We start from the raw sequence: 134,408 nt of genomic DNA on the forward strand, positions 1-134,408 counted from the left end.
TCGGATTCCTTGATCCAAAATACTATAAAAAAGAATACCACATATTTTTTAATGTAAATTTTACTTGTGCCTAAGGCTCGTACTACACACGCGTATACGTGTTAGAGTCTTTTACCCGCACAAAGACTGACTCAATAAATTAGAATCTTCAAACCAAAACATTCACAAATTAAAAAAAAAAATTGGATTCAAAAAATATTTGAATATTAAAATATATTAAATACAAAATAAATATTTATCTAATTTTTCTTTCAAGAAAGCAAAAAAAGAAAATCTAATGTTAATAAAAAAGCTTTATTTCATTATTACAGCATTAACAAAGATAAAACTTCAGGGGTAAGTGTTTTTCCATTTTCAAACTTGTATTTTTTGAAACAAATGTTTGATATTACAGGATCTTTTCTAATCAACAGATATTGTTACTGGTTTTTCATTACATTATAGATCTTGGCTGTATGGTTTAATCTAGCTTTGCGAATTTCCTTACTTAGAGTTTCTTGTTACTTTTCAGAGAAGTAACTAGTTGGCAGTTCTAATGTCTCAGATATCTGCACACCATGTTTCAAGAGTTTATGAACAGTTGGGGAAATCACGTACTAGAAATAGTTTTTGAGTATAAGAGCTGTAGTTTCATGGCAATACTGGCCAAAACTTTCAAGGCTCAACTCATAACAGGAGCATACTGATATTAGGATTGTCCTCAATCTAATAATTACATCCACTCCCATTCCCGTTATATCAGTGAAAGTTTCTGCATTTTCAAATGCCCTTCTGGCAGTGTTTCCATCGTTAGTGTTGCCAAAACCCTGTTTGGGCATATTAACAATAAGACTTAGCTCCTCTCTAAACCTCAGTTGAATGCTCTTTTTCTACTTTTTACTGGTGCTTTTTCAGCAGGAGATTTGGCAAAGTTTTTTTTAATATCTAGCTTATATTGTAATTGTAAAACATATTCAAAAGATCTGAGCCAGCAATGCAGAGTAGAAAGGCCCAAAGATTAAACTTTTTTATTGATTGGTTTAGATCTGATCAATGCTGGATTATTAAGTTCAATGGGCTTAGCTCCGCAAACATTACATGATTGGGAGAACATAGTGCTAGTGAGGACATTAACCACTTTACCATCAAACATGGTTAAATCTAGTTAGACCATAAATGTGATAGTCGTATCCGGTTTGCCTTCCTCTACTTCTAACTTTACTTCAAACTTGACTAGTCTATTCATTTCTGCTTTTAAAAGTACATATTCATTTCTTATCAATTCTTCCGTTTTTTTTTGATATTGGAGATGTAGGGGTCTACAGTAATGTGTACTAGAGGGGTTCTTATTTAACCATTCATTTTTATTCATGATGGTTAATTTAAATGGAACAATAGCTGTCTGGAAAAGACTTTGCTCGTTAACTTAGGCCACGCCAATATTTGTATCAGTATATTTTTATTTACAGACACTTTGACTGGAGGCACCATCAAAACCACCTTTAAAGTAGACCTTTAAATCTACCCCCAATTTAAGCAAACATGGAGTGACCTTCAAACCTACCCCCAATTTTAGCAAACATTCTCATAGAGTCTTCACATTCCGTAAAAGTTAACATCCTTGTCAGAGTATTTTTAAACATACCCTGTAGAGGAGTTTAGATGTTTCTGTCACAAATAAACCCTCAGGATAACATTTGTGTCTTTCATTCTTAATTTCATGAAGTAAATGATAAATACCTACATTATGCACTATCGATTAATTTCTAATAATTTGATACTGTTCATCAGAAAGGTCACACTGAATTTTTAAGCTCAAGGCATCTTCGGTTTTCATTTTTATTGGAAAATTTATCTCCATGATTTTAACTGTTTTTAGAGTTTGTAGCACTTTTCATGAGAACAACGAAGTCTTTTTCGTTAAGATCTCTAGTGGCTTTTTTTATTGAAGCTAATGCTAATGCTTCAGCAGGATGTTCAGTCAATTTGAAAACCTTAAACAAGATAATATTTAATATTTAAGCTTGTAAACTATTTTTTGAATTAGGTTGAATTTAATTGATTTATTATTTCCTTAGATCTCCTGCTTTTATCACCTAAATCTTCCCAGTTCTTGCGCCTTCTACATGGACCTGCTGCACAGTATTATTTGTCAATAGTTGCATCTTTGTCCATTTTTATTTTTTCTGTTTTCATATATACCTATTAATGGGAAAATATTAAAACTACCATGGAATCTAGTGGAATCTTTTAGTTTTTGAACTAAATTCATAATTAAACTAATTTAAAAAAAATCAGTTTATGACACATTTTTGAAAACTAAAATTTATTGTCAAAAATGTTGTTAATAGTTACCAAACATCTTAAACATATGACTTCAAACTAAATTTTGAACTGTTTTTACCCATATAAATCTTTAAAAAAATGACACTAAGGCAAGACTTTTTTGAACGAGTTTTCCGATAAATAAAATAAGCCTCGGAGAAAGGCGTATAAATTGGTGAAATCTTAAAAATTATTCCCAAAAAAATAAATTATTGTCTTTTAGTGGTATTTAGTTACACTATAGGTTAATTAATTATTTTTTTGCAATAGTTATTTATGAGGGTTTTTTTGCCGTTTTTTATGGATATTTACTCACTGAAAGCCGTTTGTTTTAATGTTTCCTGGATTGGGTTGATAGAAGGGGAGGCAAGTTTGCCTGTCCCAACAGATAATAGAATTGATAAAAAAAAAGTATTCTATGGTTGATTACCACTTTTTTTAATTTTTTGTAGCAACCTCAGAAAGAAAAAAGTATGTCAAAAAATATTGCTAAATAAATTCTGCTTGATAAATGTAAACATGGCAACCGGGTGAAGTATACATAAATTTATTCTGTTAAAAACTTCAAATATATGGTTTCAAAAACAAAAAAACTACTAAAAAGCTCATTTTCATTTGAGATTCAAAAATAATTCCTTTTGTCGATTTTAATGATGACATATTTAGGTACTTTTATTCGTCAAATCCATAAAAAAAGTTGTAAAATTTTTCGATTCTGTATGTATACGTACAAAATCGGAAGTTTTCACTTGACAGGACTTTTTTTTTGTTTGCCGTATAATGAAATTTGCTACAAGAAAGATTGCACATGGCTGGAGCAAGACGAAGACATATACTGTAACATCATCGAGTCACTTTCACATCGTTACCTTCAGTTTATGTAATAAGTTAAAATTAAAAAACACATATTTTTAGTTTACCTTGTCAAGAAAAAAAACGCCATACGTCATGTCGTAAGTGACGTAACTACATTTACTGTGCAAATAAAAAGGTTCGGGGGAGGAAGGTGATGGCACGGTTGGAAAAACCCGGGATTTTTTAAAAATACCCAACCCAAATGAGTTTTTTGGTTTCATTAATTTTTATAGATTTTTTTAATTTTCTTAAAAACTGATCAAAATTCAAAATTTTTATTAATGTATGTGTACTGTAATTTTTTTTTAATTTCAAAAATTCACCTCCCCATTGCTCCAATGTCTACTACAGTCAAGGGAGCTCATTTTTTTAAATATTCCCAATTCTTAACTCAGAAACACAAACGTTTTTAAACAAGAGTGCTTAAACAGGGAAACAGATTGAGCCAAAAATTGATTGTGAGCCAAATGTTTAACCAATTGTCTACAACCACATACTTTTTAATGCACAAGGGGACTCCTTCAACTATAAATGATGTTAATTAATTGAACATTAAATGTATTAAATTAAAAACATGCTCAGAGTATTTTTGACTAAGAAAAATCACAATAAAGTTGGTTAGACATCATAAATGTTGCAAACTTTTTTTATACTAACGTCTTCAACATATTACCTTAAAAACTAGTTAGCACAAGTTTACAATATGTAATCTACATGTTTGCAAGATGATATCGCAACTTTGTAAATAGTCAATCGGGATGACTATGAACACTTTTTAAACATTTTTGCATCTTAGAAGAAAACTGTTACTAACAGTTGACTTTTTTTAAACATAAAATTATACTATCCAGCTTGCTGGAAAAGTTTTAGGTCTGATCAATTTGCAGTAAATATCCTAATTTTCTTATTTTATATGATCACAATCGCATTTTTTAAATGAGGTGAGATGATTATTCGATTTGATGAGATATAGAACCCAACATAATCTTTTTATTTTTTAAATTATAGATAGATTTGTTATGGAAGTGGATTTGTGCCTAAGCCTAGATTTCTCTTAAGAATATTTAAAACGGATTCGTCAAAAACTATGACGGTGTTTTTACCGCCAGGTTTTTTATTTTTTCCTAGAAGATATTTTATCGCCTCTGTTTTGTTTCTCCAGTCGGTCATATAAGTAATTGTTTGAACAAATAAACTTTCTGTTGAACTATAAAGACTGGTTTGTCCACCATGCTTTTTTTGAACTTGACTCATAATTTTTACTTTTTTATGTGGTGTTACTTATAGAATGTTATAAGTTTTAACAGTCTTCCTTATTGTAAACCCATTGTTTTTTGCTTTATTTATAGTTGTTTCTGGGTCTGCTCGAGTGTAACTTGTTTTATAACATCGGCTATTTTTCTTTTTTTTTGTAATTTCGAGGCAAATTTCCTAAAATAGAAAAAAAAAACTTTAACTCTTGTTTAAAGAAATGTTTAAATAAGCAAGTATTAAGATACAGACAAGCTACACATTAAACTTTGATTTTATTAGAACAATATGTATCTGAACTGTAGTGTAGCAACTTTTATGGTGTTTTGTTGTGGTTTTTAAAATAGCTTAATAAGTCACTTGATTGCCTGAACTTGCTGCTTATATGCGATAGTGAAAAGTTGAGAAAGGCATATTGTTTGCGCAGCCGAAAATTAGCTTGTATATATTATATTTAAAGCAAATGAATCAAACTAACACAATATAGTTCTATTGTGTGTGTTTTTTCACCTTTTAGTAAACTTGATTTTGACGTTCATTTTCACCCCACTGTTCATAGTCACCCCCGTTGACAGCACATGTTATATACCTGTTTATATGTTTAATTACTCATACTTTTATAAGTTGAATTATTCATTTTTTTATAAGTTAGATTGTTTATTTTAAAAGCTATTATTGCAACGCTTTTTACAAAAGGTGATTTTAAATTTCCGAAATAACAAATAAATAAAAACTAATTTAGCAAATGATACAAATAAAAAATATACTTATAAAACTTTTCAATAAAAAAATTATTATCATATTACAAATATATAAAATATATAAAAACTCTTTTATAATAAAACTTCTTATAATTGTACGTAAAAGTAAACCAAGATAAAGACCGATCTAACATACAATAGTATTTAACATTAGAATTTCAGCGTTTCTTAAGCAGAGCAACTCTTCTCGCATTCCTAAAAATAACAAAATATTTTATAACAATTTTATTAATTTTTTTAACTTAAGTTAAGAATTATCCTGTAAACAAAAAGAAAAAAAAAAAGAAAGTAAAATAAGTTAAATAGAACCTACAATAAATAATACAACTATAAAAAAAAAAAATATAAATATATGGATGATAAATAGTTATAAAAATAAATAAATCAACTATAAATAAACAAAAAACATATAAACTTGCAAATGATCAATGTTGAAATTTAAAACGTTAATCCCTGCTATAAATGCATTATGAAAAACAAGCAGGAAACATGTGCTAACTGGTGAAAAACATGAAGGAAACATGTTAAACAGGAAACTGATGTTTGGACTCAAACTTTTTATTTTTACTGACATCATTAAGTCCTAATATACAAACATAATACACACATTAAAATCATTCATACCAGGGGCGACTGTGCATTTAGGGGTCAATTTGCAAATTTAAGGGCTCTTTCTAAAACTTAATGAGTTTTTTTAAAAATAAATTGGGACTTAATTAAAGGTGTTTTTTTTGGAGAAAGCGGGGGGAGGAGATTTCAACTAACTAGCCATGGAATTGAAAGCTTTATTTCTTAGTAAAATATTTCAGCGTTCAAAAATTATGACCATATAAAGTTTAAACCCCCCTCAATTTGAGGGAGTTGCAAAATTTATATTGTCATAATTTTTGAACTCTGTGAGATAATACTATGAAACTTAAAATTTAACGATGAATATAAGCCTAGTTGAAAATAATACAAAAATATTTCATCGACTTGTTGCCAAGCTCCAATCAATTTTTTGCAAAGCATCCTTATTTGACATAAGTATAAACATATAAATGATTGGAGTTTGCTCCATGTTTGGAAGTTAGCTATCTCAAAAAATGCTTTGGGTGCCCCTGTATATGTATATATATATATATATATATATATGTATATATATATATATATATATATATATATATATATTATATATATATATATATATATATATATATATACATATATATAATATATACACACACACATGTATATTTATATATATATATATACATATATATACATATATATAATATACACACACACACACACACACACGCACACACACACACACACACACAAATATATATATATATATATATATATATATATATATATATATATATATATATATATATATATATATATATATATATATATATATATATATATATATATATATATATATATATACATACACAGTATTGGACAAAACATTTGCAACCAACATCGAACAATGCTTAAAAGTGTTCCTAATTTTACATGTCTTAAAAACGAAACCAACTATACTACCACAGCAAACAGTTCAGGAGTCTGGAGTCATAGCATGCCATGACATGAGCAATCAGCTGACAGCACACAGGCAGAATTTCGTTGACAAGTGCCATTTTGCAGCGGACAAAATAAGTGCAACTTTTTTGGTTTGTTTCATTTTCTTAAGTCTGGTCCGCATCAACGTCACGGAAGTTTTTCAATAGTTTAAGGAAGTATCCAGAAGTTTCCAGACGCATGCAGAAGCTTCCAGAAGTTTCCAAAAGAAGCATCTGGAAGCATCCAGTAGCATCCAGAAATATCCAGAAACATTCAGAAGCATCCAGAAGCTTCCAGAAGCATCGAAAAGAAGCATCTAGAATCTTCCAGAACAGGTTAACACAGGTTCATTTTACTATATAAGAGACCTGTAAATCGACATGTAATTCAGTCAGTTTATGGAAGTCAATCAGTCAGTATTATCAAGACAGTTTATCGAAGTGAGTTTTATCAAAGTGATTTATCGAAGAACATCAATACAAGAAGTGAAATACAACAAGTGTTTCATTACATCAATACAGTCCAAATCCAACCAAGACGTTGTGTTCCACAGAGCATTATTGTATCATCACAAGGTAAATGTAACACGGTAAGCCTAGAGAAGCGTGATTATTTATTTTTATTATTTTTATGACTTCAAGTGCAAAAATGGCTCCCGACAGTCTTGGATGGGAACTAAGTAAGAAAATTATTGGCGATTACGTAAGTGGAATGTCACAAAAAAGTATTTGTGATAAATATCGTGTGAAAAAATGGACCATATCAAGACTATGTTCCAAATATCGTTCTACGGGGAAGTTAGCAGCAGATAACAAAGGTGGAAGACCGCGTTCCACCACTTCTAGAGAGGATTCTATGATCGTTAGATCCGTCAAGAAGGATCCCTGGATATCATCAGTTGAGATACAAAAGCAATTAGAGCTGCCTGTATCGGACCGAACAATCAGACAACGTGCTGTTGAAGTCGGATTGTTTTCTTGACGCCCTGCAAAGAAACCGCTGATTTCACTAAAAAACCAGAAGAAAAGACTCCTTTTTGCTACATCTCATATTGACTGGACTGTGCAGAAATCGCGTACTGTCCTGTTCAGTAATGAATCGAATTTCAACGTCATTGGGAGCGATGGCATTTGCCATGTACGTCGACCGGCCGGAAAACGCCTCGATTTACGTTACTGCCATAAGACCATGAAGCATGGTGGAGGCAATGTAATGGTCTGGGGGTGTTTTTCTGCTAACGGTCTAGGTCCAATACATCGAAATGATGGAATAATGGACCATTTCATGTATAAAATTATTCTGAAAGATGTTATGTTACCTCATGCTGAATGGAATATGCCAATAAAATGGGTTTTTCAGCAAGACAACGATCCGAAACACACTGCAAAAGTAGTCAAGCACTAGTAAAAGTAAGTCACACTGCAAAAGTAGCACTGCAAAAGTAGTCACTGCAAAAGTTTCAAGACAACCACCTATCGGTAATGGATTGGCCGCCTCAATCTCCAGATCTCAACCCTATCAAGAACCTGTGGGAGATCGTCAACCGCAGAATTAATCGTAAAGGTGTTCGTAATAAGGATTAACTGTTTGAACAAATCCAAAAGGCCTGGGCAGCGATTCCACAAAGTTTTATTGATCACCTGATCGAATCTGCTTCGAAGATGCAAGGCTGTGATCGACAACAAAGGATTCGCCACGAAATATTGATAGCGAAATACAACTTGGTCAACATTTTGTCGAGTTGTACTTGTTTTGTCCAGAAGGAAATCAACTTTTTTTAATACTTTTGATTAATTTATTAATTTTCGTGTACAAATAATGAACTTTGTGATGAATAAAACTTGAAGAACTTTGTCTCTAAAGAGTTACATAGTTATTTCTCTAAATTGAAAAAATGCAGCACTTTTATATAAAGAAACTAAATTAGCATTATTTGGTTGCACTCGTTTTGTCCGATACTGTATATAATATATACACACACATATATATATATACATATATATGTATATATATAATATATACACATACATATAATATATATGATATATATAATATACATATATTTAAATATATATATATATATATATATATATATATATATATATATATATATATATATATATATATATTTATTTATATATACAATGTTTATCAAAATTGAGCCTTTATATAGAAATTTGAAAAGGTTATAGACAGGGCTCTTCCGAAGAGATTTTAATGAGGGGGAAAGGTATCAGCTTTATGCCGACTAAAGCCAAAAAATGTTTACTGACATTTGCTGACAGCCAACTATAGTTTCCAATTTGCCAACTCCAGTGTCTGATAATAAAATTTGTAGAGGGGCTAAAAACCCCATACGCCCCTCCCCCTCAAGACGGCCCTGGTTATAGAGCCCAAATGGTCAATAAAGAGATTGGATGGATATGTAGACAATATTTTATGAGGACAGTCGATTGAAAATCAGTTTGCCAATATACAAAAAAGGTAAAAACACTTTAGACCTTATTTTTTTTACATAATAATAATTATAAAAATCTAAAAGGGTTAAACAACACCAGAAATGTTTAAATGAAGGCAAGTTAAACCAGTCTGCATTAGATTTGTATTTAGTAAATTGCAATGAGGACATTGAATGAGAAAAAGCAAAAACACAGGTAGTGGAGGCCTAAAAATTTGATAGAAAATTCTGTTAAGCTTTCAAGATACAAAAAACATCAATGTTCTCCAATGTACGGTGGTATTAATTTAGACAACGAACAATACGTTAAAACGAGTTTTTGGACTTTTTTTTTCATATTAACATAAAAGAAACCATTATAAAGTTAAAATTTTACGCCAGCTTTATAATGGTTTCTTTTATGTAAATGATAATTATTTTGATAGTTGAAGTGAAGCCGGTTAAGGCAATAAATCTTATTTATATTATGCATACTTAATTAGTGTTTATAAGAGATAAAAAATTAAAGCTAAAAATTTAAATGGGTTAAAACAAATGTTAAAAATAAAAATAAAAAATCAGAGAAAATCGGCCTTAAAAATTAGAAAATAATTCACCATTCAATAAATTAAATCCTATTAAAATTATGCAAAAACAGCTGTTTAAAAATGTGCATTTGACGCTAGAATTAAATAGTTTTTAGCATATTATGTGAAAAATATTAGTTCCGATTTATAAACTAAACTTTTTTATAAAAAATACTTATATTGTATCTAAAAAATATTCCACTCCCTTTTAAAACCCCCCTCTCCCCCCGATTATTAGATCTAAATTAAAATTCCCATCCCCTCTCCTTTTATTTCCCTCCCCCTCTTACCCTTGTATTTTCGAGAGTAAGAGCATTAAAGATAACAATTTTCTTAAAAGCAAGACATATTACGCGCATTTATATTATTCATTAACTGAATTACATAACTATTTATTAACCGCCGTGTCTATTATTATATTAATATTTACTATTATTAATATATTAGCATCAATAAGTTAGTTAATAAAAAAATATTCTTAAAAAAAACGAAAATAGACTCCAACAGGAATTGAACCCGGAGCGCAGGAACCACAACCAAATATATTACCACTATAACACACAATATCGAGATTAAAAGTTAATAAACTTTTTTTTTTTTTTGATGCATGATATTTTTTAAGTAATTAACGCACTTTAAAATAAAATAACTTCCACATGATTAATACGTAAGCGTTGATGCCAGTGCTTATAATCCGGCAAAAGTTTCAAATAAACTATTTAGTATTGAAAGAATTCGTATTATCTGATGTTTTAAAGTAGTTTTTATATATATATATATATATATATATACTTTCGCACAAGATGTCAACATTTAAATCATATATACATATAATATTTAAAACAAAATTTTTACTTAGATGTTATAGTTTATAGTATATAATACATATATTACATAATACATTACAAAATATAAATACATGTTCAAGTTAATATTTAAAACATGTTTATGTTTATAGTTTTAAGATCATTTCAGAATCAGAAGATTTTGCAGATTAATTATACAATATAAAGACAAAAGATAACGAGAATTTAGTTTAACATAACATATGCCTAATCTATATATATATATATATATATATATATATGTATATGTATATGTATATATATATATATATATATATATATATATTATATATATATATATATATATATATATATATATATATATATATATATATATATATATATATATATATATATACATACATGTATATATACATGTATATATAAATATAAATATATATATATAATTTTATAAACATCAATAAACACGAGTTTCTCTCGATACTAAATTTATTTTTTAAAAGAAATTTTCGCTAGATTATTGTGACCAGCGTCTTCAGCTTAAAAGTTCTTTTTGTTTTGTTTATATCTTATTTTTAAAACAGCAGTTTTAAAAATAAGATATAAACAGTAATCAACACAAAATAAATAATAAATCAAAAAACTCGAATCATTTTTTTAAAAATGAATCTCGAACCGAAGCAACACTTGATTCACGAATGGAATCGATTTGCAGGGCCCTAATATATATATATATATATATATATATATATATATATATATATATATATATATAAACATAATGTAATTATGTGGTGTTACATTTTGCCATTGTAACACATAGTATTAGTAATATTGAATAATATATATATATATATTAGGGTGGTTCTAAAAACAACTTTTTTGAAAAAAATCTGCTCCCACCCTTTAAATGTGTTCTATATAATACAAAAACACTAGGTTTAAAATTTTGTTGAATAAAAAATACTTTTAGAGGTCCCCCAAAACCCTTTAATATTTAACGGGTCCCTAATATTTAAAAAAAAAAAGTTTCTCGAAAATAGGTCAACCTGGTACTCAAATGAAGCGAAATTATATAAAAATTTCAAAAATAACATTCATTTTAAAATAATATAGTTATTTTAGATTTTACTACGTAAAAATCTTGTTTTTTAGCAAAAAATGAAATAAGTGAATTTTTCATGATAGTTGTGATAAATAAGTTCAAACTTCAAATTTATTTTTCAAAATGAATATTATTTTTGAAATTTTTATATAATTGCGCTTCATTTGAGTACCAGGTTGACCTATTTTTGAGAAACTTTTTTTTTTGAAAATATTAGGGACCCGTTTAATATTAAAGGGTCTTGGGGGACCTCTATAAATATGTTTTTTTCAAAAAAAATTTAAACCTAGTGTTTTCGTCTTATATAGAACACATTTAAGGGGTGGGAGCAGATTTTTTTCAAAAAAGTTGTTTTTAGGGCCATCCTAATATATATATATATATATATATATATATATATATATATATATATATATATATATATATATATATATATATATATATATATATATATATATATTTTAACATCATGTTTTGTTGTTGAATAAGTATTAAGAGATTTATTCATCATTTTGAAGGATTTGTTGATTAGATTGAAAAAAACTTAAAGCAGTTAATAATATTTACTTACAGCATCATCATTTGATGCCCCATTGTGTACTTCATTTGCAATGAGACCTTTCTTATCATTTGATAAGTATGCTTTTTTTTTTTTCTTGCGTTTCGATGTCTTATTTAAAACACCATTCTAAATAATAAGCTATATACAAATATTTAATATACAATAAAAAGTTATTGTTTTATATTTAAAATTAATAACATGAAAATGTAGACAGTTATACTATATATTATTTAAATTATTATATTCAAAAAACTAAACATACCCGTCTGAAATCAATAATGTTTAGAATAACAGACAACAAGACACATGCTAAAGCATTTGCAAACAGAAATAACATAACAAATTTCCACTTGTGGGGATTTTTTCTTGAAAGTAAAAATATTTAACAATTAATATGATAGTTATTAACAACAATTATAACACTTTATAATTATAATTAACAATTTGCACCCGTTATAGAAAAGGTACCTTTGTCCATTTTTACCAAAACTGAGAAATTTGGACTGTAAAAACTATGGAATATTGTCCATATTATCTTAAAGTATTATGCTTCGATTATTTATAATTAATGAGTTATTAGTAATTTAAATAAAGGTATATGTGCCATTGTGTTGAAAACAATTATAGAAAAGAGACATATCGGACAATACCAACTTTATTTTTGCATTTTGGAGATACAACTCTTTTCTAAAATGGGTGCAAATTATATCATGATAATTAGAAAAATTAATATAATAAAAAGTAACATAACAACAAAAATAAAAAAAGTAATTAAAGTTAAGCAGTAATTTTTAAAATTTTATTTAAAAACAACAACTTATTTTTATATTAAATAAAACATGCTAGGCATGTTTTATCTATCTTAAGATAGACAAAACATGCCTAGCAAAAATATAATAAAATTTACTTATAGCTATCAAGAATGCTTCCAACCACTAAATTACAAGAACCATTTCCAATCATTTGCATTGAAGTCATCAGACCCATTGCTGTACCAAGAAAAATAGGGTTAACAACTAATGGAACTGAGGGACACAAGCTAGTCTAAAAAAGGTTACACTTAATACAAGAATAAGAAAAAAATTATTCATTTTTTGAAACATAGTTTAACCTTACCGCAGCAGCTGAGTATGTTGCACCAAGCAATAGAGTTCCAATCAATGGATTCCATTGAGTAAATGCAAGTATAGAAAAAACAGGAATAGTCAACACTGCACATGCAGATGCCATTATGCCACGATAACCAATGTAATCCTGGAAACAAGTAGTCATAAAAAATAATATTTTTACTAAAACAATAAATTTAGTAGATGGTAAACTCTAAACTTTACCACTGTTAATCCTAGCAATGGCGTAAGGATTAATGAGATGTCATAAACTGAACCAGTTATAATTGCAGAGTTCTGATCTTTGTAACCATATTTCTCATGAACAAACTTACTACAAGTAAAATGATAAATAAAAAAAACTTTATTTATAAGTTAGAAAAAGTAAATATTTAAAAACTAATAGCATTGTTTAAAAGTGAAAACCAAGATAAAATCTTATAAGAAGTCTGGATTTGTTTTTATATTTGTGCATGTCTTGTGTGTGTTCACTTGGATGGTTTTTGAAACAACATTTTCGAGAAATATCTGTTCTCCATCCTTATTATGCACTATATAATAAATCAACACCAAATTTTAAAATTTATCCTTATTAACAATTATTACAACTACAAATAGTTTATAGATGTAACAAAAAAATTTCGAACAACAGACAAATCTTTAATATTATCACAAAAAAAAAAACACATTAGTTTGTAAGTATGTCTTGGGTCTCAAAAGAAGCAAAATATAAAAAAATTAAAACAAATAATTGTTTTATATAAAGATTATTATTTTAAATGGTCTTTTAACATAATAACACATAATAAAGAAGTAAACTTTTTTGCACTTTATTGCCGACTTCAAAATTGTTTTAAATTGACATCAGGTTGGCACAAAATTTTTAAACATTCGATTAACGTGCAAGCATTTTACATAAAATTATCAGAAAAAAAATATGCATAGTTTGCTTACTTTTTTTTAAATGTTGACGTTTGCTTAAAAATTTAAAAAAAAAAATGTTTTGCTGATTTTATTTTAATTATTTTATTAAGAATCAATAAAATATTTTTTATTGATTTTACGTACATTTTTAATTCAATTGACTTATATGAAAAGATTTGTATATGGAATTTAAATACAACATTTGTTTTGTCATTTTAGTACTTTTAATTATTTTATATTTTGTCGTTTAATTTTTTAATTTTTTAACTTTTTGTATTACTTAATATATAATTTAATTAAAATTTGTTTTTTCATTTCTATTTAAATTATTTTATTCAGAATTTAAATGAAATGTCATTTTGCTGTTGTGTTTCTAAACTAATTGTTCAAAATTAAAATAAAACGTCCTTTAGTTTATTTTTATTTTAATTGTTGTGATTAAAATTTAAATAAGAATTCTCGATCTAGCATATAATTAAAATGTTTGTTATGCTGTTTTTATTTTAATCATTTTATTAACAAATTGTTGGTTTTTCCAGGGTTTTTTGCATTATTTTTTTTTTTGATTAAAACGTTTTAATTAATTTTTGTTATGTTTTATTAAATAGAAAATAAATCAATCAGTGTTTTATTTATTTTAATTTTAAATATTTTATTTAGAATTTAAATAAAATGTTCGCTATGCCGTTATGGTTATACAGGGAAAGATATAAAGGAGGAGCAGGGGAGGGTGGAGATAAAGGGGTAACTACCCCTTTCACTAAAAATTGTTAAATGTAATAAAGTTCTTAAAAATTTTTTTTTAAAGAAATGATAAAATATAAAAAATGATTCTACAGTAGTCCAGTCGAACAAGATTATTTTTAGGAAAAAAATTATATGAAGCTGAAGTTTAGCCTAGTGATTCCTAAGGTATATAGATCATGTAAAAAAAATGCCCTATGATTCACACCAGGAGAACCCCCTTTTTTGGGCTTTGTTTTAAAATAAAGCATGTGTGAATAGTTTAAAATTTTTATCTTTAAACATAGACTTATATACCATTTTAAAGCATTTTATACGCTGAACAACTCTATAAAGTCTTAAAATAAGAGTGACGAGTTATTTAACAAGTAAATGCTACAAATAATATACTAAATAACTTTTTTTAAATAAAAGTTTCAATCAAAACTTTTATTAAAAAGGTCATTGGTCACATTTCATAATCAAAACAAAATTAAATTATTTTTTTAAAAATATATTTCTGGATTTAAAAACCAGGGAAACATACAAATATGTTTCTGTCTTCGTCGTCATAATTTTCCGTTTCTTTTTCCTCGTTGATGTCTTTGATGCCCTAAATAAAAAAGAATAGCAAATATGCAACTGATACTTTGTGGAAATAATAATATTTGATAATAAAGATAAATGATGTGAGAACACCTCTTTCTTGTAAAAGATTCATTGTTATAATTTACCTTACTATTCATACATTTTGTTCCATGACATTCCCCATAAAATTGAAAACACTGTATTCCTTATTTCCTACATGCACATGATTTGCCACCACAAAGTTTTTGTTGTTGTTGTCTTCAAGATAAAAAATAGTGTTGTTATCAACTGTTGTTATACGTTTAACTATGAAAAGTTAATTACAATGCTGCATTCTTCAGAAAAGATATGCAATTAACAATAAATTAGTGTTGTTATCGACTTCGACTAAATCGACTAAAAGTTGACTAGTCGAAATTAGTAGAATTTGAAAAATTGAATAGTTGGTTTAATCGAATATGGACTTCCTACTAATCGACTAAAAGTCAATTTAGTTGAGTTAAAATCTAAAAATCTTTATATCTTTTCATTTAATTTAACTTTTAAATTTTTGTTCATTTAACAACAATAGTATGTACTATTATAACCATTACCTAGTTTTTGTTTACTCTCCAGGGCTGCTCCAAGCTGGCTCAGGGACCTTAGGCAAATCTAAATTGTGAAGCTCCAAAATCTAAATGCCATCTATATAATCACATTTATGTAAATGTGATTGTATTAATTGTTAAATTAACTGATTGTAATGACTTTTTAATATATAGCCACTTTGTCACAAAATGATTTTTAATTTAAACCTCTTTTCCCAAGAAAAGCCTTTGGGAGTATAATAGTACAAGTATGTACAAGTACTTTAGAGTTGATTTTAGAATCTTTCATCATCATCGGTGAAAGAAAAACTTATTTGAATTTTCAATTGTATTGCTCTGAACAAACGAGTTACATTTTCTATTAAAAACATTTGAAACCTGTTCTAACATATTTATTCTTTAAATAAGCAGTGTACTTACAACTTAGAGACAACAATAAACAAAAAAGCATTCAACTTCTTCAAAAAATTAAAAAAATCAGATTCTAGCTTAGCAGATCAAGCAACTCAAAAAAAGGATTACTCTTATTAAATATAGTTCTTAAAAATTGATCTTGAAAGGTAATTTCTTACAAGAAATTACCTTTCAAGAAAGGTAAGAAAAAGAAAGGCTCACTGTTTTTATCAATCAAATAGTTTAAAATATTCTTAGGGTAGCCCAGATGATAACTGGGCCTTTAAACTATTGCCAGTGATGGCTGAAGTCATGATGGAGTGATTCTGTTGCTTTTAATAGATGCCCAGTAAGTGGTTGTGGTGATCAATAAACTGTGTTACATGAAAAAAGACAGCATGCACTTTGGGAGTGACACTCGTGTTTGGAAGGTTGAGGTAAAAATCCTTGAATTCTTCAATGAAAATACAATAGTTGTCTTGAGGAACATTTCCAATGGAGGCATGAACAACTGCATCAAATTTTCTGAATATGTCAATATATGAATAGAAATGCTAAAAAACAAGCATGCACACAATGCCATGGGGGGAAGGAACCTTGATATCTATAACAGAAGCAGCTACTACAGATATCTATACAGAAGCAGCTAAACAGCTGCTTTTATGTTTTTTGCTGCAACTTTAGGCAAGTTCTGTCAAAGCATTCCTTTTGTATAATTATGTGGAATCCCTTTTCCAATCAGTGAAAAGCATGCTGAATAATGGTTTTCAACAACTGGCTGTTCTTTCAGCTGACTGGTTGTGTTTGTTGTTCCAATAATTTCAGGGCTTCCAAACTTGGCTTTTCCAACATAAAAAATCATGCAACCACATGATGATTCTCTTGTTGAAGGACGAATCTTTATGTTTTGGTAGTTAGGCAGTGAGGGAAGTTGAACATCTTCACCATTATCTCTTTTTCTAAGGCCTACTTGACAGTTTTTGCAGATACTAATTGGGACTCTTTGATTTTCAAAGTTGATAACTTGACCAAAAACTTTTTGACAGCGTTTAATCATAGTCAGTTGCCTGTTAGCATTTTTCAAGCACGGAAAACAGACAGCTTTTTTGTTGTCACCATGAGTTTTTGCTTAATTCGGCATTTTAAATAGTTTTGTACTTGTATTTTGCTCAAAAGGTACCATTAAACTGTTCACAGGCCTTTCCCAGATTTTTAAAATCAATAAATGGCCTAGGAACTTATATTCAAACAAGTTGTTTATCTTTGTTAGTAACTTATGTGACAAAAATATACAACCTTCATGTAAAAAATGTTTCATTTTATTTGATTAATAATCTTGTCAATAGGCCAAAAAATCAAAATTTTCTAATCGATTTTTTTTTAAATCAACTCTAACGTACTCCTACATACTTACTACAATCATACCTATAGGTATCTAACTATATATATATATATATATATATATAATATATATATATATATATATATATATATATATATATATATATGTATATATATCATACATATGTATATATATCATACATATATATATATATATCATACATATAGGTTTTTCTCGGCAAAAGAGGTTCGTATTAAAATACATTTTGTGACACATTGATAGCAAGTATTTAAGACAGTCTCTAAATCATTGGGGTTTGGATATAGATTGTCTTGTTGTCGAGGCACCCCTTCTCTTATATATAAGATTAAAAAATAAAAAAAATAATTTACTTTATTATTTTTATTACTTTTTATTTCAAAAAAATTAATTATTCCCATACTTTGACTAAAACAACTTTTAGTCGACTAACATTAAAAAATGTATTAGTCGATTTAGTTGACAGTCGAATCATTTAATAGTCGTAACAACACTAATAATAAAAAAAAATTACTATTGTTAGAAATAAAAAAATATTTAAGTTTAAATTATATAGATAAAGTTTTTTAAGATCTTTTCCAGCAGTTCTAAACAATACATTCATTTCAAAAACGTATCTTCCAATTACCTCTAATGACCTTTGCTAGTGCTTCTGGTGCAATATCTTTATCTATCATTACAGGTGTGATTATTCCACCATGTAGCTTCCAGCTCCATCTAGTTCAAAGTCATTAGTAACCATAACATTATTTGACAATGCACTCGCAGGCCATGGTAAGCGAGTAAGCAGCTTTATCAGAAGTTTTTATGACAATATTATAGCCTTGCATGCTAAATTTATGTATTTATTGTACCTAGAAAATTATGTACTTAAAATTATTAATAAAATTAAGTAAAATAATTAGTTTTATACAATAAGGATTCCTATAATTAAAGGAAAAAAATTACCTCAATTTTACAAGTGTGCTTCTCTTTGCTACTCTTTATAACAAAATAAAACCTTTAATTGAGGCAACTTTAATTTGAAATGTATCTTTCCCTGTTGATGTTGCAATTTTTTGGTCGATATTTTCAGCTGCCTATTGCCTAAATCCATAACTTATTTCTTTGCGGTTATTGATTTCATTCCTGGTCATCTTTTCAACTGCTGATGGTTGAAACCGGTACAAGTCAAGTGAAGTGATTGGAAACCCAAGTCGTCAGAAATGTTGAATAAGCTGTTTAAATCCATTACATTTATCAAAATTAACAGCCATTCTGAATGGTATTAGTGCAAAGTTACTTTTTGGTCGTGAAGCCTGTATGATACATTGTTTCAGACTCAGCTTTCAGACTCATTGTTTCAAACTTCGCTTCTTACTGGAAAGAATAAGTAACATAAAAGTTTCTTTTTAAAAAAAATGTTTTTTAGGGAGTTTTTTATTTAATTTATAATTTAATTGAAATGTTTGTTTTACTTTTATTTTTTAATTTATTACCTTCTTTAAATGTCCTTAGTATATAGTCTCTTATATTTTAAAACAAAACCAGTTCACTCCTACAGCTAGCACTTTGGACAAAATTGACATGGTCTTTATACCTTACTTTAAGTTTTGATCAAAACAATATCCAACACCATGATTGTCTTTAATCATTTTGTCATATAACTCTCTATAGAATATATTTTACTTCTTGTAGCATCTTCAAGCCAACCATAAATGTTTTCGAATGCATCAATCATAATAAGATTTTCTGATCTTCCAAAGGACCACTTTCCTCCACCTGAAGACAGGCATGCATGAACTATGATACACTGCTTTTTCTCTAACTAGCTCATTTAAAGTTTAATACATCATTCTTTGCTTTCCCACACTCGATAATAGTGTTGTGTAATGGTAGTGTTTTCACTTGGTGGAATCTCTCTTTATGTCGCGTAGTAGACTAGAAGCAAATAGAATAACAAACTTTCCAAAACTTTTCCAAAACAAACTTTTCAGCAGAATCAATCGAAACTGCTGAAACCTCTTAGGTTCTAGTACAGCAGGCTATATCAGAAAATCTGTGTGCTCCTCCGGCATTTATAATGAACATTCACTGACTTTTATCTATCTTGGGTGGTCTTTTAGCATTTGAGTTAGATTGGTTTCCTTATTTGAAAAAGATGCTCTCAATAGGGTTTTCAAGTCTTTTTCACCAACCATATTCATTTGCACTTTATCACTTTCGCAAAAAGTACATTGCATGGATGCCATTTCTAAATTAAATCATAATGGAAAAAAACCAGAATCAAATAACATCTTGATCCAAATGCCTTTCATTTAAATTACAGTAGATGATGATCTAATAAAGTTTATACAAATTGAAAATAGATTTAACATCCTTAGAATTATGTTTAAAAAAAAAAAGAATTACTATTTTCAGAAGATAAACATCACAAAACAAATAAACATCACAAAACAAATAAACATCACAAAACAAATAAACATCACAAAACAAATAAACATCACAAAACAAATAAAAACTGAGAGTGAAAAACTAGTAAGTAAAACAGTATTACTTAAAATTAAAGAAGTAACTTTTTTGTAGCATTCTTAGGATAGGATATTAGGCTTATGAGCAATAATGGTATATAATATAATGGTATATAACTTGATTCTTACTTTCTTAATATATTGTGAATACCGTAATTAGATCAAAACAAATTGCACATTTTTTTACACAATTATTTATAGCACATTAGAAGTACACTCAAGAATTTAGTTTCTGAAGATTTAATTAAAAGTTTAAGATTGAAAGGTTTTGTAAGATCAACTAAAATGCAATGTCTTCTTAAAATCAACTTTTAATGTTTTCAAACATGTCGTTATTTTTATAAGCCAGATTTTCATACCACTTTTAATGACTAATTAATTAATTATTTGAATATATAGAATTTATTTGTTAAATAACTAGTCACCCTTTCATTTTAAACCTTAGTGTTATTCTTAGTGTTATATCCTTAAGAGTTGTTCAGCATAAAAAATGGTATATAATAAGTCTAAGTTTGAAGATTTTAAAACTATTTGTGAATGCATCATTTGGTAACAGGGCCCAAAAAAGGGGTTTCCTGGTGCAAATCATGGGGCATTTTTTTTACATAATCTATATACCTTAGGGAATCACTAGGCAAAGTTTCAACTTTATAAAATTTTTTTCCAACAAACAGTAGTTTTTTGAGTTTAAAAAAAAAAGTTGTTTATATACATATAAAGCATTAGCAAACTATTTATATTAGCAAACTATATTAGCAAATTATAGCAATCAAAAATGTTACGAATGGGACAATCGCTTTTTTAAAGTTTTTGTTAACATTTTATTGTTATCGAAAAAAATCAAAGAAAGTTTCTAAACATTTTAATGTCGTCAAAGTTAATGCATTCTAATATATAACTAAATAACTTAAAAGAACAATAAAATTTTTATTTTGTTCTGATTTTAAAAACTTTGAGATTTTGCTTTAATAATAATGTTAATTTTAATTTGCAGCATGATTTTTTTTATGCGTTGTTGTTTTTGGTGGTTAAAATGTTAATGAAAAAATTATTTACTTTATAACAATTGAAGTTGCCACACTTTTTTTATATATAAGATATATAAAAAAAATTTTTTTTAAAGAAAAGTAACAGAATTAGTTTCTTATTTAGAAAAAAAAAATGTGTTTATTTTTATTTTAAATGACATATGTTTATTACTATTTTAAATGATATTTTATTCTATTAGCTGCAATGACCACCAGGGTAGCACTTGAGGTGACTATTTTGTCAAAAGAAATAAAATTCTACCAATATAGGATCATGCTGGTCCTATTGCTTTGCCTTTATCTTCACTGTCCTCATCCAAACAATGTAATTGTTCATTTATTGGTTAGGTTGAAAATAATCAAATCACAATGAAAATTAGTCTTTTTTCTCCTGATCCTGAACATGGTATGGAACCTGTGACTTCTACAAGTATAAATAACACTGTCTGTAAAATTAATAAAGAAGATTATATTTCAAAATAAATACAGAATATTGAAATGCAGTTATTTTCATTTAATTTTTTTTTAGTTACATTTAATTTAGTGATTGCCATTCGTATCAAAAAAAGTTACTATGTTGGCAGCATTGGATTTCATTAGAACATATGAATGTCTGTCTACAGATGTACGTAATTTTGTTAATAAAGGAAGGCTTAAACAGGCTAATTATATATATGAACCAGTTGCAAACACATTAACAAATAAACTTAAATTTAAAGGATCGTGTAGGTATAGAAATTAATGGTTGCAGCGTTACATTAGGTAAAAACAATAGAGCAGTCACAAAATTACAGAAGATCCTAACAAACATAATAAAAAGTCAATGTTATAATCATGGTTTAAACTTATTAATTTCAAAATGTTGGTCTGTTCAAGCTGTAAGAAATACAATTGGCACAATGAATTAAGTAATATCATTTTTTAAAGCTTCACCGAAGCAAAGTAAATATATGTGCTTAAATATATATATAAGGCAATACTTACAAGCTTATGTGAAACAAGATAGATTGAACGATGTGTTCTGTATTAAATTATAGATCTTGTTTAATAATAATAGTAGAAACTCTTAATTTGATACCTCAATGGAAAGAATGGGATTCTTCAACAAAGGCTGCATTACTGAATAATGCAATATCTGAGCCCTTTTTTGTAATAATGCTTTAAATAGCACAGTCTCTTTAAGTAAGGCTCTTCAAAAAAAACATTATTTAAGAATCATGCAAAAACTATTCAGAAACATACCATAAGATATTAAATAAAAGACAACAAAATGAAGAAACTTTCAATGTCATATTTAAAAGTGCATTAAAGTTACTAGACTTAGGATCAGAAATCAGGATTCCACAAATTACAGGAAAACAAACTAATCACCCAAACCTTAAATACCAATGATCCTCAAATTTACTATTAGGTAAATGTTTATTTACCGTTACTTGATAGTATAGTTCTAGATTTACAGTTCATATTTTCTAATGAAACCTTAAACTCTTTTGATCAAAATGTACCCAGTAATTTATCAAGTATAATTAATACATAATTAATAGGATTGATAACTAATATACTGAGTTTTATGAAAGAGCTGCCAAACATAAACACTATTGATGAGAATGTTCAAATAATGAAATTTTTTTTAGAATTTGAATTTTGGGAGCTGAAATGGAAAGATGCAATCAAAAAGCAACAAGACCTATTTGACTGTGCGTTTGAAGCATACAACCAATGTGATGGTAATGTCTTCCCTTTAATTAAATGTATTTTAGAATTGCTTTGCACCCTTAAAGTTAACCTTGCTTCAGGAGTTTCTTGGTTTTAAAAAGACTTAAAACTTAGTTAAGATCGACAAACAAGAACAATTAAATGGCTTGGCTATGATGAATATTCATGGAGATTACATCATTGAATGAGTCAAAAAGATTAATTCAATATTGATAGATTTGCACCTCTGAAGACTATAAAAAAAAACAACTAGAAAGCTCAATTTTATATTGTAGTTTTTAAAATTTTTGTTAAGATTTGAATAAAGAAAAAAAATAAACTCAAGATTTTGTCTTTTGTTGCACATAACAGACAAACTATTTATTAATATATAGTTTAATTACGCTTTGTTATTTAACAGTACATTATTGTTACTATAAATAAAAATATTGTTTTCTTAATCTTTTAATTGTATTGTGGACCTTTTTTAGTCGGATCTGGTGCTGTTTTTTGACTATCCCCAAAGGACAAAGTCCTGAATCCATCACTGCATTCGTAATGCTGGCTAAATAGAATTAAAATAAAACGTTTTTTTTTTTGTTATGTAAATCTTATACTATACTTGAGATCTAATACTAACCACCAACTATAAAATGGGGTTTAGTTCACAATGACCTGTGACCACTGTATGAATAAATACAGCTTTGTTAAAATTAAATACCAAATATAATTTTCACAAAGCTGATTACAACGCAATACATGTTTCCTTACTTAATGTAAATTAAGTAAGGATGTATGTATTAAACGCTATGCTCAAAACCAAATCAAGATATTAAATCATTCTAGCAAATTATTTGCAATTATTTGAACTTATCTATTTCATTACATATTCCAGTAATTTGCAATAGAAAACCGCCAAAATATAATAATAATAATAATAATAATAATAATAACAATAATAATAGTAATATAAACAATACTAAAACTATACAATAGGAACAACCTCTAGCCAATTGGAAGCCTACAAACACGTATTCTCTATAAAGATTACAAAAGAACTGGTAATGCATCTATCTATGTCAAACAAAAGATTCACTCTTGTTTATTTGATGCAGAAATAAATATTGTATTCTCAGAGAGAAAGATTTAACTGATAAAGCTAATATTGCCCAGTTTTATTCTTTTGTAAAGGCAAAATTTAAATGCTGTAGCTCTGTTTCACTGCAACTCTGACCAGATGGTTCTTCTGATTAGTGCTGATAGATGTGAAAAGTCACATCTGAATAATTTTTTCAGTTCTGTTTTTGTTACAGAAAATGGTAATTCACTAGCTTTAGATTTGCAGACACACCCAAATTCCTTAAACAATGTAATGTTTTCCTACAATCCTGTTGTGCTAACTCTCCAAAAGCTTCCATCAAAGTCTTCCTTATCACCTAATGGATACCCAGCAGTATTTTTCTATAACCAGTTATTGGTCAATCATTGCGGAAAAGTTAGACATTAATCATGAGGTCAAAACAGACATAAATCATGAGGTCAAGTGGAGAATTATCTAATGAGATTTATTATTGTTGAGCCAAAACAAATAATAAGGAAGACAAGCTAAATTACATTTTGTTCAAAGAAATCTCCTTAATTCTAGTGTTCTTGATTTTTCATGCAGGCATTTTTTGCTTGCGTGTGACCATTCAACAAACTTATGTCAAAGAATAAAAATAACAAATAAAAAATAAGTATCAGCAATAAAATGTACCTTGCATTAGCAATAAAAGGAAATAAAGTGTTGTAAAAGAACATAGTTGTAACAGCAAGAAGCCAAAACTGAATGTTTAAGTTCCGGATGTCACCAAGTTGCTTTAAAAATGCAATATGAAAATAATAAAAAATATCTTGTTATTTAGATAACTAACTTCAAAGTAAAAACAAAAATTAATAATCACCATTTTTCTGGTTGCAACCTTCATAGTTTGTTCCTAAATAAAAAATAGACAAAATAAATCATTATTTTTTTTAAACTTGCAAAATTTTCTAAAAACATATAACTTTAAGAGAGCTACTTTGTGAAAACTTTAAACATAAAAATTTATGATACATTTTACTATAGTTTCATGTTTTATTTAGAAACTATTTAATTTGATAAACATAAAATTAAAAAAAAGCTAAATAATTTGATAAACCTTGATGTAAAAATCAATCAATTAGTACACTCTGTATGTAAACTAAAACAAAAATAAATTTAAAAAAAATAACTAGTGCAAAAGGTTGTAAAACTATATGACTTTAGAGAAATAAAAACATTTTTTTTATTTATCAATTTTACTTTAAACTTTCAAGTACAAACTTGATGTGTGGCAGTTTTTTTAAGGCCAGTAAATATTTTAGTAAACAGTATATATCCTTATTCCTCAAATGAACAAATAAAACTAAAACAATAAATTAAAAGTTTTTAAGTACTGTTGTTACAACTATTAAATAATTCGACTGTCGACTAAATCGACTAAGATATTTTTTAAAGTCGGCTAAAATCGACTAATACATTTTTAAAATCAACTAAAAGTTGATTTAGTTGAAATATGGTAATAATTTATTTTTTTGAAATAAAAATTTCAAAAAAATAAATTATAAAATGATAAAGTAATTTATTTTCGCTTTCTATTTTTTAACATCATAACATTTAAATGTTAATGAAGCAAAACAAAATGAGACAACAACTGCTCCGACTCTCTCTCTCTCTCTCTCTATATATATATATATATATATATATATATATATATATATATATATATATATATATATATATATATATATATTTTGAATATCGCATTAACAACAAATTTGTAAAAATTTTAATAAAAATCTCAATATTTTTTATTCTTGACATGTTTTGTAGTCTTACTACATTTTCAAAAGATTTAATTTACTATTAAAACTCTGGTAAATAAATTTAAAAACTGAAGACAATACAGAAAAAAATTAACGGACAAATTAACTTGTTACAAACCAATTAAAAATTATATTACAAATTATGACAAAATAAACTTCCTAATATTAAAATATTAATAATAATAATAATATAGTAAGTTAGATAGATAAATTTATAATATAGTGAGATGTTTGTTTATTTAAAGAAGGATTTTCCCATTTAATATGAAGTGGTTCTTTTTTTTTTTTAAATTGTTAATGGTAGAGGCAGTATCTAAAATCTGAAAGCAATCATAATTAGTTAGTGTTTTACAATTAATGGATGAATTTAAATGTTTAAAAATATGCGATTGCTTGTCACTCGTAAGGTGCTCATTTATCCGTGTTGTCAAATGTCTGGAGGTTTCTCCAATATAACTAGCGTTACAGCCAGCATAAGAAAATTTGTAGACATTGTTAGATTTAAGCATCTTAGGAAACGGATCTTTTATGCAAAAATTGTTTTTTAATTTATCGGTTGTAAATATAAATTTGATTATTACATTTTTACAATACTTTTTAATAATTTTATCAATTTTAGTTTTATTGAAACTTGAGTAAAATCCAATAAATGGAAGCTTAAAATATCTTATATTAGTATTATCAACAGTATTTATAACAGGTGAATTAATTTTCTTTTCAACATATAATTTAATTTCAGTGTCGATAACTTTTTGCGGAAATTGATTATTTTTTAAAACTAAAGAAAGATATTTTAAATCCTTATCAAATCCAAACCACGTGTTGTTAATTTTATATGTTCAATCAATCAAGCAACGTATAAGGCCAGTTTGGTAACATGAAGGGACAAAACTAAAGAAATTTTGTAAAAGACCCGTGTATGTTTTTTTGTGATAAACTGATGTAGAGAGTGAATTAGACTTATTAATAAGAACATCCAAAAATGGAATTTGGTTGGCTTTTTCCATAGTAAGTTTTTGTGCTGTCTATTGAGATAATTAAAGAATTCTTGCGCTTCAAACTCTGAATTAAAAATTGCTATTATGTCATCCACATAACGTTTATAAAAAATCAGTATGGAGGATGAGCAATTATTAACCCACGTTTGTTCATAAAAACCGATAAACATATTAGCTCAAATTGGTGCTAAAGGATTATATTATATTATATTATATATATATATATATATATATATATATAAAATATATATAAAATATAAAAAGTATGTCATCGTAAATGATGTATTTTCAATTTTATATATAAATTTCATCATACTATTAAGATGTCATTAAAATATTATATATACAGGGTGGATGCTCGAAATCTGGACAATTTTAAATTTGCTGGCATTTTTTTGTTTTTAAATTCTGTTGCGAAATTCAAACATTAATCAAAACAAACATTGTACTCTCAGGAAAAAAAATAAAAATTGCAATTTTAGCACATCATGTCAAAGGAATATGACTGTAGAGTTGCAGTGGTTGAGTCCCTCCACGCCGGGCACTCTGTCCCAGAGATTATAAAATGGTTTGGCTTCCCAAAAAGCACAGTTTATTATATTGCAAAGAGGTTTAATGATGGTGCAGAGTCTGTAGAACGAAAAGAAAAGACTGCTCACAAACCAATCAGTAATAAGGCCTTCATCAGCAGAGTACAGAAGTCGATCAACAAAAACCCCAGCACCTCCATCAGGAAACTGAGCAAAGATATGAATGTGTCTCATTACACCATGAGAAGAGTGATCTGTGATGATCTTAGGTACAAGTCCTATGTCCTGAAAGTCAGGCAGATGTTGTCTGCTTCAATGAAGGAGAAGAGAATGGCTAAGTGTTCCATTCTTTTAGCATCAATAAAACATGAAGCTGCCGGGAAACTTTGTTTTTTCAGCGATGAGAAAATTTTTGTATATGTGTATGTATATATATTTATAATATATATATATATATATATATATATATATATATATATATATATATATATATATATATATATAAAAAAGTAAAACTGATAAATAAAAAAATTCTTTTTATTGATCCAAAAGCCATATAGTTTGACAACATTTTGCATAAATACTTTTTTTTTAATTTCTTTTTGTTTTACTAAAAATAAGGATTTTAAGGAGATTTAAGGTGATATTTACCTAATATTTAAGGAGATTTGGTGGCAAACAACAACTTTTTAAAAGAAAAAGTAAGGAGAATTAACGAGAAAATGATTACATTAAAAGCAGAATCTTATTTTTTTTTCAATAAATTTTAAATATAAACAGAAAAAATATTATAAATTAATATATTACTTGATGTATATATAAATATAAATAAATATATATATAATAGAAGTATAGGTTTGCAAACTACTAGGAGAACAGTCAGATTTTAACTTTTTTTAATGTTATTTAAGGACTTTTAAGATTTTTATTTTTAAGGATTTTTAAGGTTTTTTAGGAGGAGTGGGAACCCTGCTAACGCTTCACTATATTTCAAAGAAATGGAGCCCGGAGAAGCTGCTGGTGTATTATGGAAGTGCAGTGGGTAGACAAACACAAACAAAAATTATTTTTTGTTGCACTAGTTATATTGAAGTTATGAACATTTTTTTAAGTTACATTAATTTATGATATTTATACTAAGTAGGGTGGATGACTAAGTACTTTATAGTGTATAACATGACATCTTAATATACATGGCAGCAATTTTTAGAAAAGTTCTTTATAAATGAAATAAAAAGAGAAAAAACATGTAACCTGAGATGAGATAAAAAAATATTCCTACAAATGCTTATAGCAAAAAATGAATGGAATAATACACTTATATTTTAACATAATTATACCATAATAACACCTGTCTCTTGCCTGCTAAAATAAAGTAAACCTTAAATGTGAAACTCTATAATAAATAAAAAATTTGCTAATAAGAGAATATTTGAAGAATATTAAATATTTTAATAAAAAATAAAACCCACCCGATTTAGCTGTCTTTGTCCACTTCTGTCAAGTATAAATATTATTATGGCACTGAACCACCCAATTACACACAAAAAAGAACCTTAAGTAAACATATATATAAGTATATATACATATATGAGGAACGGACTTGCAAAACCTGATAATTCACTTTTTAAAAAAATCTGACTTGCGCACACCACTGGATAGCTCTTGTAATTTTGCATCAAGAAAATAATTCAGGACATGCAGAATCCAACATTTCTATCACAAATTCAGTGGTTAAAATTAAGTAAAATAAAGTAAAAATCTTTAAAATATTAGAAAAAAAATTTATATTTGTTTTAAAACTGATTCTGCAGATTAGGATTTACCAATATCTGTTTAAAACATTGTTTTATTAATATGCATACAACAGTGTTTCAATTACAACTGCATAACAAACAGATTTTCTGAAAACAGTTTTTGCCAATTATCTTGAAATGACAAAAAAAGTGAATTATCAGGTTTTGCAAGTCCACTCCTCGTATGTGTGTATATATATATGCACACACACATATATGCATACATATATATGTATGTATATATACATACACATATATGTGTGTATGAATACACTCTGAGTAAAATTTTAGTCAAGTTTCATTGTTTAACCATCATCAGGAGGCAAAGAAAATTAGTAACATCAAGCATACATCAAAATATATCAATTGAGATTATGGTGAGTTGATAAGCAACAATTATTAAAAATTGTTATTTACAACCTCTAAATGTATTCTATGTAATAAAATAACACTGGAAATAAATTTTTTTGAATAAAAAAACACTTTTAGAGTTTTTCCTAAGACCCTGTAAAACATTTATGGGGTCCACAATATTTTGAAAAAAAAAGCTTCAAAAATAGGAAAATTAGCAAAATTTTCCTATTTTTTACATTTCATAAGGTTTTCATTGTTAATGAAATATCTAATTGTACACATTTTTTTGACTGTATGCACCATTTATGAAACCTTCAAAAATTATGATTTTTGCTTTTATTGCTTAAAAAATATGTTTTTTTATTGAAAGTTTATAAGTAGGTGCATTTTTAAATGTTTTTTAAATAAGTTTTTCATAAAAGGAATATTATTTTTAAGATTTTTATATATCATTTTGCTTTTTTTGAATACCAGGTTGACTTACTTTTGAAAATTTTTTTTTCCAAAATACTGGGGATCCTTCAAATGTTTAATAGTCTTGAGAGCAACTCAAAAATATTATTTCTAGTATTATTTTATTATAAAGAATACATTTGGAGGTAATGAAAGACAGTTTTTGAGAATTGTTGTTTTTCGACCCACCCTAATGAGCAACATCCAATTTTATTACACAAGGCAGTGTGTCATTTAAAAAACTTACATGTTAAACCATAAACACAGATCAAAAAAGGTTTCAAATAAGAAAAATAAAATTCAGATTTCCTGTCTTGCAAACACCCTGCCCAATTTATATTTACTTTAACATTTCCTAAACTTAAAATTTATTATTACATAATTTGGTAGTTCAAAATGTCACAGTTCAGAAGTTCACCAAATTTACAAGCACTTCAAACAAATTGCAAATCGAAGTTAGTTCAATGGAGAAAAATGTTGAAGAAAAATGTTAATTACTTTGAAGTTAGGCAATCATATATTATTGATGTAAAAAATGTTAAAGGCTTAGACATTTTTGTTTCAATTTGGAATCCTAAGACTTTTTTTACTTTGACTTATTATAATTTAATATTGCTTTGAAGTAGAAATGGTTATTGATTTTAAATTGTGATTTTTTTTCTGTGATTTTTTTACTTCTTAAGATTATTATATTGTGTATTTTGTTATCAAATAATTGCTAATAAATAAAACATAAGTTTTTTTTTATATTAAATCCAATTAATAATGAACTTACAGTTTTTTTTTTATAGAAGGAGCTTTTAAAAGCATTAAAAAAAAAAGTATAAGTATACTTTTCATGTACATATCAGATCTCTGTTAACTAGAAACTGTCTGTACAGTTTTATCTCTTTAGTCATTACTGGGAATAATTCTATAGTAAATGATTTGAGATTAGCGACATCAGTCAAACCATCGTTTAATACAGACTTTTATTCCAACCACTTAACTTTTAAGTCTTTCTTTTGTTGTAATAAAAGTGCTTTGCTTTGTTTTAAAAACATTTTGCTATTGTTGGTTTTACAAAACTCAGTAGATACAAGAAAGGAAAGCAAAAAGTTGATACAAGAAACTTATCATAATTGCAAAATAAAAACTGGTCTTTTATCCTTTGTGTTCTTGGTTCTTGGGTTCAAGCATTTGCTGCAAAAAAATAATTAAAAAAAAATATTTTTATATTCAGATTTTGGCCTTATTAAGTATAAATTATTATTTAACTAAACTTTTTATCCCTGTTTAATAGGGTAGGTCGATTTCATAACTGATATTGCATAATGCTGCAGTAGTTAGTGGCAGTTAAAATAAGTTTACTTTGAAAATTTGTTAATTATGTTTTAAATTATGATTTAAAACATAAACTTCAGGGTATACATTTAAACTTGAAATTAAAAAGAAATTTGGTAATGAAATTTGGAATAAGGCAGGGAGTCATGATAATTTTTATTCAAGTTAAATAAGTTAATAGACATTTTAAAATGGACCACTCACCTTGTATGGTTGAGCATTCCATATTTATAAGCAGCCCATTTTTCAGAAACTTTACCAAAGCCAATTCTTTTACAATATTAAAATAATAGTCTTTGATCTCAACTAAGATCTATCTTTTGGAATAAAAACATGTACTAATAAATTTTTAATACAATCAAGCAAAACTTGATTTGTATACTGAATATTTTCAAAACATTTAGCACACGCTAAAGCTTCTTAGCGCAGTTGTGTCACCATCAAATTTTTTAAAAAAAAGCTCTAAATGGAAGTTCATTTTGATGTAGTGTGCACCAAATAAGCTGTAGTTTTTTTATTTTTAAAAAAATTCTTCTTTTTACCACTAAGCCACTTATTTATCCAATATTGGTAACAGTATTATCAAGAAGAAAAGCCTGTAGACTTTGAACACTGTTATTTCCTTGTAAAACACTGAATGTTTCAGTAGCAAGAACTAAGTCTGTAGCAGCAATAGGAAATATCCTATATGCCAAATAATTTGCACTAGAATTTCCAACTTCTTAAGTAAATGTTAGGTGATGTTCAGGTTCAATCCTTTTTTTGAGCATTTCTCTTTGAAGTATGTTAATTATTATATTTGTTTTAGTTAACTGATCAATTCTAGTTATCTCATCAACTCTAAGACAAATTTACTGATTTTTTTGATTTCACATCTATTAATAGACTTTTTAGTTATAAAAGGTAAATTTGTGTTTACTGTAGCCCAAATAAATTTAAACTGCTGCTGATTTGCTGAGTTCAGGGTAGCTAGCCAATTCATGGTAGGCCAATTCAGGGTAGCCAACTCAGCTAGCCAATTCAGGGTAGCTAGCTAATTCATAATTCCAAGATATTTTCAGGACTTTTTAAGAAAATTTTTTTGTTTTTTCATGGATATATCGATTTTTTCTCAACCAGAAAAAAAACTAAATATGTTTATTTATGAAAAAAAATGAAAATCAAATATAACTAAATAATTAGTAGACACTAAAGGGTTATCTTGTAATTTAAATTTGAATGATAAAGCTATATTTATTTGTTGTTATTGCCAATAACTTAACTTAGCTATTTGTGCTTTATGCAATGTGCAATCAGTCAGGAACCCTCCATCCTTCATGTAAAAGAGGTAGCTTTTTAAATCTTTCACTAAATAAAAAAAACTCTGTAAAAGATAAATACATCATAACAAAATATTGAACTATTTTAGAAGAAAGTTCCAGGATTTTCAGGGATTATTGCTAAAAGAAGTGTTTTTCCAGGACTTTTCCAGGACCTATATACTTCCAGAAATTACTGACAATATAATAAAAGATATTAAAATTAAATTCAAAATACTTTTTTATTAATGTTGATAAAACCTCAGGCAGTTCAAGTTTCTTGGGTTATTATACTTGTTAATACCAATTTAGACGTAAATACATTTTCAAATAGTGTTACTGGTGAGTGTTTATTTAGTGTTTTACTAAAATTTCTGATTTATTATTGCATATTATTAGTTAAAGAGGACAATGTTATGATGGTTCATAAGCATTGGCGGGACACACTAAAGGGTTATCTTGTAATTTAAATTTGAATGATAAAGCTATATTTATTTGTTGTTATTGCCAATAACTTAACTTAGCTATTTGTGCTTTATGCAATGTGCAATCAGTCAGGAACCCTCCATCCTTCATGTAAAAGAGGTAGCTTTTTAAATCTTTCACTAAATAAAAAAAACTCTGTAAAAGATAAATACATCATAACAAAATATTGAACTATTTTAGAAGAAAGTTCCAGGATTTTCAGGGATTATTGCTAAAAGAAGTGTTTTTCCAGGACTTTTCCAGGACCTATATACTTCCAGGACTTTTTGAGGATTTTAAGGACCGGTGGCCACCCTAGAGTTACTGATATGTCTGCATTTGGATTCACATGAATAAGATAGTAGTAGTACTGAATAGCCTGTCTGAAAGTGCTTTGATCCGTTAATAATAACTCATAAGGGCACCACAATACTTTTTTTCACTTTTCATTTGTGTAATAGTAGTAGCCTTCACTCTCAGCATTTTTGCAAACCAGTAATATATACACAATGTAATAGAGTATAACATTTATTGAAATGGATAACTTCTTTTAAAAAATTTGTAATTTAATAAAATTTATTCATTGATTTAATAATAACTCATTCAAAGATAACTAGAAAAAAATACTACTCATTAATGCATTGATAAAAAAACTTTTCTTACAATTTCTTAAAATTGAAAGAACATTTAACAAATATAAACTTTTCGCCTTAAAACATTTAACTTTAAAACGAACTTGATTTTAAATATTAAAAATTTAAATTTTAAATGGGTGTAATTGATTTAACAAAAATGTATTGGCTTTTTAGAAGAATTGTGATAAACTTGATTTACTGTTGTTTTTCAACAAAAAATTTATTGGTTACTGTATAAATTTAGAACTAGGTATTTTTAAACAAGGTTATCTGACTAAAAAAGAATTATTTTCAAGATTGAAATTAAAAACCTTGCTGAACTGAAACTTTGCAAAATTAGTTCTAAAATGAGAAATGTAAATTTGCAAGCTACTTTTAACACAGAATACTTAAGATTTGGAGAAATTTCTGCATTACACAAATTGAAATTCAAAAATCGACTTTCCTTACTGTATAACCCTCTTTGAGAACTATGAGTCTTTTTATCTTGTAAACAGTTTTAAAACAATTTTTCTTCTTGGTTTCAACACAATCACAATACTTTTGTACTTCAAAAAACAAACAGACAAAGCTTTGAACATACATGGATTAATAATTTCCCACTTACTTTCAGCTTACTTTTTCAAAAATGGTGCATTTAGTGTAAAAAATTGTTTATATATCAAATACATCACAAAATGAGCTGATACAGTGTTGCAGGGAAGAAATTACTGACAATATAATAAAAGATATTAAAATTAAATTCAAAATACTTTTTTATTAATGTTGATAAAACCTCAGGCAGTTCAAGTTTCTTGGGTTATTATACTTGTTAATACCAATTTAGACGTAAATACATTTTCAAATAGTGTTACTGGTGAGTGTTTATTTAGTGTTTTACTAAAATTTCTGATTTATTATTGCATATTATTAGTTAAAGAGGACAATGTTATGATGGTTCATAAGCATTGGCGGGACACACTAAAGGGTTATCTTGTAATTTAAATTTGAATGATAAAGCTATATTTATTTGTTGTTATTGCCAATAACTTAACTTAGCTATTTGTGCTTTATGCAATGTGCAATCAGTCAGGAACCCTCCATCCTTCATGTAAAAGAGGTAGCTTTTTAAATCTTTCACTAAATAGGGAGTTAAATTTAGTGGAGCATATTGATAAGATTGTTCCATTATCTTAAGGAGAAAAGTTAAAAGATGTTTAAAGAACACAATAGATTGATAAAATGTATAACATGATACTTTTCAAAAGGTCTTTATTTCTGCAGTCTTTATTTCTGCAGTTTTTTAAAGAAATCTCTTCAAATATTATTAGAATATTTAATCAGACTTATTGAACTTACTTATATTTTTTTGATGGAAGAAAAAATATCAAAAAACATTTTTAAACAGTAAAATTTCATTAATAATGCAGGCAAATTGAAAACAAATCATTTAAAGTAATTTTAAAACATAAGATATTTTCTTTCTTTTTATTTAACTATATGTTTAATTGGAAAAAAAAATTAAAAACATTCTTTGAACTAATAAAATTTACTTGAACAGATATATTTTTTTCACATGATGCCAAATACATAACACAACGCTCTTTAAGTTTTAACTTTAGTTTTAGCAATTTGAGATTATGACACAGTTTAAAAGCAAAATACTTATACTTATAATATAACAATTTGAATTTGATTAGCTTTATTAAAAAATGAATTGTGAGTTAATATCGATTAGATCTAAAGGAGAATACACAACTAATACGATATGAATAATACAACCAATATGATATGAATATCAAGTATTAAATATATCGGGTAATATAATTACTATCAGAAACTTTACTAACTATAATTCTTCAATATCATTAAAATAATATTATAAAAGTTTTACCTCCCCACAATGTCCAATTCAAACCCCATTTCATTGCAAAAGATTCTGTGAACAGAAAATTAAAAACACTACCCTAAGCAAATAAAAAGTATATTACAAATATAAAACAAATATTAAAAATAAACAAACATTGTTTTAGTGAAATCATAAAATAATTACCAGTCTTGAAACTGACAATGTGCAACCAAACGCAAAAGCTAATTCTTTACCTTCAAACCAAAATGCTGATATTTTGCTCTGAGCAACTAGAGAAAATTTTACAATCAGCATTATTAACAACTCTGGTGTTTTACTAATCTCATTTTGTCATTGACATTTGATCAAAACAAAAATTTCAACTTGTCAAAATTTTGTTGCCAGAAACAATTAGAACTAAAATGTTCAAACTATCCCATAATAAACTGATAAAGATCCAGAATTCCGAAACACTTATTCTTTTATTTCAATTTTTTTTCTCCTAATTTTCCTTGCTAAAGTTAACACTTTTTTTCTAGCACCAAAAGTATCATGTTCACATATTAAAGTTTATTACAAAATTTATTTTTATTTAAAATGTATTACTTTTTTAAATTTTCTTACAAAACATTCATCAAGTCAAAACTAAAGTTAAAATGTCAACTTCTAAACATTAATGCTAAAACCAATAAATATTTCTAAAGTTAATCTGAGAAAATAAGGCCATGCAAATCACTCTGCTGAAAATCAACTCCTATTTTTATTTATCTTGATGAAAGCATCATTTGAATTTAGACTTATATTTAACTTTGCTAAATTATTTTTTTTTTTTTAATTTTTATAATAATAGAATTTATTTTAGGGAAGGGAAGTTAATGAAGACATAACCATAAAAAAGTTTTTATGGTAATGTCTTCATTAACTTCCTTTGTTGCTTTTCAATGATCAGAAAATAGAAATCTTTTGAATTTGACTATCAACTTAATGGAAAACAATGAATTAATGGAAATCAATTTAAATTAAACATTCATGAAGTATTAAAAATGGCCTCTTCGAATGTAGTGGCCTTTATGGCTATAGGAAGGTGAATTAACGTAAAAAATATATATATATATATATGTAAAATAGAATAAAAACAATCATTCAAGATGTATGTCAGACATTTAAATTTAAAAAGTACTTTAGCTAAAATTAAAAACTTTATAATAGTAAATTATTATTAATAATTAAATAAGTAAATAGTAAGTAACATAGTAAATAACATAATATTATAAAATCTTAAATATTTTCTCAATTTGCTAAAAAACGTTTTAGCAGACCGAAAAAACAAATAAAATAAAAACTAACTTGTTAAGGATCCATTTCCAGCACTAAAAAATAAAATAAAATTAAAAAGCATAAAGATGATTTAAAAAAAAGATGATTTTCTAGTAATAATATTCAAGACATTTATATATATATATATATATATATATATATATATATATATATATATATATATATATATATATACATATATATATATACATATATATATATATATACATATATATATATATATACATACTATATATATATATATATATATATATATATATATATATATATATATATATATATATATATATATATGTATATATGTATATATATATAGACACACACACACACTAAGGTTATTTAAAAAATCAAAGTAAAAATTATTAATAAAAAGTTTAAAAAAAATCTAAAAAAAAATCAGCAGATTAAAAAATTAAATTATATCAGAATGACTATCAAATATGAATTCTTCAACACACATTTTCGCAAAAAAATTGGTAATGAATTAAAGTGTGATCAAGTTGAGGGGTCAACCTGGACAAAATTTGTAAAAAACAGTGTTAGGTATTGTTTGTACTATAATTTTATTTAGAAGAAAAAAATCCAAAAAAATCCTACTCGGGCAAATTTTTTACAATATTTTTTGTCACAATAACTTTCTGTTATTATTTAACATTTAATAAAAAAAAACACACTTAAAATGCTTTTTAATTTGTTAATATTTCCTCAAAAATGATAAATAGTATTATACAAACAATTATAAAATACCAAAATATTTAGATAAAATTAAAAAACACAAAATGATTTGAATTTAAATAAACTAAATTGATTAAACGAATTGATTATTTTTTCATATATCTTTATGGCAGCTTCTCCCATCATAAATGTCTAATAATGATAATTATTAGACATTTATGATAACAATTAAAATAATGTTTAGATTAATGTGCTCAGACGCTGTAGCCTAAAATGAAATAAGTTTATTTTTTTAATTAACTTATTTTATGAACAAACAAGTTGTTAAAAATTCTTTTTTCCCCTCATTGCCTTATCTATCATTATTGGGATATTGCTTTAATTGCTCCATTTCCACTGACTAAGTATAAGCTTAACATCTCAACTTTGCAAAATCTACCAGTGCATTCATATAGAATGATATCTTATAGCATTTTAGCATGTTGACATGTTTAATATAAATGCATGTTGTAACGTTTTTCATTGGTGTTTAAGATAACTTGCAGCTTTTAGACTATCAGCAAACTTCAAGCATTTATGTTTATGTTTATTTCACATGAGAATGAAAACATCTATGCTTATGTTTATGTCACATGAGGATGCTGAAAAATTTTAACTATCAAAACCTACGGAGTTGTAAATTTTACATGACCATAATTTTCGAACGCTAAAAGATTAATGAATGAAACTTGTAATCTGTCCATTTAAAGATATTCTGGTGAGACATATCTCTAAGGGATAATGTGGCCATTTGCATATGTTTACACATATGTATCAATGTAAAATTATTTTCTTGTTGTTACCATGGTAAAGGATTTCAAAAAAAAACTTAAAAAAATTGTTTGTTTTTTAACTAAAGTAAAGCATTTTATATAAAAACTTTGTTAATATGGTTTATATTACCATAGGCTCTTATAGCCAATTGTACTCAAGCAGCTGAAGCCATTTTTTCATGTCCAGAATATGTGAATGTTACATCCATCGCAAGCATGAATAAGTTACAGACAAGATTCGATGGTATACTAATTAACTCTTTTTTTGTTGTTATTGTTTTTTGCACACTGATCAAGTTTTTTTTATGCCTTTACACGCTTCATAAGATATAAATATATCACTCATTTATGGCTGTATCATCAGCAACAATATTAGTAGATTTGGCTAGCCTTTTCAAAATTTAACTAAAGGTTTATCAGAATTATCTTATGCACCATTTAGTTTCAAAAAACTTGATAAGAATTTGTGCGGTTTGACAAGGGATTATGAAACTAGCTTAATGTCTCAGCGTTTCGTTTAGCATGCGTGCGAAGATCACTGTTATTGCACATCATTTTCATTATAAATCATTTGATTTAAGCATAAACAACACTATTTTTAATTTAACTGATAATGTTGATTTTCGTTCCTGATAAAGTGTTTTTGCGGGGGATTCTTCTTCATTACTTTAACATGAAGAAAAGTGCTACTGAAAGTCATCATATTTTGGTTGAAGTTTATGGTGACCATACTCTAGCTGAGCGAACGTGTCAGAAGTGGTTTGCACGGTTTAAAAGTGGTGATTTTTGTTTGGAAGACCAAGAGCGACCAGGACAGCCGAAAAAATTTGAAGATGCAGAATTGGCAGCATTGCTCGATCAGGATTCTTGTCAAACGCAAGAGGACCTTACAAAATCGTTAGAAGTAGAACAATCAACATTTTCCAGACGCCTCAAAGCCATGGGTATGATTCAAAAAATGTCTCATTGGGTTCCACATGAATTGAAAGACAGAGACGTGGAAAGAAGAAAGACCATTTGTGAATTGCTGCTTGAAAGACAGAAAAGAAAGGGATTTTTGCATCGAATCGTTACTGGTGATGAGAAATGGATTTATTACAAGAATCCTAAACGAAAAAAGGCCTGGGTAAAGCCAGGTGAACCAGGTCCATCACAACCCAAACGGAATATTCACTGTGCAAAGGTTATGCTGTGTATATGGTGGGATATGAAAGGTGTGGTGTACCATGAGCTTCTGACACCTGGTGAAACTATTAATGGAGAACGTTATCGACAACAATTAAAGCATTTGAAGCAAGCTCTGGTCATAAAACAACCAGATTGGTGTAACAGACATGATAAACTCATTTTTCAGCATGATAAGGCTCGACCACATGTCGCAAAATCTGTCAAAAACTATTTGGAAAATGTTGGATGGGAAGTGTTACCCCACCTGTCGTATTCTCTGGACATTGCTCCTTCTAACTACTACTTGTTCGATTGCATGAATAACGATTTGATTGGACAGCGCTTCACTTCTTCAGAAAATGTCGAAAAATGGGTATCTGATTGGATCACTTCTAAAGATGAAGCATTTTTTCGACACGGAATTCGTAAATTGCCGGAAAGATGGGCAAAAGTAGTGACTAGCGATGGACACTATTTTCATTAATGTATTCATCCATTTAGTTTTTGAAATAAACCTTCAATTTTCAATTAAAAAGCACATGAATTAATTCCTAGACCTAATACTTAAATTAGTTAAGTTGTTTTTGTTCGATAAAAAATTTTCTTGCTTGGAATTAATTTCTGTTGTGCTTGTAGATCTGAAAATTTATACTTTTCTTGTCAACGATAGCTGGATTAATTTAATAATGAAGAATTTTTTTATCTACTTTATTATCTGGATTATTTCAATAATGAAGAACTTTTTTTCTTCTGAAAAATGTGGTTTTTTTTGGCATTTTTTGGCTCTTTTGTTTGTTTGATTAAAGAATTATTTAAAACTATTTTACAAAATAATACTATTTTTTATATTTCCTTTATAATCCTGCTTTATAACCTTAAAAAAGAGATCTGGAGATTTTTTTATTTATTAAGTTATTTAGGTGCTCCAAGAAGTTCTAACAGTTTTATCTCAGAGTAATACGGAATAGGCTGCTAAACAGCTTGTTCAAGTGTTTGTTTATAAAAGACGCCTAGTACTTTGATGGATTAGCTCTGTGTTAGACCTCCTTTTTATCATATCATATAAATAATTCTGGCCATAAACTTGCCCAACAACAATTAATTCTTCCGATACAATGATATTCAGTCTTGCAATAGAAAACTCATTAAAGTATGAAACCTAAACAAACGCATCAAGATCCTAGGAACTAATTTCAAATGTCTTTATAAGATTTGGTGAAATGTTATTCTTGCCAAAACTTTAAAGACCTTGGTTAATTACAATTATCAAAGTAGAATAAATCCTTCTATCTGACGGAATAATATTGATTATAGAGAACAAAAATGCTGCCTGCAGGTTGATAACTTTTATCTTTTTGATACACTTCTGTAAAATCATCCCACTACAGTCTATTGTTAATTGAACAAACTAAATTTAATAAACAACGCAAAAAATTAATTCCAACAGATAAAAGTATGTTTGAAGGTAACTGAAGTTAAGAAATGGGTTTAAAAATAATACATGAGAACATTAGTAAAGTGGATGAATTTAACCTTTTTGATACTCTTGCATAAAACCATTCAACTGTAGTCTGTTGTTAATTGAATTAAATATATTTATTAAATGCTGCAAAAGATAAATTCCGACAAAAATAGGTATGCCTAAAGGTAACAGAAATTGAGAAATGGGCTTGAAAATGAGACAATAGGTCATTAGAAAATTAAACAAAAAAAAAACAATTCAGGAACATCATACAAAATAAAAGGAATTATTCTGTAAATAGAGTGAACTTTTATGATGGTTTTCCATTAAAAATTTAATTTATTTTGAATTAATTCAAAGCTTTGAAAACTCAAAAATACTTTTCATTCCTTTTTCTCTAACAGTAACAAGTGTAGGGTTGGTGGTTTCTTTACACATAAAACAAACTTTGTAATCCATATTTTCATAAATTTAAACCATTTAATTTTAGTATATTTAGTACACTTTTTAGTATATAAATTAGTCAAAAAATATCTTTTAAATGGTAAAATAAAAGAAGTAATTAACGTTGTAAAAACTTAAACTTAACTTATGGTTTTAACTAATAATTTGTTAAACTTTAAAATTATTAATTAGTAAAAAGTAAATAAATTCATATTTTTTATTAATTTAAAATTAAAATTTTTTTTTAAGCCAGCTTATAACTTTGGCATAATTCACAATATTTCATAATCATAACATAAAACATAAAACATAATTCACTTAAAAGTTTGAATGACGATTATGTAAAAACGTTTGTTAAAATAAAATCATAGTTGTAAGAAACAGTCTGGTCACTAAGGTCATATTCTTCTTATTTTTCTAATAATCATGAAAAACACTTGAAGCCAGTCGAGTTTGCACTTATGAGCAAGTGCAAACTATCACATAGCTCATAAGTGATACAGCATCGGTAAAAAATTTGCGTTTAAAGCACTCCAAAGAGTTTTGTAGGTAAACTTGTAGGGAAAAAAAAAGTTTAATCATTTCCGTCTATTTCTGAAACCTCAGTTGCTTCTACCACCAATACAGTACAAAGTAACATTATTCAGACTTTAAACAAAAAAAAACTATGGAATATTGATGACCACAGATCTATTCGAATCCATAAAATAATAGGAAAACTTATCACATTGGATATTCAGCCATTTTCTATTGCTGAAGATACAGGATTTAATGAACTGATTAAAGATGCTTACCCCAATTACAAATTACCATGTAGAACATATTTCAGCCAAAACGTAATCCCTAGCATGTAAGATGAACTGTTTGAAGATATAAAAATAAAAATCTCCGCGGCAAACTAATTGTCTCTGACGACAGATATTTGGACAGCGGATACTGCGAAAATCGCATTCTTAAGCATTATTGAACATTGGATAGAAAACAACTAAACTAAATTTTCCCAAGAAACTGCTGTTCTTCGAGTAATTCATTTTCCGGAAAATCACACAGGTGTTCATATAAAAGAGTATTTACAGAAAGGTTTAGATTCTTTTGAAATCCCGTTAAGCAAAATTCAACTTATTGTTACCGATAATGCAAGCAATATGAAGGCTGCAGTAAAAAACAGTGGGATGACATCAATTCCATGCTTTATCCATACTTTGCAGCTATGTATTCATGACTCTATATTTAGCCAAAAAACCATCAAGGAAATTTTAACTTTATGCAGAGGAATAACGACCTATTTTAATCATTCATCAATAGCATGTGCAAAATTAAAATCAATTCAGCAGCAATTAAATACTGAACCTCACAAAATGAAGCAAGATGTTCCAACTCGCTGAAACAGTTCATTTGAAATGCTACAAAGAACGTTTGAACAAAAAGTTCCTTTGGCCACTTATGCAGCAGAGTTTGATGAAATTAAACTTCCTACTAATTATCAATAGGGAATAGTCTAAAAACTTGTTTACATTCTTGCTCCATTTGAAAACTTAACACAAAAATGTGGTAAGAGGGACGAAACTTGCGCAAAAATTACACCATTTGTTCTTGCATTATAAGTTTTATTACAAAAAGCTTCATCAAGTGATAAATACGCTGGGATTATGACAATAATTGATGAACTAATAAAATCTGTTACTAAAAGACTTGATAAATTTTTGCTTAATAAAATGTTATGTGTATCAAAATTTTTGGATCCACGATATAAATTACTTTATCAACATGCAGATGAAAATGTTATTATAAAGTGGGTTGAAGAAGCACGGAAAGAAATGCAAGGAGCGCAAGATGTTGTTGACTCTGACGATGTTCCAATAGTAAAATTGGATTCCAGCCTCTACTGGATTCATTAGCATTGATGATTGTTTTAAAGATGTAGCTTTTATAAGAACTGGAAGAAAGCAGAGTGAAAAACGTTCCGAGGCAGAAAGAGAACTAATAGATATTGAAGTTGTTGACATAATTAAGAAGCAAACAATAGGTCTGCAATTACTCAAGAAATAGACAAATATTTATCTCTGCCTCTTTTAGAAAATACAGGTTGTCTGTTTTTGTGGTGGAGTAAATGTGGAATGCAATTTGAAAAACTTAAAAAAATGGCATTAAAATATCTTACAGCACCTCCGTCATCAATAAAAAGTGAAAGGTTATTTAGTGCTGATGGGGACATATACTAAGCAACAAGGAGCAGACTAAAAGCAGATAACGGAGAATACCTAATGTTTGTTCATTACAATCTAAAGTTAATAAAACAATTAAAATAAGATACAGCAAATAAGTGTTGTTTAAGTTCTTTTTGTTTAAATTTGTTTTATTTTAATCACACTACAGTCGAGAAAGTCTACCTTTTTTTGCAATTCTTTGTCACTCTTAATCTTTTACTTTCCCTAATAAAACTTTCAGTGGCGGAACTTCAAATTTTGCCCCTTTCCACACAAAATATTATTTAGGCCCGAACCACCATGAGAGAAAAATAATTTTAAACTAAGTATAGTTATTAAAAAACTGTTGCACAACTTTTGAAAAAATTGAGGCCCCTACAACTCAGGCCCCTTACCCTGCGTTGCGGGGTTTTGCTAAATGGTAGTTCCGCCACTACTTTGTGTGAATAGTTCATTGCTAGAGATTTCACAAGTTTATATTCCAACTTTTAAAAAAATGGACTTGGTGCTGGGTACCCGGGATCGGACCCGGGTATTCAGCTGGGTACCCGGAATCAGAGACTGGGCATAAACTGGTAAATGTTATTTGAGCTCACTTATTTTTTATAGCTTTTTAGGAGCGCACTTATTTTTATAGTTTTTTAGGATATGTATATATAGGATATTATATGTATGTATGTATGTATGTATGTATGTATGTATGTATGTATGTATGTATGTATATATATGTATATATATATATATATATATATATATATATATATTTATATATATATATACATATATATATATATACACACACACATATATATATATTAGTGACAGATCCTTTGTTTCGTCTTAATGAAAAACATTAAGACAAGACAAAAAACATGAGTTGGTATAAGCTTTTAACAATACAGTTGCGTATCATGATTGATGATAAAGAAATCTTGATAGGCATAGGAAAGGAATCGTACAATCCAACAATACAGCGGAGAAAATAGAATTAGCTTCACCTTTATTTTTTGTTAAATAAAAATGGCAGTGAAACAATTATTAAGTCTACTTTATTTCTCATTATCTTCTACTACAACTAAAAAGTTTATAAATTGGTATGTTTAATTAATTACAAATGGAAACAAAATTAAAAGTATTCAATTTGTGGAGAAAATAGAATTAGCCTCATTTACGTTATATACAAGAAATACAGAAAATATTTTGTTTTTACACTCATTTAATATTTAGCATTGCTTCCTGAAATTTTAATGTCTTTAAATATGCGACTTGACATACTAGTCACAAGAATTTAGATAGTTTCTTTAGACATTTCATTCCAAGCCTCTCTGATACGAGTTTTCAGCTCCAAAGTGGATTCAAATTGCTTACCATTTTCATAAACCTTTCTATAAAGTATTCCCCATAGATTTTCAATTGGTTTAAGATCTCGACTAGATGCGGGCCATTCCATTACATGAATATTTTTTTCTTTAAATCAAGCTTTTGCAAGCTTTGAGTTATGGATAGCATCATTATCTTGTTGAAAAGTGAAATTTTCACCCATCAATTCCTCACCATGTTCAAGCAAACTTATTATTTCTATTAAGTCAATGTAGTCCTGTCAATTTATTTTTATTGAAATCCATGCCAGTGGAAGTTTTCCAGCAAAGGAAAAAGCCCCCAAAACCATAACAGTTCCACCACCAATGTTACAACTCATTCAAGTTTCTTTCTCTTTTCGAAGATCGTAGCAGTAGTATTAATAGCCATCAGGACCATCTAGATTGAACTTTTTTTCATCACTAAAGAGAACTTGATGCCACTCTTCCTGCCAAGACATGTGTTCTCTCGCAAATTGTAATCAAACTTCTTTATAACGAGCAGTATATTTTGGTTTTGGTTTACACTTTTTCCAAACTGTGTTTGGATCTTCATGTAAGATTTGTCTCACACGTTGAACAGATACAAGTAATTGTAAATCAGCACAAATTTGAGATGCAGTCATGTGCTGAGCAGCAGCACGACGTACTATAACTCGTTTAGTACGATTATCAATTTTACATTTGCCACAACTTCCCTTATAAGCTCCATAATTAACCCCAATCTTGAAGTAATTATTACCTATTTTGGAGATCTTTTAATTTTTTTTGCAATTTCCCGATTAGATAAGCCTGTATCTTTGTATGCTATGATTACCGCTAATTCTTCATTTGTTAAACGCTTACCACACCCCATTTTAAATTAAGGTATTAAAAACCAAATGTTAAAAACTTTATGAGCACTGATTTCACAGTCTTTATTTAACTTACAAATAATAATAAAAAACTAAGTCACAAATGCGTATAACCAGATCAAACCATACAAGTAAACTGAAAATAATTAATGATGAGGCTAATTCTAATTGTTACCGCAAATATCAAGTATTATAAATTTTATGGTTTTATCAAAAGTATCGCAATTTAATTGTGCCATATTGCAATCTAAAAAGTTATTGTTTATAACAATAATTATATGTGTGTGGATACAAAAGATGCACTGCACAAACTTACTTACGGGTCATTCTATGCCAAATGGACCAAAATTTTAGGATTTCAACATAGACCCTCTCAGATTTTGATGAAACTTAGTAGGTTTGTTAATATCAATGAGAAAAGCAATTCCTGAAAATTTCAGCATAAAATCTTTCGTGGTTCATAAGGTACAGTCGTTTGAAATTTCTGATTTTTCCAAAAATAAAAACTTCAGTAGCAAAAACTTGTCTTGTTCAACAAAATTTCAGAAAACCTTCTAGTTTTTTTTATTGTATACAACTCTTGACTTACTTTAATAAAACTTTGACATTGAATTCTCAAATGTCACATTTTTTCCATAATGGCTAAATAGTTTCCTAAAAAAGCTAAATAGTTGTTTGCAAATATAAAAAGTTGATTTTTGATGAGTCAATATACAAAATCTGCAATTTAAGAAGTGAAAAATATACTTTTTTAGTTTCTATATATGATAGGCTTCCAAATTTTTTAAAATTTACTAATAAGATACAAATCAGTAAAAAATTATAGACTTCTAAAAATGGCTGCAGCTAAATCTTAGGAAAATGTGCCTCCACTTCAAACCACCAGTAACCAAGGCCAACACTGGTTTTAATAATTTTTTTTTTCCTTTTATTTTAATAGACTTTATTTCAGTGATTTCAGAAAAAAAAAATAGTGGGTACTCATGGGGAAGTTACAAAATTAGAACAATAAAAATTGCCCAAAATGCATTAAAAACAAAAAAAACAAAGTTATTGTTGTACTTTAGTTTGCGTTATATATTCTAATACAAAGTATGTATGAATTTAAAAGTATTTCACAATAAGTACTAGAAATAAGTTTTTAATTAAGCTTGAATTAAACTCAGTTTTTATATAGCCCTAGCTCCTACCTGCCTCCTCCCCCCCTATCCCAAGCATTTACTTTTTAATGTGCACATTTTTGCCTAGAACTTAGAAAGAAATATGTCTGATGTATGAAGTGTCTATATACACAAACAAAGAATTCAACATACACATTTAAAAGCTGTGACATAAAAAACAAGCAAATTATTGAGTTTTCTTTTTATATCTTTATATCTCTTTATATCTTTTTATATCTTTTTTATTTATTTATAAATGTTATCAATTTGTATCTTACTGCTTTATTTGATAAGCACAGCTTGGAAGGAATCACCTTTAATCAGTGGCAAAAAAGCTAACAAAAAATATGATATAGTTACACTAACTCTTCCAGTGGATGACGTTATCGAAAAAGCTTGTCAAGAAATAGACCAGTTAAGAGATCATCATTATATAGCCAAAAATCAAGCAGCATATTTGCAGCTTCTTAAAATATCATTACCAAGTAATCATATTTTAGTATTGCTAGACTTTGCTGAAAATTACAGTTTTTTAATTCAAGATGCAGTACAAGGTTTCCATTGGAACAATAGTCAAGCAACATTGCATCCTTTTGTTATATACTATATGGAAGAAAATATGATAAAATGTAAAAGTGTTTGTATTATTTCAGATCATTTGCAACACAATAAAAACTCAGTTCATTGTTTCATTTATGAAGTAATAAAACATTTAAAAGAGTTGATGCCTTACTTTAACCACTGCATTTATTTTAATGATGGTGCAGGTTCACATTATAAAAATTACAAAAACATATCTAATTTATGTCACCATAAACTAGATCATAAAGTATCTGCAGAATGGCATTTTTTTGCCACATCACATGGAAAGAGTGCTTATGATGGCGTTGGGGGCTCTGTCAAAAGACTTGTAGCTAGGGCCAGTTTACAATCACTAACAGATCCTATCAATTCACCTGAAAAAATGTATGATTGGTGTAAACAAAATATTAAAGGATTGTATTTTCAATACATTTCAAATGATGCAAATGTACTACATTGCATAAAGTTTAAATTAGAAAAATGTTATGCTACTTGTTCAACAATTCCAGGAACAAGAAACCACCATTGTTTTATACCACAATCATTAACTACTTTACAGATGAGACGGGTGTCATTTGATAATATGTATACTAATGTAAATGTTTCTAAAATGCATCATATGGTTCCACTTTCTTCTCTTTCACCAGGAATTAATATAGCATGTGTTTATGATGCAAAATGGTTTTTAGACAATATTGTGGAAATATCTGAAGAAAATCAAGATGTTCTTATCAAGTTCATGAAGCAGTCTATTTTGTTAAACACTTTTACTTGGCTACATAAAGAAGATATTTTCTGGGTTCCAATAATGCACATTTTATGCAAAATTTCATCTTTAAAAGTTCAATCAACAACTGGTAGATGCTATGAACTATCAGCTCAAGAAAAAACTGAAATATTACATTTGTACAATAGCATAAGTAACATAATTAAATAACAATTTAGCAAAATTATTATAAATTAGATTTATTTGTTTTAAACATAGTTTTTTAGCAAAAATTTATTTGAAAGATGCAATGTTTAAAACATAGTTTTTTAGCAAAAATTTATTTGAAAGATGCAATGTTTATTGATTGTTTATTAGATAATATTTTTTATTACACAATCAACATGTGAATTGTGTTGACAAATCAAATAACTTATATAAGTTATTATATTAACTTGGTATAAGTTGTAATCTAAATTTGAACATGATAATGAAACAAGTCAAATTAATGTGGAGGGGTGGAATAGTGAGTGTATTGGAAAAATATTACAAAATTTATGGCCATGGTATTAAATATTGGGTAAATTAGACTAGAAAGTCTTTTTTTCGTTTTAACCTAATAGGCTACTTATAAGTTTTATATGTAGTCTTTTTACTGTCTGACATTTAAAACTAGTTTTTATATGTGTATGTTTGGTGGTGTGTTTGGGTATTAAGGCACTTCATACATCAGAGATAAAACCAGACAAACCGTGTAATAAAAAGTGTCCAATTACAAATTTTTTCTAAGTTCTGGACAAAAATGTGCATGTTAAAAAGTAAATAATTGGGATAGGGGGGGAGGGGGCAGGTAGGAGCTAGGGCTATTTAAAAACTGAGTTTAATTCAAGCTTAATTAAAAACTTATTTCTAGTACTTATTGTGAAATACTTTTAATTTCATACATACTTTGTATTAGAATATATAACACAAACTAAAGTACAACAATAACTTTGTTTTTATTGTTTTTAATGCATTTGGGGCAATTTTCATTGTTCTGATTTTGTAGTATATCTTTTCACTTCTTAAATTGCAGATTTTGTATATTGACTCATCAAAAATCAACTTTTTATATTTGCAAACAATTATTTAGTATTTTTAGGTAGCCATTATGGAAAAAATGTGACATTTGAGAATTCAATATCAAAGTTTTATTAAAGTAAGTCAAGAGTTGTATACAATAAAAAAAACTAGAAGGTTTTCTGAAATTTTGTTTTAAAAATATACAACATGAAGTATGAACAAGAAATGTTTTTGCTACTGAAGTTTTTATTTTTGGAAAAATCAGAAATTTCAAACGACTGTACCTTATGAACCACAAAAGATTTTATGCTGAAATTTTCAGGAATTGCAGGAATTTTCTCATTGATATTAACAAACCTACTAAGTTTCATCAAAATCTGAGGGGGTCCATGTTGGACCTTGGTCCAGTTAGCATGGAATGACTCTTACAGATTTACAAAATATTGGATCAGTACATGGTGAGGCTAATTCTATTTTCTCCACTGTATAAACAAACCAATGCTAAGCTTGATACCAGATCTCGTGTATATATATATATAAAAAGTTTTATGTGTTATTAATAGATTCAAAAGATTTTATGCAAGCTAACAAAAATCTATTTCAGGATAATTACTAACTCCATAAAATTAAGATAATGTCTTAAGCGAGTTGATAGAAGTCAATAGTGACTCTAAGTAAAAACTAGTATATCTAACTTTTCTCAGTATTTTGTTGGATTTTTTTACTTCTTAAAGTAAATAAAATTACACTTCTAACAATACCACTGCATTTTACAAATTATGTCCATGTTGATTCTTTTTCAATCTATTTTGACTACACTATTAAGCAAGAATTATTAAGCAAGAATTAATTATTAATTAAAATGCTATGTCAAAAAAAACTGAATAGAACTTTAATAATAGACCCAAAAAATGAAAGAACAAATCTTCTAAATAAAAAATAATAAAGTTCTCAAACATCTTATCAAACTTTCGAACATCAATTATAATTTTTTTTTATTATATATTAAATATGTTTCTTAAACTTAACACTTAACATAGAAATAAAATAAAATACTAATTTGTAATTTTTTATTTATTTCCAGAACAATTTCTTAGCTAAGTGTGTACATAAGAAAAGGTTGAAAACACATGCTCAACTAAAGTTAAAGGTGGGCTTCAATTGAATTGTTAAAGTTAAAAATATGATGAAATTTGAGCCGATACCATTCGACTAAATCATTGAACTTGAGCTGAACCTGCTTCGGAAAAAATATTTTAGAAAAACTTGCTATCATTTGAATTTGAAATGTTTTAGCTTTAGGAGGAGTTTTAAAAGTTATTTAGAGCAACAGAACTATGCATATTTATAGCTTTTCAAAACAAATTGTTGCTTAGGAACAATCAAGTTGCAAAATAAGTGCCAAAAGATGCCAAAGATAAATCTTAATTTTTGTATTCTGAATGATAACATGCTTTGAAGTTAAACTTAAGAAAAAATTAATGCACCTAAGTATAAAACTTTGAGAATATGAGAGATTTAAAATTATCTAAATACTTTCTGAAGAAAAATCTTTAAAATTTTTGATAAGAATACTCTAAGCCTAATGGATGATAAAACTTCAAAAGAAAATTTTCAAGTTATAATTGAAACAAAAATAATAACTATTGTTTGATAATTCAACTTCAAAAAAACTTTGACTGGAAATTCTCTTATGAGTTTATTTAAATTCCAATAAAATAATTATATTTTAAAATAGTTTAATCAGTTTTAGATAAAATCACATGACAGTAGCAATAACAGCAGACAGTAAAATGTTTTTAAAAGAATGCATTTTTTAAATTTAAGCTCAAAAACATTTTTTTTGAAGAAAATTAAGATTACTGCAAAAGAGTGTTTTAGAGTAAAGAGTTACACATGTAAATAAAATTTGGTGTTTTTTATTTAAGCAAAACACAAAATTTAAAAAATGTTGTGAAAAAACACCCTGCAGTTATATTAAAAAAAAACCTGCAGTGCTAATTTTAAAAACACATTGCAGTGCTACTTTTAAAAACTTAAGTTTTTGATATTTAAATTATTTTATATTTATTCTATTATTTAATTAATTTGTAGATTTTCTTAAACACATGTGACAGATAGCCAAAAAAAGTGCATTATATATTTATGGATTAGTAATAGATATAAAATCTATTCAACAGATCTCATTAAAATGTCTTACCCAAAAATGAGTCTACCAAGAAGAAATAACGCAAACATAGCATCTTTTCCTTTAAAAAAATATCCAGCTGCAAAAGTCATTGAACCAATTACACAAAGTGTTGAAAAAAGCAATGCACCTACTAAAATTGTAAAGACATAAAATATTTACTGCCAATGAATTATACATGTATATATGACAATTTTTATTTAAAATAAAATAAGTCAAATGCTTATTTATAACTCTCTTATTTCCCAACTCATGAGTCAAAAACAATTCCCATGCTTGAATAAGACCGCATGGGCGCAACATCTATGTTGGATTTGCTACTGATGAAATTTTGAAGTGTTTTTGGACATAAAGATGACATTAATGCAATAATCAGCAAACTTAATTTTGATGTATTTTTGATAAGTTCATATTTTAAAAAACTTAGAAAAAAGTTTAATTTTTGATACTTTTTGTTTGTTTACTTTTCTACTTTTTCTATATATATTCTATAACATAAATATATATATATATATATATATATATATATATATATATATATATATATATATATATATATATATATATATATATATATAATGCTCAAAGTGGAGAAAAAAAAAGTAAGGGGATGGTATTCGGTAAATTAAAAAATACCATAAAATATGTAGAGATTTATAAAATGAAGGGAGGATGGTCTATACTTTATAAAAAGGTGATAAGATGGCATCCATTTGAGCACTTAATATATATATATATATATACATATATATATATATATATACATATATATATATATATATATACGCGCTCAACTTGTTTCTCAGCGCAGTAGCCTTGTTCGTCAAGGTTCGTGTTTCAGAGTTAGAGAGCTGAGAGAGGGTTGTAACCACAAGTAGCCTCCTCATCTGTAGTGGCCTTCTCGGCCTTGGGGAGGTAAATTATAAAATTAAAAAAAAAATGTTTTTGCTAAATTTTATTTTTGACTTTTTAGTCTTTACAATGAGTTATGCTATGATTTTCAGTCGCTCTTTTTTTTAAGCTTCACAACCTCTACTTAATTTTTCTTTTGTGAAGCTGCCTGTAAAAATTTTCGTTGCTTGTTATATATTTGCTTACCATTGCTTATTAATATACTAATTTATATTAGTATTAATAAATAAATAAAAAATTATTTCGTATTTTTATTATGTTTGTTTATAGTTTTATTAATTTATTTTTTTATTAATAGCAGAGGTTGGAAAAGCTACTGGAGCACTGCAGGTATATTTTATGTCATATATTTCTCCCGACTGGTCTGATTGCATGTGAGATGTGTCTGTATGTATATGTAAACATGAGTATAAAAACATTTTTTGTGTGTAGAATGGAAAGTAAATCATTTGAATGAAATAGGTTTGATTATTTTGCAGGTATCTGACTGAATTTTTGGGTGGAGAAAAATATGTTTCATGTTCTTTGGTTCTGCTGTTTTTTGCCATCTCTCTCGGATGATGGAGAGAACAGATGAGAGATGATGACCCTACCTATGTGGTCAAATTTAAGTCTACATTCCTGAATAGAACACAACTGGAGACACACAAGAAAAATGCTAACATTGCATATCTAAAAATTGCAACCATATTGGAACTGAGATTTAAAGACTTCAAGTGTATACCTAGAGTTAAAAGAGGTAAGGTGTGGGCCTCAGTCACTAACTTACTCAAGGAATGGAGAGTTATTGCATATGAACCTGTGGAAGCAACAATATCAAAGCCATCAAAGAGAAACTTTGCTATATTGGTTGCTTCATCAGAGTCTGATTCTGAACACAAGGAAGACTCAATCAAGAATGGTGTGTGCCAATACAGAGCAGACCTTACCATTAGTACTGAGGGCTCACACAGCAGGCTGGCCTTATTTGCAAAGAAGTACTTGGCAACACCTGCAGCATCCATACCTAGAAAAAGGTTGTTTTCACTTACTGGGTCATATTGTACAAAATTGTGAGTTTCTTTAACATCTTAAACGTACCAGGTAAAAAAAACTTAACTACTCTATGATATCTACCAAAACAAATTTAAGTACAGATTATGTCAAAATGCATTAATTTAATTTAGGAAACTAATTACTTTTTAAGCAATGCTTTGGGCTTCTAAATTAATTGCATTTTCCAAATTTTTAGGGGCTTTCTCACAAGAACTAGTAATATTGTCACCTAAAATTTTTTCATTGTTTTCTGTTGTGAGTTGGTAAAAAATTTTATACGACAACATTACTAGTTTTTTTGAGAAAGTCCCTAAAAACTTGGAAAATAAAATTAATTTTGAAGCTCAAAGCATTGCTAAAAAAATAAACCCTTATAACAGAATGAAATCAACTACCCCTGCCCATGCTTTTGTAACACTTAAAGACCATATGCCAAAATTTCAAAACAAACTTCCTTGTAGGTTATTGGTTCCCTAAAAAAGTGAAATTGGACATGTAAGCAAAATTAAATTGGACAAAACTAATAATATTCTTAGAAAAAAATTAAAATTACAACAGTGTAAAAATACCACTGATATTATAAATTGGTTCTCCATAATCAAAAATAAAAATGACTGTACATTTATTCAATTTGAAATTAATGATTTTTACCCCTCAATAACTGCAGATATTTTATATAGCACAATTAAATTTCCAAAAAGCCACACAGTTATTCCAGAAGAGACAATTTGTATAAAACATTGCAAGAAAAACTTTATTTTAATAAGGAAAAAACATTACTGCTTTGATGTAACAATAGGCAGTTATGATGTAGTAGAAATTTGTGAACTTGTTAGACTATATTATTTTAGATTTATTAAGTAAAATAATCAATATTAATGATTTATTTTAATAATTTATCCTGACCATGTTTTAATAGTAATGCATAAAATCTGGTCCACAGCTCTATAAAATTAGAAAAGACATAAAAATTTTTTAAAAATATTGGTTTTCAAATCAAAATAAGCATAATTTTAAAAATTGTGAATTTTGTCACATTTAATCTGAAAATTTATATAAGCCTTTCAAAAAACCAAATGATGAATTATTGTATATTAATCCCAAATCCCAACCTCAATTAATAAAAGGCTGAACCAAAACTCCTCTAATGAAAATGTATTCAATTCCTCTAAACAAATTTTCAAAGATGACCTTAAAAAAAGTGGTCTTCAAAATTTTGAACTAAAATTTGACCCTAAAAAAAAATATAAAAAAGCAAAACAGAACTGGAAATGTAATTTGGTTCAACCCCTCCCCCTCCCCTGTCATACAGCAAAAGTTTCCACTAGCATAGGCTTTTCTAAAATTGGTCAATAAACACTTCCCTCTCTCTAATAAAGTAGATATATTTTTAATTGAAATACAGTTAAAATTAGCTACAATTGCACAAAAAATAAGGAAAGAATTATAAAAGGTTACAATAATGCTTTGTTAAGCAAAAAAAGAAATCCTAAATAAAAAAAAAAACAGAAAATTATAATTGTAAACAAAAAAACCATTGTCCAATGAGTGGAAAATGTTTATCAAAAAATATGGTATAAAAATGTGTTGTTTCCTCTAAGAATGTACCTGATAAACGATATATTGGCTTAACAGTAAATTGAAAAAACATTTTGCCAATCATAAAAGATCCTTTAAAAGCAAAAAGTATTAAAGGACATCATGCTATCAAAATACATGGAATATAATGCATGGAAATTAAAAGATAAAAATACTGATGACTTTATACTGAATCGGTCCATCCTTAAAACAACACCTGCATATAACAATATTTCCAAAAAATGCATATTATGCCTAGATAAAAATTTAAATATTTAAATAATTACACATAAGCTAACCAATAATGCTTATTAAACAAAAATCAGAATTGATTTCTGCATGCAGGCATGAAAATAAGTTTCTCCTTAAAAAAAAATAAAAAAATAAGCGAGCTCAAAAAATAATCATATTAAATCCCCCTTTAAAAATACTTTTTTAAAAATAATCAGAAGTAAACAGTTCTAAAGAATTCTTTTTATAAGTGTCAGCATATTCCACAAAATGTGTAAACATTTACAGTAGCTAAGACATTTATAATTTCCTGTAATTTAATTTTTGGTATAAATTGATGTTTTATTAATTTGATCATTTATTTCTGATGAGTCTTTATTAATGAAACACGGCTGTTTCACTCAATATAAAAGCAAGCTTGATGTCACAAGTTTATCAAAAAAAAAAAGAAAGTATTTTCACATAAAAAGTATAAAAATTCACTAACTTTAAACTAGTAAAAATCATTTATCAAAATTTTTAATCATTTAACACAAATAATAGTAATTTTTTTCTATAAACATTTTTTCATCTCCAAATAAAAAAAATATAAAAGGATCTATCTTTCCTTTTTAAATAAATATTTACATTAAAGGAATTAAATTAAATATTGTTAAAATATTACTAATGATTTGGGATTACTTTTCTGTTTCTTGCGATATTTACGAAAAACTGATTTTTAGTGCCATTTGCTTATTTTTATAAGAATAATTTGTTTCTAATGCATTTCTATTTTTAATTTTACTACTTTAAAATGTAAATCATTATTTTTTGTAAAAGGCACCAAATTATTGAAATTTCAATCTTTTATACATATAAAAATCAAAAAATTATTTTTTGTATCTTTAGTTATGTTATGAAATATGTCTTCAAACTTGGCTGGTTAACAACAATTTTTCTAGTTTTAAGCGTAAATTTTTGTTTACACTTTAAAACAATCATGTGACCTTTAATACTTTACGAGTAAAAAAATAGTGATTTGCTTTACTTAAAAAATGCCTGTTTCAGTTAACAAATAGGTTTAAATAAATTTCTTTATGAGTTAAAGTGGTTTTACAATGTGTATATTTAATAATAAATATCTAAAATATACTTTTTATACCAATTTATTTTTGATAAAAAGATATATATATATATATATATATATATATATATATATATATATATATATATATATATATAAATTAGTAAATAAACACTTATCTAACTTGAGCTTCTACTGTCACCTTCTCCTTCAGCAGGATCATCAGGTAACCTGAAACTGACAGTAGAAGCTTAAATGAGATAAAGTAGAAGCGTAAGTTAGGTAAGTGTTTTTTTACTAACTTAAAACTGCTTTTAAGATTGAGCATTCTTTTTGTAGAATAAACTAACATAGTTGAAAAAATGTAACAACAAAAACTATATAAATAAATGTTATGAAGTATTTGCTTTGATGATATTAGAATTTTTAATTAGAAATTTATTTTCATAGTGGAACTTTGGTGCAAGCTTATTTTGTAGTAAAATTAATGGTGATGTAATAATTTGGTGTTTGTTCACAATCTAACAGTATGGTTTTTTTTGTTGATTTTTCAATCTGACAAAGCCTTGTGATGTACATTTTTGCTTTGTCTTTAAAGATAAATTGTTTCTTTTAAGCTAGACCTTTTAAAATAGACTATTAGCCCTCCTTTTTTACTCCCCCTTGATGCTGCAGACACAATATAATACAATAAAGCATGGCAAAGAATGAAAATGTTAATAATAAATATTTCTTAAAATATAATGGTAAATAGTATAATATTAGTAGATAAGAAATCAGTTTTTACAATTCTTAAAAAAAATTAGCATAAAAATCTGACATAATAGTGTATCATTGAAAGTCTAAATTTAAATTTTCTGTTTAAATGTATGCTATCATAGAAAGCCTAAGTTAAATTTTCTCTTTAAATGTATGCTATCATTGAAAGCCTATGTTTAAATTTTCTGTTTTAACGTATGTTATCATTGAAAGTCTAAGTTTAAATTTTCTGTTAAATGTATGCTATTATTGAAAGCCTAAGTTTAAATTTTCTGTTTAAATGTATGCCATCATTGAAAGCCCATGTTTAAACTTACTGTTTAAAACACAACAGTAAAAAATAATATAAAAAAAAGTAACAATTAAATTAGTTATATGAAATAAAAAATACCTCTTTGACCAAATTTATCAATTAAAACACCAGCACCAATCACAACAAAAACATTCCTTTAATTATAAAACAAATAAAAAATTGACAGAAAGTAGATAAAATAAATAAAAAAAAAACAAGAAGTAAGAAATTATGTTCTATTAAATTATAAAAAATTTATAATTTAATACAAATAAAATATTTCTTAATAATGTAAATAAAGTAATTTTGTTACAAAAACAATAAATTTTTATTAAAAATTTATTGTTATTGTAACAAAATTACTAAAACATTTTTTTGATTAAAATTTACTAATTTTTTGTTTTCCCTCATTTTTCTTTTAATATTGCTTTAAGCTGAGTTTAAAAAACAAATATATTACAAAAATACATACCTAAACTTGTATGAATGGAAAATATTTTGAATATCCAGAAAAACTTAAAAATAAAAAAAATATCTGGAATTCTGGAGATATCCAGAAAAAGATAATCCCTGATACTACTAAAAATAAACTTTAATTAAAGCTTGCCTTCTCCATTTTACTTTGTATCTTAGAGCCTATATAATATACACCACTATCTACAAATACAGTAGGAGTTTCAGTATATGACATAATGTAGACTTTACCCAGGAAATTCTTTGTTTTTTTAATAATTTTTTATTCCATTTTCAAGTTAAATTAATTTCTAATCTTTACATTTACTAATTTCAAAATTTTAAAATTTGAAATTTTACATTTACTAATTTCAAAATTTTAAAACTGTTGCAAGGGTTACTTGACTTGCTTATTGCAGTGATCACTGGTACTTAATGTTATTTGGGCCTCATTTTAAAGTGTTATGTGTAGATTGATTTACGCACGCCTTAAGCAGTAATTTAGGATTTTACGTAAGCAGTAAGCAATTTCGGTTAAGTGACTTTTTATTATTTTTTAATTTTAAATTATTCTATAGGCGGTAAGATAATAGAAGTAATTAATTTAAAAAAAAGTCACATTAACTTTTGAATGACGTTTATGTAAAAATATTCATTACAAAAGTTTGAATGACAATTAGGTTTGATATAAGCTCTATTTACTAATGAAAAAAACTCATATAAAATTAAAAGTTTATTTTTATTTTGTTTTTATTTTATTGAAATGATTGATTTTTTAAGCTTGAAGCAAAGATAGAGATGTGACGCGTTTTTTTGGTTCTTGTTTTTTTCAAAGGTTGAATTTGACTAAAATTCTTTTTCTTTTGTTATGTTTAAAGGTTTTATTGTTAATGTTTAGGTTAACAGGGTTATAGCAGTCCTGTATAAAAAATTATAAGTTAACTTTATCTTCCTCTATTTAATTTTTATTGACTTTATTGTTATATATTGACACAAGAAACACTTTTTATCTAAATTTATTATTTTTAAATACATTTACTTAATTTTATTTAATATTTGATATATATATATATATATATATATATATATATATATATATATATAAATATATATATATATATTATTATTATTATTATTATTATTATTATTATTATTATTATTAATTTACTGTACTTATAAGGTTTTGAGTTGCAAATAAAAAGTTATAAGCAGTTTTAAAAGCTCTTTTTAATAATCAATTATGTTCTCTATTTAATTATATTTAAATTTTAGATATTTTGCATAACATAGTAAATTTTAGTTTTAAAAATGAGTAAAGCAGGCCATACAAGAGGGAGAAATAAAACCATAGTTGCCAATTTATTTATATCCATGAAACAAATTAGCAAAATGGAAAGAGTTAAATGTTCCTTTTGCTTTGATATTATGTCTAAAAACGGAACTCAAATGACTAAGCATTTTGAAAAATGTTGAAAATGTTCTAAAGAAATAAAAAGTCTATATGCAAATAAATTAGTTCATAGTCAAAAACAGCAAGACTCTTCTGGAGATGCTGAACCAAAAGCAAAAAATCCACGATCTGATTCTTTTGGAACATCCTCTTCTGAATCAATTTGTAGAAGTAAAACACCAAGTTCCGTGTTTGACAGCATGACAAAAACTGAAAAGGTGTGTTTTATATTTTTAAATTTTAAGATTTAATTGAAGAATTAACTGATAGGCAACTAGCTTATTAAAAGTTCATGAGGCATAGATTTAAGATTTGTTTCATGATTGGCTGATGTACCAATATGACATTATCTTTTGCAGGAACTGATTGATACACACCTAGCCCGAGCAATATATGCTAGTGGATCGTCACTCCACATAAAATAGAAAATGATTTACTTAACAGACTGGTAGACTTTTAAAATATGCATATTATTTTATAAATAATTTTGATATTAAATTTATAACAAACAACACTGAAAACCATTTCAGTAAGCAGAAATAATATATCAGTAAATAGGTTTATAATACTTATATAGTACAGTATAAAATATATCCTAAACTGTATTGTTGGAAAATTAAGCCATTCTGGTGAATATATGGCAAACAAAATAAAGAAAGTTTTAGAAGAAATTAATCCTAATAAAGTTTTGGGCATTGTGACTGACAATGCTGCAAATATGAAAAATGCATGGACTCGTCTAAAAGATTGTTATCCCCATCTTCATTGCTATGGATGCATTTCACATGGTTTAAATTTACTGTTCACAGATTTTTTTAAATTGACAACTTTAAGTGTTTTGATGTCACAAGTAACTGATATTGTTAAAGAGATAAAAAATTCTCATTTATCTGTTGCAGCATTTAGAGATATACAAAAAAAATCAGCTGGTGTAGTAACATGCATTTCCTTGAAACTACCTGTGCAAACTAGGTAATACAACTAAAAGTATAAATATAATGTATATTACAAAAAAAATTGAACTATGTAACTAATTTTATTATACAATCATAAAAAAAGATTTCATAAATTACTTTACTCTAAAAACTTAACAGTTGGCCCATTCTCAAAAAAGGAAGAAGAAGAAGCCAAAAAAATCTTCAAGAAAAGAAAAGATGTTTGTGTACCAGAAATTCACTTGGCTGCCAATATACTAGATCCCAAATTTCAAGGCAGAGTCTTGACTGGAGAACAAAAGGTATTTACATAATTCATATATGATTCTTAAAACCAAGTTTTACTTTTAATGCCCAAGGCTAAAATGGCTTGGGGATTAAAAGTAAAATTTTGGAAAAATTTTGAATAATATTAAATACTATTTTCAAATTTGAAAATACTATTTAAATTAATAAAGTAATTGTAAAATTATTGAAAGAAAAATCTTTTTATAGATTGATGCATGTGAGGCAATACACAACATTGCTGCAAGTATGCCTGAAGTAAACAAAGAAATTATGATGTTTGACTTGGCTAATTACCAATCAAATAGTGGTATTTTTTCAAAACCTTATATTTGGACTGCAGGTAGAATAACTCAACCCATAAATTGGTGGAAAGAGTTGTGTTCCTTTACTGAACTATTAAAAGTTTGTCTAGAATTCTTCAGCTACCAGCTTCAAGTGCAGTATGTGAGAGAAGTTTTAGCACTTATTCTGACATTCATAGTGCAAAAAGAAATCACTTAACGACTGAAAGGGCTGGGAAACTAGTTTTCATTTCTCAAAATTTAAAACTTGAAAATGTTGAAAACACCAGTTATGAAAATGGTACAAGCATAACTACTCCTCAAATTAATAATGCAAGTGTGAATAAAGCTCCTAGCACTTCAATGCCTTGGTCAGAGTCTGAAGCAGTTAATATAGAAAGTGACAGTGACTTTGTTTATGAATCATTAGATGAAGGTAGTCTAGGGCAGGAAGACTCGAACTCAGAAAGCACACCTAATTAGAATATCTTATAGTTTAAATACATGTTAAAATTACTAAATTATTGAATTTTTTTGCTTAAATATTTATCCTTTTTTTTAATTGAGTATATACTACACTACACAGTGCTACACTACTTAGCACTAAATTAATAACGAATTAAAACTAATAAAACATTATTATTCAAAAATATTAGAATATGTAAATTAAATAAAGTTTTTTTTATAAGGGGTTACTCGCAATATAATTCAAAATATGTAACAAACAATGTAAAACTAAATTATTACATAATAAATATTAGGGTTGTCTATTTCTTTAAAGATTTGAAGTCTGAAATAAAATAAGCATCATATTGTATATTAGTATATTTAAATTATGAAAAATGGTTATTTTGTCATGGACAAGTATAGTTTCTATATATAATGAGTGTAATATTTAGGATGTACAGCAATATTTAAGAAGTAAAACATGACAAATAAACATTCTCATACAATATATCTAGATTTATAACTAACTTAATACTAAACCGCCTAATAAATACACTTAATAAATAGCTCTTTAAATTTTTTATTAAAACATTAACTTTAAATTGGTGTTAATACATTATATTTGTGATTATAATGATCATATACTATAAATAGATAGAATAAAACAAAAACTCTTCCAAATTATTTACCAAGAAAAATAAAAAACTTGTTTAAAAAGTCAAAAAAACCAAAAAAACCAAAAAAACATAAAAAAAAAACAACAAAAAAAACAAAAAAACACGTTTTTTTGACCCAAAAAAATGCAAGAGGAAAAAAACGCGTTTTTTTGCAACTCTAAGCAAAGATCATAAAAAAAAACTTAAATTAAGATAAAAAAATATATGATTTAATTTAAAACTAATTTCATAAAAGTATATAATTTTATTCAGATAAAAAAAATATAAATTTTAATTTAGATTTTAAAAATATATAATTTAATTTTGATTTAAAAAATATATTTAAGTTTATCAAATTAAAGTTAATGCTTGGGTTTAACTTAATTGTCAAATTTATTTAACAATATTACTAAATATTATTTATTGCAATTGTTTTTTCGGCTTTCCTTCCTAAACATTTTTTTTTAAACTCAAAATTAAATTTTAAATAAACGACTGCATCAAAAATTTGCACAAAACGTAACCTTTTTTTTTTTATAACACAAGTTAAATCGCAGCGATTATTTTTAATAAACGATATATACAGCAATATAATTTTAATAACAAACTAAAAAACTTTTAATAAATAAAACAAATAAATTAACATAACTTTTTTATTTGTTACTCTCTAATTTTTTTTAAATAAAAAATCATTTGTAGTTGCAAAGCCACAATTAGAAATTTAAAAAATAATAATTTAAAAATTCAAAAATTTAACACATTTTAATTCATTTATGCAAATGTCTTGAAAAGAAAGAAATTTGTTAATATCAAACATTTTTAAAAATGTAATTAAATTTAATTATTTAATATTAAAAAAAAAAAAATAAACATTCCTTTATAGTAATAATAACTCGTTTTGCAGTAATTAATATTATTGCAGTAATTTAAAAAAGTTAATGTCTTTAAAAAATAAAAAAATAAAGAGAATTTTATGACATCAAATATCACGTTAAGCTAATGCATTAAGCATTTTTTATTTAAAACAAGATTTGTTATTATTGTAATGAAGTATAAATACTTATATGATAAATTTAATTGGTTTGTATTATTTAACTATATAAAAGTATATTTATTTTGTAAACTTCCTAATTACATATTCTCACAAATAATTGAAATTTATATTGTTTGTCATGTAAGAATATATTTATATCAAATTGTTTTTTTTTAATCATTATTGCATATTTTATCTATTTGAAGATTTAAGTGACAAAATTGACAAATAAAATTTTTTTTAAAATCTAATTTACTCCCAACAAGCAACTTTTACTAAATCAGTTATTAAAGACTGCAAGCAACCACTATTAAGTTGAAAGTTACTAGAAAACAAGGAAAAGAGTTAAAGAGCAAGGAAACAGTTGACAGTAGACTTAAAAAGTTGTAGGTTGTATGAGTCAGGAAAACATGAAGATGGGAGAATGTTCCAAAGCATTAAAGTGCCGGTAATAAATCTAGATTACAGCAAAAAGCTTTGCTTTATGTCAAGTCAAGAAAGAATGAGTTTTGGTTGATGGAATTACAGATGAGAGCTCCTTTGAGCAGTGTCCATGATAATATTTTTTGAAAAGAGGAAGAGATGCAACTTTACAATGATGGCAGAATTTTACAATGATGGGATGAAAGTTCAAGAAGCAAACCAGCCCAAACATGACAACAGTATTCCATGCAGGAAGGAATAAGAGATCTGATAATTAAATCAATTATTTTTAACCACTTTATTAAAGTCATCCTTAAAGGCAGACACTCTTCTTAATTTCTAGTAATTTTTGGGATACCTCAAGATTTTATCCTTTTTTCTGTATCTTTCTGTATTTTCCTTATCTTTATTTTTCTGACCATCTTACATCTAAAGTGGCTCTATTTGCTGACGACTCAACTTTATACTCCTGTCTTGACAAAAAGTCTTCCTGATCGTTTACACCAGGCAGTCAATCTTGAGCCTGATCTCACTTCTAAAAAAGCTTGGGGTTTACAGTGGCTTGTGAATTTTAACTCCAACAAAACTAGGAGTTTTAATGTTGATTGTATCACAATACGATCGAGATATCTTAATCCTATATTAATGAATGGCAACCCTCTTACTGAGTTCTCTTCTATACATTTTGTCTTCTTTTTAATAATAATTAATTTTATTTAGCTCTTTGACAAATCAGGAAGACATTAGTCACCTCAAAACTAACATAATATAAAAAGTATAATAATTGTATAAAAATCAATAAGTAACGCTTTTTTTATAAATTTTAAAAACAAAATATATTAAAAATATATTAATTTAAAAATAATTCGGACAACTGGTTGCGTTAATAAAATAATAACTAAATTACTTTAAACAATAAAATCTAAAAATCAAATATACTAATTCATTTTTAATTTGTTATGAATATTTTTTGAGAATTAATACAAAGTTACATAACAAATATGATTTGCTGAATTTGGGGTGAAAAAAATACTTAGATATATTATAAAACTAAAAAAAATAAAAGCACTTAAACTAAATAATCATGCCTGTCGATTATGAAGTATATTATAAAGACTACAAGATACAGTGTAAAATGGAAAAGGCGAGCTTCAACTCAAACAACAAATTTAGTTTATTTATATTAAGGCTGTTCCGGATTAAATTTTTTCAAATCCAGCCGGAGCCAGATTTCTACTGATAAAGCCGGCCGGAGTCAGAGCCAGAATTTAAAATAAAATTACAGGAGCCAAAATCCTGTACGTCCCTATTTGATATTGAGAATGGCCAACAATGTTGACCATTCTCAATACTAAGTGACAACTGTTTTCTGTTAAACTTCATTGTTGTTATTAAAATAGAAGGACACAATTTCACATAACATATCATAACATAACAAAACAATTGATAAAGGATTTTATCAATTGTTTTGTTATGTTCCTGCCACATAATGCTGCTCGCTTAATGAAACATTAAGCGAGCAGCATTATGTGGCAGGAACGAACTACAATAATTATTGAGACCATCCCAGCTACACTGAACAAACGTCCTGATGGTACACTTGTCGGTGGGATACCAAAATAAATGTGAGCTACTATAGCCAGAGTTGGCAATCGTTGCATGTTGTCACTCCACCACTGTTGCGTATCAGCATGTCTATTCATTTCTGCTTCTGCCAGATGCTGGCTTAACTGAGTGTCAATTCATGTAGGTAATTGTTGCTCATGTGCTGTGCCACCAGCGGACATAGACTGAACAATTTCATTAATACATTGTCAGAGTAATGATGGTGATGTAGAAGAATTACCCAGCCGGACTTGTTTTGCTGGAATTTCTTCAATTTTGTCAATCTGCTGCTCAGTATGCTCAAATTGACTTCCATCTTGCATCGATACCCGCTGCACTGTAACTTTATTGAATGTATATTTAACCACATATATGTTTTCACTTCAGACTCGTGTGTCTTCACTTCAGAATATCGTGAATATCCCTTCAGAATTTTTCGTTGAGTTGTTATTGGAAATTAGGCTTAGCTAATTGAATTGTAAAGAAATATAAATACAGATACCATTACAAACATGGAGTTCACAGAATATAGAAAGAACATTGATTTGTATAAATAAAATGTAATAAATGTAATAAATATCTGACCAAAATTCAGAAATCCGGCTAAAACTATATCCGGCCCTAATCGATATACATTTATTTAGTTTTAATTTAAAAAAATTAGCTCAAACAATTTATTTTTTAATGTTTTCTTTAATAAGAACAATAACATCTGTTGGGAGTTGGTAGTCTCTTTAAAGCTCTTCATTATAACAGCCTATGATAAGTGATTATAAAAGTTAATAAAAGGACTTTAAGATTACAAAAAAATAAGTTTATGACCAAAATAAACTTTATTGTTGTTTGTTTTTAAAATATTAGACACAGAAAATCACTAAAAGTAATAATAATCCATATAAAAACGATAACTATTAAATTCTTTAATACATGTTAGCAAAAATTTTGTAACAAATCGTTGACAATAAGAAATTATTTAAAAAATTTTCTTTAAATTAGTTAAAGGTTGTTCCAGATCAATTGTTTATAGATTTCAGATTATTAAAATCAGGAAAATGAGATAAAAAAGAGAGATAAAAAGAAGTGATTAAATACCACAATATCTAACCAGTCACAGATTGGTTAAAATATGCCACTGGTACCAAAAGAGATGATTACAGCAAACATGACAGAAGTTAATCTTATTGATTATATTGCAAAAGTTAAACTATTAATAAAAAGATGTGCAAGTTTCACTGGATGTAGTCAGCTTGTACTTTTCAACCCCAATTAAAATTTTTTTTACTTTTCAACCCAAATTAAAAAAAGCTTTAAACACAATGCTGGAAATAATACCAAATTATAACAAATATTTATATCATTTAAAATTTAAATGAAATAAAGATTTTAAATGAATTTAGTCTCAAAAACTGTTATTTTTTATAGAATAATGAAATCAGAACTCTAGAGAAGTCCATTAAATTATGAAATTGCATAATTAGATTATCTTTGATCGTTGTCATATTAGAAGCATATTTGTAACATAAAATAACTTTTTCAGATAAATTTTTATTTTATAGTACATACGTCCAAGCGTAAACTGTGTAAAGTAGATTATACTCTGTGTCCGACAAACCAAGATGTTCTTTGCATACAGTTACGTTATTTGTTTTTATTGTACAATTTTTGCCATACTTCTATAAAAAAAATTCAAAATTATAAAAAATTTCAATACAAAATTCAAGTAAAAATATTATCAAATTTGATTCCAAAGATTTACAAACTAAACTTTCTTTGATACATTTTGATATCAGCACACAAATACATGCTTTCACATGATGGCCGGATCTTTAAGGCCATAACTGTATACAGATTAATTAAATGATCACAATAGATATACTCAGATATAGAGTCAGTGTTTGGCAATACTGATACTACTACTGACCTACAAGTACTTGAGGTTTGCAATTTACTGCCAACCTTAAACTTTTTGTATGTTCGATATATGTACATTTTACTGCGCCCATCCCTAAATGGTTAGTTGATATATATACACTCTAATGAAAATAAATTGACTATCTATTCTTAGATAGTCAATTTATTTTCATTCTGATGCACTTATTTCTAAATAAATAAACCAATAGAATGAAAATAAAAAACAATAAAACAAAACAAATTAAATCTAATAATAAAAACAGTATAAAACAATAAAAAATTTAATTATATGAAAAAATACAACCTTTAAAGAAAACTAAAATTTTATGCCTATTGGTAATAGTAGATATAAAATTGCAGTTTGCGATCACTTATTTTTCATATAGTTTCAATTTCAAAATTGTTTCTTGTAATAATCTAATAAATTTGAGATTAACTATAGGCACAGAAAATGTTTTGACTAGTATTGTTTAACAACACGAGGGGTTGACTGGTATTGATAGGCACGCTGCAGCTGCTATCAAGTCTAGTCACAAAAGATTTAATGAAACTTATAAAGTACTACCTAGACAAACTCTATTATAAAAAACTACAGCACCTGTGACTAAGAATATGAACATCAACAGAACCAGTACCAGTTGTTCAGAATAATGAGATTTGTATTCCAATTTGTATTTCAAAGAGAAAACTTAAAAGCGGTGTTTATATATTAAATACAACAAAAACTGGTGGGTGATACTTCAAGCTTATAAGCTACAAGAAATCGGGAAGATTGGCAGATTTAATCATTTCAAACTTAAACTCAGATATTTTCTTAAAAATCATGATATGTGCTATTAATAATTTGTAAAGCCTGATTGTATCTTTTAACAGAGTAATACTTAAGCAACAGCTGACAAATGTCTATGCAGATTACATTGAGTCTATTGCTAAACAGATATATAAAAAAGCTATAATTAAGGAAACTGTGGAAAGACTCGATACTAATATTACAACTATTGTAGAAAAAACAACACACACAAAAAAACACTCTTAGGTCAATATTTATAAAGACAAGAACAAAAAGTATTTTAAGAAAGCCGTAAAAGGTGCTAGGCCTACAAGACATACTTGAGCATGCCTGTCAGGCACGGATGCCGAGTCCCAAAAAGGACTCCGGATTTAAAAGTCACAAAAAGATAACTTTATCTAAGTTTTTGGTATCCAGAAACTCTAAAAATATAAATAAGTTTATAGACTACTAATAGGAAAAAAATTTAAGACTTTTAGGTTAGAGGAACAATCATTTTTTGAACCCGGAGTCCTTAGGTATAATGGCGGCAAGGAGTCCAGGACTCCAGGACTTTGGGCTTAAAAACAATAAGTTTCAAGTCATTAAATCTCATAACCTTCTTTTTTTATAGCAGATCATAAGTCAGCAATCATGTTTAGAGCTTCTGGACACTACAGACTTGGAAAAAGTAGAGATATAAAGCCGTAGTCCTTTTGGGACTCTGCATCCCTGCTGTCAGGGATCAACCCCTGACACTGCATATGCAAACCCTGAAAGAGAACTCTTAAAGGTAAGTTGAATATTTGTATAAATACTCAAAGAGGCAAAGGAAACAAAGAAATTTTATGAAACCGTCTTGAAAACCCATGAGAAATGACATCATATTAAATTCTTTTATGATGTCCTCTACATAGTTGTCATACTTCAACATCTTGACACTGCTGTAGTCCTCTTTGAGTTGGACAGAGTGAGCTATCAGAATAGACTTTTATTTGTTTTTGTTATGAAGCCTAATTTCTATACTGAGTACACTCAGCATAAATATTAGTGGTTTCTTCAGCTGGCATCTTGTTGTGTTTATAAGGGTTAATTTCCTGCCATGAAGCATTAGGTTGTTTCCTCTTAAAATGGCTACAGTGAGCCAACTTTTGTCTAATTGCACTTCCTCATTATAAGTAACTCTTTAAATTGTTCAGCTACTACATATTTTTTGATATCTAACTAGATCTATTTCCTTCAAACTACTGGGGCAAGGAGGCTTACCATAAAAATCACAAACAAGCTAAATAGGAGCAAAAAAAAATTCAAAATTTGTTTTTATAGCAAATCGATGTCTTCAACTTTAGAGAGAGATATTATGGCAGCAGGATATTTTTTAGATTTATAATACAATTAGAATTCTAAACAACCACAGCACTGTTTGCTTCTATTAAATCCTTTACAGAGAATGGTAATTGCATAAAATTGGTAGTGCTGTTTTATACCATGGCCCAGCAGTATACAACAGAAATAAATAGTTTAATAATATTAAATACTTCAAGCTGATCTTTGCAATTTCATTCAGGCTAAACAAAAACAGCCTAAACCTTATGTTTCCACAGAATTGTTTAAAGTATTAAAAGCACTTGTCATCAGCTATGGTTTTGAAAAGATTAAGGTAGTAGAAAAGATCAAACTGCAATTTAACATGAGAGAGTCTGAAAAACTCACCACATTGATGGCAGATAGTTATCTGACAGTATTTAAATAACTTAAAACGAATACTCACCTCTCTCATACCAAACTCAAAGTAAGTTGACAATTGAATGGATGCATCATCAAACATATCTAAAATGCCTGTTACTATTGCAACAATAAGGGGAGTCATTGCAAATGCATTGAAATTAACTGACTTTCAGTTTGCTGCCTAGATCATGACAGGAAATCTAGGCCTTAATGAGATGATAAAACAACAAATCTATAGAAAAACACCAGAAAGAGAAACAAAAATAAAACAAGAAGCAAACACGTGCGATTGATAAAATTAATGATGTAATCAATGTAGACAAAGATGCAACCTAAACACGCCTTATCCAAAATAACTACCATCAAAAAAAAAAAAAGATTTTTCAAATTTGTCAAAGAAATGAAAAAATAATGACTATAAGCATGCATAAAAAATGCTTAGCTATAAAATGCTTGGTGAATATCATTATATTTATCTCAAAAATGATGTGACACTAATGACAAATGTCTTCAAAAAATATAAAAAATACTTTAATACATGGTCTTGGCCCAGCTAATTAATCTGCTCTGCTAGAATGTTGTGTCAAGTACCATGAAAAAAAGATTGCCTAACTAGATCTAATTTTAGGCATTGACAAGTATCTACTCTTTAAGATAAGACTAAGCATCGGAATATCAATAGTTTCATAAATGCTTGTCAAACCTAATAACCTAGAGTGCCTAGATTAAGAACACAAACAATAAAATAACTGATACTTTGCTTGATTGGTGACTTTCAAAGTAATTGAAAGCAGAGAGTTGTTCTTGGCAAGAACGAGCATAACTGGGCAGACGTAACTAGTGGTGTGCCACTAGTTACGTCTGCCCACGTAAGACATAACTAGTGGTGTGCCATAGGGTTTTGGTTCCACTTTTGGTCATTATTAATACAAATGATTTGCCAACAGTTATCATTTACTTCTTTTGTAAACTGTATGCTGATGGTTGCAATACTATAGCTCATATTAAAGATGCTCCAGATTCAGACAAGCTACAGATTTAAATGATATTACAGAATGGTCTGATAAATGGCACATGAAACTTAAATACAAAAAATGCAAAGTGATGCATATGAGTAAAAACAACCCTAAAAAAATTACTTTATGTTTGATGTTGCACCACCATTATGTTTAATGGTAATTGGGATATACATGTTTCGGAAACTGCATCGAAGCTTATATAGGATGGATAAAATATTTATTCATCAGGAGAAACATTTAACTATGGACAAAAATTGTACACAGTGTATATCAGATCGCATTTGCAACTCCAGTTTATAATATTTATATAAAATCAGCAACAAAATGCCTCGAATGTATTGAGCAACAAGCTGCCTCACAGCAATAAGTACCTCAATTTTTAAAATAACCCTCAACCTTTATACACACATTAGAACAAAATACAACAACATTAATAATAAAACATTGATAGCTAATAAACATAATTGTTATGCAGATATTCAGTAATACTTTGTAAAATTTTGAAATTTTTTATTTATAAAAACATTTAAAATTCAACACTTTTAATTTCAAAAATCAAATTAAATATTTTTTTACTTTTAATTTTTACTTATAATTTAATTTTTTAGTTTTTTTTTTTTTTTTTTTTTTGTAGTACTAAAACAAAAATAACTCAAGTATCAGAAAGAAAACTTTTTTGGTTTAAATGCAGCAAGAGTGTTGCATAATCAATAATTATGTGCAAACATGCTTAAGCAATATAAATTTTAGAATTAGAATAAATTGAAATTAAAATAAATTAAAATTTTTTAAAAACAATATTATGAAATTTTACAAACATTAATAAAAATATTAATAAAAACATACTCCTGTAAAGCTTTCTTGTAACACACTAAAATGAAAAACATAAAATTTATTGTTTTTTAATTTTTGACTTAGATTTAAAAATCTTTAATTTCCAACAAAACTCAGAAAAAAAGTAGAAGTAAACTAACCTTGGCATATCAAAGCAGAAATAGGACCCAAATGTGAGCAAACAATTAAAAAACAGCACAAGAAATCTATAGTAGCCTGAAGAAAAAAAATTAATTATTTTTATTGCCAAATTAAATTTAATCTGTGTTAATAAGAAATGAAACCCTATTGTTAGAGGTAAAAAATAATTTTACTTTTGAATAATTAAAATTTAAAACACAATGTTATCTAGTTTATTTTGGCTTTTCTGGTTTCAAATTGCACTACATCTTACCTAACAATTCTATGATGATTCAACTCATATTTATAGAGTTAACAGAATCATTAATTTTCTTTCAATTAATACTTTAACACCATTTATTTTTTAGCCTATTTTTATTTATTTTTACATCAATTATTTTTATTTATTTTTACTTTTTTTTTTTTTTTTAATAATTTTTACAATTAATATTTTTAAAAATATAATAATAATGGCAATAAAAATAATGATAGTAATAATAAATTTGGGCTGAACACATGACAAAAGTAATGTGCTGAGCCTTACAACAGTAGATGTTAAACTTTGACAGCTTTTCCAAAAAAAACTTTGTTTAATAATTAAATTTTTATTTATATTTTTTGTTTTCAAAACAATCAAACTTGGTCTTGAAGACGTTTACATTATCTGAATTTATTATTTCTTCTGTTAAACTATTCCATTTGTAAACTATTTGTGAAGAAAGTAAATCTTATGGTAAAGCATATAAGTTATTTTTGTATTTTATTGTGTATGACTTCTTGTTATTGTGCGCTAAAGTTATTCTAAGAAGATGATTCCATTTAACTTTAGTCATAATTTTGCTTATTTTATAATATTGAATCATACTACCTCTTGGTTTTCCTGTTTTTAAACTAGTCAAATTAAATACCTTTAGTCTAGTTCATAAGAAACACTATTTAAACTAGTACACAAATAACTAAATATACATTGTATGTTTTCAAGTTTATCAATGTCCTTTTGGTAATAAGGATTCCATATAGGTGCAGCAATTTCCAACTGTGGACAAACAAATAAAATAATAATTTCATTGAACTTTCATCTATTTGACAAAAAAAGTTCAAAAATTTTTATCCATCAAAAAGCCATTTTTTATTATGTAATCTCATTTTTTGGTTATTACTTGTTTTGTAACCATACTTTGTTTTTAAATAATTTCAAACAGCAATGAATTAAAAATTTATTAAAAATAAAAAATATTGAAAAACATATTAAATAAACAAAATTGATATTTTAACTTTATACAACATTTTTTCCATTTCTAATAAAATTGGATAGAATTATTTTCTCTATTAAAGTATTAAACACAATGTAAACAATTGTGTAATCAATCTAACTCTACAATAAACTTAGCAAAAAAAATCATACAATTTAACAAAATAACAAATCTATAATATATTAAACACTATATAACTTTTAACATAATATAGTAGTCATTTAAATTTATTTTTTATCATTATCAATTTTTGAACAGTAAAACTTTTAAAATGTTTTGTAACTATTTTTTTTATATATTTGATATACTGACATTTTACATTTTTCTATATATTTGATATACTGACAGATATACTGGCTTTTGCTGGAATTTGTCTGTAACTATGAATATACTGATTTTGGCTGTAAAGGAAATCACAGCCATAAAAAAGTTTTTTTGAACATATATATATCTTCAAAATTAAGTCAATAATTATTTAAGTAGTTTATTTATTTTTTACTTTTATAAAAAATTATTATTAAGGTTTAAATTGATTTTTAATTGTTAATCTTGATTAAAACATCCAATAAGTAAAAAAAAAAACTTTTGTTTGTTGTTTTTTAAAGTTAATTTTTTTTTTTTTTTTTTTTTAGATTATTCACCTCCCCAAGGCCCGAGGCGGGCCACTACAGTCGAGGAGGATACTCATTTTTTTAATATTTTTTTTTTAATATTTTTTTTTTTTTTTTTTTAGTCATTATTCGTGGTGCAACCCTCTCTCAACTCTTTAACTCCGAAACACGAACCTTGCCGAGCAAGGCCGCTGCGCGGAGAAACTAAGTTGAGCGCGGTACTTCCAGGGACATGGTGGGAGTCGAACTCCGAACCTCTCGCATACAAAGCGAGCGCTCTTACCACTACACCACTACCGCATTTTCCCATGACTCCACACTTGAGGAGTGGTTGGGACAGCCACTCAAGTGTGGTTTCATAACATCGGTTATGGAAAAGTTGAAATTTTTTTTTACAACTGGATGTCACTTCTAGTGTTAAACTGTTTTGCAAATCAAGACTGAGTATTTTTATTATAATAATACCACAGGAAGATTACCATTCAATTTTTATGAGCTCCTGTTAACCTTACCCACAATTAGGTTGTAGGTTTTATATCAAAGTTTTCCTTCTTCTAGGTAAGTCACTACCACCACAGCTCATGATCCTGAACCTGCAAAAGTGCTACCAAATTATTATTAATTATTACAAAAAACATCACTGTGATATGAAGTCATTAATGAAAACATGATGTAAACATCGCTGTGATATGAAAAAAGATGAAGTCAGCAAAACTGTTCCATAATAGACAAAATTAAAGAACATAAGATTAAAAATCTTTCTATTCTACACAAAACATTTTTATTTAAATAAAGCCTGGTATTAATAGTTTAGAAAAAGTTTTTTTACATCTATAGCATTTGTGTGTATATATATATATATATATATATATATATATATATATATATATATATATATATATATATATATATATATATATATATATATATATATTCTTTAATTAAGAAAAAAACAAGTAAACTTTCAAAATCAATTTCGAAGTTGCAATTGTGTTTTCATTCAAATGAAACCTAAAATCACAGTTTTAATGAAAAAATGAATTTTCGTTGATCTTCATTGTGTAATGTATCAATAAATTCTTGAATAAAACCAATGTTTCTCACTGTGCAATCATTAATGACACTTAACACACATACAAAGCTACAAAAATCTTTATAAGATGCAAGCTCCTGCAAGTCTTCCTCAGTCTGATACCACTCCCTGACAGCACTAGTGGTATAGGTAAGAATAGAGAGAAGCCAGCTCTCCTCTGTGATTAAGTTTTCAAGTTTAGAAGTCTTTGAGATAGATATCCTTCCAGAAGCCTCTAAGCTTAAATCTTTCTTTTTTGGCAGGGAATGTAAGTAGCTTTCTGATGACATCACTTTAGATCTGTCAAGATTAGGATGAGCCAGCGCCATAGTAATACACTTTGGGGAAAAATAACAAGTATAGTTGTTAAGACTTTAATAAAGCAACATAAAAATCCTAATCTTTTAGGATGATTTTAAAAGATTTTTTAAATTTGTATGCCTCAAGGTCATTTCTGGATTTAAAAAATTAAGGAGAAAAGAATAGGGCATCAATAAAATGAGCCTTGGAAGCTAGTGTCTAATTAATGCTCTATTTTATATGGATCTCAACTATATGGTGCTGACACAAGCATAAGAACTGGTTGTCCCAAAACTTTTAATAAGGTCACAAATGTATATGATTTCTTCCCTGTGTTTGCAACTGTTGTATAAGTACACACATTAAAGATATTCTCTAATATTTTATAGTAATCTACCAGATTCTGGAGTACAATAGTCATATCATTAGCTTTTCTAATATCCACAGGGACAACAGAAGTAAACCACTGTTAACTTAAAACTTAGGACTTATAACTGAGACTGCCAGCCTATCAACAAGAACTCTCTTCCTTTATTCTTTTTCTATGAGCTTTAAATTCAAAGCGAAGCATATATTTATCATCAAAGTGAAGCGTATATTTATTGCGGGTTACAAAACCTTGACAGATTGAAAATTTCATCAACTAGCAATCTAAAATAAATTATTATATTATTACAGCCTCAAGACTAAATTATTAAAAAATTATTAATTTAGGTTTATTAAGGAGGTTGGTTTATTGCAAAAGTGCTTCTTTCGAGATATATTTTGTTTTATTTGAAGTGTCTTTTAATTACAAAACTTTTAATTACAATAACAGCTTAATATTGTTTGTATATTCCCAGGAACTTCTTTTATATGTTTACTTCAGAAACAACATAGTTCTGAAAACTACAGAAGGCTTAAATATTTACAACATTCCAGAGCAAACAATATTCTCCTGACACACTATTGCAAGGTTTATTATTCCATTTGCACTTCATATCTCCACAAGATGTCTTTTGTGTGCAAGAGAGATTATTCCTGATTGACATAAATTATTTAACCTTGGGGAAAATAAGATACAGAAAGTATCTCCTAATTATTCATATTGACCATTCTCACCATTAGTGAGGATGGTCAATATGATTAGGAATAAAATAATATAAATTAAAGGTTTTTTTTTTTTGGTTTTTTTTAAACATCTTCGCTTCTAACAAGGTTGTAAGCAGCCACTAATTAAAGTTACTGAAAGAGAAAAGATAAAGATTGTAGAGCAAGATAACGATTGACAGACGAATAAAAAGATTGCAAATTATATGAATCAGGAAAGCAAGATGAAGGAAGCGAATTCCAAAGAACTGATGTTCGAGGAAAAAAACTAGACGAATAAGCGTTTTTGGAGCACTTAGGAACAGTCACAGAAAAAGGATGACACTTAATTGAATGATGAGTAACACGAGAATGAATTTTAGTAGATGGCACAAGAGACGCTAGCTCTTTAGAGCAGTGCCCATTATAGTATTTGTAGAAAAGAGAAAGAGAAGCAACATTACGACGATGTGATAATGGTTTGAGGTTGGCTGCAAGAGCAGGTCCAACTATGTTTACAATGCATTTTTGCACCTTGTCAAAGGGAAAGGGCATCATTAGAAGATCCGCCCCAGATATGGCAACAGTATTCCATACAAGGCCGGATTTGAGATTTATAGAGATAGAGAATAGAATCCAGAGTAAGAAAGTGACGAGCTCGATAAAGAGATGCAACCTTAGCAGATGCCTGATTAGCAGGAACCCCTGAAGTTACAGAATAAGAATAAGAGTGCTGTCCATCGAGGACAACTTTTATGCTACGATTGGAAAGGAAGGATTCAATGATCTTAAAGATATTGCCGGATACACCATAAGAAGAAAGCTTATGGAGAAGACTAGCATGCCAAACTTTATCAAAAGCTTTTGAAATGTCAAGAGCGATGGCCTTAACCTCTCCACCTTCATATAATGCACAATAAAACCTGTCAGTTATTACTGTTAGCAAATCAGCTGTAGAATGAGAAGATCGAAATCCATATTGATGGTCAGAAAGTAAGTTATTAGATTCAAGATGAGAAATCAAGTGTTTGTTAATTAAAGATTCAAAAACCTTACTTAAGATAGGAAGAAGACTTCTGGGACGGTAGTTAGACGAATCAATAATACATAATGAAACAATAATACATGTTTATAAAATAAAACCTCTTAAAAATGGATTACTTGTAGCTGTTAGAAGCATCTACAATACTTGAAATTTTGAATGGGAACTCATATTAGTTAGTGAAATCCATAGGACATCTAAGCATTAAAATTTATTTTTTACTTTTGTGTCACCCTAATTTACCATTCAACTCAAATGTTAGGGTTTTATTTTTTAACTCCTCAATAAAACATTTTCAGGACTTGCTATCATCAAGAGGCTTTTGAGTCTCAGATTTTTCTGATTTTTAAACGGCCATCTTTAAAAATGGTTTTGGTGCTAGTTTCTGTTATATGTGTGTTGGAAAGTTGAAAATGTGTACCTTAACATATTTTGGGCAAACGAATCCAATGAAACAACTTAAAATATTTAAAAACGAATATAACACCTAAAATTTAAATGTTTACCACAATTTCAACTTTAATTAGTGGTTGCTTGCAGCCTTGTTGGAAGCGAAGATTTAGAAAATTTTTTTTTACTGGGGCGAGTCCAATCACAAAAATGCAGATGTAGCTTGAATTTTTTTAAGAATTTGTCCTGAATAGTTAAGTTATAGTTATTACAAAGAATTGGAGAGTGGTCTTTTTTAAAACAGAAATAAAAGCATAGTCAAATCTACTTTTAGTGCTTAAAAACAGGTATTTTGATAAACTAAACGAGAAAAAAAAGGTGTAATTTGACAGTTTTGTAACTGAAGCAGTTTTGGCTATATCAAAATGTTCTTTTAGATGTTGCTGATTTGCTGTTTCTGTTTTTTTAAATAGTTTTATTATTTAGAAATGCTTATAATATTGTAAAGTTAGAATGCTCATTAATAATGTAAAATTTTTTTAATCCTGAACAACTTTGACCTCATGAACACATTGAATGAACTATACATTTTTCATGCATCTTATTTAGGGATAATAAATAGTAGTATATTGATAAAATGGAATCTTGTGGCTTTGGAAACGTTTTAAATGATGGATGTCACAAAACATGTTTCGTTCAAAAACAAGGATTAAAAATTTTTTGTAATCTAGAAAAGCATTTTCAAGATACTTATATTTGGAGGCCTGGCTTGCTTGAGACTACATCATACGAAGAGATAAAGACTATTTGTTATCATCATGAGCAGGTTTAAGGACCAATATTTCCACTCAAGAATAATAAGTGTTGTGAGGTTTTATAAAGACACGAAAAGAAGGTTAAAGGCAATATATACATATATATATATATATATATATATATATATATATATATATATATATATATATATATATATATAACATATATATATAACATATATTAACTTATATATATATATATATACATATATATATTATATATATACATATATATATTATATATATATACATATATGTATACATATATATATACATATACATATATATACATATATATATTATATATATATATATATATATATATATATATATATATATATATATATATATATATATATATATATATATATATATAATATAAATGTATATAATATATATATATATAAATTTAGAAGCAGAGCATAATGTTTATTAAAAATTAATGATTTTATTTTAGGTCAAACAACCATATCTCTTAATATGGTTGTTTGACCTCCAAAAATTTAGACTGTAAACAAGGATGGAAATTTTCTTGATCATGTTTTTGTCGAATTGTGATGAAGTTTCTGATAATGAAATGGAGTGTGAAATTGATGATGTACCATTTGTTAAAGGTAAATCTTGAAATAAACAACAGTTAGACAACTCTTTAATATCAATTGGATTCTCACCGATTAAAGTTCATGGAGTTGCAAAGCATCAACGAGCTGTAACAGCAAAAAGAAAATTAGTTAAAGCCTACTCAAAAATGGAAGGAGTAGCAAGTGCTTATGGAGTAAATATGGATAAAAAAAAGCAAATGATCTCGATTATTTTAATGTAAGAAAAACTCAAAGTTGAACCATTTAAAAAAAAAAATTCTAATATTAATACTTACACCTGAATCTTGGTCTAGAAAATACGCTTCAGAATATTTTGAAGTTTCTGAAAATCTTATACAACGTGCTAGGAAACTTAAAAGTGAAAATGGAATTCTTGCTATACCTGATAAGAAAAAAGGCAGAAAAATACCTGACTTTCTAACAGCTTTGGTTCAAGATTTTTTTCAACAAAATGAACATTCTAGAATTATGCTTAATAAAAAAGATTGTGTTAAGGTTAAAAGTGGTCCTCCTTAACAAAAAAGATTATTGTTGAGCAACCTTCATGAGCATTATATTGATTTTAAAAGTAAATACCCTAATATTAAAATAGGATTTTCAAAGTTTTGTAGTTTGCGTCCAAAATGGTGTATTAGTGTGGGACCAAACGGTACACACTGTGTATGTGTTTGTATTTACCATCAAAACTCAATACTGCTTGTAAATGCTGTCCAATGGAATGTTAAATACAAAGATTTAATAACAAAATTAGTTTGTGATACAGCAATAATGAACGCATGGTTCATAGATATAACTTAAAGGCATTTTTAGATAAAGAGTTAATTGAGATTGACGAAGAAGAAATCCAATTTAATCAATGGCAAAGTACTGATAGATCACAATAAATTACTCAGACAGTTAACTTATTTGAATATAAAGAACTAGTTGTTTCTCACATTAATCAACTAACTTTACATTCATATATTGGTAAATGTCAAACTCGCTATTTGAAAGAGCTAAAAATTATTTTAGGTTACAATGAATGTATTATACAGGCAGATTTTGCAGAGAACTATCAATTTGTTATACAGGATGAAATACAAAGTTATCATTGGAATAAACAACAATATAGACTACATACTGTTGTTATATATTTTAAGGAAATTTCTAAAACAAATATTCAGCATAAGACATTCTGTTTTTTTAAGTGATGATCATGATCATGATACATGCTTTGTGTATGAATTTCAAAAGAAAATTGTAGAGCACATTAAAGAATATTTAGTTAGTATCAATAAAATTTATTATTTTTCTGATGGATGTTCTGTTCATTATTAAAACTATAAAAACTTTATAAATCTATGCCACCATAAGGAAGATTTTGAGATTACAGCTGAATGGGTATTTTTTGCAACTATCCATGGAAAATCCACTTGTGATGGCATAGGTGGTACCATTAAAAGAATAACAGCAAGAGCAAGTTTGCAAAGATCATTAGAAAACCAAATATTAACGGTTGATGATATGCTTGAATTTTGCATCACCAATAAACACGATCATATTTTATAAAATTACCAAAGAAACAGTTAATTCAAGGCGACAGCAACTAAAGGAGCAATTTGAAACAGGAAAAACTGTTCCAGGTACCAGAAGTTATCATAATTACATACCCATTTCAAAATTTGAAATTAGTTTTAAAAGAACAAGCAAACATCAATGTGTTGACAGATTTATACTGTCAAAAGAAGTATGTCTGATGTTGTAACTGTACCAAATCTAAATGATTTTGCTGCATACAAGTACGATTCCTTTTGGTGGATAGGTATAGTTACAGAGATAGATATTACAACAAATAATATTCAAATTAAGTTTATACACCCTCACGGTCCTTCTCAAAACTTCATTTGGCCACAGAGAGATAATAGCTGTTGGGTATCATTGTCGAGTTTAATTGCAGTAATCAAAGTCCCAACAACAAAATCAGGGCAAACATATAACATTGATGTAAATGATTATAAAACTATAACTAATTTTAATTTTTTTGAGTTTTTAATTTGTAAATTTTGTATATTACTTTTATTTCTTGAACTTCTTTCCAAGTGCTATATTTGTTTTGGAGTCTTTTTTTTTTAAGTTTATTTGTCTTAGTTTAATAAATATGAAACTAATGTTTTATAAGTAATAAATTTGAGTATATTTGAAGATGTTTTTATTTCTGTTTTAAGGCTGCAATCTGACTCTTTGTAATAACTCCAACTAAACTATTTAATACAACCTCTGAAAAAAACAATTAAATTTGTGATATACATCTGCATTTATATAATTCTTCCCCTTTGAAACTATAATTTTTTAGGATCAGATTCTATAACATTACAAAGAAAACAAAAACAGGCTAGTCAACAACAACTAAAAGAACAGTTTGATGTTGCCAAAACAGTTGCAGTTACAAAACTGTCAAATTATACCCTTTTTTTCTCGTTTAATTTATCAAAATACCTGTTTTTAAGCACTAAATTCAAGTAGATTTGACCATGTTTTTATTTCTGTTTTAAAAAAGACCACTCAACAATTCTTTAACTTAACTATTCAGGACAAATTCTAAAGAAAAAACAACCAAGCTACATCGGCATTTTTGTGATTGGACTCACCCCAGTAAAATTGTGATAAACATTTAAATTTTAGGTATTTAAATTTTAAATATTTCAAGTTGTTTCATTGGATTCGTTGGCCCAAAATATGTCAAGGTACAAATTTTCAGCTTTCACATATAACAGAAATTAGGACCAAAACCATTTTTAAAAATGGCGGATTTTTGTTGGTTGGAGGCAAACTTAAGATAGCTATATCTTAAGAACCGATTGAAATTAGACAATAAAATTTTCAGGATGTTTGTAATTTACTAAAATCTTTAAGTGGTTTAAAAATCTGCAAAATCTGAGACTTAGGGTTGCATGCCGTGGATGTTTTCACACGAAATCGCCCAATTGCAAATTTAGGTTTAGTGAGCTATTTGCGAGCTGCGGTATTCAGGCATACAAACACATACAAAAAAGTCCCAAGATTTATGGTGGTAAATATCACCATAAATCTTGGAACTTGCATGGGTAATGAGTGTTGTGCAATGGAACATCTATTGATTTGAAAAAAATTTCAATAACTATGAATAAGTTTTTGGCAGAAAATTTAGTCCCTGCAAGTTTAATTAATGAAAGCAATCCAATAAAATGTTCTTTAAACAAACTGTTACTTTCAAAAAATAAGAATAGCATATTGTTAGACACATAACAGAAGTAAAATAATTTTTTGTAAATTTTTTTCCCCTTTAAAATGTTGTAAATAACAGTAAGTAAATTATGTGACTTAACATTGTACATAATTTTAACGTATTTAGATTTATACTCAAGCAGCATATAGTTAGCAACTCTTGATGCAGCGATTACAAATTAATAAAAAAAGTCAACAAATTGAATACAAAGACTTAATGGGTTAAATAAATTTCTGATCAAAACAGGCAACTTGCTGACATTTTTGGTTTAACACCAAACTTTAAAATGTTCTTGAAAAACATTATCTTGAAAATTTTCAAAACAAACATCATACTTTAAAACTTCATCACTTAACATTTTAAATTACTTCATACTTTAAAAAATTATCTACAAATAGTAAGGAAACAAATTTGTAAACTGCTCACTCTTTCTTTTAACTAATAAAAAAAAGTTTAGTTGTTTTTTTGCGAAGAAAATCATTGGGTTGATTTATCAATTAATCTATTATTCATACTAATTAAAAGAAAGTTTTCTTCAAATTAGACTGTTAATAAATAATAATACAAACATCAATGCTCATAAAAAAAGTGATTGTTATTTTAATGAATGTTGATACTTGTATCAATATTTATTGACAAACGAATGGCACATATATATTAATGAATTGATTTTATATATCTATTGTGATTTAGATGGATTTCCATAACACCATTTTGTTACTTAAAAATTAGGTTGAAGCAATTTTTGATTATTGAATGCTCTTACTGGTGTTAACCTGTTTTGCAGACTAGAACTGAGTATTTTTATTTTAAAACTACCACTATGAAGATTACTATCCAAGGTTTATAAATTCTTCTTACCCATATCCACAATCAGATTATAAGTGGAACCAGTTGTTGTTGTTTTTTGAGCTATAGAAGTTTTCCCGCTCTCTCTTAAATTGTCGTCACCATGGCTAAGAGAGCTCGACACTTTAATAAATCCTTTTTATAAAATTAATTTAAATTTTGATACTGAGTGGGAGAGTGCAACTAACATCACCTAAAGTCATAGTATCGCCCAGTTATCCAATGCATGGTTACTATTCATTTTAAAGGTAAATTAGTAAAACATACTAAAAATTTGCATATAAGCATATTTTATTAATGTATAACAATCAAACATTCGATTTAAACAATCAAACATTTAATTTAAAACAATTAAACATTCGATTTAAACAATCAAACGTTCGATTTAAACAATCAAACATTCGATTTAAAACAATCAAACATTCGATTTAAAACAATCAAACATTCGATTTAAACAATCAAACATTCAATTTAAAACAATCAAACTAATTAATTAAAAAATCATGTTACATATGATTAGAATGAGCACTTGTATATCTAATTGTAATCTAATTAAATGTCAAATATTTTGACATTTATTTAGATTTGATATACAGCAAAGACTCTTTGCTGTATATAATGGGTTACTTTTTGCCAAAGAGTAACCCGTTAGTAATCACACGGAACCCAGATTAAATTCAGCCTTATTATTAAAACTGTTATTGGTTTTGATTTCTTAATTAAATAGCCAAATTGGAAGAACTTACTAGTCTGGAAAATGCTAGTAACTCCTTCCAATTTCCTTTTTACACCCTCCTTAATAATTCCAAAAGTTTCATCACATTAAATTGCCTCTAAAAAATTAGGCAGGAAAGTGGCATTTTTAGCAACAGTTGGTGAGGGGGAAATTTCATAACAAATTGGTATTAACCATTTTAATTGTTATTTTCTTGAATTATATATAGTTTTTTTGCCAATCAAGTCATTTTTTGCATCAAAAACTAAAATATGGAAGGAAATACTGAGAGGAGGGGGAGGAAGAAACGTTATTAGGGAGTTAAAAAGAAGTTCGGCAAATGTTGGAAAAAGAGGGATTTAGGAATTGCCAAAAACCTGCGTAATGAGCGTTAGAAAGCGTCTCCTAAGCATCAGATAAAACTTTTATTTTAGTCTTGTTTTTACTTAGAAAAGCAGTGCAAAACCTAATTAAAAGATTTTTACTGCGTACTTCCACGTAAATTTACGTAGGAAGGCACAGTAAAAAATCTTTCTATAAAAAAAAAGACGTTCATCACATTACTTTTGAAAATACTGAACAAAATTTTGAAATAAAATAATAGACTTTAACAAAAAATTATGGAAAAAAAAATACCTCTAAAAGCATAAAAACGAGGTTTTTCGGAATCCATTTATCCCAAAACTGTTAAAAAAGTATTTTAAAGTGAGTCTAAGTGAAACTACACTTATTAAGGAATTCAATCAAACTCATGACAATTAATTTTGTCCAGCGCCGTTGTCACGTTAAATAAGTAGACAAACCGAATAGTCAAGGCATTTTTTGTTAATCCAGACAAACAAATTTAAAAAAACACACGTTAACCGAACTAAAACCATTTACTTAGTTAAGCGAATTATTATTTTACGGTATTTTCATAGTGATAATTTACTACTTTTAATAATATTTTAAAAAATATTTAACTCACGATATATATTCTAGTCGAAGTTTATACCTTTATCACAACTTTATGACAAGAAACATGTTTTTAAGAAAAAGCTTTTTTTCCTTTAGTCGCCAACTGGATGAGTCTATTATAAAAGTTAAATTAATTAAGTTAAATTTTTTACCATGAACTCTTAAACTTAGTAATTGTAAATGTTTGTAATCTGTAAATACGCAAGAATATTTAATTAAAGAAGATTTAATTAAAGAAAAGTTCTCACTAACAATTAGGCTTTTAGATTAAAAGTAGTTGCTACTTGATTATACGCAGATAAATAGTAAGGATAATATCCTGATGTTTTTGCTGCAAAAAGAAAAGAGAATTTATTAATTTGTATCAAGTCTTTTGTGTGTGTGTGCTAATTTGCCTCCCTAAAGCCGAGAAAGCCCATACAGTCGAGGAAGCTACTAGTTATGATTACAGCCCTCTCTCAACTCAACAACTCCGAAACGCAAACCATGACGAACATGGCCGCTGCGCGGGGAAACAAGTTGAAGACAATACTACCCGGAACTTCTCCATTTAGGCAAGCTCTCTTCTGCACTACTGTTGAAGAACAACCTGAAGGGTGTTATTTGACGATTTTAGCAGTGCTATGTACATAGCACAATAATAATAAAATGTGACCTAAACTAAGTTTGCTATTTCTTATTATGTGAATGTTTTAAATAAAATCGACATTAAAGAAACGACACAATTTATGCAAAAACTTTTTTTTGAAAATAAGATCAAAATATCCTTACACAATAAAATTAACAAAATAAAATAACATGGTTTCTAAGTTCTTTTGAAAAAATTTAACTTGGTTGAAACTTGGATATTTTCGGAAGAAATACTTTTTTCACACGGCATTACAAGCCTATATAGTATAGAAATATAGTACATAATATTATCATAACATAAGTATTATCATAAAATCACAATAAAAAAAGAAAATAAAAAAACCTGCTTTTGTGCCAGAAAAGTACTTAATAAATGCATTGATCATTATGTGTTATTATTTACAAAATAAACTCCTCTAAATACCAGAAGGGTATTTCCTCTAAAATACCAGAAGGATTTGAATTTTTGAATCATACGAATGTTAAAAGTGTTAAGACAGCCATGCCAGAATAATCTATACTTTAAAAATATACTATAAAAAAATGATAAAATATCTCATTAAAATTAAAAATAACACAATCATCTTTTTAAATACTTTTGTCGTAGTTATAGTAGTTATAGTTAACTGCAACAAATCTAAATAAAGAACTGACTTTAATAACTGTACCTATTAACTATATCTTATATCGATAAACCTAGTTGATAAATTGAATAAATGATGAAAATAAGAAATAAACAACTACAGCAAGTGAGCAAAACAAGTCATCATGCCAATAACGAAATAAAGAACAAGCAACAGTGCATAGAGTTGTTCATTTCCATAAACAACTCTATGCACTAACAATAGTGCATCATCTTTACCTAAACTATTAAAGAGTGAATCATAAAACTGAACACACTTTGAATGTGAAACAAAATCAGGACACATTACTTAGAAGCACTCAATATGATTTTCTAATATTGATCATTTGCATAAAACTGTAACTTTCTGAAAAACCACCTGAATTAAAACAACTAAATATGCACAAAACACAGACATTTTAAACTTTGAAACCAAGATATTGTAGAAAACTGATTTAAAAGCAAACTTTGTGCTAGATCAATCAAACTGTCATTAAGCCAGCCAGATGGGTTTCTTAAAATATCTAAGGCCTTGCCTTCTGACTGTATTGACAAACTGTAAAGAGAACTTTAGAAAACTTTCATTTTTGACAGCCCCTTGTTACAATGATACTATCATTAACAAACAGCTTTCTTCAAAACTTTACCATTACCAGTTTAAACTCTGAAATTTTTACCTGTGATTGGTTTGAGGAAAATAAGCAGACTTTATCAAAATAGTTATAAATTTTAGAGTTTTTTGAAGAGTACCAAATCTATAAAATAAAGTAGTATCATAAATTGTTAACTTTTCAATATATTTACTTCAATGATCAGTAACTGTAATAATATTTTTTTTCCAAGTTTTGTTAGAAGAAAGCTGTTTGTTAATGGTAGTATCAATGTAAAAAAAGACTGTCGAAAATGAAAGTTTTCTAAAATTCTCTATAAAATTTGTCAAAAAGGTTTCACCATTTTTAGACTTGTCTAAAATTGGTGAAACTGATATTATCACATCTCTACACTTATTACTTTGTATTAGTATAAGTATAAAACTTAAACTATAAAATTACTTGATGGAATTTTATAGAAAGGGTTTAAAAATTAGTGGCCCTAGGTACAATAAGCTTTTTTTGAATTATGCCTAGGGTCATTTTCTGAAAATTAGGTTTAAATCCATAATAAATTTACAACAAAGATAGACACATAAACTTGATTAAAAGTTAATTTAAAATTGACAAATAAGTCTACGTATAAAATGGTGGTCCTAAAACAACTGTGGGTTTTGAAATGCTGAGTTATAGTACAAATTTAACGTCAGAAACATAAAATAATATAAAATACACAATAGTAGGTACGTGTAAATCGCGATTTACGGAACCGATTTTTATGCTAAAATTTTGGTTCTCGTTTTTTTAACTCTTTTTTAGGCAGCGTGAGGCAGACGTAGTTTTGTGGAGTTTTTTTCTAGAAACATATATACACATAGATACTTTTTGGAAAGAAGAAAAGCTAATCTTGATTTTTTAAAGACTTTTATTACGGTTACTAAAGTTTTTTATGTGATATTTTGCTCTTGAATATTAGGTTGATGTTCTCTTATGAATTTGTGGTCGAAGAAATGTAGAGTCCGCTTTTTTTATTATTAAAATAGTTTATTTCATGCATTTTCTATGCACATGCCAAATTTCAGCGAAAAATAATTATAAGCAATTAGTTTAATTAGTGTTATACCAAGAGTACCACTTTTTTCAGGTAGCCTTAGGCAAACGGTTTTTTGAGGTGGTTTTCTTTAGAAACATACATAAACCTTGACAACTTTTGAAAAGAAGAAAGATTTGGCTTAATTTTTATATAACTATTATGTATCGCTACCATACTTTTATATGGAGTATTTTGCTGAGAATTTTGCATGAAAATTTGGTTAATGTTGTCAAGTGGATTTGTAGTCGAAGAATTATAGAGTCCGCTTTTTTTATTGTTAAAATAGTTTGCTTCATGCATTTTCTATGAACATGCCAAATTTCAACGAAAAATAATTATAAGCAATTAGTCTAACTAGTGTTGGACTTTAGGTACCTTATTTCGGTTTTTCTGTTGTTGTTGTTTTTTTGGTAAGCGAAATCCGGGTGGGGCCGAAATCCAGATAAGGGGGCGATTCAAATAAAAATCTTATTTTGAATTATTTTGATTTATATTATTAGATTTAATTTAATATGGACAATATTAACAAAAATGTTCTTGCTGCACTAACAGATAGTAAGTTTAATTTTTTTTTATTCATAATAATAGTATTAATGACTATTTTCAAATCCATAAATAATGATTAATGTAAAACCTTAATTAATTTTTATTTAACATATATTATATGTTAAATAAAAATTAATTAAGGTTTGATATAAAATATCAATTATCAAATATCAAATAAAATATCAATTATCAAATATAAAATATCAAATATCAAATATCATTATATGATATAAAAAAAGATTAATGTTTCAGTAGCAAAAGTTTTAATATTTTAAAAACACTAACATTTAATATTTTAAAAACACTAAGAAGTTTTTTGTTAAGATTAAACTAATGAAGTATGTAATATACTTATTTATTTGCGTTTTATTATAAAACATATCATTGTTATTGTCTTTTATAATGTATGGACTATATACTTCTTTATGATAAAATTTATCTGTGATAAAGTTTATCTGTGATGAGGTTTATCTGTGACTTCTTTATGATAAAGTTTATCAGATAAAGTTTATCTGTGTATTAGTGTTTAAATCATTATACAAGCATGTCTAATATTTATTTTTTGTTTAGATCCTACCCATCTTTTTGCAGATTTTTTAAGATTTCGTAAGTATAAGTCACATAAATTTTGGATTTAATCATTACAAAAATATTTACATAATCACAAAGAGAAAATAGTAAACAATGAGTAAATGTTAATAAACATTTATAATATCTTCCTATATATAGAAACACTTAAAAAACATAAGGTAATGTTTTTTACTTATTGTATACTATCTTTATCTGTGTTTGTTGTTTGTTAATAAGTTTGTTGTTTGTTAATAAGTTTATAACCATGTTGCTTATAAATATATTATCTTTATATTTTTTATAGTTATATTTTCATTGTTTATTTTCATTTTGTTAGTATAGTTGTTGCACCTTAATTTTAATTAATTTCAAATGATATTGTGTACAATTTTTAATTTAATTTTAGTCGAATCTACACAGCCTACCACTGGTAAGATTGTATAATTTTGTATATGTTAATGACCAATTTCAAAGTCATTATTTGCAATATCTATTTTTTATTACAAATTTTGAATTTTAGTTACATCTTCGTCTTCACCAAATGGTAAGTTTAACCGATTATTACATTTTAATATGTGTGTACATATTTTCGAGGACTACAATATAAATTTTTTATTAAATTATTTTCAACCTTTACATTCTTTACAAGTTCCTTCTATATCTGCTGTAAGTGGTATGTTTACAAATTTTTACTTTTAAATATGTTTATATATATATCTTGGCAATTAAAGTATTTATTTTTAATTACAACTTTGATAACCTTTAGTTACATCTTCAGCAGCTACAACGACTAGTAAGTTAATAAACTATTATTTTCAAACATGTACACACCTTTCTTATCAATTGCAAATTTTTATAAAAATTTTTTTTATCTTTAGTTACATGTGCACAGTCTTCTGCTAGTAAATTTATGATTTAGAAATGTTTCTGAATGATTATTGAATTTATGTTTCTACTTATTTACAATATTTAATGCATAAGTATTGTGTTATCCCTCAAAGTGCAGTAGAATGAAGTTATTACTATTACTAACATTTTTTTAAGCTATCATTGATTAATACGTTGTTCATATTATTTATTCAGCCTATCACTTTCACAATTAATTGTTTTATTTTAAATTTTACATAATGCTATTAAGAACTAATCTATTTACAAATCATTGTCATTTAGAGCTAACGTATCAACAGTATCTATTATATAGGTCCCAGCATCCTGGACCTACTAGCAATAAGTCTTTCAAACGATGGGTCAACTTAGGAGGAAAGGACAATGAATCCTTTAAATGGCCCTATCATCCTCCTAACAAGGGTGCTGGGAACCACAGTAGAAGGGGATATGGTAGAGGTCGTGTCAGCAGAGGAAGCAGACAGAGAAGATGGAATGGTGGTAGCCTTGTGGTCCATGGTGATTATTACAATTATTAGACACCACCATTCCTTTTCTTTATAAAATACATATTTCATATCAGCAAGTTTGTTTTCCATTTTTTACCAAATTTTACAATTATTAGCATTTCGATTATTTTTTTTCAAATTTTTACGCAAAAAAATTTAAAAACAAATTGTAATAGGCCTAATAAAATACTTTTTAACATATCAAAAGTTGTAGTATAAAAACTTGTAAATTTTAAACTATAGATAGATGTAGACTTTTCAATAGAATTAGGTTTTTTTAGGACTTCGTAGGCCACGTTAAATGCAATGTTAAATTTAATATGTAATATTTCAAATCTTGATAAATTTGAAGGGTATTTTGCATACTTATTTACTATTCTTGCTTTAGTTTATTTAAACTGTTTGTTTGACTTTATTAATAGTTATTTGATTTTAAATTAGTTTACCTTATGTTAAAACAGTTATACAGTTATGTTTATACAGTTATGTTTATACAGTTATACAGTTCCTAAAAATTATATTTGCATTATTGAGGTTGAAATACTAGTTTCTTGTAACCGTTACTTGTTTATAGAAGGTATATATGAGATTTTTAAATTATTTGAGATTTTTTAGGTTTATATAATTTCATTATTTTTTTACATTGTTTATAATGTTATTAATTTTTAATAAATTGTTATATATTATTTGTTTATTATATATTTATTTGTTTGTTTAGGCAAATTTAGCTGAAACTATAATACAGCAATACAGCTTGCAAAAAGAGTACTGCAAGTACTCTTTTTGCAAGCTACAAAACTTGCTGTATAATATTTTTGATAGACGGCTCTGGCTTACCTTCATGTGGTGTCTATTGTTAAAAATGATTTATTTAGTTTCTATATTGAAATTTTAAATAATATCATTTACTAAAAGCCAAGACATAAATTTATTATATTTTGTACATTAAAAATTTATATTTTGTACTTTAAAAATATTATTTTTAAAATTAGTTTTATCTTTGGTTTATTTTTAGGGTGGATACTCCAACTTTCATCTTGTAATGTGGTAAAGATTATATTGTGGTAAAGATTTGTAAAGTTATGTCTCTCTTTTTAAATAAACACAATTTAAAAACATTTATAAAATTTTTATTGACATTTTTTTCAAGTTTGAATAAGAAGGGAGAGGTGGGGGTGTGTGTTGGGCGTGGCACACGCCCCTTCCCTAACTAACATATTAAAATAATTTAAGTACTTATTTCTCTTTTTCCACCAAACTCAATTTATAGCCTTTTTTCAAATAATTAAAAAACTTTTTTTTTAGGTTGAAGGCTGGGCAGGAAGGGGCTTCGGACATGGCACATGTCCCGCCCCTAATGTCAATTTATACACCACTTGCATATGCTGTAAAGTAAGAAAATATAATTTAAACTTTTTTAACACAAATTATATTCAGTGTTTTTTAGGTTAAAGTATTTATAAGAATGTTACATTTCACTTGGCGGGTGTTAAAACGTAACAAAGACATCCACCCTTTAATCTAAAATAGACCTCTAATATTTGAAAATGGAATGGAAGCAAATTAGAACAATTTTTTGTGTTTAAAGATAACATATTTTATCAGGAAAACACTCTTTCGTGTGAAAAACTTGTATTTTTTTAAAGGTATGATGGTGTTCCGGTACCCCCTCTGGCCCTCTAGACACCCTTTTTATCTAGAGAGTTATATGAAATTGTAGCCTACTCTTACATCTATCTTTTGATACCAAGATATAGGCTTTTGGATAAGATTTGACAAAGTTATAACAATTTAAGTGAAAAAAAATATTTTGGAACCAGTTTCTTCAATAAATCCATATATCGAAAATTTGCTACTAAAAACGTCATAACTTTTGTTTAAATTGCTCGTTTTTAACAATTTTTTCACCTTTAAAATACTGTACTGAAGGGCTTTCTTATGATATATAACATTCTAGGATATGCTCAATCTAAAAAAATCAGTCCACGTACCTAACAATAGTGATAAACTCTTAACCATAAATTATATAAAAGTTTAACTTAAATAGTGGATTATATATACACATACCACAAAAATGACATTTTTTCATCTTAATAATTTACTGTTCCATCAGAAAACATACTGCTAAACATTTTTAACAGAGTAATTATAGACTGTCATTTTAATTATATAGCTTTAAAAAAATTTAAAAACACGATTGTTTTTGTTTTTTGAGTTTATACCTAACGGAAACAAGGCTACTTATTTAACGATTGATTTACCCGACCTAACGGAAGCTTTACGTGACGCTTTCGCAGTGTTTAACGATCCATATTCATTATCGATACTTTTTAACGATCTACTTATTTTACGCGACACAGGCTCAGAATAGGCAGAGATAGTTTAACTTAAATAGTGGATTATATATGTACATACCACAAAACTGACATTTTTCATCTTTATAATTTACTATTCCATCAGAGACATACTGCTAAACATCTTTAACAGAGTAATTATAGACTGTCATTTTAATTGTATAGCTTTAAAAAATTTAAAAACATGATTATTTTTGTTTTTTGAGTTTATACCTAACGGAAACAAGGCTACTTATTTATTAATTGATTTTCATTAAACACTTTGACGAATTAACCTCACTTTTATCTCTAATAAATTATGAATTTAGTATAATCGAAATTACAGAAACTAAGCTGAAATCTGATTTACTCCCAACAACTCCAATTAATCTTAGTGGATATGTTTATGAACATACTCCAACAAAAACTTCAGTTGGAGGTGCTCTATTTTACATTTCTAATAAACTAGTTTATAAATCTAGAAATGATTTACTTATGTATAAACCCCAATTCTTAGAGTCTGTTTTTGTTGAAATCATTTTCCCTAAAAAGTCTAATATCATAGTAGGCTGTGTTTATCGCCATTCTAACATAGGTATTAATGAATTTATTGTTTCATATCTATCTATTCTATTTGAAAAACTTGCTGTCGAAAAAAATAAAACTATCTTTATAATGGGTGATTTTAATATCGATCTTATAAAAGCAAGCTCAGATAATTCAATCTCGGAGTATTTGAACACCATTGCTTCAAATAACTTTCTTCCTTTTATATCTTTACCAACAAGAATTACCAATCACTCAAGTACTTTAATTGATAATATATTTTCTAATTCAACTTCTAAAGATATTTTTTCCGGCAATTTAACTATTAGAATATCGGATCATTTGCCACAGTTTCTAATTTATTCATCTTTAAAAAAAAGAATTATTAATTCTCGAAAAAGCAATATTATTCTTCGAAACTTCAAAAAATTTAGTAGTGAAGAATTCAGGAATGATTACTTGAAAATCAACTGGGATAAAGTAATCAAAGTTTCCAATAGTAATACAAATAAGTCAAATGAAGATTTCTTCACTACTTTTAACTCTCTTCTAGGCAAACACGCACCGTTAAAAAAACTAAGTAAACGTGACTTAACTCGAAGCCTTAAACCATGGATTACTTCAGCAATTTTAACCTCGATAAAAGAACGAAACAATATATTTAAGAAGTACCTTAAAACAAAAAATATTCATGACAAACTAATTCTTGAAAAAACTAACAAAACCTATAGAAATTTACTTGTAACACTTATTCGAAGAAGCAAAAAAAAACACTTTTCTCACTACTTTACTACCAATAGCAATAGTTTGAGAGCAACGTGGAAGGGTATTAGAACTCTTTAAAATATACGTTCGAATGATATCTCATATACATCTTGTATATCTTCAAACAACACCATTATCAATGATCCAGTTAAAATCTCGGAAATTTTCAACTCCTTTTTTATTTCAATCCCTGAAGAACTGCAAAAAAATATTCATTCATCTCATACTGACTTGCATAAATATTTAAAAACATCAAACCCAAACTCCCTTTTCATTAAACCTATTGAAAAAAAAGAAATAATATCAGTTATTCTTTCTCTAAACGATGGCAAGGCTTCTGGTCCAAACAGCATTCCAACCTTTATTCTAAAACTTCTTGCTAATCATATTTCCTCAGTACTTGCTAAACTATTTAATATCTCATTCACTACTGGTATATTCCCTAATATTTTAAAAACTGCATCTGTTAAACCAATCCATAAGAAGGACTCAAAACTTGACTGCAATAACTATAGACCAATATCATTATTATCAAATATAAGCAAAATTCTTGAAAAATTAATGTATTCTTGTATCTACTACTTTCTTGATAATTCTAAGTGTCTCTACGGCTGTCAGTTTGGATTTCGTTTAAAACACTCTACTTCCCATGCACATATTAGCATTACTGAAATGATTCGTGGTGCAATTGATAGTGGTTCTTTTGCCTGTGACGTCTTTATTGATCTCCAAAAAGCATTTGATACAGTTGACCATAAGATTTTAACTAAAAAATTGTATCACTATGGTATACGGGGTATCGCTAATGATTGGTTTTCATCCTATATTAACAATCGCACTCAGTTTGTCTCAATTAATGGATTTCAATCGACATGTAAAGTTATTAGGTATGGTGTACCACAGGGTTCCGTTCTAGGGCCTTTACTTTTTTTAATATATATTAACGATCTGCCTCACTCTATAAATAATTCGATTGTTCATCATTTCGCTGACGACACTAATCTTCTATGCATAAATAAAGCACTTGCGCAGCTTTGTAAAAAAGTTAATTCAGATCTCCATCATTTGTGTCATTGGTTAAATAGTGACCGTCTTTTCCTAAATATCAATAAAACTGAATTTATTATTTTTCACCCTCCAAAAAAACAGATTGATAGTAATAATGTGAAAATTAGAATTAATGGTAAAAGACTTTTCCCATCTAAATATATAAAATACCTCGGGATATTTCTTGACAAACACCTATCATGGTATTATCAACTAATTAAATTAAATAAAAAACTCTCACGTGCCAATAGTATGCTGTCATTAATACGACACTATGTTCCCCAACATATTTTAATACCAATTTACTATTCCTTGTTCTATTCCATCTAAGCTATTGTTGCACTGTTTGGGGTCAAAAAGGTAGTTTTCTATTACATCGTATAAACAGTTTACAACGCACTTCCTTAAGAATTATAACATTTTCTCCCTTACATTCTAATATCGAAAATAGATTTTCTGAATTAAAAATTCTAAAATTTCAAGATCTTGTAAAGCTTTATAATTGTCTCTTTGTGATTGATTTTCTTCAAAATAAGCTACCAAATTCGTTCAATAATTTTTTTATTAAAACAAGTGACACACACAAATATTACACTCGAAATACTGAAAATTTTAACTAGCACACTTCCTTTTTCAGCACTATCAAATATGGCAAGCTCTCTATTAAAAATCAATGTATTTCTCACTGGAACCAAATAATACCATTTATAAAAAAAAAAGATTTTAACTAAATACCCTTTTATTACTAACATTCTTAATCTCAATCGAAACCAAATTAAGAAATTTATATTTGAGTATATATTTAATGAATATTAATTTTATCTTTTATTATTATTGCTTTTTTATATTACTGTATTTATAAAACTATTATTACTTTTATTTCATACTGTCTTTTTTAACTCTACTAATATTACTAATTTATCTTTGTTTTTTAAATATTACTAATTTATCTTTGTTTTTTAAATCTTATTAATATTATTTATAACGATAGTGGTAGTGATTCAATTGTAGTAATAGTTTTTATGGTTATATTCCTAATTTTTGCAATTGTTATGTTTATTTTAATAATTTCTGTCATAGTTATAAACTTTACTTTAATTATTTTTACCATTAGTTATAATTTTTAGTAAATTTATCATGATATAGTTACTATTTGTCTTTTTTATTCACATTATTATTAATATTATTATTTTTATTATATTATTATTGCAATTATTAATATCATCTTTATTTATTAGTGCTTTATTTTCCTTTCTTTCTTTTTTTTTTTTTTTCTTCATTTTTTTTCTTTTTAATATCTTTTTTTTTCTTTTTTTTTTTTTCTTATTTATAATTCTTTTTGTGTTTTTATTTGTTTTTTTGTTGTATTTTTCGTGTTTTTTTTTCAGGTGTCACTCCATTGACTAGTTTTTAACTATATGAGTGACACCTAACCTTATTTATGTGAGTTTATAAATATTATTGTAAATTTTCATATTTTATGGTTAAAAAATAAATGGATTAGTTAGTTAACCTACCTAACGGAAGTTTTACGTGCGCAGAATTTAACGATCCATTTTCATTATTGATTGTTTTATCGATACATTTTCATTTTCAATTTATCGATCCATTTTCATTATCGATTGTTTCATTATCGATGGTACTTAATTAAATCTTAAAATGTTACAACATAGTTTAACTTTTTAAAAGAAATAATAAAAACCAGTTTGCGTACAGTAATTAAAAAAAAAGAATTCGAAAATAGTTTGTTTTTATTTGACGTCTTTTTGCTTCTCATCTCGCTACCAAATAAATTACGTTGCGTAAAATAAAAAATATTATTTGGAATCCCTCGATTACTGTTATTTCTTCTCATTAATGAAAAGAGAAAAAAGAAATTACTTATTATTTATATTAGAACTTTATTACTTATAATAGAAATTACTCGATTACTTTTTTTTCTATTCATTAATGAGAAGAGAAAAAAGAAATGATGAAAATGCGACGGAAAAAGGAGATACTTCAAAGCGAGGCTTTGAAGTATCTCCTTTCTCCGTCGAGAAAACTTTAATGCTTATATGACAGCTTTAAGGCTGGTGGGACACCCCCTACACCCCCCGTTCGGGACGGCCCTGCTGTTAAATGATTATTAATAATTTTTTCAAATATTTAATTTAAATGAAACAACCTTTTTTCAAAATAAATTAATAATCAAAATATTAAATTTTTCTAACATTGAAAAGTAATTATCGGGGTGGCCACATAAAATTTTCATAAGAAAAATACAGTTTTAGAGGAGATTTTGCACCTAATATAGAGGATTTTATTTGTTTTAATTTAGGTTTAACGTCCATGTTTTTATTCTTATGGGGCTTTGACAGAGGTCAATAATGTCATTTTTCATGTTAAATAGCATACATTTGCTAAAGCAATTTTTAACAATCCCTTGCACTTTCAGGGGAAAATTATATATATATATATATATATATATATATATATATATATATATATATATATATATATATATATATATATATATATATATATATATATATATATAGTACAATTTTTAAATTTATGTTTATTTCGATTTCGATTTTAATAATTTTGGCTTTCAAATCGAAATAAACATAAATTTAAAAATTGTGAATTTTCTTGATGTCACATTTAACCTCTCTGAAAATTCATATAAGCCTTTCAAAAAACCAAACGATGAACTATTATATATTAACATTAACTCTAACCATCCACCCCAAGTTCTAAAACAAATCCCGATTTCAATTAATAACAGACTAAACCAAAACTCCTCAAATGAAAATGTACTCAATTCCTCTAAACGAATATTTGAAGATGCCCTAAAAAAAAGTGGTTTTGAAAATTTTGAACTAAAATTTGACCCTGAAAAAAAGAATACAAAAAAACGAAATAGAACTAGAAATGTAATTTGGTTCAACCCCCCATATAGCAAAAATGTTTCTACTAACATAGGAAAAGTGTTTTTAAAATTGGTCGATAAGCATTTCCCGCGATCTAATAAACTACATAAAATTTTTAATCGAAATACAATTAAAGTTAGCTAAAGTTGCACAAAAAATATGGAAAGAATTATAAAAGCTCACAATAAGGCTTTGTTAAACAAAAAAGAAATCCTAAATGAAAAAACTACAGAAAATTGTAATTGTAAACAAAAAATCAATTGTCCAATGAGTGGAAGTTGTTTATCAAAAAATGTAGTATATAAATGTGTTGTTTCCTCTAAGAATGTACCTGATAAACAATATACTGGCATAACAGAGGGTGAATGGAAAAAACGTTTTGCTAATCATAAGCAATCTTTTAAGAATAAAAAGTATTCAAAAGACACCATGCTGTCAAAATATATATGGGAATTAAAAGAAAAAAATATTGATGATTTTATACTGAATTGGTCTATCCTTAAAACAGCGCCTGCATAAAACAATATTTCCAAAAAATGCATACTATGCCTACAAGAAAAATTTGAAATAATTACACATGCAAATCAAGAATGCTTATTAAACAAAAGATCGGAATTAATTTCTAAATGTAGGCACGAAAATAAGTTTCTCCTAAAAAACTATAAAAATAAATGAGTTCAAATAATATTTACATTAACTACCCTTTTTAAAAAAACATTTTAAAAAAATAGCATAAGTAATCATTTCTAAAGAATTCTTTTTATAATAGTGTCAGCAAATTCCACAAATGTGTGAAAATTTACAGTAGTTAAGACATTTGCAAATTCCTGTAATTTAATTTTTGGTATAAATTGAAGTTTTATTAATTTGATCATCCATTTCTGATGAATCTTTGTTGATGAAACACAGTGTTAAATGGAAAAAATTTTTGTTAAGTGATTTTCTACTACTTATATAATTGCTCTGTTCTTTTAAGAACATTGAGCACTCTATTGTGTAGAATACTTTTTAAAGTTGTTTAAATATATATATATATATATATATATTTATATATATATATATATATATATATATATATATATATATATATATATATATATATATATATATATATATATATATATATATATATATATATTTACCTATAGATTTGATCAATGAACAACTGGAGGTCACGTGCATTGACAATTTATCTAAACCTTTGATAACTGAACCTGTAAAATATAATTACTAATTTATGGTATAAATTACAAAAACATTTTTACTTTTAGGTATAAAAATTGAAATTTATAAAATCCAAGCACATAAAACTAATACCTACTTGGGAAATTCTCTTTGTTTATGTTTACCTACTCTTTGTTTATGTTTTCTTTTTCATAAATAGACATTCTCATTATAACATTTTTCTTTTGTAGTTGTAAACTTAAATTTTTCACAATCCTGTTTGCTTTCTGTGGAATTGAAATAGTTATATGAATGATTATATATATAGTTATATACTTTGTATCAACAAAATAACTCTAACAACTCCTAACAAAATTATTTAAAAAATAATAATATTTATTACAATTATAATTTTTAAATAATTTTGTTAGGAGTTGTTAGAGTTATTTTGTTGATACAAAATATATATTATATAGATGTAATTCCTGAAGAGAATTTAGTTTTAATTTGTGGAAACTTAAAGTAATTCTTCTCAGCAATTTAGTGCAGTCAATGCTTTGGTACCCGGAGGCCAATAGACAGTTTTATTACAAATCCAATTAAATGGAATTTAACCTTCTTCTCCTTGTAAATCTTAATTCCAAACAGCTCTTTCCCCCATATATTTAATTTTGAAAATATTATATGAACTAATAAAAAACGAAGAAACCATAATATAAGTGTACCAACAGGCCTAGTTAAACTAGCTAAATTTTGACATTTTATAACCATGATACAATAATATTAGTAGACATTAGCAAAGATAAGATTTTATAAATAAACTTTATTTTATAAATTTTTTATATTTTAAATTCATTTTTATGAATATATTTATTATTCTATTAATCTGCATAGTTCTGAATATATTATGTCTAAATAACTCAAGGCATCAAAGGAAAATAATGAAAAAATCCCAGGTTGCTATAAAATAATTAACTACATAAGAGTAATACGGAATATTGAACAAAAATAGATAATATTCATTATTAATACAAAATATAATATAAAGTTTATTATAAAATCACATAACAATAACTTAGTTTGATTGATAATACAAAAGCAACAAAAATTAAAAAAGAAAACATCTCAATAAATAATAAATTATCATTCAAACAATATTAAAGACCAAATAATAACTTGTAACATATTTTTTACACATCTTCATCTAAAAAACATTAAAACAAAAATTAAAAAAATTAATACCAATTTTTAATACCACATCATTAGTATTTTTGTTTTTATTAAAAATAAAAATATTATATTAGTTAAGCTTTTCTTATTTTACTTAAAACATCAACTCAATCCTATGTTTTTTCATAACTGAAATATTTTTTTTGGTAATGCTGAATTAACACTGAAAACAAAACATTAGTAGACAACAAGAAAATATTTCTTTATTGAAATATATGTAAATATTTATAACAATCAATCTAATTTCCTTTCTTTTCCACCACCTTATCGAAATGGAGCGTATTTTAAGAAGTCACACTAAATGCCATTAATTAAAGTTTCATTCGCTTCATCGTATTCAATAGAAAGAGCTGTAAATAAAAATAAAAGAGTATTATATATCTTATAAAGGTATACCTTTCATAGCACCATATAGTCTGGTAAACTTCTGTTAGTATAACAAGAAAAAAATAATCAGCCCTGATCTGAATAACAAATTAACACCAGGAATAGCATCTGGTTGTAAAAATTGCCTAACCTTGCTCATAATGTATTATAATCATATTAATGAAAATGAAACTGTAGACATTTAACATTAATTGCCCTTAAACCATTGAAATTATACTACTAAATAAGAAGCCATTGTTTTAATATATATAGTTATAAGTTTTTATAAGTTTTGACATAAAGCTGTAGACATAAAATTAAAAAAAGTTCTGAAACTAAATGATATAACTAATTAATAAAGTACTTATTAAAACTCGCTCTTAATGATTGTGTTTTTTTCGTCATCTAATATCTTGTCCACTTCAACAAATTTAGTTACCAACAAAATAAAACTTATTTGGTTTATAAATTCGCTATTATAATCAGGCTTTGTCACTGTTTTGGGATTTATACCAGTAAGAAAATATGATCTTATATCAGTAAGAAAATATAACACTCTCTTTTGAAACTCTATAACTTAAAATAGTTTCACAAAACAACTTTTGTTGAATATTTTTACAAACCTAATAAAATTAAACAAAAATTCACTAAAAAATGATTAATAATATACTGCCTTTAGCCATCGAGAACTTATCAATGTTATCTAATTTTGGTACTTTGTTTCCTTTTTTCTTATCCTCACTGAAAGATAAAAAAAACTTTGCTTCAGGCTCCAAAATCAGTTACTGTTGAAAGCAAGTGTGGTGGTCAATACTGTTATTTTGGTCTTGAGACTGGTATACAAAAAGCTGTTTCTGCAGATAGCATAAGGCTTCTGCTATCAGTATAACTATCAGCTCGTTTACTTATTCACGTGAACAGCAGTGCTCTACTGCCATTTTGCCAGTTTATGATTTAAAGAAACATCGTTTTTTTCAATTTCTTCTGAGAAAAATAGTGTCATTGTCACTTTGAGACAAATAATCATAAAGAAATTCTTCACTTTCATAATCGCTTTCCGAATTTTTGTCTTCTTCTACTTAACTGATATTTTGTGTATTTTGTGAATTGTCATTATTTTTTGATATTGTCATTATTTAACTGATTATTTAATTGTCATTATTTTTTGATATTGTCATTATTTAACTGATTAATTAATTGTCATTATTTAACTGATATTTTGTGAATTGTCATTATTTTTTTCGACTTTCTTTTCTTCACTACTAGAACTACTAGTAGAAGATGATTCTGCCAGAGCTAGAACATTAGAGTGGCATTTTCGCCAGTTTCTTAAATAAGCCATTAATTTCTTTTGTCGTAAGAACAAGTAGAAATTTCAATACTAAATAAAACGTTTTTGAAAATTCAAAATTCAAAATTTCACACATAAACACCCTCAGTTTTGCACATTATACTAAAATAATGCTTTATTACTTTTTCGCTTTAATTATTTTGACTTTAATTAAAGTCAATGCTTAATTAAGCACCAATTCAACGGACGGTTTTTTTATAATTAAGTTTTTTTGTCAACGTTGGTTTAACGTTGAAACAACGTTAAATAAACAACGTTTAAATCGTAACGTTTTTTTAACGTTGAGACAAAGTTGAACAACGTTGAAACAACGCTTCAACTAAATTTCAACGTTGAAACAACGTAGAGATGCCGGCTGGGAAAAGAAGAGACACTTATTTAGACACGGAACGTATTAGATCATTCGTCTATATTGAACTTTAGTTTGTCGGTAGTATCTTTGAACGAGTTGACTAACTCAGCCTTTATGTCATCTAAAGGTAGCGAATTCCATAAATTGACGGTGCATTTAAAGAAATTAAATCTTTCTTTCCAGTTTTTTGACCTTTACAATTCAAGTCTATGATAATGTCTCCTATACTACAGATACAAAATGATGGTGCGTAGACTAGTGTGTTTGGAAATGATTTGATTTAAACATTTTAAACGTTTGAGCTGTTGATTCAAATCGCCTTGAATTTTTTTTTGTATGGTAAGTGGTTTATATCCGTGATAGTTTTTTTTTTTAAGTTTAGTTAAACCAAGGAGTTACAATAGACTGGGGGGAGAATGAAGTTAAAATACATTATTTCTCAAAGAGCGGTCTTAGTAACATAATTTTCTATTAAACACCGCGGAATTATCATAATTTAAAGTTAATCAATTACATTCTACTTTTAACAAAAGTTAGCCAACGATATTGTTTCAAAATGTCATAAGCAATTGAAGCATTGCAAATAAAAGATGGAAGTTTCAAAAATATTTAAAGTTAGTTTATTGTTACTTTTTTGCAGGGCCGACGACTTTTCAGGATATAGAGGACTTTTTTTAGAAATTGACTCGTGTCCCCCCCTCCTCCTCCTTCAAAACCTGTGTCGTCAGCCAAGTTTTGTTGTGCTTTTTGAACGACTAATAATAAATTTCTAGATTAGAATTGAATTAAAAAATGTTTAGAAAAGCATTTTTAACAGGTATTTTATATCTATATATAGAATAAAGCAGCTTGCTTTTAAATACTACATAGCAAAATAAAAGCTTGGAGGGATTTAACAAGTGCCTGGCCGAAAAAGCATTCTTAAAGAATGCAACAAATCTAGAGCTGAACAGGCAAGCAAAAAATAAGGTTTAAACAGATAGTAAAGATTGTCTAAAACTTTGATACTTATACCTATAATTGAGGTGTGTAAGAAACAATTATTTCGCCTTAATCGTGATTTTTGTTGTAATTAACTTCTTAATTGATTGAATAGTTGTTAAAAACCTACCCAATAAACTTTTAATAGAATAATCCACTTCGATTACGGGTTTCAAAGCTTACAAGATACAATTCAAAAATTTTTTTTTTTTTTTTTACTTGCCGCTGGAATAATTATACAACAAAGACTATATATCGGGTTTAAAATCATTTTCGGCTTCGTTCTTCCTCCAGCTATTATATCTCTTTGGTTAAACCAAGTCTTTTTTGTATGGCAAGTGGTTTATTTTTGTGATTGTTTGGTGGCTCTAAACAATGATGAAAATTATGTTATACTTGTTCTTGAGTAGCATCATTTAACTCCTTGTTCAAGCTTGGATAGCAAATTCCAACTAAAGTCTAATGTAAGTTGTGAGAGTACTTCCTACAAAAAGAGTCCACGGCTTTTGAAAACTTTCATAAATCTAACTAGTTTATTGTTCGCTCTTTCAGTTGTTGATTCGACTTGATGTCTTCCTTAAAGACTGATAAAAGTTACAAATTGCAATTATATTTAATGACTTCTAGTTAAAGTTGATTTCTGTTCCAGTCAACATTGAATACTTTTTAATAAAATTTGACTCTGCTAACGTGAATAATTTTACACTTATCAAAGAGTGGCGTTTTCTGTAACCACTCCACAATCTCGTCGAGTGGAGTAGACTTGCAAAGTTTAAAGATTGATTTGTGGGATCATTTTTTTTTTCTTTGATTTTTTAACAACCATTATTTTGCGATCCTCAGCATAAATCTTTATGTGATGTGTATTGTACGCATCACATTATTACTACTTGTTGACAACAATTCATTAGTTAGTTAGCTATCCAGTCTAAGATCGAGCGGTTCATAAAAAAGGTTTTGATTTTTTGAAACAGTCCGACTTGTGTAACTTTATTAAAAACTTTTGCAAAGTTATTGAAGATAATATCAGTGCCGTAGTATTGAATTTTAAGTAAACTCGAGGTGCATTCCTTACTATGAAGAAATCAGCACTGTTCTTTGAATATAAGACTATTGCTAAGGCAGTATCTCGTCATTTTTTTTGTCAATAATACTTTATAATAAAACCTAATACCTATAACTTTACAGGATATCGATGTTTGTGAAACTAGTTTATAATTAGCTCGCTTCTGTTTTTTGCCTTTTTTAAAAATTTGCGTGACTTTTAATCTTTTCCAAAGCTCTGAAAACAGTAAACCACGAATTGATTTTCAGTAGATTATAGCTAGTGAAAGTGTGATTGTACAGCGATTGCAAAGTTGTTAACCTTGCCGGTGTTATGCAACTGTCTGAAAAACAGAACATCAAGAAAAACTGATTTACCTTCAGTTTTTCTTGATCTGAAGTAGCCGATATGAGAGTTACATTGATTGTGTAAGATATATTTTTACGTATTTTAAAATTAGGAAAATGATCTAGTTTGTCTATTCTTTATGTTTGATGTGATCATAAAGCATTATTGAGTCTATTTTGAACACACTGGCTTAATGACCTTTGTATGTTTGAATAGACTTTTTTATTACTTCAGAAACATTCTTACAGATTTTTTTATGCTTACTTTTGAGTATTTTGTGTATTTTAGTTCCAGTAGCATTTTATTGGCTCTAAAGATTTTCTTCATTAGAATTTAAACTATTTAGAAAAATTAAAAGTTATAAGAAATCAATATTGACGCATGCTAGCAAGAAAAAAAACACGATATTTTAGGCTAAATTTTTAAGTTTTTGGAAGGTCAAACTTTTCTTATTTTTAACTTTCATTTTCTAGTACCTTTGTTTGAAATTTGAAAGGCGTTTGAGAGAGTGGGTTGAAATTTTCAGTTTTTTGTCCCATTTTTATTTTTACATGGAATTATTGCTTAGCTTCTTTTAAAAGTGTTTTTTGTATTAAAAAAATGTTCATGAAAAGACATATTTTTGATTTCATGAATGAATGAATGTATTTAAGACTAAAGAGCTAACGCAATAAAAAAAAGTATAATATATGTTTGCTTCCCAGGAAACATTGATTTAGTGGATTTGCAATGGACCTATATAAGCATTTTGAGCAGTTCATTGGAGTTTTGCTCATTGGTTACTTAGTGGACCATTAATGGCAACCGCTATAAATAGTCAGCCTATAACTTTCTGACATGTTAATAGTGACTAATCATCGGCTAGCCACTTTGGACATCTGCTACTAATGGTCCACTCAGTAACCAATGAGAAAAACTGCAGTGGACCGCTCAAAATTCCTATATCGGTTACTTAAAATTCCGCTATAGAACTTTTGGTGGGCTTGAAATTGTTATAACGGTAAAAAATGTGGTATAAACTTTTTTTTTAAATTTTAAGTTGATGTTCTAATAAGTAAGGTTATTTATAGCGTAAGGTAGCATTTCTACTAAATATTTCAAGAGATTCATTACAGAATGTTATCAGAATAACTACATTACCAAATTGTAAGCACTGCGGCCGTAAAAAATGCACGCAATAATCGATTGCTGAAAGCTGCCATAATTCGCAGTTTGCCTGCATAATTTGCTCTCAATATCGCATGAAGCATAACAACGTGGAAGTGACAGCAGCTCAAGAACTGTTAGAAGAAGTTTATCAAATGACTTCAAATTAATAGCAAAACGACTAGGAAGGAATCCTCTAGTAACTCGTAAAGAACTTTGGGCCCGTATAAACTTTTGCAAGAGTTACAAGAATAAGCTAGCGGACTGGTAGGAAAGAGGGATGCTCAGAGATAAGAGTATATTTCAACAGATTCGTTGTAAAAGAGCTAACTGTGTAAGACATTCTGTAAGAAAGCGTTTGGATCTAAAATAACCATCAAAACTGTCTAAGACCTGCCATCTGTAACAGCTTGGGGTGTAATAATGGCGGAACACTGTGGACTAAAAATGTTTCACAAGGGATTCAAAGTAAATGCAGCAGAGAATATAAAGGTTAAAGAGAGTAAGGTTCAGCTCCACAAAATTGGGTAAAAAAGTGGTTTGCGGACTAGGGGTGTCCCGGATATGATATCGGTCGAATATCCGGACTGGATAGGATTATTATTTTATACCCGGTATCTGGTCGGATAATAACTTAATCCGGTTTTTTATATACCGCATATTTCATGTTAACGTCATTTGAAAATTAAAAGAAATCTAGAAATGTTATATTTTCAAATAGTCTTATGTTAATGGTTTTTATTCAATTATGTTATTATGTTTATTATTAAAATGCTACTAAAATTATATATATGCAATAAATATATCATTTTATCGCTCAATTCTATTTCTTTTACCTGAACGTGCAGAAACTAAGATTTCTAGCCTTGATCGCTTTTTCTCATAAATAATAAAGACAATTTTTCGAAAATACAGAGGATGCAGGTGGTGCTAGTAACTTAAGTGCTTTCTCTTTTAGCAGTTGAAACTTCTCTTTATGTTTCCAATAATTTAAAATATCATTATTTTTTTCTATAATCAAGTGATTAAAGAAAACATTACTTCCTTGAGTAACTTTTAAAAAGGAGCCTTGATCAGAATTTAATACATTTTGAACTTCCTTGTACAGCTGAAGAAGTTTCAATAATGATTTTTTTCCACTTCGTACAATTTACAATGAAATTTGTTTGCGTGATTATGCAGTGGAGGTGTGCAAAACGACTTCTGACCAGATTTATTACATCCCCTGCTTATGTGCTTTCCACATGCCACATGGAATGCATATTGCTGTGAAATCACAGCTATCATTAATTTTGAAAAGCATCCAAACAAAGTTCACCATTTTGAAGGGTTGTCAAGGTAATATATTGTCATAATAAACTATATTTTTAAAGAATTATATTATCCGGATCTGATATCAGGCCGGATAATTTTTAAATATTCAGGTATTCGATATCCGGTCGGATCATAAAAAAATGTTATTCGGGACACCCCTATTGCGGATCATCCTTCAACAAGGAAACTAATCTCAAAAGCGTCTTCAAACAAGTTTGGATTAATGAATCTCAGCGGATTACTGAAAAATATTAGTCAAAAGTATTCCGGCAAGAAATATGGTGGTTCAAAGGGCCTCATTAGATATTGATTAAATAAAATGACTACAGCAGAATTTAATGTATTCTTTTATTAAAAAAAAAAAAATAGAGAAAAAAATGTTTCCAGTGAATTGTGTTGCATTATTTTGACATAAAATAATTAAAAAACATAAAATAATTACAATATTTGTCCTGGAATTTATGACCACTACTGTGTATATATCATAGCGCTCTTTTAGTAAGTGGCCGTGACACGCAAATTATGGAAAGAAAATGTGGGGGCCAATATTTCATAAATCAATATAACTAATAATATTTCTTTTGAAACGCAATATGTTTTATTTAACGTCTCTCGTTATAAAAGCCATTAGACGATGTAAAAGTTTATACAAATTTATAAAACAAATTTATAAATATTTTCAAATTTTTAAATAAATTTCATTTTTATGTTTTAATTCATAAAATTGCCGAAAACAAGCTTTAAATCAGTTTAAAAAAAAGGTTAAATAAAATATTTTAGTGCTTTAAAGAAGTAAGAAATGCTGTTAAAATTATAAAACAGGAACTTTAAAACAACAAACTTCAACAACAACAAAATAATAGCAAAAGTGTCAATAAATAACTGTCAACTTAACAAGACAACTTTAGAAGTAAGGAGTTGAAAGTTTGTAATGGTTTTTAATAACAATATTAGGCAGGATAATGCTATGATGTGTTTACAAACCAAAAGAGTATTGCCTCAATATAAGCATAAAAGTTTTCCACAGGGATGTCCAAAAAACGTTATCTTTTAATAGAGTTAAAGAGTACAAGTGAGAAGAAAAACCGTTGAACAGTATTATCAAAAAGAATTTTTGACCAACCTTTATCGACTGATTTTAGATTTCGACAAAACTTTTCATATAAAACATTGTTCTGGTCAAAAGTTCATTTTCAATTAGCAAATCACCATTTTGAGACACCTATCTGGTTATATGAACAAGAAATATTTTTGATAGTGTGGTTATACTTTTTTCAAGTATTGGTAAATTGTAAAAAACTTCAGCTGGAGATTCAAATACAATTTGTATTTGAATCTTCAACTTAATCATGACACCTAAAACAGTTTTCGCAAGAGAATCTGGATCATCTAATACTTTTCAAAAAACATTGACATTTTTTTAAATATACACCTCGTCGTGGAAATCAATACAAGTTTTTTGAACGTCACATTATCACAAACTTCTTGAAAAAAAATTATCGTCAGATTTCGAAACTTCTTAAGTAATGTGTGTTACTGTTCGAAAAGAAGGTAGTCTAAAGGATACAAAAATCTAAATATTGAATATACTTGCTGCAAACCATCTGTGCGCGATTTCGGTAACCATGTAATCAACTTCTTCAAAATTGTTTACAATTGATGGCCACTATAAGGTTTATCTTGAACAATTTCTTCGGCCAATTGTTTTATCTTTCTAATTTAAGTGACCTTAAGTTTAGCTACTGAAATAATCTGTATTTAACTTCAACTTTTTTTAACTTTGCCTTTCAGTGAAATTCGTAATCCGAGTTTTAACAAACTTTACCTTTAAGCTGAATTAATTAAAAGTACAAAAGCAACATAAGAGATATTCGGCAGAAAGCAATATAAAAGAAAGCAATAACAATAAGTTAAAATCAAACGGCAGGAATGAGCCTAAAATATGGAATTTTGCTTTGTCATTTAATTTGTGGATGGAAAGAAATTATTCAAAAAGATTGCTACTTCCTGTCCTGAGCATGAAAAGAAAAAAAAAGTCTCTGGTTATCCAACTTTTTAGCTATTCCTATATGTTCATTAGAGTTCTTTGGTATGCTTAAAACTTCATGGAACTTTAGATTTGTTGATAAAAAACATGTGTAGTTTTTTTTCTGTTGCACTTTATACTGCCATGTCTGTCTAAGCTTACTACTTCCTTCCTCCTATCTCCCTACCTAAACTGCTCTTCCCATCCGGAAAAATGTCATGCCTGTCATGTCATCACGTTACTTGCAGAATGTTTAGAGATGATTGAAAACCTGATTTAGACTCTAAAAATGAAGAGAAAGAAGAACTTAAATACGATACTCTCAAAAGTATTGAATCTATTTATTTTTTCAATGAAGCAGATTTTTTGATAGGTGCAACAAAACAAAGCTAAAGAGTATGCTATGAACCAAATTAACAAAGAAAAGGGTTTATGGGTAAGTTATTGATCTTAAAAAATACTTCCTGTTGAGGGCAGGAAGCTAATTTTAGTAAAAAATATGTCAATGCATATCGACTGCTTATTTTACAAATATGGTGCTGGTGAATTAAAAAATATATATATATCATACAATAATACAAAAAAGGGATCAGGATGCATGAGACACCTTATGTGTGGATAACCATGTAGTTGTCCATTTTACTCAAGATGTTCTAAGTGTGAAACAGATCTACAAAAAAGGTGATAATACTAGTAATAGGTAAGAATTTAATTACTATTATTATAGTTATTGCTAAAAAACAAAGGAATTTAATTACGTATTGGGCTAATTTAATTATGTATTGGGCGAAGGGTGGATTGATTAAGACTCTTGTAATATATGATGATATAGTTTGCTTTTTTATCCACCACTTAATTTTATAAATAATTTTATTTTAGAGTGTTATTGCTGTATATATATATATATATATATATATATATATATATATATATATATATATATATATATATATATATATATATATATATATATATATATATATATATATATATATATATATATATATATATATATATATATATATATATATATATTATATAAGTAATATTTTTATTATGGATTATTTTATTATAGATTTTTATTATAGATTAATAATAGTAATGAGGCAATTGGTTGCGCTATTAAACAGTGTATTGAGTTCTATCTACGCTTTGAGTCAAGTTTTTTAACAAATTAAAAAGTGAATAAAGTACCAAAAGCTATAAAACGCAAAAAACCATCATCACCACCAAATTCTTTAAACTTATCATTCACTAATATTCGTGGTCTTTGAAGTAACTTTTCTTCTGTTGAGTCTTATCTCTTGCAAAGCTCACCAAAACTCTTTGCAAGACTAATTTGAGTTCAGCTGTCTCATCTTGTGATCTTGGTGTTGATGGCTATCTTCCTATATTTTGTAAAAAACTTCAATAGTCACATGCTTGGTCTGGGCATTTACATTCGTAAGAATTCACCCATTTGTAGAGAAACTAGATTTGAATCCACAGACTATTCATTTGCGTGCTTTCGTTTAGCACCACTTCACTTTATCGTCTTTCTCTTTATTCTATATCGCTCTCCTTCATCTAAAGACAGCACGCTTTTTGATGTTATTTTTGATCAAATTAACTGAGCCCTTTCTACTTATCCATCAGCTAATAGAGTTGTTGTCGGTGAATTTATTGCTCACACTAAATGGCTTGGGTCTAGTGTCAGTGACTCTGCAGGCATTAAAGCCCACAACTTTTGCCTTTTTCAACCCTTAACTCAAATAGTCAACTTTCCAACTCGCTTTAAAGACAACCCGAATCATTTACCTTCTCTACTCGACTAACATAACTTCTTACATAACTTCGTGGATTCAGGTTGGCATGGAACCTTTTATTCCCTTTCGATGATTCCAGATCAAGCCTCACTCTTCTCCATGGTTTTACTCACATTGTGCGGCTGCATTTGCTAATCGAAACTATTACTTCCATATCTACCAGCAATACAATTCTCCAGAAAACAGACGTCTGTTTATTACTGCTAGAAACCATTGTAAAAAAGTTTTGTCATCGCCAAAGCCCACTATTCTCAGGTTATGAAATCTTGTATTTCATCACAAAAATTAGGCTCTCGTGACTTCTTGAGAATCTTTAATAGTATCAATAATAAGGGCAAACCTATAATATCTCTTGTATGGTTCGGACTTTTTATCACCTCACCTAAAGGCAAGTGTTTTCCGGAGCTATCTTCTATACTTTCAAAACTATTCAACAAGTGTTTATCAGAGTCTTGTTTTCCATCTTGCTGGAAAGCAACATCGGTTATCCCTATTTTCAAAATTCTGGAGAGCAATCTGATTTGTCTAACTACCGTCCATTAGTCTTCTTCCTATCATAAGCAAGGTTTTTGAATCTTTAATTAACAAACACTTAATCTCTCATCTTGAATCAAATAGGTTACTTTCTGATCATCAATATGAATTTCGATCTTCTCGTTTTACAGCTGATTTGCTTACAGTAATAACCGATAGGTTTTATCGTGCATTAGATAAATGTGAAGAGGTTAAGGCCATTGCTCTTGACAGTTCTAAAGATTTGATAAAGTTTGGCATGCTGGTCTTCTCCATAAGCTTTCTTCTTACGGTGTATCTGGTAACATCTTTAAGATTATTGAATCCTTCCTTTCCAATCGTAGTATAAAAGTTGTCCTCAATGGACAGCACTCTTCTTCTTATTCTGTAACTTCAGGGGTTCCTCCAAGGTTTAGTTCTTGGTCCTATACTCTTTTTAATTTTTATTAACAACCTTCCAGATATTTTCATATCTAAGGTGAGATTGTTCACTGACGATACTATCATTTATTTTTGTCATGATAAGAAACTAACACTCTCTAATTGCTTGGAGGGGGCATTTGAGCTTGAAAAGGATTTCGCTTCTGCTACAGTATGGGGCTCACAATGGCTGGTGAACTTTAATTCAGGTAAAACTCAGCCGATCGTTATTGCAATAATATAGATCTTCCTATATTTATAAACGGTAATGTACTCGATGAGTCTTCTACCCTTCATCTTCTAGAATTAACTCTTCCTTCCAATCTTTCTTGGAAACCATATATCAAATCCGTTGCAAAATTAGCATCTGCTAAGGTTGCATCTATTTATTGAGCTTGACACTTTCTTACTTCGGATTCTATTCTCTATCTCTATAAATCTCAAATCCGGCCTTGTATGGAATACTGTTGCCATATCTGGGGCGGATCTTCAAATTATGCCCTTTCTCTTTTAGACAAGGTGCAAAAACACATTGTAAACACATTCGGACCTGCTCTTGCAGCCAAACTCCAACTATTATCACATTGTCGTAATGTTGCTTCTCTTTCTCTTTTCTACAAATACTATAATGAGCACTGCTCTAAAGTGTTAGCGTCTCTTGTGCCATCCACTGAAATTCATTCACGTGTTACTCGTCATTCAATTAAGTCTCATCCTTTTTCTGTGACTGTTTCTATATGCTCCAAAAACTCTTATTCATTTAGTTTTTTTCTTGTTTTCCTGATTCATATAATTTGCAATCCTTTAAGTCGTCTGTCAATCCTAATCTTGCTCTACATTCTTTATCTTTTCTCTTCCAGTAATTTCCAACTTTAATTAGTGGTTGCTTACAGTCTTGTTGGAAGCGAAGATGTGTTCTTTTAAGCACCAAGTTGTGTGCTTTTAAGCACCAAGAGACAGGAAAGCACCTTAGCTTTTCTGTCTCTTGGTGCTTAAATGTACACAATTTGCGTTATTGAACGTCTCTTGGTAGTTTTGGCTAACGGAAAAAAGTTTGTTGCAGGTATTTGAAAAGCTCAATTTTTTTCCTCAATCTATAAAACTTGATATTACATTGGTTCATGAAAACTCTTTTTAACTGCAACTTTTTTAACTGCCTGAAATATTTCATGCAGTTAAAAAAGCAATTAAAAACTACACCTGAACATGGAGATATACATTATACAAAACTCAATAAACATTAAACAAAATTAAAAAAAATTATTTCATAAAAAAGCACAAAAAGAAAATTTACCTTTTAAATTACCTTATTTGATAAAAAATGATGTAAAAATTAATAAATAAAAATCCGTAAAGCTCTTAGGAGTTATAATTGACAAAAACCTATCTTGGCTTCCTCACATAAAATATATTGAATCAAAAATAAGCAAAGCCATTGGCATGATGTACCATGCTGGATCATACATTAATACCCAAAGGTTTTAAACTAATATACTTTAGTGCTACATCAGTTATGCTAATACTACTTGGGCTAGTACACAACCCTTAAAACTTAAAAAGTATATACAGTATGGAAAAACTAGCAGAATTATATACAGAAAAAGCATTTTCGATCATGCAAAACTGCTAATGAGGGACATGAAAAGGATGAGTATAAGCGAAATAAATATATTTCAACACATGATATTTATGCATTTCCATTTTAACAATATGATATCAACTAACTTTGAAAATAAACTTAAAAAAAATCTTCTTTAAGATCTAATGAATTACTCAATTATAAATTGCTTCGGAAAATAACAAATTATAAAGAGTACAATATAGCGTAATGAGGACCAATGATATGGAACAATTTTAAAAATTACGATTTTAATATGGTGAAATCAGTCAACTCATTTACATTTCTATTAAAAATAGAAATTTTAAAACAACTTTCTTTTAGCAATGTGACAGCTATTTAAAATTTAGTATATTTGAACTATTTTATTTTAATTTAATATATGTTAAAAGAACCTTCATAGCTATATTTAAAATTTAGTATATATATTTCACCTATTTTATTTTAATTTAATATATGTTAAAAGAACCTTCATAGCTATATTTAAAATTTAGTATATATATTTGAACTATTTTATTTAATTTAATATATGTTAAAAGAACCTTTATAGCTAAATTTAACAATATATATAAATTTTTAATGGCATCCTTATATCAAAATAATAACAAAATATCTTTATTAACAGAAATTCTCATTACTTTGGTGATTTTTCCTTACTTTTTATCACTATATAGTCGATTCGACATAAAAGTTGATTCGACATACTATAAATTAATTTAAAGTCATTTTATTCAAATATTTCTTATGGTTTCTTTGCTAAATAACTTTTCAATCAATTGGGCTTTATTTGCAATTTTTTAAATGGAAATTTCTCTCTTTAATAACTCTTTTCTATGGGGTTTAAATTTAGGGAGTTTCTACGCCAATCTAATAGTGGAAATTTTGACAAATAATTTCTTAATCAATTTTTCATTGTGGCATGGGGTTCCATCTTTTGTGTTTTTCTGCTTCAATTGAAGTATATGACAAATTTCAATGAAGATGAAAATGTTTTTGATAAGCAGGTCTTATGACATATTGGGCCTTTTGAGTCACAATTTCTATGGTAGACTCGTCGATGAAGCGCATCTTAAGAAAACAGAATATATATTGTCACAGAATATAAAGACTAACTTATTACGAAAAAAGTTTTCATTATTGTATTATAATGACTCACCAATTTCCAGTCATTAAAACTGGAAATTGGTAAGTCGTTATAATACAATGATTAGAACTTTTGTTTGAAAGTGAAACTACAAAACATATTTACCCAATAAAAGAGTTTTTTGTCTCTTGGATTCACTTATTTTAGCTTTTTTTCAGGCCTTCTACTTTTAATGGCTAATCCATGCAAACTTCGTCAAATTGTGTTGCTGCTTTTAGCTTCACCTCATTTAACTTGCAAGTTAAACGAGGTGGGACTAAAAGTCTCATGGTAATTGCAAAGTTACTACGGAATAATTACCATGGTAATTGCAGATCATGTAACAAATTTATTTTCTTTTTCTATTTTTACTCTCTCATACTGCGTGTTATTTACTTTTATGACCTTTTTATCTGAACAAGTAATGGAAGCCCATTTTTAAATTTTTCATCCAATTTGCTTTATAGTGTGCCTTTATATGTCACATTATCTATGAGCCTTTTTATGTTAGATTGTCTTTTACTTATCTATTTATGCTTATTGGTCAAAAGATATTGATTAACTGCTATTTTTGGAACTAATGTCTTTTTTTTCCCCATTTTATAATTTAGAACTTAAAAAATTTTTTTTTACAAAAAAATCTTTTCAAAAAGATAAAAATTGGTTTCTATAGATAAATACTTAAAAAGATATTGAATTATTTGTTTAAAAATTGTTCAGTATAAATTATAATAAAAATTTTATATATTATCACAATAGTTAATAAAAACATCTTCTTATGTGAAGATTAGTGTATACTTTTTGAAAATTATTCAATGTCTAAAGCTTTATAGCAGCTTTTAAAACTTCAACACGGTTTGCGTTGTTGAATAGTTAGTGCATCGTTTCTGGGTTTGAAATGATAAACTCTTTTGATTATATTTTTATTTACGATTATTTTTCTAAATAGATCATTAGCCAAATTGACGTCGCACTCTTTATGGATTTTAGTATCAATCTCGTTTCTCCTTTGTGACATTCCAAAGACAAAAACATCACTTTTCCACTTTCCAATATCCTAATTTAAAGTAAAAAATGCCCTTATGGCTTGAAACTCTCATCTAAACTAATCCTCTCTTCGCAAATTAGGTCCAATTTTTCAAGTTACTTTTAGTTTTATTTTCTCTATCTAAAACTGCAAGGCAATTAATCAAATTATTGTTGTTATATATATATATATATATATATATATATATATATATATATATATATATATGAATTAGTAGAAAACTACTTAACAAAAATTTTTCTCATTTTACACTGTGTTTCACCAATAAAGACTCATCAGAAAGACTCATCATCTTTATTGATGAAACACAGTGTAAAATGAGAAAAATTTTTGTTAAGTAATTTTCTACTAATTTATAATTGCTCTGTTCTTTTAAGAACATTGAGCACTCTATTTTGTAGAATACATTTTAAAATTGTTTAAATATATATATATATATATATATATATATATATATATATATATATATATATATATATATATATATATATATATATATATATATATATATATATATATATATATATATATATATATATATATATATATAAATTTGAAAACTTTAAAATACATATTTTAATATAAATTTTTGTATATTAGTAAATATATTGAAAAAATGTTAATATATACAATATATAACGATATATATATATATATATATATATATATATATATATATATATATATATATATAAATATATATATATATATATATATATATATATATATATATATATATATATAGATATATATATATCTACAATGTCCTCCAAAACATTAGCAACCAAATAAAAAAATGCTTTTTTTCTACCTTGAATTTACTAATTACAGCAATTTTATTATTTTAATTACGCTTTGAATACAAAAAAATGCTTAATGTTACATATAAGAAAAAAGATTTGTACATGATAAGACTACTTGAAAATGAATAAACTTGTTTTTTTGTTTTTATTGGTATTTTAACACAAAAACGTGGTCCTCCAAAACATTAGCAACCTTTTATAATTACTCACAAAAACTCACGGAAAATCAGTAGCACAAGTGTGGAAATAATGCCGAAGGGAATTGTTGTGTTGTAATTATTAGTACTTAAGCAATGAGAATCAACTAATTGTTAACTTTTGTCCAGAGATGAATATGGAGTGTTGCAATTATTACAGTATTAATTTAAGATCGCGTATATATGCTGTTTTGGATTATAACGGCAGGAAACAAGTATAATTTAGCTTTTCGAGAACGTATTGTAAAAGATTACAAGAAAGGAGTTTAAAAAAAAGGAAATCGCAACGAAATACTCCATTAACAAGTCAATTGTATGCCGAATAATCAAACGATTTAATAAAGGTAGTCCTTTATTAACAGAACATAAGGGCGGAAGATCACTCAAAACATGTCGTTTCACCGATCGAAAAATTATTCGTCATGTTAAAAAAAATCCTTTTGACAGCGCAAATGATACTATTAAAGTACTGAAACTTTCCGTTTCTCAAAATACAGTTTGTAGACTGTTACAACTTTCAGGACTTTTGAGCTTAAGAGCAGCAAAAACACCTTTCATTTCTTAGAAGAATAGAAAAGCTAGAATTGTGTTTGCAAATTCTCATTGAGACTGGAATATAAATGATTGGAATAGAGTACTCTGGAGCGATGAATCAAAGTACAATTTGAAAGGTCCTGATGAAAATTTAAAGGTACGTCAACCTAAAGGTAAACGCTTAGATCCTAAATACACAAGAGAAACAATCAAGCATGGTGGTAGAAAAAGTGCAATGGTTTGGGATTGCTTTTCTGGTTTTTGTGGAGTTGGACCTATTTACCGAATAAATGGCATTATGGATCAGTATGTTTATCGTGATATTCTCAAGGAAAAAGTGATTCCTCATACTGATAATAGTATGCCTCTTTTATGGACATTTCAACAAGACAACGACCCCAAACACACCTCTAAACTCGTTCAAGAATGGTTTGAAACAAATCAAATTAAAGTAATGAAATGGCCAGCTCAATCACCTGATCTCAACCCGATTGAAAATTTATGGTACCAAGTTGAACTCTCCCTAAAACATAAAGGACCCTTCAAAGACGCCGATAAGCTATATAAAGCTATTGAAACCGCGTGGAATAAGATTACACAAGAAAAAATTAATAAACTCGTAGAGTCTATGCCGAGAAGATGTTCCTTGATCCTAAAAAGTAAAAGATATGTCATTAACTATTGATATTAACATTTTTTAGGGTAGTTTTAAAAAAGTTGCTATTGTTTTGGAGGACCAAGTTTTAGGGTTTTTTGTTTCCATTTCCTATCCCAGTAATTTTTTTTTGAAGAATCTTTTCGTCATACATATGAGCGTAAAAAAATTTCGAATATTTTTTTTGTTTAAAAGTTGGTTATTTCAAAAATTTAAAAACCTTCCTACTCCACTAATTGCATTAATTTCAAATTTGTTATAAGGTCACATAAAATTTTAATGCTTATGCATTTGATTCTGATCAAGTTTGGACCTATGTTGAAGTTACCCTGATTGAACACTTGAACACTGTTAAACAATTATTAAACATAAAGTGAATGGCATGCATGCAACATCTAAAGCCAAATTTATATATATATATATATATACATATATATATATATATATATATATATATATATATATATATATATATATATATATATATATATATATATATATATATGTATATATATATATATATATAGATATATGTATATATATACATATATGTATATACATATATATATATGTATATATGTATGTATGTATGTATATTATATATATATGTATGTATATATATATATATGTATATATATATATATTTATGTATGTATGTATATATGTATGTATATATATATTATTTTCTCTTAATACAAATAACAATTTAATATTAAATAATAATTTGTATTAAGAGAATTCGTATTGTTTGATGTTTTCTTATTAATATAACATACACTCTTATACACGATGTCTACACTGAAATCATATATATATATATATATATATATATATATATATATATATATATATTATATATATATATATATATATATAATATATAAATATATATATATTATATATATATATATATATATATATATATATATATATATATATATATATATATATATATATATATATATATATATATATATATATACACTGTTTATTAGTATAGCGTTATATATAACGCTATACTAATAAACAGTGTTGATATAAAATTTGTTTGATCGGTCTTAATGCTTATAGGAAAATATCTTAAACATTTAACTCAATTTGAAAAAAAATCCTAATATTTCTATGATGTCATATAGATACGTAATTAAACTAACATCACAGGCAAAAGAATATGTAAAGAATTTTGGGAAACGTAACGCTTTTGTAACCGTTATGTTAGCGTTATATTTTTTTTAGTGTATAAAGAAAACATAATAAAACAATATTGATGAAAAAGCATGAATTTCGTTAGTTTCGTGAGTTAAACAGGTATCACTTGTCCCCCTGAAATTGTTGTTACCCAAAAATAATTTAATTAACTTTTTAAAAGCTCGAAAGTGTTAAATCATGAAAAAAGTATAAATCCGATTAAAATGGCACCTAAAATATTAAGCCGTCAAAACTCTAAAAAATTGAAAGATCTCGCTCTTGCGAGACCAGGTGGGGTTCCAGAAATAATGTTATTCATGCTCTTGAGTCATATCTAAATGGTGACAATGATACTATTGAACAAAAGATTGAAGTTGGACAAAATTCATATTAGGCGTAATGACGTATTTATTTATTTCTTAAGCACTCTTTTACATTCTAAAGAGGAACTTGAAAGAAAACCGGATCTTTTTGTGGCCATCAAATTTTTTTAACAAAAACTGTATCAGTTGCTAATAGAGAAGGCAGATTCAAAAAGCTTAACTTGATAAAAAAAATCTATTTGCGTTCAAAGATGAACCAAGAACTCTTAGGATAGGGTGGGGTAATCTAAGCCTATTTTTACCTATTTCTAAACTTTGAGCAAAAAAATATATAAAGCAAAACAATTTTATTTTTGAAGAAAACTTAAAATTATGATTAGACATTGTTTTTAGTAAACTTCATAAAAAAAAAAGTTTAACATGTCCATATACCAACTTAAAGTAAAATATGATTGACGTCATTAAGCATATATTACATTTAAAATATTTGATCAAAAGTTTAAACATAATCAGTGACGAACCCAGGATTTTTTGGTGTTTGAGCAAACTCCAAACATTTTTATGTTTATACTTATGTCAAATAAGGATGCTTTACAAAAATGTTAAGGCTGGGAACGAAAAAATACTTTTAACTTCAATGTCTGGAAGTTAGCTATCTCAAACACCCAAAAATCCTGGATCCGTCACTGAACATAATAGTGCTTTAAGAGATGTTTTAAAATGTTCAAAAAAAACTTTACTCGTTCAAGACGCTAAATTAAAACGCAAAACAAATATTTTTTTTCTATCTCTGTTAGCTAGTTTTGGTTCAATTTCCATAGTTGTTTTTTTTACGAATTTTCTTAATATATAGAATAAATTATATTATAATTCTCCAAATTGAATATATGATATTCGAATTTAAAAGTCAAAGTACTTATAAATGTCAATGCAAGATGGAATTATGTTTAAGGGAGAATTAAAGCAAAAACTTAATTGAAAATTATCCAAAATTTTTTGTGTTATACATTAGAGATTCATTATCCTTAAAAAACGACATGTTTATATAATAAAAATTTAATGTGCAATCCTTCAAAGCTGCTAGCTGCGTTATATACGAATTTTTATTGAAAACATGATACCTTTACATCTTTAATGATCATCTAAAAGTATCCATAGCAACATGACTCCAGAAAAATGAATCCTGAAACAGCCTAGTAAGCTGATAAATAAAATTTAGAGAGCTGTTTTAACCACCTATAACAAACAGATGAAAGAAAAATTCTACCTAAAACCTTTCTTCTGAAAAACTGAGAATTGTTGATTAGACCCACATTAACCCACCATATCCTATCTAACTTATCTATCATGAAAAGTGTTCCAAAATCAACTTTGATGAAGTTGTTGACAATTTAACATTACTGAAAACTTGCAATCTTTCAAAAAAATTTCAAATACTGAAAAGTATTTAAAAACTTTTGAAATTTTGATAAACGAAATTATATTGTAATAATTAAAAACAATTGTTGTTTTATGTTATAATATTTTCTGAAACTTAAACATGTTATCTTGTAATTTGCTCATGTTTGGTTGAAGAATCGAATATTAATTTAAGTTTTACACTAGAAAATAATAATACACTTTAAAAAGATTAAAATGGGCCTCGGACCCTATTTGGCCCGCACTGTTACAAAATTTTTATATGAAAATTATGATAAGCAGTTTTGTAAATATTATTTTCAGCAAAATATGGATAAGTAATGTTGTAGAGAAAGTTGCAAAAAAAGCTAACTAAAAGTTTACATCACAACCGCGGGGACTAATGTAAGAGTAGTTTATTTCTCTCAGTAGCAGGAGAGATAAAGACACATTCTGTTTTAATTGAATTTATTCAGAGTGTCAATTTTGAATATGGTTAATGGAAAGATAATTATGTATTATCAAATTATTAGTTACAGTTAATTCTTGATTAAAACTAGGGTTTTATTCAGGAGTTTAATAAGGAAACCATTTAAGGCTAACACCAGCTTGAAATGGGCCCCGAGCATCTCTCTATTCAAAGGTTGTTTCCTAACGTAAGGCATAATTACACTTTTAGTTTTCTGATGTTAAATTAAAGATTGAATCATAGATTGAAAATTCTTATTAAATGCAATATAAATAGCTGGAAATTTTATTATTACATTTATTACTAGTATTACAAAATTATTATTTAAAAAACCCGGTTGTCCGCTTAAAACTCTTCCTCATATTTTAAGTAAATACAACAATCAGTTGCTGCTTTTCGATTCATGTTTTAAAAAAAATCGATCACTGCTACAAATTTATATTTTCAAGTGCTAATAAGAATCGTTTCTAATATGCACTGATACGAATCGTTTCTAACATGAACTAATATGAATCGTTTTTTCTCATTTTAACATGCTGTTGTTAGAATGTTCTTGGTGAGGGTGCATTCATTGTTCAAGGTCGTTTGTATAGTACTGTTGTTTTCGTTTATAACAGGCGCATTAGTAGATTGGAAAAACGTGACCACAGCCAACTTTTGTTTAGAATCATTTTCCAATAAGCTATCGTTTGTAGCTCTTGTTTCGTTGGGCGAATAAGAACTCGAGAAGTTAATACACCCAATAAAGTCTTTTGAAGTTTCTGCAACTACTGACATATTTTTTTCGTGTTTTTTGTTTGATGATAATGTCTCTTTTTTTGTTCCAGAACTTTGGAAAGAATTTGATATCAATTTTTTTGCGGCAAGTCGTTCTTGACAAAAATTTCGAATAAACAGTGACGATACAAACAAAAGCATCACAACGCATAGAGTGATTGGTATCGGCCATATGACGGGGCTTCCCGGAGCAATTGTAGTTACTGTAGCTGTAATAGAGTTTTTCTTGAAATAAGCTTTAACAGTATATATATATATATATATATATATATATATATATATATATATATATATATATATATATATATATATATATATATATATATATATATATATATATATTAAAAAGTTAAAACAATAAAACAATATAAAAGTTTATTTATTTATTTATTAGCCTTTTTTTCCCATCATTTTCACATTTTTTGTTAAAAACAATGGTTGGAAAAATTTCTTACACATTAAATTGTGTTGGTTAAAAGTTTATTTTTTTTACTTAAATAGAAATTGTTTTAAATATCATTTTATGAATGTTTTATTTAAATAATTATTTTATTTTAATGCATCTAAATAAAATTTAAAAAAGTTTTTTATTTTAAAATTTTTCATGAAAAATTTTAAAATAAAAAACTTTTTTTTATTACCAACTACATGTTAAAATAAAAAACATTTTTTTTATTACCAACTACATGTTATTTGAATTCGAATTCCACGCAGTGTGAATCTTAAAAAACTTTGCCAAAAGTTAAAAAAATCAGTTGGATTACCTAGATATAAAAAAGTATAATATTTTTTTTTAACCGCTGAATTTGACAAACTTCAGTAATGGCAGATCCAAAATTGCAGAATTAAAAAAAAAAATGTGAAAATGTATTTGGACATTCTATTTGTTTGAGACGTTTAATTTATTTTTAATTTAAGCATAATAGGTTAACCTAATAATATGTTAAATTTTTTATTATTCGTATTTAAATTAATATTAATTGTATTATCAAGCCGTATAGCAGTGTTTACACAACACTCGAATTCAATATAATATCGGAATCATTACATTTTGTAATTTTGTAAACAATAAAGTTTATCGCTTACGAATGAGTTTTTGTAATATATTTGAAGATAACAAAATTGCAAAGCTTGAGAAAAAACAAAATATAAAGTGATTCATTAATTATCTATCCTGTATAAAGTGATTCATTAATTATCTATCCATTTCTAGAATACTAGCAGACATTTGGAACTTAAAAACCTAAGAGTTATTCCTGTCATTGGTATTACGACACCACGATTTCAGTCGATCGATAATAAAACTTAACTGTCACTTTTTGATGAGATGCAGTTTGTTGTCTCCATCAGTAAAACATTCTTTATATTCGCTATTACCTATCTAGCTATAACTACCACCAAACCTCCACTTTACCATATACCCACACTTTAGAACAAAAATAAAATTTGTTGAAATGATATTTAAGGAACCAGTTACTACTTGTTGGATTCTTAAAACGTGTAAACAAGTTTGACTTAATGATAATTGCAGTTTTACTTCTGGGCTTTGGGCTACCAAGATAACACATATTTTTGGCTTCTTCGACATAGTAAAAACTGAAAATTTATTTGCAATCGCAGCACTTCTTATAATGAAAGTTTGATGTTTAGAAAGATTTTTTTTTATTAATACAGAAAGGAATGTATGTGGAATGTGGGACAATTTGAGGCCCGCTGTTGAAAGGTGGAATTTAATTACACTGCACAACAAATTTTTATAAAAGTCTTGCTTCCTGAAAAGTTTTAGGTGAATGTGACAGGTACCTATAGGGTATGCACAAATATAGTTTTTTTTTTTACCGTATCACGTAGGAACTCTAAGAAATAGACATTTATATGTTTGCCTATTTAATCACGTTTATGTTCCGCATGAGCCATTAGTTCAACAAAATTAAAAATGTTTTGCTCCTGATTTTCTTTTGTATTCAACTTCTGGTGCCTCACGTTGCAATGTCCAACAGTAGTCAGCAAGCATTGACGGATTCCAGTTGCCCTGGTATCGTTTCTCCATTGTAGCAATGTCCTGGTGAAACCGCTCACCGGTTTCACCAGGACATTGCTGATCATCACTGACATCACCGAGATTCATGGGGAAGAAGTCCAAGTACAAGTGAAGGAAATAAACCTTGAGTGACATGTTGCACTTCATTTTCTGGTATGCGCGGATATGTTTGTCTACGACTTCAACGTAGTTTGGCGCTCTGTAATTGCCCAGGAAATTGTCAACAACGTCTTTAAAGGCTTTCCAGGCATTTTTTTCCTGGCCAACTAACAGCTCTTCAAACCGCTTGTCACTCATAACATGTCTGATCTGGGGACCAACAAAAATGTCTTCTTTAATCTTCAAATCACTTATTCTTGGAAACATCTGACTTAAATAGCGAAAACCTTCACCTTCCTTGTTCAGCGCTTTCACAAAATTCTTCATGAGTCCAAGTTTTATGTGTAGAGAAGGCAAAATTATCTTTGCTGGCTCGACAAGTGGTTCGTGTGCAACATTTTTATATCCTAGAACTAACTTTTTGCGGAGTGGCCAGCTCTGTCGACAATAATGTGACTCTTTTGCACGGCTGTCCCATTCACAGATGAAACAACAGTACTTGGTATAGCCAAGCTGCAGTCCCAGTAAAAGAGCAACAACTTTCAGATCTCCACAGATTTTCCAGTTGTAACTGCTATACTTGATGTGCTTGAGCAACAGTTCCATATTTCATATATTTCTTTCATGTGTACCGCGTAGCCAACAGGTACTGAAGGATAAACGTTGCCATTGTGTAGCAGAACAGCTTTCAGGCTTAGCATTGACAAATCAATGAAGAGACGCCACTCTTCTGGATTGTGATCACAACCCAAGGCCGAGAACAATCTTTCAATGTTACAACAGAAACAAAGACTGTTGGCTTGAGCAAAAAACTTGGTGATATCATGGTGCCGGCTTCTGAACATAGAAATTTTTGTACCTGGTGAAACAGACACCATCCCTGCAGCCTGGAACCTAGCAACTCGGCTTTTGCTTTTAACAGACCCAAATCTCTAACCAAATTGTTCAAAACTGACTGTGTTATTAGATGTGGATCACCTGATGAGCAAGGTTCAAAATCTGGGTCAATGCCACTGTCAGTAACCTGCTCTGGAGTTTCTTCATCTGGTTTATCTAAGGTCCAATTCTCTGGTGGTTTCGGAATTGAGAGACTGTCATCATGTGTGTCTTTTTGTTCTCGCCAGATCATCGGAACAGCAAACGGCATACTCTTACAAGTGCCTCTGAGCCAGACTCTTAGATTGACACTACATGTTATGCAGCAAATGTGAGGCGCCCATTCTTTGTCTTGGTCACCAATTTTGCAGCCAAAATACAGATGATAAGCTTTCTTCACAAGAACAATTATAGAACGTCTCTGAGACGCAAGTGTAAATTTGCCACAGATATAGCAGAATGTATCGCGGCTGTTACAACATTGACAAGACATATCGCCAGACAGAAAAACGGCTATAACATTAAATTTACCTACTGTTATATTTGTACAGACACTGTACTTTATTATAATGATACACACACACACACACTAGCTGCACAAACTGTTGCTGATGAGTCACTAACTGGAGTGAGATGTTTGGATATAAATCTAAGCAAAAACTTAGATAAAATTAAAGATTTCTCTTAAATGGTAGGTGATACGTAAATTTTGATGTGATATTTGTGATCAGCACCCAAAAACCTTTAAGAAACACCTAACAGTGTTCAAGAAGCAAAAAATGTGTTGTGCAGTGTTATCTATCAGAAATTAGAGTGTGACATGCTCCTAAAGCCTAAAGACTTATCTGAGTTTCCAATGCTGTCGGATAAACTAAATGTGGAACAAATATCTTTACTCGGTGTAGTTAAGGCGATATACAAATTATTCGAATTCTTTTATTTGGATTTTAACAGGGTATTAGGTCCAAACAAGAGCTTTGGATATTATAATTTTTTTCGCTTCAGATTAATTTAATATTTAAAGAAACTTTTCTTCTTGTTATATAACTTTCAAAATCTTTTTACTACTCCTCATAGTGAGTCTAAAGAACACCATTTTGAAGTCTTTTGATCACTTTCGCTCATCGGCGTTAACCTGAACTTAGTTAAAATCTTTTGATAAAGTGCCTTAACCCACTATCAGTTTTTACAAAAAATACTAGAATTCCGATCAAGAATAAGCTTATAATTAAGAAAAATTGCCAATAAACGATCAGAACAGATTATATTATTAAACTATGATGTTTATTTCACCTAAAAAACGTATTTATTTAAAATCTTATTCAAATTATTTAGACAAGCGGTTGTGGTTTTAAGAAGATTTATTTTTAAAAAAAAGAATCTTCGGTATGGGTTTTTTTGCTACAAGCATTTATATTTTAAGATACAGCAAAATTTATCATTTTAACTTTTTTCGTATATTCATTATTCACAGACCAGATTATTTAACGGAATTATGTAGTAGTCAACAAAACATCATTACAGACCAACAAAGTATCAAAGGAACCTTAAAATATAAAGATATTGAAAAGAAAAATTCACTTTACAGAAATGATTAAAAATAAACAAAAAGTAGTCGATACTATATTAATTCAATACCAAAGATAAATGTAAAGTATAAAAATATTAAAATGTAATAATATGCTTTAAAAAAGTCCTTGTATAACAATTTTTTCGCAATCAAACTGATTCTTTTGAAAAAGGTTTGTCAATTTAGGTGTTCTATTAAATTATGTGTAGTTTTATGATAATTTACAAAATCAGTTTCTCGAAAAATATTATATCTATTTCACTGAATTTTTGAATAAAAAAAAAACACTCGTCATTTTAGATGCAAAAAATTAAGTACATAAAAAACTATAACGCTATAAAGAAAACTTTGTGAAGAAATGGGCAAAAAAGTGACGAATTTTTTTTTCACGACCATTAGAATAGACTTTTATGAACAAAACTCCAAAATATAACTAATTAGGATCTTGCGGGTTCACATTTTCTTCCTTGAACTCCTTTTTCGCCTGAAAAATGAGTTCAAGGAGGAAAATAATTTCTGAAATTTTTTTTACATAAAATTAAAGCAAAGAATATCAAGTGTTTTACTAAAATGTTAAATAAATACCTTGAAGAGTATCGTCCATTGCTAATCTTTAAGTAATGGTAATTTTTTTTGCAAACAATGCTTATTTGAGCGCGTAATTGTGTTGTTATAAAAACGAAAAACACAAATTTTCAATAACAGATGTTTAGCGGGTAACTATAAAAGTTATGAACTATTTTCTTAAAGAATAAAATGCATTATGGTCTTTGTTTACGTTATTACATAATAATAAGTTCATAATAATGGTTTTCATTTTTTGACTTTAGGCAAGGTTATTATGAAAAATTCGCTTACTGTGCGCCGGTGATTTTAATAAAAATGATTTTTATTGAAATTTTCATTTAAATTCGTCTGTTTAACATACCTATAAAGAAATATTTTTATTATAATATTAGGAACCTGTCAAATGTTCAAAGATTATGTGGCACCGCTAAAAAGAATTTTTAAGGCTAAATTTTGTTATTATTGTTTCTTTAACATAGCGCTATTTCAAGATGCATGACAAATAAAGGGAGTGTATAAAATCATTCTATAAAATTTAGTTTTATTTACTACCCTGATACCTTTATATCTCTTAATTTATTGCCAACATACACATCAATACACACACACACACACGCGCGCGCGCTTATGCACACACTCATATATATGTCTGTGCATATATGCACACCTCTTGATTTAGGCGCCAACGCTCTTCTCCGTGGTTCGTATTATATGTGTGCACGCGCGTGTGTATGCACTGATTCTGTTTTAGAATAAATATACTATCAAGAAAGTGATCGATGAATTAAAGTTATTATATAATTTATAACTAGAAAATAAAACTAAGTGATTTAAGGGAGAGTCGCCAAAATTGGAACAGCTTCATTAATAGGATGCTTGAATTTATTTTGGAAATAAAGTGTTTCAAGGATTTTTTTGACGATCTAATTTCTTGATCACACTGTATGGATTTGCACCAGTTAAACTATACTGTGTTGAGTTAAAGGGTTTTTCGTGTTTAATGCAATGAGATTTAAAATGCAAATAACAACATAAACTTATCTTACTAGCGCAATATTACAGAGATAACAAAATTATAGAGATATAACAAAATAGTCCAAAGTTTCCTTAATCGAAACACTATGATTCCTAAATGCTTTCCTTACTTAATCAGTGATAAAATCAAAGGGTCTTAGAAATAGTTCAAGTGCAATTTAAAAATAAATAGTTACAATCATAAACCTTAAAAATAATACTTTATCTTGTGATTTTTAATAAAAAAGCCTTCATAATACTTTTATTTATTACTTGTAGAATTTCATTTTGCCCGGCCATTTTTAATCCTATTTTAATTTTTTTTAAGAAATTATTTTTAATTGTCACTGTAAAGATGAAAATAGTTTTTAATTTTTAATTTTTTATTGATTTTATAAAATCACTTTTGTAAAATTATTCTTTTTTAAAAAAAAACAGTATATTGTTGTTTTTTTAAAAAAAAAGAAAAAAAGAAGCGAACTATTTCGATTGAGGAATGAAAGTGTTCCAATTAAGGAAACCAGTTATCTTGATCGGAGCAAAATGATGGGTTTACAAAAATGAAATTATATCCAATATCATTGAAATCAAAAAGTCAAATTATGGTTAAAAGTTCAGTAGGGTTGTCTGTTTGAGTTAATCAAGTCATAAATGTTTTCTTGGTTCCATCTTTTTTTGAAATATCTATTTTAAGTGTTTCAATTTTGACACTCTCCCCTGATACCACCCTGGTACCTTCATACCTCCTAATTCATGACCAACACACACATACACGCACAAACTTACATATATGTCTGTGTATATACAGCCATTTTAGATTTTGGTTGCAATTGCTATGACAACCACTATCTAAAATGGGTGTTGTTTTTGATTAAAATGTCATAATAAATTTTGTATAATCAATCGAGTTTTTGTATATGCAATGTATTATCTACAAGCTTATACTTTTTACAAATACTTAATATTATAATCAATTAAATATTTTTGAAATTTAAAATCTAATAAATTTAAAAATAAATTTAAAAATAAATTTAAAAATAAAATGGCAATTTTTGTGTTTCTGCTTCATAAATTACAAAAAGCAAATTAACAAAATTTATTAATAGAATATTTGAAAAGACTTGTTTGTCAAAATTTACTAAATATTTTCACTATATGATAATATACTAATTTTAGGTTTTTTACATATCGCTTTTTCAAAATAAGTTTTTTTATTCAATGCAAAATAGAAAACTATTTTTATTTTTCAGTATTTAGTACTAGTTACAATGTGTACGTTATTTGGTGCACAAGTTAGCTTTGTTGATCAAGTGTTATCTACATATTTGTGTGTTAAAAAATTTGTTGTTGAAGCATGAACCGAAGCAATCTAACAAAGCAAAAGATCCAATTATTTCAGAAATATCCGAATCACTAGGAATCAAAGTTGAACGGATTTGGAGTAAAGCGTCTATATCATTTATATCTCAAATTTGTGTCTATAGATCATCCGAGCATGCATAAAATTGTGTTTTAAAGGTTGACAGATAGGTTTCAATTACCAAGATGTTCTTTAAAAATTTTGAGTTGCAAATGAAAACAAACATTTTGATATTGCAGCATACAAGTGTGAATTTTCAGCATGTCGTTGTGGCAAATTATGCAAAGTACGCGTTAAAGAGCAAGAATTTCTGGCTCTCAACAACGAGCCCCCTGGCGGATCAACAAATTTTGTTGATCCACCAGAGAGCTTATTACTAACCCTGTGATGAATGCCTAAAGAAAAATCTATCAAAAAACATTGGTATCCTTTACAAAGGTAGTTCTATGCTATCTCCTGATAATTTAAAGTATGAACGAGAAGTATAGGAATACTTCTCGTTCATACAAAGCTACTACATATACGCTAATGTTGCATGGGCGAGTACTCATAAATCCAAACTAACCACGCTATATCGAAAACAAAAATATGCTGCAAGAAAAGTTTTTGATAAGGATAGACTCTCGCATGCTGAGCATTTTTAAAAAATTTGAAAGCATTAAATGTATATCAAATCAATATATTCCAAAATTTGTTATTTATGCTCAAATATAAACTTGGACTTGTTTCTTCTCACTTTTCAAAGAACTTCTTCCAAAATAGCAAAAATAGATACCATACCAGAGTAACGGAAAACTTCAGCGTACCTTTTAAAAAAGATTAATCTCTCGCGCTTTTCCATTTTCTACCGTGGTCCTTGTCTATATAACAAATTAAAATCCAAAAATACTCAACTGGAAAAATCGAATAACTTATATACTCTGAAAACATTATTAAAAGATCTCATTTTAAACACTAACAACTTTATGAATTTTTATTAACCCTAAAACATTTGTATAAAACTAACTTTGTTCCGAAACCAATGTAAACTCTAATAATTCTAAAAACTCTAAATAACTCAAAAACAACAACAACAACAACAACAACAACAACAACAAAAAACAACAACAATAACAACAACAATAACAACAACAACAACAACAACAACAACAACAACAACAACAACAACAACAACAACAACAAAATAATAGGCTTATTTATCATCACGTGAGCGACTATATATTACCTATTTAGCAAATCGTGTACCTACTTCTATTTATGCATATTGAAATAGAATTTTAAAAATTAAAAACTTCTTTTTGTCTGTATTCTTTGCTTTTTGCATTTTGCATTTTTATTTTCATTCTGCCGAAACTGATAACATTTCTTTTAAATATAAACTTATTTTAAATTGAAGTATCCAAAAATATTAGTAACACATAGCGGTTTCTTGTTACAAGACCATTGGTCATTTGCAAGTCTACCGCGGTCTTTGAAGTAAGCTCTAATACTTTACAGTTTTTTTTTATATTTTTTTTGTATAACGTAACTTTGTGATTTTTTTTTAATTTTACTTACTCTGTAAAGATTCTATTATATATTACAAGTTTGTAAAGATTGAAAAACAAAAAAATAAAAAAATAAGTAAAAATAAAAATAAAGCAGATTAGATGATTAGTTCCAAAGATGATGCAAGTTATGAAAGTGATACTGACACCAACAATGTTTAAAGATATACAGGTATAAATTTACAACCGAAAAACAGTTAATTTTCTTCACAATAGAAGAAAAATAACCGAAAAACGAGACGTATCTATTTTTTGCAGGCTAACAATGTAAAAAAAAAAAAAAAAACCTCGTTTACTGACATTATGAAATTGACACAAAAAAAATTTGGATTTCTTTTCGATTTAGAAAAGTTGTATTTTAAAGCCTAAGCGCTTGAGAGAGCGTAAAAATTTTGAAAAAGCAGTTGCGATGTGGATGAGCAAGGATTATATGAAGAAGTTTTGGACATTAGAACGCCAATAGCAAGCCGTTCCAAAAAAAATTTCAAGCCCATAACAGGTAATGTTATAGTTCAGTATGAAGATAAAAACGTTTTTTCCAATATGCATATAGCTTTGCAAAGACTATATGCATATTGGGACAAATTCACTGACAACCGCAACTTCTTATGCCAATTGCAAAAGATCATTTATTAAATTAAAAATAATACTTTCATATTTAAGAGCCTCGTTGGAACAAATTCGATTATATGATCTTGCTTTGCTGAACATAGAACAAGAGATTATCAAAGAAGTTGACTTACATAAATTTTCTGGAAAATATTTCATACTTTTAAACATTGAAAAGTATGATTTCTTTATCAATTTTTTTATGTTTTACTATCATTTGTCTGTTGTTTTATTTAACTCTCACTTGTCTTTTACTTCCTTTTCATTACCTTCTCTCACTCTTATTTACTCATCATATCAACTTCACTACCTTTCGTTTATTCATCATTTTGCCTTTACGCACTCTGCCATTCTACTTTTAATCTATTATCTATCATCTTATCTATGTTTAATTTTGTTTCTGATATATTTAAATAAATTCTGTTTTTTTTGTATTACTTTTGTCAGTGTTTCTTTTTATATTTTTTCAATTAAAATCATCTTTTTTAATTACTTATCGTCTTCATCACTTTTCGCGCTTAGTGATTCTTTCTGAATCACTTTTCACACTTAGTGTTATGCCTTTCTCTACTATTTATTTTCAATCATTTGTGATTGAAAATTTAATTGATTACTTTTCCCTTTTTTGACTTATATCTCTAAATATACAGCTATCTTTGTTCTAACAAAATTAAATATATCATCTTTATTCTTACATATCTGTCTAATCTTATATAATCTGTTTAATCTTGCACTATTATTTTATACACACATAATAAGAGTATAAATAAATCTTACATTTTTCGCATATAAATGGATATTGACTTAGGCAACCTACGTTATTCCATTTCCCTCCTTTTAACATTTGAATGCAGTTTCCGGAACCTGATGGACTACGAAACACCCAATTAGTATATTGTTTTCCCAAATACTCATTCCAACTCTGAAAATTTGTTTTGCTTTGGTTTATCCATGCGCCACTCGAAGAAATATTTGCAATTTCTTCCTTAGCAAACTGATTTTCATTTTCGTCGTCTATATTTATCAAGTTAGCTATTAAATGTTTGCATAAACTGTTAGCAGTGTCATAATATTTTGGTTGTTCAAATAACTTATAACAAGACTTTTGGTATAGTTTCCAATCTTTATCTTTGCATACTATTCAAAAAAAGTCACACAAATACAGACAAAGCATATTTTCTCTAAAATCTAGTACTAAAAGTTTACGCAAAAAGTATTTCGTCTATTGATAGTAAGAAGTTAAACTCGAAAAAAAGTTTTTTATATTGTTCTTATATAAGTTTTAACAAAATCATTTTCAATAATTTTTCAAAAGCATAAAATATTATATCTTCAATATACTTATATAGCAATCGATTAAATCATTTAGAATTAAAAACATTAAATTTTAAAAAATAATTGACCTATTTGTGACATTGCAACTGTAGCTAAATTCTTTAACGATAAATGTGCTCTCTAAGGTTTCAAAAAAAACTTTCTTGTGTGTTGATAATTTTTTTTTTTTTCTGCTCTCTTAAAAAAAACCAAATGATTTTTTTTTTCAAAGATTTCCAAATAACTTTTGTGTTAATTTTAAAGGGTTTTGTTTTCTATTAATTCTTTACTTATAAAACTCTATGTCGCTAATTATTTTTAAACTCTTTCTATCAAAAATTAATTTTTAAAAGAAATATTTGTTAAATATTAAGTTTAATTTATAAAGTAAGTTCTAAGTTTCATTTCGTTTACTTGCCTACATGGTTTAAAAAACTGTTTTAACACTAACCCACACGGTTAGTATGCTTCTCCGCTTATTCTTCTTAATCCACAAAGTTTAAATTTTGAGAAATCTAGCGGCGATAGCCCTGTTTTTTGATAGTTTTTGTTGCTTCTTACAATAAACGAAATGAGCAGTACAATCATAATAGTTCGAAATGAGCAGATCATAAAAGAAATATGAAACATTTGCTGAGAAATCAGCAGATGCATTAAGTTCGCGACGCTGAAATCTTTAAATTTTTTATAATTTGGTAAATCTATTATTTTTAATTTTTTTCTTTTCTTTTGTGAGTTGAAAAAACGTGTTTAGTTTTCTCTTAACAACGTGTTTCTTAATCAGTATCGCAAATGGTAGATTTTTTTTCTTCGTAACCAAAAAATAAAAACTTTTTTTTTCACTCTGCAAAGGTCACCATTTTTATTTGCATTTTATATTACTATTGCTATTTGCAGTCGCATAAAAAATAGATTCAATATTTTCATGAGACGATCAACAACTTTCTTCATTTTGTCTGATTGATATAAATGCAATCACAAAGAAAGAAAAGAATTATCTAAATTAGAAAAAATCTAATTATCTATTTCTATTGTTTGTATCTCTTTGACATTATTTTAACCTTGTTAATGTATTCAGCTGTAATGTATATACAGGGGCAATTCTATGCGAGTAAAAAAGATGATTTTCAATTTATAGTCGGTTTTATAAAAATATAGTCAGTTAGTCGGCATTTGATACTTTTCAGTCGACAGATTTTGAGGATCTGTGAGGATTTTTTATAAATTAGAGGATTTTTTAAGAATTTTTTTTTTTTTTTTTGTAGAAAGTTGTCGGCAATTTTTAAAGGTTCGCCCCCTCTTATTTTATTTTGTATTAATAGGGGTACGGTGGCAGTGGCGGATCCAGGGAGGGAGGGGGGGGGTTAGGGTGGCTAGCCACCTCCCTTTCTTTATTCCATAATTTTAACAAATAAATAGGGGAGAGTGTGTATGAACTTAAGGTTATGTATTTAACCATAACATTTTTTGAAAGAACTAACTGTCTATGCTCTGAATAAGCCGGCTTTTTTTACTTAAACTTAATAATTGTTTTGCGCTTTAATGACTTCATTTTTTTTTGTAACCCCTTATTGAACATATTCTATTAAAATTGAATTCGTAAAACGTTGAAAGAAATATTTAGACCTGGAGAAGGCTACAAATATGATTTATTAAATATATGTTACTATTTAATGGTTTTCAGCTATTTT

At 27.5% G+C, this 134,408-nt stretch overlaps 2 protein-coding genes and 1 long non-coding RNA gene across 3 annotated transcripts; all 3 read right to left on the minus strand.

The window, feature by feature from the left end:
* Positions 1-5,147: 5,147 nt before the first annotated feature.
* Positions 5,148-84,330, minus strand: LOC100209732 (major facilitator superfamily domain-containing protein 1). Its single transcript, XM_065793219.1, has 18 exons — positions 84,155-84,330; positions 71,578-71,653; positions 71,450-71,474; positions 66,740-66,849; positions 57,705-57,760; positions 51,748-51,868; positions 37,068-37,090; positions 35,925-36,010; positions 35,766-35,838; positions 29,041-29,123; positions 25,098-25,130; positions 24,911-25,011; positions 13,551-13,659; positions 13,336-13,473; positions 13,127-13,263; positions 12,482-12,584; positions 12,229-12,345; positions 5,148-5,366 (listed from the first exon to the last, which is right to left on the minus strand). The coding sequence occupies exons 1-18, from the start codon at positions 84,189-84,191 to the stop codon at positions 5,340-5,342; spliced, it is 1,455 nt and encodes a 484-aa protein (XP_065649291.1). The 5' UTR covers positions 84,192-84,330; the 3' UTR covers positions 5,148-5,339.
* On the minus strand, positions 15,555-15,845 carry LOC136078154 (uncharacterized). Its single transcript, XR_010637571.1, has 2 exons — positions 15,707-15,845; positions 15,555-15,585 (listed from the first exon to the last, which is right to left on the minus strand). It is a non-coding gene; the product is annotated as an uncharacterized LOC136078154 (long non-coding RNA).
* Positions 84,331-121,212: 36,882 nt separating the features above from the next.
* Positions 121,213-132,945, minus strand: LOC101234859 (aggrecan core protein). Its single transcript, XM_065793221.1, has 3 exons — positions 132,807-132,945; positions 132,181-132,540; positions 121,213-121,929 (listed from the first exon to the last, which is right to left on the minus strand). Exons 1-3 carry the CDS (start codon positions 132,817-132,819, stop codon positions 121,472-121,474), a joined length of 831 nt encoding a protein of 276 aa, XP_065649293.1. The 5' UTR covers positions 132,820-132,945; the 3' UTR covers positions 121,213-121,471.
* Positions 132,946-134,408: the final 1,463 nt, after the last annotated feature.

The sequence above is a fragment of the Hydra vulgaris genome, chromosome 03, assembly GCF_038396675.1.
Source record: "Hydra vulgaris chromosome 03, alternate assembly HydraT2T_AEP".
NCBI lineage: Eukaryota > Metazoa > Cnidaria > Hydrozoa > Anthoathecata > Hydridae > Hydra > Hydra vulgaris.

Excerpts from the sequence above, each read along its gene's own strand:
- LOC101234859 (XM_065793221.1), bottom strand. Across the intron at positions 121,930-132,180 it reads TCCATTTATATGCGAAAAAT|CTACAGTAACTACAATTGCT; the intron begins GTAAGATTTATT and ends ACTCTATTACAG.
- LOC100209732 (XM_065793219.1), bottom strand. The coding sequence starts at position 84,191 with ATGGATTCCGAAAAACCTCGTTTTTATGCTTTTAGAG. Across the intron at positions 71,475-71,577 it reads TTCTGCTTTGATATGCCAAG|TGTGTTACAAGAAAGCTTTA; the intron begins GTTAGTTTACTT and ends TTTTCATTTTAG. Across the intron at positions 35,839-35,924 it reads CATTGTCAGTTTCAAGACTG|GGTAGTGTTTTTAATTTTCT; the intron begins GTAATTATTTTA and ends TTATTTGCTTAG.